The 121,904-nt window shown below is 35.9% G+C and overlaps 15 protein-coding genes across 21 annotated transcripts; 5 read left to right on the top strand and 10 right to left on the bottom strand.

Moving 5' to 3' along the window:
* Positions 1-7,873: 7,873 nt before the first annotated feature.
* LOC110823940 (Eukaryotic aspartyl protease family protein) lies at positions 7,874-10,048 on the bottom strand. The gene has a single exon (XM_022054447.2). It carries the CDS (start codon positions 10,038-10,040, stop codon positions 8,439-8,441), a length of 1,602 nt encoding a protein of 533 aa, XP_021910139.2. The 5' UTR covers positions 10,041-10,048; the 3' UTR covers positions 7,874-8,438.
* A 21,094-nt stretch (positions 10,049-31,142) lies between these two features.
* Positions 31,143-33,134, bottom strand: RHC2A (RING-H2 finger C2A). The gene has a single exon (XM_022048495.2). It carries the CDS (start codon positions 32,884-32,886, stop codon positions 31,612-31,614), a length of 1,275 nt encoding a protein of 424 aa, XP_021904187.1. The 5' UTR covers positions 32,887-33,134; the 3' UTR covers positions 31,143-31,611.
* Positions 33,135-38,550: 5,416 nt separating this feature from the next.
* LOC148268692 (uncharacterized) lies at positions 38,551-39,057 on the bottom strand. The gene has a single exon (XM_088213960.1). The coding sequence runs from the start codon at positions 39,055-39,057 to the stop codon at positions 38,551-38,553; it is 507 nt and encodes a 168-aa protein (XP_088070086.1).
* Positions 39,058-46,418: 7,361 nt separating this feature from the next.
* On the bottom strand, positions 46,419-48,206 carry LOC110819339 (glycerol-3-phosphate acyltransferase 5-like). The gene is made up of 2 exons (XM_022048497.2): positions 47,647-48,206; positions 46,419-47,505 (listed from the first exon to the last, which is right to left on the bottom strand). The coding sequence occupies exons 1-2, from the start codon at positions 48,196-48,198 to the stop codon at positions 46,570-46,572; spliced, it is 1,488 nt and encodes a 495-aa protein (XP_021904189.2). The 5' UTR covers positions 48,199-48,206; the 3' UTR covers positions 46,419-46,569.
* Positions 48,207-52,161: 3,955 nt separating this feature from the next.
* On the top strand, positions 52,162-56,245 carry LOC110819123 (LYR family of Fe/S cluster biogenesis protein). 4 transcript variants are annotated; one of them, XM_088212911.1, is made up of 4 exons: positions 52,184-52,315; positions 53,766-53,856; positions 53,949-54,032; positions 55,572-56,245. In XM_088212911.1, the coding sequence occupies exon 4, from the start codon at positions 55,658-55,660 to the stop codon at positions 55,958-55,960; it is 303 nt and encodes a 100-aa protein (XP_088069037.1). In that variant the 5' UTR covers positions 52,184-52,315; positions 53,766-53,856; positions 53,949-54,032; positions 55,572-55,657; the 3' UTR covers positions 55,961-56,245. The 4 variants fall into 4 exon arrangements, with proteins under 4 accessions (XP_021903887.1, XP_088069037.1, XP_021903888.1 ...); XM_022048196.2 differs by lacking the exon at positions 53,949-54,032; XM_022048195.2 differs by lacking the exons at positions 53,766-53,856; positions 53,949-54,032 and having other exon boundaries at positions 52,162-52,315.
* Positions 56,246-64,278: 8,033 nt separating this feature from the next.
* LOC110823923 (pumilio homolog 1-like) lies at positions 64,279-72,621 on the top strand. Its single transcript, XM_088212910.1, has 10 exons — positions 64,279-65,219; positions 66,311-66,821; positions 66,907-67,837; positions 67,929-68,070; positions 68,225-68,332; positions 68,849-69,061; positions 69,155-69,265; positions 70,066-70,260; positions 71,086-71,260; positions 72,167-72,621. The coding sequence occupies exons 1-10, from the start codon at positions 64,623-64,625 to the stop codon at positions 72,205-72,207; spliced, it is 3,024 nt and encodes a 1,007-aa protein (XP_088069036.1). The 5' UTR covers positions 64,279-64,622; the 3' UTR covers positions 72,208-72,621.
* A 3,587-nt stretch (positions 72,622-76,208) lies between these two features.
* LOC110824185 (thaumatin-like protein) lies at positions 76,209-77,589 on the bottom strand. Its single transcript, XM_022054753.2, has 2 exons — positions 77,162-77,589; positions 76,209-77,059 (listed from the first exon to the last, which is right to left on the bottom strand). The coding sequence occupies exons 1-2, from the start codon at positions 77,232-77,234 to the stop codon at positions 76,383-76,385; spliced, it is 750 nt and encodes a 249-aa protein (XP_021910445.2). The 5' UTR covers positions 77,235-77,589; the 3' UTR covers positions 76,209-76,382.
* A 1,178-nt stretch (positions 77,590-78,767) lies between these two features.
* On the top strand, positions 78,768-82,920 carry LOC110824042 (uncharacterized). Of its 3 annotated transcripts, none has more exons than XM_088212906.1 (5): positions 78,768-79,285; positions 79,506-81,312; positions 81,823-82,024; positions 82,116-82,312; positions 82,396-82,920. In XM_088212906.1, exons 2-5 carry the CDS (start codon positions 79,518-79,520, stop codon positions 82,473-82,475), a joined length of 2,274 nt encoding a protein of 757 aa, XP_088069032.1. In that variant the 5' UTR covers positions 78,768-79,285; positions 79,506-79,517; the 3' UTR covers positions 82,476-82,920. The 3 variants fall into 3 exon arrangements, with proteins under 3 accessions (XP_088069032.1, XP_088069034.1, XP_088069033.1); XM_088212908.1 differs by having other exon boundaries at positions 79,478-81,312; XM_088212907.1 differs by lacking the exon at positions 78,768-79,285 and having other exon boundaries at positions 79,295-81,312.
* Positions 82,921-84,107: 1,187 nt separating this feature from the next.
* On the bottom strand, positions 84,108-86,675 carry LOC110823931 (Concanavalin A-like lectin protein kinase family protein). The gene has a single exon (XM_022054434.2). The coding sequence runs from the start codon at positions 86,328-86,330 to the stop codon at positions 84,297-84,299; it is 2,034 nt and encodes a 677-aa protein (XP_021910126.2). The 5' UTR covers positions 86,331-86,675; the 3' UTR covers positions 84,108-84,296.
* Positions 86,676-87,677: 1,002 nt separating this feature from the next.
* Positions 87,678-90,137, bottom strand: LOC110824254 (ribulose bisphosphate carboxylase/oxygenase activase, chloroplastic-like). The gene is made up of 6 exons (XM_022054832.2): positions 89,978-90,137; positions 89,548-89,879; positions 89,329-89,434; positions 89,065-89,150; positions 88,518-88,990; positions 87,678-88,204 (listed from the first exon to the last, which is right to left on the bottom strand). The coding sequence occupies exons 1-6, from the start codon at positions 90,020-90,022 to the stop codon at positions 87,924-87,926; spliced, it is 1,323 nt and encodes a 440-aa protein (XP_021910524.2). The 5' UTR covers positions 90,023-90,137; the 3' UTR covers positions 87,678-87,923.
* Positions 90,138-94,311: 4,174 nt separating this feature from the next.
* LOC110824043 (LOB domain-containing protein 33-like) lies at positions 94,312-95,099 on the top strand. The gene is made up of 2 exons (XM_022054553.2): positions 94,312-94,590; positions 94,701-95,099. The coding sequence occupies exons 1-2, from the start codon at positions 94,312-94,314 to the stop codon at positions 95,097-95,099; spliced, it is 678 nt and encodes a 225-aa protein (XP_021910245.1).
* A 2,755-nt stretch (positions 95,100-97,854) lies between these two features.
* On the bottom strand, positions 97,855-103,264 carry PUR4 (purine biosynthesis 4). The gene is made up of 4 exons (XM_088212905.1): positions 102,966-103,264; positions 102,739-102,789; positions 98,247-102,444; positions 97,855-98,163 (listed from the first exon to the last, which is right to left on the bottom strand). Exons 2-3 carry the CDS (start codon positions 102,778-102,780, stop codon positions 98,251-98,253), a joined length of 4,236 nt encoding a protein of 1,411 aa, XP_088069031.1. The 5' UTR covers positions 102,781-102,789; positions 102,966-103,264; the 3' UTR covers positions 97,855-98,163; positions 98,247-98,250.
* Positions 103,265-105,512: 2,248 nt separating this feature from the next.
* On the bottom strand, positions 105,513-109,180 carry LOC110819372 (AT-hook motif nuclear-localized protein 15-like). Its single transcript, XM_022048539.2, has 2 exons — positions 107,057-109,180; positions 105,513-106,840 (listed from the first exon to the last, which is right to left on the bottom strand). The coding sequence occupies exon 1, from the start codon at positions 108,221-108,223 to the stop codon at positions 107,222-107,224; it is 1,002 nt and encodes a 333-aa protein (XP_021904231.1). The 5' UTR covers positions 108,224-109,180; the 3' UTR covers positions 105,513-106,840; positions 107,057-107,221.
* Positions 109,181-111,154: 1,974 nt separating this feature from the next.
* LOC110819259 (Tetratricopeptide repeat (TPR)-like superfamily protein) lies at positions 111,155-115,364 on the top strand. 2 transcript variants are annotated; one of them, XM_088212902.1, is made up of 8 exons: positions 111,155-111,363; positions 111,473-111,607; positions 112,264-112,359; positions 112,507-112,579; positions 113,392-113,453; positions 113,558-113,639; positions 114,815-114,875; positions 114,959-115,364. In XM_088212902.1, the coding sequence occupies exons 1-8, from the start codon at positions 111,241-111,243 to the stop codon at positions 115,008-115,010; spliced, it is 684 nt and encodes a 227-aa protein (XP_088069028.1). In that variant the 5' UTR covers positions 111,155-111,240; the 3' UTR covers positions 115,011-115,364. The 2 variants fall into 2 exon arrangements, with proteins under 2 accessions (XP_088069028.1, XP_088069030.1); XM_088212904.1 differs by having other exon boundaries at positions 111,157-111,363; positions 111,476-111,607.
* A 380-nt stretch (positions 115,365-115,744) lies between these two features.
* On the bottom strand, positions 115,745-119,167 carry LOC110819386 (beta-1,3-N-acetylglucosaminyltransferase lunatic protein, putative (DUF604)). The gene is made up of 3 exons (XM_022048553.2): positions 117,835-119,167; positions 116,338-116,880; positions 115,745-116,162 (listed from the first exon to the last, which is right to left on the bottom strand). The coding sequence occupies exons 1-3, from the start codon at positions 118,696-118,698 to the stop codon at positions 116,046-116,048; spliced, it is 1,524 nt and encodes a 507-aa protein (XP_021904245.1). The 5' UTR covers positions 118,699-119,167; the 3' UTR covers positions 115,745-116,045.
* Between the last annotated feature and the right edge of the window lie 2,737 nt (positions 119,168-121,904).

Genomic DNA, 121,904 nt, shown 5'->3' with positions numbered 1-121,904 from the left:
AAGAAGGAGTGCGGTGTGTGAGTGAGGTTCGTGAGAGGGAGGAGATTTTGTGTGAGTATGAAGGGAGGTTTATGGAGGGGGGCTTCGGGAGGAGAGAAAAGAAGGAGTGCGGTGTATGAGTGAGGTTCGTGAGAGGGAGGAGATTCTGTGTGAGTATGAATGGAGGTTTAAAGAGGGGGGCGCGAGAGGAGAGAGAGGAAAGAACGCGGTGTGTGAGTGAGGCCCGTGTGAGAGAGAGGATTTTGTGTGAGTATGAATGGAAGTATGGGGAGGAGAGAGAAGAAGGAATGCGGTGTGTGAGTGAGGTTCATGAAAGAGAGGTGATTTTGTGATTATGAGTGGGGTATTTAGAGTAGGCTGTGGAAGGAGAGAGAAAAAGGGATTCGGTGAGTGAGGTGGATTTGTGTAAGAGAGGAAGTGGTGTGTGGTTGTGAGTGGAGGTAGGCAAGGAATGGTGGAGTGTGTGTATGCTGAAAATTAGGGAGGAAGAAAGAGAGGCCTATAGAGTGTGGGTGAGAGGTGTCGGGATAGAGGTGTATGGGTGTAACTGTGTAGTGCGAGGGGGTGAGTGGTGTAGCTGTACAGTGTGAGGGTGTGGGTTGTATATAGGTTAGTATAGCTGCTGTGAATTTGGTAGTTGGCAAGGGAACATTACTGGTGTGGGTGTGTTAAGTGTTAGTGTGTGTCTTATGGGGAGATGCGTGTAGTTTCGGTACACAGGTTATAGGTATAGGAGAGCTTCAGGACAAGGTGGTGGAATGAGAGCAGGATGATATTGTTTTTGAGTTGATAGCATTGGGGGACGCCGATGTTGGTTGTCGCTACCTAGAAGAAGTAAGTTGATCGCTGATAGTGGTGATGGTCAGGAGACTCCAACGAGGAAGGGGTTGGGTCGTCGATATTGGTGACTGAAAAGAATAATATCTGTGTGTGTGTGTGGTCCGTTAGGGGTCGAGAGGTAGGCCGTTTAATGATGATCGCCGATACTGGTGATGGGTGAGAATATTTGTACAGTTGGGGGACATCATGAGACGATCACATTTGACATGCATAATATTTAAATTACCAATGATAGGTATTAGTTCTTAGTAGTCCCAGGGTGGTCTTAAGGTATGACTTAGGTTAAGTATGTGAAGTAAATATAGAAATGCTGAGTTCCCTATTATTGCATATGATACTTATAACTAAATTTTTACTGTACTGAGTTATATGTACTAACTCTTTATTATTCACAGATGAAGTAGGGAGGGAGTCGGGATCAGAGTTGCTGGTTTCTGAGCCTAGCGGATAGAGGAACAGAGCAAGGATGTTTTCTTTATTTGGCATGATTGAGTGTGTAAAAATTAGTAGTAGTATAGATAGTATGTCTGTTGGGAGTCTATGAGATTATATTTCACCGTGATGTTATGTAACGACTCTAGAAATTTAAAAAGAAATGCATATAATAATTTGAGTTCGGAAGCGAAATAAAGGTTAAGGTTAATGTCCCTTACACGATAACTCAAAAGTACTAATAAACATTACGGAAAAAATTCTCTGAAAGAAATACGAAAAATGGAAAAAAAATAAAGAAAACTATAAAATATCTAGCATCTACTCGTAGCCTTCTTACGGATCGGACTCGGGAACTGGGTCCTCCTGATATGAAATGGGTAAATAAGGGATGAACTATACTAGCCCAGTAAGGACATCACACTATATCGCCGTCACAAAAGTAAAGGTTGGTAAAAAATCAAAACAACCAATGGAGCAGTAGATTCAAATAGATTCGTTTATCATAAATGAAATCATTTATAGTTCACTTACCGCTGTAGAATTTATGGAAACAATTTATAAAAGCAATAATATTATACGAATCACCATTTCATGCATAATCAGTAGCATAGAACATATCATAAATTTGTATTCATTAACAATAATTGATCATCATCACTTATAGTTTCACCAGTCTACTGGTATCCATGGGGATCCATAGGGGTGTCCCCGCTACACATGAATCATTTTTCTTAACCATCTTAATTCCATGGCCGTCTCCATACCCCATCTGGTATGAGCACCAAGACATTAAATCTCAATATCCTGTTCGGTATAAGGGTGAAGCAGGCCGTCCCTATACCCCGTCTGGTATGAGCGCCAAATGACCAAGTCTCCATACCCCAATCAGTATGAGATAACGTTCACGGTACGGTTCTCTATGAACCCGGTCCGTCCACCATCTCCCAGGATATCTAGTGAGGCTGTCACCTTATCCATTTATCAGATCACATCTCATTCCTTTTTGTCCTTAATCTCCGTTACCAAATCAAACATAAATACATAAACAAGTAACATGCATCCAACAATGCAATCATATATTAGATTCCTAAAATCAAACAGTAGTGAAGGAAGCAGTGATACATCCATTTAAAATCATAGAATAGATAAACCAGATACTATAATGCATTTAAACTATAAAATAAATCAAACAAGAATCGACAGAGAATAATGTCCGGTTCGGGCTCTATTAACAACCGTAATTAATTATACATATCTATTTAATTTGTACAAAATACAGTATTATCATTTATTCAAACTTTAATTCCATGATAGAAAATATGGTGAGAGGTCCTTATTTAATTCGACCCCAAAAACTAGATGGTTACTGCGCCTACAGGCGATCCCCGGGTTCCCTAAATTTTCATTCGAGAACTGAAACGCGCTTACGGTACCTACAAGTGTCCCAAATAAACCCAAAAATAAGACCCACGGTCTGCTCAACCAATTTCAGAATTTCGGCACGGCGCTGCCGCTCCCGGCGGCGATCCACCTCGGGTTGGCTATTTTTGGCCCTTTTGCCCGAATTTAGCCGAACTTGCACTGGTTCCTGCGATAAAACACACTTAGGGCCCTTGGTAGGCCGAAAAAATGCAGAAAATCGAAACTCACCGGTGGTGGGGCTCTCCAGTGCAGCGGCTCCTCTGGCTCACGTTGCGGTTGGGTGTTTTGCTTCGGTCAACCTATAGAGAAGGAAACGGTGGTCAAAATGATGGAAAAATCACATTGAACGTGAATCGAGAAAGGCCTCATCAGAGGCATTTTTCAAAACACCCCGCGGTGGCGGCGCCGAGTTTCGGCGGTATTTTTCGGCTAATCAGCCGATTCTTTCACTCTGATTTGGCCATGGGTACGTTTAAAATTGAATTTCGTGCAAGATGAAAATTTTTTACCTCATTCAATAGTCGAAAATTGCTTCGGTACGACGACGGGTGGCGGTGGTCGGCTCCCTGGCGGCTGGGCTGTCTTCTCCGACGAGGGGCTCTGGTGGTTAGGGTTAGGGTTTGGGTGCAGATGAGGTTATTTATACCCATAAGTTTTTTATCTGGGCCGTCCATCGCTTTTAATCTGGATCGTCCGATCGCAATTAAATAGGGAGTGAATTTGGACCGTTCATCGCGATTCAATCTGGACCATCCGTGTGCGATTCAATTTGGGCCGATCGTACACGATGCAATCTGGGCCGTCCGTGCGTGAGGAGAACGGATCTCAGCCATTCGATTGCGTGCACTCGGATCACCCACGTGGCTCCCCCTGCGTGTCCTCCCGCGTCATCTCCTCTGCCACCTGGCGTGTCCTGGTTGGTCGGGGCTGCTGACCGGGCAGTTGACGTGGTGTAACTTTTTTAAATTGTGTTTTGACCTCCAATTTTCGATTTTTCTTTCAAAAATACCCCCATAACCCAAAGTTTCACCCATTTTTCTCAAAATTATTTTCAATTACATCCCTAACTAATTTTTTACCCATTTTTATTATTATTATTTTCATTAAATCAAATTAAAATAAAATAAATTAAATTAAATAATAATTATATTTATATAAAAAATATTAATTAAATAAAAATAAAAATAATTAAATGTTGGGTGTTACAACTCTCCCCCCTTAAAAGAAATTTGGTTTCTCAAATTTGCCTCTTACTTTCGATCAAACAGCTGGGGGTACTGGGCTCTAAAGTCTGATTTTAGCTCCCATGTGGCCTCCCTTGGTGTGTGGTTCTGCCATATGACTTTCACGAAGGATATCTCCCGGTTGCGGAGTAATCTGCTCCTTCGATCCGCAATGCCGACTGGTACTTCCTCGTAGGATAAATCCTCCTGAAGTGAAAGAGGTTCGTGGGCCAAGACATGAGAGGGGTCCGGGTTGTACTTACGTAGCATGGACACATGAAATACATTGTGGACCTTAGAAAGTTCTGGAGGTAGTGCTAGTCTATAGCCGGCAATACCAATCCTGTCTAAGACTTCAAATGATCCAATAAATCGGGGTTCAGTTTCTCCCTCTTGCCGAACCTGCTGATTCCCTTAAAAGAAGTGACCTTAAAGAACACTCGGTCGCCTTCCTTAAACGCTAAATCTCTTTTCTGGGTGTCCGCATAACTCTTTTGTCTGCTCTGAGCCGTCTGAATGTTCTTGTTGATCTTAACTATTTTGGATGTAGTCTCCTCTATCAGATCTGGGCCGAACAATTTTTTATCGCCAATTTCTTCCCAACAAATCAGCGATCTGTATGGGCGGCTATATAATGCCTCATACGGAGCCATGACAATACTCGCTTGGTAGTTGTTGTTGTAGGCGAACTCTATTAGGGGTAGATGGTCGCCCCAATGGCCTCCGGAGTCAAGGACACAAACTCAGAATATATCCTCAAGTGTACAGATTGTCCTTTCTGACTGTCCATCAGTTTGAGGGTGGAATGCAGTACTGAGGGATAGCTTTATTCCCATGACTTACTGAAAGCTACTCCAAAACCGAGAAGTGAACCGGAGGTCCTTGTCGGACACCACTGTCACTGGAACTCTATGCAATCTGACTATTTTCTGGATATATATTCATGCTAACTTGTCCAAGGGATCGGTCATCCTGATGGCCAATAAGTGGGAAGACTTGATAAACCAGTCAATAATTACCCAGACGACATCATGTCCTGAGCGTGCCTTAAGTAACTCTGTCACGAAGTCTATGGTGATATATTCCCACTTTCACTATAGGATCGGTAATGGTTGAAGTAACTCACCTGGGCGCTGATGTTCTGCCTTGACCTGCTGGCATACTAAGCATTTAGACACAAAGTCAACTATGTCTCTTTTCATCCTGTTCCACCAAAATTGGAGTCGCATGCTTTGGTACATTTTAGTATTTTCGGGATGCATGACAAACTTTGAGTTATGAGCCTCTGTTATGATGTCTCTCTTTAACTCACTGTCACTTGGAACACACACCCTGTCCTGGAATCGGAGTAACCCATCGGCGGAGACTCGAAATTCTGAGCTAACTCCCTATTCTGCATTGTTCTTGATGGCTACTAGGGCGGGATCAACTGACTGAGTTTCCCTTATTCTATGGATTAACTCAGGTTAGACGATCAGATGACCTAAACATGTGACTCTCCTCAAGTCTTGAAGTCGAACATGTTGTGTGGCCCCAATTTGCCTGCATTCTGAAACCAACAAATGGGCTAAGATACCTACACTTTTTCTGCTGAGTGCATCGGTTACCACGTTGCCCTTACCCGAATGGTACAAGATGTTACAATCATAGTTCTTGAGAAGTTCTTTTCACATTCTCTGACGCATGTTGAGATCTTTTTGAGTGAATATGTGTTTCAAACTCTTGTGATCGGTATAGATCTGAAAGGTCTCTCCATATAAATAATGGTGCCAAGTCTTCAAGGCGTGTATGATTACGGCAAACTCTAAGTCATAGGTGGGATAATTTTTCTCATGACTCTTTAACTGTCTGGACCCATAGGCTATGACCTTCCCATGCTGCATTAGAACATAACTCAGGCCTAGATAGGAGGCATAACTGTAAACTGTATATCCCCCTGATCCACTCGGTAAGGCCAGCACAAGTGTAGTAGTCATCTGCTTCTTTAGTTATATAAAAATTCTTTCACAGTTCTCATTCCACTCAAACTTGGCATTCTTCTTTGTGAGTCAGGTTAGGGGAGCAGCTAGACTAGAAAATCATTCAACAAACCTGCGGTAATAGCTCGTCATTCCCAGAAAACTACAGATTTCTTTAACTGATATTAATTTCTTCCAGCCAAGCACCGCTTCAACCTTTTCAGGATTCACTGATACTTCATCATTTGATATGATATGTCCCAGGAAGGTGGTCTGCTCAAGCCAAAATCCACATTTACTCAACTTTACATACAACTTCTTTCTTTTAAGAACCTGCAAAACCTGCAATACCGGACGGAGTATTGAGGTTTAATGTCTTGACACTCATATCGGATGGGGGTATGGGGACAACTCTGGAATTAAGATTGTTAAGAAAAATAGTTCACGTATAGCGGGAACACCCCTATGGATCCCCATGGATACTAGTAGGCTGGTGAAACGAGAAGTGGTGATGATCAATTATTGCTAATGAATACAAATTTATGATATATTCTAAGTTACTGATTATGCATAAAATGGTGATCCGTATGATATTATTGCTTTTATAAATTGTTTCCATAAATTACACAGTGGTAAGTGAACTGTAAATGATTTCATTTATGATAAACGAATCTATTTGAATCTACTGCTCCATTAGTTGTTTTGATTTTCTACCAGCCTTTATTTTTGTGACGGCGATATAGTGTGATATCCTTACTGGGCTAGTGTAGCTCACCCCTTATTTAACCATTTCAGATCAAGAGGACCCGGTTGCCGAGCCCAATCCGCAAGAAGGCTACGAGTAGATGGTAGATACTTTATAATTTTCTTTATTTTTTTTCTATTTTTCGTATTTCTTTCAGAAAATTTGTTCCGTAATGTTTGTTAGTACTTTTGAGTTATTGTGTGAGGGATGTTAACCTTAACTTTTATTTCGTTTCCGCACTCAAATTATTATATATATTTTTTTTAAATTTCCGGGGTCGTTACATGTTACATGTAGGGTTCAAAGTTGATCTTAACTTTGAATAATCGATTGCTGTAAGGTTTCTATGTGTGTGATTGATTTGAAATGTAACTTTCGTATTTTATTGTGGAATTGTTTTAGACTACGCCATTAAGAAAAAAAAACGGGGCCTTACATATATAATTCAATATATTTTAATATTTGATGTTGTGAATTTAAAAATATTTTATTTTTGAAAAAATCTAATTCATTGTTCTTTTTGTGTTGCTATAAATATTAGATTAGGTTTTTTTTTTCTTTGATATCATCATATACTCTACTTATTTTATATGAACTTAAAAGAAAATATATCTAATAATTATAATTTATAAAAATTAATATATAAGACAGTAATCAATAACTGATAATATTTTTTAAAACAAATTAGAGATCATTATAATGAATTCAAAAAATCTGTATGAAATAATTTTTGTTTAAAATTATTATAATTTGACAAAATTTATACGATTACATTTTATAATTTTATTTTTACATTTAAAAAGGATGACATAGAAGGTAATGGACTTACCATATTTAACTCTTAAAATATTTATGATTAATTAAATAATTCATTTAAAACGATTTTCTTTAGACTGTACTTATGAATTTTTACAGTATTCATTATTTTGGAAACTCTATGCAAAATATAAAATTATAAGTGATGAAAAGTAATTTTGAAAATTATGAATAATAGGATTCTAAAATAATGTAATATTAAATTACAGACTCCGTTTTAAAATATTTTAAAATTCAAGTAAGTTGGTAAAATCTATTAATTGTCCGGGTTAAATAATTATTTTTAAAAATTTTTAAAAAATAAGTGAGACAAAAGATAAAATATTTAAAAATTATAATATTATTATTATTTAAAAATAATAAACTCACTTATAATTAAACATGTTTTTATTTATTTAGTTTTAAGAATGAGAGAACAACTGTAAAATCAAAGATGAAAAAGGAAATTTAATCCGACGGCTTATAATGAAAGACAATACGACATCAAGAGGCGGCATTCCTAAGTGCCAGCCTGGAAGTCAGTTTATCTCACACTTTCACGTCACCAGTCAGAATGTCAGATCTACAGAAGAATCTATCTACCAAACTCCAATCTGATTACATGCGCCGCAGCTTCTTGACACGTTATGGATTCCGTAGGAAGCAAAATCTATGTGCCGTTGGATGAATCTAAATCAGAGAGACCCACAATAATTAACCCCCTACCGCAAACAAATGAAAATTGATTCTCTGTGCTCCACAGCACCTAACCTCACCTAATATGCAGAGAATCACAAATTAAAAAACGAAAACCTATAAATTTATTGAAAGTCAAAAAATGGGTCACTAATAGGATTGTATCAAGTACATTTCGATTAGTTTGGCTACGGGTGCGGTAATGCATGAGAACCGCACGATGAACGATCAACGGTCAACCTACTGTTCCCCGAAGGGGGCCACGAAATGGACATTGTGGGTTACGTGATTCAAAAAATTTCTATTTGACATTGTTGGTTCCAGTTAAAGAGTCAAACCGAGCTTTTGACTTGCGAGATCACACCGAAAGTCAGCAAATCCGACCCTTGATTTCACAAGATCAAACTCAACCCACACGTTCTGCTGATGGTGGTGGCCAATCACGAATGCTTCTATTCCCAGCAAGTCCGAGTTTCCAAACGTGAAGCAATACACCGAATCATTCCCCCCTGCTGTTTCAGGAACTCGAAACAGCAGCCTCTCGCCTGAAATGCTCATCTCGGCGCCTCGAAACATTAAACTGACAGTGGGCAATGCCGGTAAACTCGAACGCGTCGATTCGACCCGGTAGCACAGATCCATTGCACCTTGGAAAACATAGTTCGGGTCATCCAAAACACTTAAAACCCGATTCGTTTGTCTCCTGAACTCTGTTTTCAACGCAGTATAAACCGGACCGAGTAAGAAAGTGAATTGAGTTCCCGAGTCAACCATTGTTTGACCCGCACCGGTATGGTCCGGTACAAAAACCGATTTCGGCAGAGCTAATAACGTGTTTCCAACTCTTATGCCTTCGAGCTGAACCGTATAGGCAACTCGGTCAAAGTACGGCAATGGCGTGGAAATCTGGACCAGAGGAGTGTAGTTCAGTGGTGTAAGCCAGGAGAAACTGGCGTCCCCGAGAAGGAGAATACCGGAGGAGTCAAAACCCGAGATGCAGTACGAGAATTTGGGAAAACCCATCTGGGTGACAAACGAGAGAGAACCGCGGTTCATGCCCATTAGCCCGGTGGTTTTGGCGTCTTCATCGGTGTTGGAGCTGAAACCCGAGTCCATACACCCGAACACAGTCCGATTCCAGGTTGACGAGCCAAAAACAAAGGTGTCGTACGCGAGGTTTCCTTCGATGGAGGTGAAGTCAGCATAGGAGATGATAGCGTGGCAGAGTTTATTCGGGTCGCATGAAGCAGGGACAGGGAAATTCCGGGTCCGGGTTGTGCATACAGCGGAAGAGCAGGGGATTGGAGAATAGGAAGATGAGGCAAGCGGGTTGAAAACGGAGTGCAAGTCAGGTTGTTTCTTACAGTGCAACCATGAAAGCTCACTCCCGGTGTCGAGAACCATGGTGACGTTCTGTGGAGGGGAGCCAACAGAGAGAGAGACTGTTAGAGTCACGTTATGGTGAAAGGGGAGCTTACTCGTTCGAGCTGACGAAGAAGCAAGGAATCTGTTTAGGGACGATGACGACGACGCACGTGGGAGGAGCTCGGTTTTCAGAGGCAAAACGACTGCTCGTTTCGAGGAAAAAGACAAACAATGGGTGGGCGGGAAAATAAAGATGAAAATAAATATTAGTTGAAGAAGAAGATGAAAATGATGATGATGATGGAAAGCAGCCATAAGTGTTATCATGCGTTTTATAAATTTTGGATTTGAATGGTTTTTTTTTTCTTGATTTTCCTTTTTTTTTTTTTGGGTGTTGTTGCAGGGGTATTTGTAAATGTGAATTTGTGATGGTTGAATATGTGTGGGGGTGAGTGGTGGGTGTATGGTGTACTGATTCCTTATAAATACTGCAAAGATGGGAGAGAAGACGGGTCCGACAGGACAGTGAAGGAGTAGGTCAGTTCTTGGTTTCTCGTTCATTTCGACTTATTTTTTAAGAAAAATTTATTGCCGTTTTTCTTCATTTAAAATAAAAATATAACACAATATATATATATATATACATATATTTGCAAAAGAGGTAAAAATATAACTCCAATATCCTTATATAAAGATGTAATGTCACATGTTTTTTACTCCATAATTATTTATTAGTTTTTACATAAAATGATGTTATTACATTGTGCATACAAAATTAATTAATCTTTTGAAAAATGCAAAATATGATTTTTTTCTTTTTAATTTACCTCGTATATTTTATCATCATATAAGTAAAATATTTTTGTAATATAAACTTTGTCATAATAATATCACATTTAATTGGCACTCTGCACTTTAAATCCTAATGATTTTATTTAATTGGAAACAGAATATACGTTGTTATTGGGCTAATTAATTTGGCATAAATTAATTAAATAGGAAGAAAGGCAAATTGGAAACAAATTATACGTTGCTATTGGGCTAACTAATTTTGTAAAAATTAATTAAATAGGAAGAAAGACAAATTGGAAACAGAATATACGCTGCTATTAAGCTAATTAATTTGGTATAAATTAATTAAATAGGAAGAAAGGCAAACGCCAATTTTTTAACTTTAAAGGCACTAAATTAATTTGGTGTGTATATATTATTATAATTAGCTTTAAAGGCAATAAATGTGGTAATTAAACTATATATTAAAATAATAAATACAACACCATTTTTAAGTAACTCCTACAAATAAATAGGATACAAAGTTAATTAACTTAATTTATAGTGATATGTGAAGGGTTTAGTAGGCTTAATTTCCAACTCTGTGTTTTATTGGGTTTTAAATAGTAAAACAAACTTATTGTGTTTTGTGTATGATCTCGACACACGTGTGTATATGTATATGCACAACAGTTTACATAATTTTATGTGTTTTAATTGGGATAATTAATGAGATATCGAATTGGGTAAATCGCACACGGTTCTAAATTTGACTTTTGATTAGTATATAGTTTTTGTTTGAGTAATTATAAGTAAATGATCTACTTATTTTTATAAAACAAATTATATTTTCGGAATGAACTTGTTAGCAAATAAATATAAATTGTAACCCAAATTAAATGTTTATTTTTTTTTTAGAATGAATATCTTGGTATGAATAATTTACATGTATTAAATTAGAAAAAGATAGTCTTAATGCATAAAATTAAAGGAAAAAATTTATATAATTATAAATTAATCAAACCCAAATCGGAATTCAAGCTTATAACCCATTATTAATAACCAAAAAAAAGAAACTAAAATTAAAAAAAAAAAAGAGAGAGAATTTTTTATATAATAAAAATTGAATTTAGAGTAACATAGTCGTGAATGGAGGCAGGTTCCAGCAACAGCCGACATGCCTTTTCACAAATCTTTGTGTTGAAGGAGCATTATTAATAGGGACAAAAAGTTGAAAATTATATCTTTTAAATCTTTTTTTTGATTAACCCACAAAACCAAATTGTGTATTTAGTTTATAAATGAGAAAACTATTTAATTAATTATTGACTCTTCCAACATTATATTATATCAATCACACATAACTTAATTAGGTTAATGCAGAATAATTAATTTAAATTTAATTTGGTGACAACGACATATAATTAAACCAAAGTTTGAAACTTTGAGCAAAAGTTTGCGGGAAGAAGACTTTGGTCTTTGGCATGGACCAACTTTGTACGTGTTCAAACTTCAAATCAATCAACTAATTCTAACTTGCATGAAAAATAATTTTAGGTAGTCCAAGTTAGATTTTTTTTATTTTTTTTTATTTTATCGTAACATAAGTTATAGTATTAAATATTATAAGACCATATAATATTTTAAAAAAATCTAACAAATGTACAATCTCTACATATCTTGATTTTTATTCCATGTAAAATTCTACACCTTAAAAAGTACATCTATGTAATTTAATTTGTTAATATATGAATATTTTCCAACTTCAAGTGTACGGATAACAATTAATATTCCCAAATATGTATGCATTAACTATATATAGACATATATATATATATATGTATGTATATACCAAATGTGGTGTGCGATTACAAATTTTTACAAAATTATTTCATATTTATTGAAATTCACAAACTTGTAACACGTTTTCTACACAAAAGACATTCAATTAGACGTCTTGTAGTCCCTCATACTTTAACCAGCGTGGTATGTTATTACGTGCAAATTGGAAAAAGAAAAACAAAGGATTATTTGAATATAATTTGTGGTCCAATCATTTCTGATTTCACTTTTATTTTTTTTGTCAAAATTTATTGTCTACCCAAATTCTATCTTCTTTCAACATCCATCAATAGGTCACTTGAATAATTTATTACTTGGATTATTCTTGTTGGTTTGAAAATATTCCTAGACTTAAGATAAAAAAAAAATGCATATTTAAAAATAAAAATTTGGATGAAAAATATATTAGAATATAAATAATATGATTGAGAATTTTGTATGGACTTAAAATTAGTTTAAGATAATTAATCATCTAATTACTTTATACGGCATTAAAAATCAATAATTCATATTTTTTTAAAGGTTGGAATCCTATGTGTTTGTGTGTCTATTTATATGTATATATTTATTCATGTTAAAAATTTAATTTTTAAGAGAAAATTAGATGGGCACTCTTACATCAAATAAGACATTGTAGATTAATATAAATTTAACTTTTTTTTTGTTATTAAAATTTAAATTTTAACGTAAGATATATTTAAATGATATAAATAATATATTGCTCTTTTTCTTATACATTTAATTAGCGAAATAAATTGGGCAATCTATTTTTTTTATTTTGCCCATATAATTTTACAAATTACTTACACATTTTTTTTAAAACATGGGTACAACATAATTTGGTAAATAATTTGTGGGTTAGTGAGAAAAAATTGGAACAAATTTTCAAAATTAATTTTTAAGCACGAAATTTTCAAATAAATTAAAATAATTGAATAACAGAAGCCAAATTATAGAAGCAAACAAGAAAATTGGGTGTGATTTCCCCATCAAAGCGGTCACCAACGAAGAAGTAAAGTAAAGTTAAATTCATGCAAAACATGAATCGAATTTTTTTTTTTTGTTTTTTTAATTAGTATTAATTGGATTCTTTACGTGTTTCAATTAAATACCTTTGAAAAACGAACTATTTTATTTGTATTTTTCTTTAACATGTTAGTCTACGGGAGGCATGCTTCTTTCCAAATTAATAAATATACATATATATCTATATATATTTATGTATGAGAGGACATAGAAAATTATAACTAATCCATTAATTAATGGATTTATTATATATATTTTAGTCTAGATGGGGCAAGTCTGTTTCAAATGTGTGTGTTTGTTCATATACATACACGTGTATATATATTTGAGAGGGTAGATTAAAGATATAATTAATCAATTTATTAATTTAATTATTAAATTAAAGTATTAAAAATTGATCACAAATCCACATTTCACATTGATAATGATTATGAAGATAAGAGTTTTATAAATATTATGGCCCCTCTTAAATTATATTTGACTTTTGTGCATTGATTTCTCGCCTAAAAAAGATATGTAAGTATTAGAGGAAAATTGATTAATCAACCATTTTTAACCACCTAATTAATCAATAATATTTCGTGTATATTATATATGTATATATATAAACTCATACCTCTATCAGAGATTTTAAACATTTTGTCTGATCATCATAATAATAATACTAAAATTTTCATTGAATAAGAGAATTAAAGGTTCGCATATTTCATTTCTTGCACGTTTATCTAAAATACTCAAACAGAGAATAAAGGAATTTTTTAAAAACTTAAAATGAGAAACCACTACAAAATAATTATTATTAACCTCGATTTGAAATTGGCAGAGTAGAAAGAAATAATTGCTTAACTAATCTCTTGCTGTTCAGGATCCAGATCTTATTCGTCCTAATATGAAATGTTTAATAAGAAAGAGGTGAGCTATACTAATTCAGTAAAAATATCAACATCTTACTACTGACACGGAAAATTAAATGATTATATAAAACATAAAACGACCGATGAGGTATAATTTTAATGAAATCCAAATGTTAATGCATTCCTTGTTCATTTTATTGGAAACGTTAATATTCTCTCTCCTGACTAGTAGTCTAACAGCATAATACACTAAATAAAATTAGAATGACAATTTAATCACAACAAGTACACATTCAAATAAACATATAACGTTAGGTTCTTTACCATTTGTCTGAAATCAGGTTTCTTATCATACTCATTCATATCTTACCATATTAATTTTTTCCTACCGGTATCACTGGGGGGCCATAGGGATCTCCATTACGTGTGGGTACATAATGCTTTCTTTCTAAATATTCGGTTGTCTCCATACTCCATTCGGTAATGGGCGCTACATACTAAAAACTGTCTCAATACCCCGTCCAATATGAGCAAAATAAATTACTCCTAACCTTGTCCAATTTGGGACTTTGCAGCCCCTTACGGTTGAGGATAACATCCATGATAGGGTTTACCCTATGTACCAAGTCCGTACACTATTTTTCATGATATTCGGTAAGTCATTTCATTCAATAACATTAACTTACGCATACCTCATTTATTTATTTATTATCTAGCCATCCATGACACGTAGGCCCGTATTCCAAACAACATGAGTACAAAATTCATATTTCGAAATACGTAAGAGAATAAACTTGTAGATAAAAGTAGAATAAAGTAGAGTAGTAAAATAAGAACTTCAAACGTCGTAATATGATGAATAGTAAATGAAAGCAAATGAAATGAATAAATAAAGGTACAATTAAGCATAGTAGACCGTGATAATGAAGCGGAATGGAATAAAATATAACGATTTAAAATGTATGATTAATTTATATTGATTCTAGATAAATATAACGAAAGAAGAATGGAAAATAGATTTGACCAATTGAAAGGACATAGGTTAAGGTAAAATAAGGTAAAGTAAATTAAAATAGAATGAAATAAAAATAAGTAGACAAAATAAAATGATGATATAATTAAAAATAGCGAATAAGTAACACAATTAAACTAGTGACGAGCATAAACAAATTGGTTACTAACTCCATCAGTGATCTATTTTTCATCATCAAGGAATCACAAAACTATTTATAACTATCATTATTTATCATTTTAACTTTAATTTACCATAACAGAAAAAAGATTGATGGATTCTTATACTAGATTGGAGTCCAAAACATCGTATTTTTCAACTATAGTTAGTAGTAGTTCCCGACTCTCAGATTTCTTGAGTTTTCTGGTAAAACTTGGAAACACATATCAAAATGACGTGAAAATATATAGGGGATGGTGAAAAAAGATAGAAAAAAAACTCACAGGGGTTGAGTTGGGGTTCCGATGCAGCGGTGCTGCCGAGCTCCGCTGCATGGTTATCCTTCTCTAGCGTTTCTCCCTCTCATCTAAACCGATTTTGGTGGGTTCATGATGAAAATTATTGTAAAATGTGGAAAGGAGGGTGTTTTACGGAGAAAAGAGGGAAATTTTGGCCTTACCGGGCAGTTTTCGATCTCCGGTGCGGCGGCACAGCCAAGCTCCACCATCTTTCTCTCTCAGGTTATTCTTGGTTATTCTGCATTGAAAATGGTTTAAATAGCTTAGGATGGGAAAACGGGAAGAAAAATTATGCTTACTGATTCGTTTTGGGTCTCCAACATGGTGGCACTATCGTCCCTCTGACGGCTGGACTTCTCCTCTGGCTGCCCTTCTTCTTCTTCTCCAATTAGGATGTCGACTAGGGTTTGGGAGCCGACTGAAGATTCGATTGATCTGCATCATTCAACTCGAGAGATGTGGAGGCACGCGGGCCGTCCGATCGTACTTGTTTAGGAAATTTGTCTAAGTCGTTCGATCCAAGGAACGTAGAGGCATGTGGATCATGTAACAGCCCCATAAATTTAAATGAATTATATGTATTAAAAATGTCAAATGCAGAAGCGTAATAAAAATTTTGATTAATATTCCTTATACAATAACCAAAAAGTACTCAAAACATAAAGGAACAAACTAACTAAGAGAGATACTCGAAATAAAAACTATAAATATAACTATAAAGTCTTTAGGCGTCCCCTTCGCTGTCTTCCTGCGGAACGGGCTCGGGAACAACGTCTTCTTAATCTGAAATGTTTAAATAAGGGATGAGCTACACCAGCTCAGTAAAAACATCACACTATCTCACCGCCACGGAAGTAAAGGTGGGTAGAAAACAAAAATGACAAATGGAGCATATTTTATAACAAACTCATTTATTAACATAAAAGAAACCTTTACTGTCCACTTACCTTGGTGAGATCCATGAAAATAACATATGAAAACAATAACCTTATAATATCATGAAATCATACACACTTTATAACAAAACATATATCACACCTTTACATTTCAATCATCAGGAAACAGATTTCCTCTTTTACCAGCCTACTAGTAGCCCTGGGGATCCATAGGGGGTCCCCTCTACACGTGAACCATTAACATTTATAACCTGATTCCAAAGCCGTCCCCATACCCCGTCCGGTATGGGTGCTAAAATCATGAACCTCAATACCCCGTCCGGTATGAGGGTGAAACGGACTGCCCCTAATTTTTTTGAATTTTTTTCGGGAAACTAAAATACACTACCGGTACCTGCACGTGTCCCAAAAAATCTCAAATCAGACCTAGGGCCCCTTTCGTCCAATATCGCAATTCCAGCACGGCGGCTTTGCCGTGTTCCGGCAATAAGCGGCGGCGATTTACCTCGGGTTGGCTGTTTTTGGCCGAATTCGGCCACACTTGCATCGGTCCCAGGGATAAAACAACCCTAGGGCCCTCGGTGGGCCAAAAAATCACGAAAAATCAAAACTTACCGGTGGCGGTGCTCTCAGGTGCGGCGGCTCCTTCGGCGTGAGTTGCGTTTTGATGTTTGGCTCTGATCAACTTGTAGAGAAAAGAACAGTGATCACAGTGGTATAAAATTTGCATCGAACGGAGGCCGCGAAGGGCCTCATCGGAGGCAAAAACCGAGGAGGGGCGCGGCGGCGCCGCTGGGCTTCGACTGGGTTTTTCGGCCGTTTGGCCGGTGGTTTGGCTTCAGTTTGGCCATAGGCGGACTCAGCATCGAAAAACGAGTAAGGAGGAGAAAATTTACGTCGATTGGCGGTCGAAAACTTCCCCGGTGCGGCGGCGGGTGGCGGCGGGCAGCTCCTCCAGCGTTTGGTTCTTCTTCTCCGGCGAGGCACTGGCGGCTAGGGTTTTTGTGGTCAGGTGTGGGTGGGGTTATTTATCCCCTTTGCCTTTTAATCTCACCCGTCCATCAAGATTAAATCTGAGCCGTTCGATCGCGATTTAATTGAGATTAAATATGGACCGTTCATCGCGATGCAATCTGGGTCGTCTGTGCCTGATTGAATCTGGGTCATCCGTGCATGTGAATCTGGGCCGTCCGTGCGCACGTTTGATCTGGGCCGTCCGTGCTCGCGGGAACGGATCTGGACTGTCCGATCGCGCGCACCCGGATCGCCCACGTGGCCCGTTCCCTGGTCAGCGTTGCATTGTCACGCGGCGGGTCCTGGTTGGCTGGGGCTGCTGACCGGGCCTCTGACGTGGCTGCTGAGGTGGGTGCTGATGTGGCGCAATTTTTCTAAATTGCATTTTGACCCCTGATTTTCAATTTTCTTTTCAAAAACACCTCAAGAATCCAAATTTTCACCCTTTTTCCCAAAATCAATTTCAATTAAATCTTAAAAATATTTTTACCCAATTTTATCATTATTATTATTTTTATTTTCATAAAATTAGATTAAATTAAATCAAATTAAATTAATTAAAAATAAAAAAAATTCAAATAATGACAAAATAAAATAAAATAATAACACTTGGGGTGTTACAACTCTCCCCCTCTTAAAGAAATTTGGTCCCCCAAATTTGCCTCTTACTCTTGGTCGAACAAATATGGATACTGGGCTCTAAATTCTGATTCTAGCTCCTAAGTAGCCTCCCTGGGCGTGTGGTTCTGCCACACGACCTTTACAAATGACATTTTCCGGTTGCGAAGTATTCTGCTCTTTCGGTCCGTGATACCGACTGGTACTTCTTCATAAGACAAGTTCTCTTGGAGTGGAAGTGGTTCATGAGCCAAGATATGAGAAGGGTCTAGGTTGTACTTACGTAACATGGATACGTGGAACACGTTGTGGACTCTGGAGAGCTCTGGAGGCAGTGCTAGTCTGTAGGCAGCAATACCAATCCTGTCTAAGATTTCAAAAGGTCCAATATATCGGGGGTTTAATTTTTTCCTCATGCCGAACCTACTAATTCCCTTAAAATGAGTGACCTTAAGAAACACCCGGTCACCTTTCTCAAACACTAGGTCTCTCCTGCGGGTCTCTACATAACTCTTCTGCCTACTCTGAGCTGTCTGAATGTTCTTCTTGATTTTAACTATCTTGGACGTGGTCTCCTCTACCAACTCCAGGCCGAACAATCTTCTGTCGCCCACTTCCTCCCAACAAATTGGTGATCTGCACGAGCGCCCATATAACGCCTCATATGGAGCCATGTTGATGCTTGCTTGGTAGCTGTTGTTGTAGGTAAACTCTATCAAGGGTAGATGGTCGTCCCAATGGCCCCCGGAGTCAAGGACACAAGCTCAGAGCATATCCTCAAGCGTACGAATTGTCCTCTCTGATTGTCCATCAGTCTGGGGATGGAAGACAGTACTAAGAGACAACTTTGTTCCCATAACTTGCTGGAAGCTATTCCAAAACCGAGAAGTGAACCTGGGATCCCTATCGGATACTACTGTCACTGGAACCCCATGCAATCTGACTATCTCCCGGATATACATCCTTACCAACTTGTCCAATGAATCGGTCATCCTGATGGCTAGGAAGTAAGAAGACTGGGTAAGTCGGTCAACGATTACCCATATGGCATCATGTCCTGAACGTGCCTTGGGTAGCCCCGATACGAAGTCCATGGTGATATGTTCCCACTTCCACTCCAGGATCGGTAAAGGGTAAAGTAACCTACCTGGGTGCTGATGCTCTGCCTTGACCTGCTGACATACCAAGTATTTAGATACAAAGTCAGCTATGTCTCTATTCATCCCATGCCACCAAAACCGGGGTCGCATGCTTTAGTACATTTTGGTGCTTCCTGGATGCATAGCAAACTTCGAGCTATGAGACTCTATCATGATGTCCATTTTTAACTCACTGTCATCTGGGACACACACCATGTCTTGAAAACGAAGTAATCCATTGGCAGAGATTCGGAATTCTGAGCTCCCTCCCTGTTCTGCATCCTTCCTACGGGCTACCAGGGCGGGGTTAACTGTCTGGACTATTCTCTGGATTAACTCGGGCTGGACTGTCAGGCGGCCCAAACATGTGACTCTCCTCAGATCATGAAGTCGAACCTGTTGCGTGGCCCCAATTGGTCTGCATTCTGAAACCATCAAATGGGCTAAGATACCTGCACTTTTCCTGCTGAGGGCATCTGCTACCACGTTGCCCTTACCCGGATGGTATAAGATGTCACAATCATAGTATTTAAGGAGTTCCATCCACCTTCTCTGACGCATGTTGAGATCCTTCTGAGTGAATATGTGTTTCAAACTCTCGTGATCGGTATAGATTTGAAAGGTCTCTCCGTACAAATAATAGCGCCAGGTTTTCAAAGCATTAATGATTGCGGCAAGCTCCAAGTCATGGGTGTGATAGTTCTTCTCATGATTCTTTAACTATTTGGACCCATATGCTATAATCTTTCCATACTGTATCAGGATACAACCCAGGCCCAGATAGGAGGCATCACTATAAACTGTATATCCTCCCGATCCACTCGGTAAAGCCAGCACAGGTGCATTGATCAGCCGCTTCTTTAATTCTAAAAAACTTCTTTCGCAGTCTTCATTCCACTCAAACTTGGCATTCTTCTTTGTGAGTTGGGTTAGAGGAGCTGCTAGACTGGAGAATCCTTCAATGAACCTGCGGTAATAACCTGCAATTCCCAGGAAGCTACGGATTTTCTTAACTGATGTCAGCTTCTCCCAGCCAAGTACCACTTCAACCTTTTCGGGATTCACTGATACCCCTTCCTTCGATATGATGTGTCCTAGGAAGGCAGTCTACTCAAGCCAGAATCCACACTTACTCAACTTCACATATAACCTTTTGTTTCTAAGGACCTGCAAAACTTGGGCCAGATGGTGAACATGTTCTTCTCTGCTTTTTGAGTAGACTAAGATATCATCGATGAACACGATGATAAATTGATCCAAGAACTCTCTGAAGACCCTGTTCATCAGATCCATAAAGATTTCCGGGGCATTGGTTAGCCTGAATGACATAACCAGGAACTCATAGTGTCCGTACCTGGTTCGGAAGGCCGTCTTAAGGATGTCTTCTGTTCTTATCTTCACCTGATGGTAACCTGATCGTAGGTCTATTTTAGAGAAGACCTGTGCACCCTACAGCTGATCAAAGAGGTCATCAATTTGGGGAAGGGGATACTTATTTTTGATCGTGACCTTGTTCAATCCTCTGTAATCAATGCACAGTCTCAACGTTCCATCTCCCTTCCTTGCAAAAGTGGCTCTAGCACCCCAAGGGGACATACTGTGTCTAATAAAACCACTGTCTTGCAATTCAGTGATCTGTTTCCTCAGCTCTTCCATCTCAATGCGGCTCATACGGTAAGGAGCAACCGAAATGGACTGGGTACCTGGCTTTAAGTCTATAGTGAACTCGACTTCTCTGTCCACTGACAGACCGGGCAGTTCGTTCGAAAACACATCTGGGAAGTCTCGGACTACTGGAATCTCTTGAACATAAATTTCCTTCTTGGACTTGCCTAGTAAGAGAAAACAACAAGATTAAGGCACTATAAGTTAAGAAAACTTGCCATCAAGGAATACATACTGAATAATTTTATTAATTTGTAAATGGCTCCTCGTTAGGAGGATTAAATACAACTTTCTTGTTAAGGCAATCTATGGTGGCGTGATACGCTGCTAGCCAATCCATTCCTAAGATTACATCAAAATCCCCCGTGTCTAACCTTATCAGGTCTACCCTCAGTTTCCTATTTGTTATCTCCATGGCACAAGCCCTATAGATAGCTTCCCCTAGTAGTGTTTCACCCCCGGCAGTAGACACAAACAAAAATGATTCAATGGAGCATAGTTTATAACAAACTCATTTATTAATATAAAAAAAACCTTTACTGTCCACTTACCTCGGTGAGATCCATGAAAACAACATATGAAAACAATAACCTTATAATATCATGAAATCATACACACTTTATAACATAACATATATCACACCTTTATATTTCAATCATCAGGAAACAAATTTTCTCTTTTACCAGCCTACTAGTATCATTGAGAATCCATAGCAGGCCCCCTCTACACGTGAACCATTAACATTTATAACCTGATTCTAGGGCCGTCCCCATACCCCGTCCGGTATGGGTGCCAAAACACATAAGATCTCCATACCCCGTCCGGTATGAGAGACCACGTTCCCGGTAGGGTTCCCTACGGACCCGGTCCGTCCACCATCTCCCAGGATATCTAGTCAGGTTGTCCACACCCCAAGTGTTATTATTATTATTTTTTTTTATTTTTTCATTTTATTTTGTCATTATTTGATTTTTTTGATTTTTAATTAATTTAATTTAATCTAATTTCATGAAAATAAAAATAATAATAATGATAAAATTGGGTAAAACTATTTTTAGGATCTAATTTCATGAAAATAAAAAGGGTGAAAATTTGGATTCTGGGGGTATTTTTGAAAAGAAAATCAGAAATAGGGGGTCAAAACGCAATTTGAAAAAATTGCACCATGTTAGCACCCACCTCAGCAGCCACGTCAGCGGCCCGGTCAGCAGCCCCGGCCAACCAAGACCCGCCGCGTGGCAAGGCAACGCTGACCAAGGAACATGCCACGTGGGCAATCCACGTGCCCGCGATCGGACGTCCCAGATCCATTCCCGCGCGCACGGACGGCCTAGATCAAACGTGCGCACGGACGACCCAGATTCACGGGCACGGACGGCAGATTGCATCGCGATGAACGGTCCAGATTTAATCCCAATTAAATCGCGATCGAACGACCTATATTTAATCTTGATGGACGGTTGAGATTAAAAGGCAAAGGGTATAAATAACCCCACCCACACCTGACCACAAAAACCCTAGCCGCCAGTGCCTCGTCGGAGAAGAAGAACCAGACGCCGGAGGAGCCGGCTGCCGCCACCCGCCGCCGCACCGGGGAAGTTTCCAACTGTCGATCGAGGTAAATTTTCTCCTCCTTGCTCGCTTTTCGATGCTGAGTCTGCCTATGGCCAAACCGGAGCCAAACCACCGGCCAAACGGCCGAAAAACCCAGCCGAAGCCCAGCGGCGCCGCCGCGCCCCTCCTCGATTTTTGCCTCCGATGAGGCCCTTTCCGGCCTCCGTTCAATGCAAATTTTATACCATTGTGATCACCGTTCTTTTCTCTACATGTTGATCAGAGTCAAACATCAAAACGCGACTCATGCCGGAGGAGCTGCCATACCCGAGAGCACCGCCGCCGCACCTGAGAGCACCGCTGCTGGTAAGTTTCGGTTTTTCATGATTTTTTGGCCCACCGAGGGCCCTAGGGTTGTTTTATCACAAGGACCGATGCAAGTGTGGCCGAATTCGGCCGAAAACGGCCAACTCGAGGCGAATCGTCGCCGCGCTGGAATTGCGATATTGGTCGAAAGGTGTCCTAGGTATGATTTGAGATTTTTTGGGACACGTGCAGGTACCGATAGTGCGTTTTAGTTTCCCAGAAAAAATTTAAGAAAATTAGGGATAGCCTGTAGGTGCACTGTAGAGTCGAATTTAGACCCCGAAATAGGTAAGAACCCCTCACCCTATTTCCTATCACGGTATTAAAGCTAAATAAATAATTAAATTGTACTTTATGACTTTATAGATGTATAATTGATTAAGGTTGCCAATGGAGCCCGAGTCTGATACAGTGTTGGTCTGTTATTGTTTGATCTAATTTTCAGTATTAAATGCAGTATGATGTTTGATATAATTATGTTATGGTCTCGTATGCATGAACCATTGTTTCTTTTATTATGGTTTGTATTATGGTGAACCCGGTACTGTATTATCTTATTTGGTGTCAATTACTGGTTTACATGTTTTGTATGATTGAATGATTGAGATTAAGGAAAAAGGCAAAAAGGTTATGTGAATTGATAAGTGGAAAGTGTGGACAGCCTGACTAGATATCCTGGGAGATAGTGGACGGACCGGGTCTGTAGGGAACCCTATCGGGAACGTGGTCTCTCATACCGGACGGGGTATGGAGACCTTATGTGTTTTGGCGCCCATACCGGACGGGGTATGGGGACGACCCGTTTCACCCTTATACCGGATGGGGTATTGAGGTTTATGATTTTGGCGTCCATACTAGACGGGGTATGGGGACGGCCCTGGAATCAGGTTATAAATGTTAATAGTTCACGTGTAGAGGGGACCCCCTATGGATCCCCAGGGATACTAGTAGGCTGGTAAAAGAGGAAATCTGTTTCCTGATGATTGAAATGTAAAGGTGTGATATATGTTATGTTATAAAGTGTGTATGATTTCATGATATTATAAGGTTATTGTTTTCATATGTTGTTTTCATGGATCTCATCGAGGTAAGTGGACAGTAAATGTTTTTTTTATGTTAATAAACGAGTTTGTTATAAATTATGCTCCATTGGTCATTTTTGTTTTCTACCCACCTTTACTTCCGTGGCGGTGATATAGTGTGATGTCTTTATTGAGTTGGTGTAGCTCATCCCTTATTTAAACATTTTAGATCAGGAAGGCGTTGTTCCCGAGTCCGTTCCGCAGGAAGACGGCGAAGGAGACACCTAAATAATTTATAGTTATATTTATAGTTTTTATGTCGAGTATCTCTATTAGTTAGTTTGTTCCTTCATGTTTTGAGTACGTTTTGGTTATTGTGTAAAGGATGTTAATCAAAATTTTTATTACACTTCCGCATTTAACATTTTTAATACATATAATTCATTTAAATTTCCGGGGCCGTTACAGATCATCTGATCGAACCTATTTAGGAAGTCGATTTGGGCCCTTTGCACACGCGGGAGTGGCCCCGAGCCGTTCAATTGACCTCGCATGCAGATTGCCAATGTGGGCTTCTCGCATGGACCCCATGTTGACGCGGCCTACCACACGGTGTGCGGTAATTCACTGTGCTGCTGACTGGGCATCCACATGGCCCGTTTCTTTTTTTTTTGTGAATTGACCCATGTTTTCTGAATTTCTTTTTAAATAGGTCCCCCTTATATTACTGTTGTATCCAAACTTCTGAATTTATTTTCAAAAAGGTATAATAATTAATCGTTTAATTATTTTTTTGTAATTTAGTGATAAATTAATTTTTATTTATTCGTTCCGTAATATAATGGAAAACAGAAGGAGATATATGAGTAAAAATTTACGAAATTAAACGAAACGAAAGTATTTTTTTGTTAACTCAAAATTAAATGGTTACATATCAAATTTGGGGTATTACAATATATATATCCACATATTGGAGCCTTTGAGGCTTCAAATGCAAAATATTTGAAAGTGTAAATAAATATATTTAAAGTAATAGTTGTTTGAAGTATTTAGATGTTTGTAAATAATTTTTCTATCAATATAGTTGGAAGAAAATATTCTTCTATATTAACTTGATATATTTCAAAATTTATATAGTATAATTGAATTTCAACTCTCAAAAAAATTTGATGCTTAGTGAAAAGTAATATCAAACTTCAAAAAAAAATTATACAAATTTTCTATAATACCTCAAGCTATTTAGATGTATCAGCATTTTATTGTTTTTTTATTATATTTTCTTATAATTCTATTATATTTGTTTAATTTGTGGAATAGACAAATATTAATTTTATATTATCTTCAATTGTTCTAGAATCCAGTATACGGGTATTCAAATTTTTTTCTAAAATATGTTCGGCCATCCTCAACAGCAACAATATCATTCTTTACATCACAATGTTATTCCTCAAAAATCATAAAAATAACTAAACCTTTACCCTATCTCAAATACTTTCACTATAAGAATTCTCTGCATAGTATTTCATTCTCGATAGTTACACATTTGTTGGCTAAATCCCTGTCTTACGGAAAGTTGTCTCCATCTTACAAGACGTTTGTGATGGCTCTTTCTTCGCATACTAAACTACATTTTTATCATGAAGTTGTCAAACATCAATAGCATAAAGAAGTCGTGGCAGTTGAATTGAAGGTTATGGAATAGAATAATACTTAATTTGTAGGTCAATTAACACAGTGACTTATTCTATGATATTGTTTTGCTATTATTTTCAATTGTGCCAACATCCAGTATAGATGTACGTAATAATTTTTCTCAAATATGTCTGGTCATCCTCAATAGAAACAATGTTGTTCCTCATAAATCATCAAGAACAACTAAACCTCCACCATATCTCAAAGACTTTCACTATAAGAATTCTCTGCACATTTTTTCATCCTTAATAGTTGCACATTAATTGGCTAAATCCCTGTCTTATGGAAATTTATCTCCATCTTACAAGACATTTGTGATGGCTCTTTATTCTCATACTAAACCATGTTTTTTTCATGAAGTTGTTAAACATAAACATCAAAACGAAGCCATGACAGTTGAATTGGAGGTTATGGAGTAGAACCGTACTTAATTTGTAAGTTAATTATCATAGTGACTTATTTCAAGATATTGTTTTGTGATTATTTTCAATTATCTCGTAATCGAGTATAGATGTACTCAACAATTTTTGTCAACTATGTTTGGTCATCCTCAACAGCAACAATGTTGTTCTTTGTAAATCATCTAGAATAACTAAACCTCCACCCTATCTTAAAGACTTTTGCTATAAGTATCCTTTGCATAATACTTCATCCTCAATGTTGTACATTTGTTGTCTAGATCCCTGTTTTATGAAAAGTTGTCTCCATCTTACAAGATATTTTTGTTGGCTCTTTCTTCTTATACTAAACCACATTTCTATCATGAAGTTGTCAAGCATCAACATTAGAAAGAAGCCATGATAGCTGAATTAGAGGTCATAGAATAAAACCATACATAGTTTGTAGGTCAATTACCACTAGGTGAGCATGTACTTAGATACAAATAGGTGTATAAAATCAAGTACAAATCTTATGGTTCCACAGAGTGTTACAAAACTCATCTAGTTGCAAAAAGCTACATATAACAAGAGGGAGTTGACTTCAATGAGACACTCCCTCCAATTGCTAAGGTAGTAAATGTCAAATTATTACTAGTATTAGTAACAACTTAATATTGACATTTAGCCCAACTCAACATTAATAATGTCTTTTTGAATGAGGACTTTTATGAAAAAGTATACTGAACTTCCCATTGACTATTATAATAAGGGGGAGCATTTAGTTTGCAGTTCACGTGTGTGCGAGCTTCATAAGTCAATTTATAAATTTAAACATGTATCAATATAGTGATATTAATAATTTATTGATATACTGTGTCAATTTGGATTTCATCAATCTAAGTCACACTATTCCTTGTTCACCAAAGGTACCCACTCCTATTCATTACTTTACTGATTTGTGTTGATGTCATTATGATTGTTGATCCCTCTCATGATGATATCAATTCCATCAAACAATAAATGTATACATGGTAGAATTGTTAGATCCTCCACTAATATATTTTTATATGAAAGACATTATATAATTAATAGAAGACATTAGATTTCTATCCTCTAAACCAATACTTAGTCTTATAGATTCTAAATCTCAATTAAATCTTCATATGACTAAATTATTATTTGATATTCCTTATTTGTAGACTTATTGGTAGACTTTTGAATATAATTATTTTCAAACCAAACATTTCTTTTGTAGTACACAAACCTAGCCAATCTGTGTCCCAACCACACCTTCTTCATCTGCAAGTAATATAGAGATTGTTTCGCTACCTTAAAACAACACTTGGATAAGAAATTTTTTTTTTTCTTCATCAAATACATTTAAATTGAAGATGTTTTTTGATGTTGATGGATCACTTTATCCTGACTCTAGAAAATCTGTCTTTGGAAATTGTATATTTCTTGAAGATTTTATGATCTCTTGAGAGCCACAAAGACTTCGTAGTTCCTAAGTCTCATCCATAAGTTGAGCATCATGTCTTAACTTTAACAACTAATGAATTGTTATGGATTAAACAACTGTTTTACGATTTTTATGTTGATATTTCACAATATGCCGCTCCTCTACAACTCACTTTCGCCTAAGATGATCACGAACGAAGACAGAGAATTGCGTAGATAGAAAGACGAAACGAACCTTGTCCTGATCTCCACGATTGAAGAAAGAAAGAGAATGGTGGCCCCTTTCGCCCAGGGGAAATCGTCGGAGAACAATGTCGGGGACAGGGTGAGAACCTTCCGTTGGTTACGCCCTTTAAGTGTTGGTTCTTCCATATTTAGATATGGAGATAGATCCAGATAGAGATCTATATCTATCGATAGAAAGATAGATTGAGAAATGGATATTGATCTGCTTTCAAGATCTATGAACAAGAAAGACCCCTAAATATTCATTTGAAAACGAGACGAATAGCCAAACCAACCCAGGAGCCAGCTGAAGGAAGGGGCGCGTTAATAATGTCTTTTTGAATGAGGACTTTTATGAAAAAGTATACTGAACTTCCCATTGACTATTATAATAAGGGGGAGCATTTAGTTTGCAGTTCACGTGTGTGCGAGCTTCATAAGTCAATTTATAAATTTAAACATGTATCAATATAGTGATATTAATAATTTATTGATATACTGTGTCAATTTGGATTTCATCAATCTAAGTCACACTATTCCTTGTTCACCAAAGGTACCCACTCCTATTCATTACTTTACTGATTTGTGTTGATGTCATTATGATTGTTGATCCCTCTCATGATGATATCAATTCCATCAAACAATAAATGTATACATGGTAGAATTGTTAGATCCTCCACTAATATATTTTTATATGAAAGACATTATATAATTAATAGAAGACATTAGATTTCTATCCTCTAAACCAATACTTAGTCTTATAGATTCTAAATCTCAATTAAATCTTCATATGACTAAATTATTATTTGATATTCCTTATTTGTAGACTTATTGGTAGACTTTTGAATATAATTATTTTCAAACCAAACATTTCTTTTGTAGTACACAAACCTAGCCAATCTGTGTCCCAACCACACCTTCTTCATCTGCAAGTAATATAGAGATTGTTTCGCTACCTTAAAACAACACTTGGATAAGAAATTTTTTTTTTTCTTCATCAAATACATTTAAATTGAAGATGTTTTTTGATGTTGATGGATCACTTTATCCTGACTCTAGAAAATCTGTCTTTGGAAATTGTATATTTCTTGAAGATTTTATGATCTCTTGAGAGCCACAAAGACTTCGTAGTTCCTAAGTCTCATCCATAAGTTGAGCATCATGTCTTAACTTTAACAACTAATGAATTGTTATGGATTAAACAACTGTTTTACGATTTTTATGTTGATATTTCACAATATGTTTTAGTTTTTTGTAATAGTCAAGTAGTCATACATATGTACTTTTAATATAGTATTTCATGAATACACTAAACACATCAAAATTAATTATCACATTATAGGAAATCAGATTCTCGTAGAACACATAAAACTTCTTTCTTTCTAGTCTCACCCCCAATTTGTAGATATGTTTACTATAATCTTATCTTCTCATGGCCAAAGTTGGTGGTTAAAAACATATTTCATCTCGAGAATGAGTATTAAAGGTATACATTGTATTTTCTCTTTCCGTTAATTAGTTAATTAGTTACTATTAATTTACTCTTATCATTATTTTTTGTGAGATATCTATGAGTGCCTTTTATATTTGATTAGTGAGATAATAATGAAGATAAAAATTTTCTTCACTGGAAATAAAAATGAAAAATATGTATATATATATATATATATAACCAATTCCAACCTAGTGCTATGCTTAGAATAAACTAATAATTTTTATGAAATTAATTTAGAAATTCACAGTTAGTATATCTCGTTAAGAAGACAAAAATTCTATTAAAAAATAACTTCAAAGACAAATTTTTAGCCTTTGATACTATTTTTTGCTATAACATATTTGGTTTTATTTTGTTATAACTTGATATTATTTTTAGATCACTATTTATCAAATCTGTTGATAATGACAGAGACAATTTTGTTCGAGTCATTTGGTATGCATCACCCTGGAGCTATAATATATATATATATATATATATATATACACACATATATATAAGAGAGTAATAATTAAAGATGTATAAAATCCAATGCGTTGTCGTTTCGATCAACATTATTTCAGACACTGTCAGTAAAAAGGTATTCTGATCCACCAAGTGACGATAATGACGAGTCAAAACAGAATATAACCGCAAAGAAATATATGCCATTCCAGTTTCCAGAATCAAATTATTTTCAACACAATTTTAGCTTCAATACAAGTTTTTTTATAGTTGGCATCCAGCAAATACCCTATCTATTACATCACCTTTATATATATACATACACACACACACACGTATATACATATAAAAATAAATGTAAATTATTAGATTTTTTTGTTCATTTAAGTTCAGACATTGTAATGTGAAAAATTTACAAGGAGCAAGCCTCTTGTTAAAGTCAAATCTGTAAACATTGAAATACTCACCAAAATGTTGTGTTTGCAAAACAATGATACGAAATTTAAGTATGTATATTTATGAGCATGTGATAATATACATATATCTGGGTGCCTCCAGCTATACATATCTTGCATGTTGATGTGTGATCTAAACTGAAAAGCACCCATAACAGGATTGTACATTTTATTGAGTAATTTATTCTAAATAATTGAGCAGAATTTCCAAAATCCAGACTAACAAAAGCTCATCCTCCACCACCTTGTCCCCTTAGATGCCCTATCATACAATATATGCATAGTATATATATATATTATATATACTGTAGACCTTGATATGTTCTATTAGTTTGTATCAGCCTGATCCCCAATCCTACATCAGAAGACATTAAAAGGTTTTTTTTTTAAATAATTAAAATATACCTGCAATCCATGCATCAAATAATGGGATACCTAATTCCTAATCCTCACAGCAAAACTAAGAGACAACTGAAGCAGCATTTTCAGCATACTTATCTCATCATAGAGGCTCATCTTTGCTAATCGGTTAGGCAATGAAAGTAATACTCTCCCCTCCCCTTAACTCTCCCAAACACAGTCATGAACAAATTCAATTCTGAAAATAGCTATTTCAACTTGCAAACCCGTATGCCGAAATTTAACCTCGGGCACATTCTACTTCGAGACCCAGATAACAAAATTCACCCTTCCGGTACTTTTAATTTCCCAATCCCAAGTCCCAAATCCATTAACAGAGATCAATTTCAGATATACTTCCAAACTGAGATAATTGAATTCTGATTTGTCTGCTTTAAAACCCGGGTACAAGCAAGATTCAATTTCATAAGCTTCAACTTGTTAAACTTAACCAAGTCAGTTTGCAGTCAAAACCTTTTCTTTCTCATTTCTAGATGGGTTTCTTATTAATTCTATAAGCTGTAACATTAGTAATACATATACCCAAACATACAACCCCTGAACGATACCCAAAACACATTCACTATCTCAAGGAGCTCAATCAAGTCTTACTAACCCAGATTATCGTTTGCCAGAAGGAGAAATGAGCTTTGGACTACAAATTTACCACACAAACAAGTGAACAGCCATGAAGCAGAACGGCTCCTCCTCTTTGATAATAAATGCCAACCAAACACGCAAGAAATTCAAAGAGATTCAATGAAGATTTTCATTTAAAAAGGAGGACATGCCTGATCCATCAATAAATAAATCGTTTATGCAATATACCTTCTCATTATGTAAGTAAAACTTAAATGATTCCTTGCAAAAAAGAATGGTGGATAAAAAAATTATCAGATTAGTAACCGGACTACAAACTACAAACAATAGAACCAGAAAAAGGGGAAAGTAAAATTAAGTTTTTGGTCCTCTACTTCGATTTTGTATACCTTGTTTCTTCTGGTTGATTTCTCCTGATTCCCCTCTCATGATTTCTGGTTCTGCATCATCTTTGTCTGCTTTTTCTTCTTCCTGTTGTTGTTGTTGCTGTCTCATACAACTATGACTTGACTTATTCATTGCACACAAGTAATCTGCCATCTTTGGAAACCCAAATATTTCTCAATTCATTAATTTAAAAACCTTTTTCAAAACTGTTATTTGGGGTAACCATTACATTACGCGTTGGATCTTCAGCTCGTGATATATACAGTTACAGGACCTAATAGAACAATTCATTTCGCTCCCTAATGAGTGACGCCCAGAAGCATAGAGATCTAATTTACTTTATCGTCGTGACAAGATTCAGGATCTCCGCCTCTCACGATCAGCCTCCATACCCCAAGACCGCCTCCGCGTTGACGAATTGAACAGAGAAAGCGATGTACTCCTTCCCAACCTTGAATCTGAACCTGAAGAAGATGATGCAGTCACACTGAAACAACCAAATAAGCTACGAAGAAACCGACCCGTCAGTCCGCCTCTATCCCTCCCTTCTCTGTTCCCTCTGGGTCCCCACGAAATCCTCCTTGGTAACCCGCCATTGTTGAATCCACCGTCCACCTCTGTATACACAACAGGCATCTCCCTCTCCGCGCCTATTCCTCCTTCACCACTGGCTCTTCTCGCGCCAGCAAACCGCCCCACCGCGAACCCACCTCTCGGGAGCCTCCAAATTGTCAGTCCTACGGCATCATCCTCGTCATCCTCGCCCCGGGCGACTCCCCCTTCCTCAAAGGTACCATCGCCATCGTCATCGGGAGGAAGCTGGTGACGGCAAACTGGACAAGAATTGCGGAGCGCTAGCCATGGGAGGATGCAATCCGAATGGTAGATGTGTTTACAAGGCATTTCACGGGCCACTGTCCCCAACTCGAAAATTTCTTTGCACACGGCGCAGTTCGATTGAGACTCCGTCTCGAGATGGATCGTGTTGACCTCTATAGATGGAAGAGCCTCGATCGCGGCTTTTGACGCCGGCGGATGCTCGCACCTACCGTTGTTGCTGCCGATGTTGTTGACATCGATTTGCGAAATCTGGTCAAGCAGCCGGTCAAAACCAGGTCCCAATAAAAACTCCGACATATTCGGCGGCAACGGCCGCAACCCTGAACCCCCACCGTCATCGTAGTAAAGCTGGAATCCACGATCCACGGGAGGTACGGCGCCGCCGCCGCTGCCGAAGTCATCAGACCGTCTAGATGACCCGCCGCCTCCACCGCGTAGGACGATGACCGGGTTGAAAGGCGAGCGGTCGCCTCCATTCCGGCGGCTTCTACGAACAATCGTCCCTCGACTGCTGGTACCTCGACCGGGTTCGTCGATGTTAATGTCGCTGTTCTCCGCGCTACTCGTGCTGGCGGTTGACCAGTTGCTTCCTCCTCCAATCATGTGCATCTCGGCCGCAGAGAACCTCCTACTACCTCGGCGTTGACGGTAGGAGTCAGCCATAAAGCGACGTGGCGACTCGTCGATCTCCTCCACAAACCCGCCGTCGCAGTCCGGGCACGTGACCGGCTCCCGGTTCCACACTCGGACGAACCTGCTACACCTGTAGCACCAATAAGACGTTGTTGCCATCCGTTCTCTTTCCTTCTTTTTCTCCTGTTTTCTTGCGGATCTGATTACAGATATTCAAACAGAATCAAAAGCGAAGGACAAAAAAGGTTCAATTCCATGAAAAAACCAACATTTTTCCCACGGGAAAGTGAACTGCGGTGGCGTTTGGGGAGAAAAACCTTCAAGGATTTCGGGGAGAATCCAAGAAAATTTAAAAGGGAACGAGAAGGGAGGAGTTGCGGATGGGGAAAAGGAAGGGCGTCAGAGAGAGGAATATAAGGGAAGGGGCGTATTAACGGCTACACCGCTTTAGCGTGAGGACAACGAAGAAATTGGTGCCTCGTGGCGGATTTTTATTTGGTGAAGAAGACGGCGTTAATAAAACGTTAAAGAGATTGAAATTGCAAAAATCAGGCGGTTAATTTAATTATTTATTTTTTTAAAGGGGTGTGAATTAAATGTAGCGGATTAAAACCTTGCAAGCGTAGCTGTCTTGGAATATATGGCGCCTCTGGTTAACGTTAAATTTGGTTTAAAAGATGTGGAAGTTTTTCGGTGCTTCGGTCGTAGGGGGAGCTCAAACACTTGATTACGTGGCGAAATACTATTGGTTGTGAATTTCGACAAGAACAAATTTGACATTGTTGCTATGTAACATGAGCTCACTTTGTCTTAAACCAAATCTCCATTATTTTAATTACCCAAAAAAATCAGTATTACCTTAATTTAATTAAAAATTTAAAGTGAAATAATTATTATCGACTTAAATACTTTTTCTTTAATTTTTTTGTTTTTGCTTTTTTTTTTTGGTATTTTAAAGTATGCAATTAAAATTTTAATATCTTATTAGTATTTTGATATTTTAAAGTAAAGTTATTTATTCTAAATATAATTTTAAAAATGTTTATCTATTCTCCTTGCTAGAATTTACAGTAATAATGGTTTCACTTTCCTTCCAAAATAATCATTTTAAATACTTCAAATATTTTATTTTTTTCAGTGTTATAATATAACCAAATTTACTGAAATAATGTCTTATTTATATATATATATTAAATTAATTATGAAAATAATTATTAATTCATTTACAGCACTATCACAAAATTATCTGAGAACAGCAAAATAAATAAATAAATATTTTTAAAAAGAGCGATCAATATCCAGTTGCGCGCGTGAAGGTAAGCGAGAGCGGACACGAGTTACGATGCCGAGTCACTATCTTGGCAAAGCAGCTGTCCGACACGTCATCATGAGACCGTATCTCACGCTTCCATGTCTTTTGTGGAAAGCTGCCACCTCATATGCAACTTGCAGTTAATCTGTTTCTCTGATTTACAATTTCCAGTTTCAATTATTATTATTATTATTATTTTTATTTTCATTTTCATTTTCTCTCATCTGAAAAAAGGAATATTTTTATTTTTTAATAAATTTATTATGGTCGGTCTTTAGAAAAGAATATACAATATAATGATGTCGCCAATATTGGATTCTAAAAATTAGTTTTAATTATGCTTAATAATTTGATTTTCTAATACTAGTATTAAAATCACTGTTTATTAATTATTCATAAATTACTTCCATTATTATAATTACATCATAAGATTTTTATTTCATACTCATGACAATATTTATATTGACAATCATTATGTGCAATTATATTGTAAATTTTGAAAAATAAATCATAAAATCTAAACTTATTCGGATTATGTTTGAAATAAATTGAGAAATATTGTTAAATTCATATATAAATTCATTATTAATTCGATAAAACATGTAAATTATAATTCAATTACAAAAAAATAGTTATTTGATTAATCACAAGCATACTATTTTAGTTTTTTTTTGTTGTATTAATTAAAGTTTTTATTTTATTTTAAATAAAAGTTTTATAATTCTATTTATATGCAAATAAATTAAGTACAAATTTAAATTTATATTAAAAATAACATAATTATAAATTTAAATATATATCATCGAGTATTAGAGGATTTCATGTTATATGTATTTATTTATTATAACATATGAAAATAATATAAAATAAATTACATAATACAGTAATATTTTATCAATAGATGTTACATGTCAATTATAAAATTAATTTGAATATGGATTTTTATAAAAATTAATTTATTTTTTCACCCTTTTCTCCCATATACATATAGTAACATAGATTAATTGATAGATTAATAGGGTAGCATGCCTTGTTAGTTTTTAAATAAATTAATGCTAATAGAGTTAGACAAAAATAATTTGCAGCTTTTGAGATGTTGCACATGGAAAGCTCATATCATAAATAATGTATTCCTTGAGAAAACTTCCAAGGAGTTGTCTTGATGTTGATTGTGATACTTACGTCTCAATACATTTTATATATACCCTACTAAAACTTATAAAGTATTGTTATAATCTATATGTATTTTCATTGGATAAGATTAAAATATTATATATAACTGTAACGATCATAAAAATTATAAAGAAAATAAATTATAAATTTAGTGCGGAAGCAAAATAAAAATTAGAATTTACATTCCTTACACAATAACTAACAGTACCAAATATGACTTACGAGAATAATTATTTTAAAAAAACAATTAATAACCAAAGAAATAAATTAAAAGTAAACGACTGAACGTTCTACTCGCAATTCTCCTGTGGATCGGGCTCTGGATCCTAGTCCTTTTGATATTAAATGATTAATGAAAGAATAAGCTATACTAACACAGTAAGAATATTATGTTACTCACTTACACAGAAATGAAGATTGGTAGAAATAATAAAAATAATTAATGGAGCTCTTAATTAAGCAAAATCGTTTATTATGAATAAAATCATTTACCGTTTACTTACCGTAGTGAAATTTACCAAAACAACCTATAGAAGTAATAACATAGCACATATTATAATTTCATATGTAATCGGTTAGAACAACAATTTTCTCTTTTATCAGCTTACCGGTATCCATAGGGATGTCCACACAACGCGTGAACCTTTTCCTTTAACATTTTTACTTAACATGCCATTTTCATACCCCGTTCGGTATAAGGGTGAAGCAGGCCGTCCCCATACCCCATTCAGTATGAGTGCCAAATTACCAAACCTCGATACTCTATCCGGTATGAGGCAACGTTCATGGTAGGGTTCTCTATGTACCCAGTCCGTCCACCATCTCTTAGGATATCCAGTAAAACTGTTGTTTCATCCATTCACTTGCTCAAACAGTTTTCTAACTTCCTTTAAATTTTTAGCTTCTCAATTCAATCATAATCACATTAAGCAAACAATACATGCATTCAAACTACAAGATCAATCAATCAAGTATTATCATGCATTCAAACTGTAAAATAACTCAACAAAATCAACAGTGAATAATTTTCAGTCATACCTCAATTAGTGACCCGTAATTAATTATGAATATTTTTTAAAATTTTCAAAACACTGTATTATTATGAATAATTAGATTTCAATTCCATAACAGATAATAAGGTGATGGATTCTTACTCAATTCGATACTCGAAATGCTAAACTTGTTAGTTGTTCCTACTGGCGGTCCCCAAATTCCCTAAATTTTTTTTCGGGAATTAAAACACGCTTCAAGTATCTAGAAATATCCCAAAAACCCAAAATCAGTGTTAGGACCACCTTTTGGCAAATTTCAGAATTACGTCATGGTAGCTATGCCGTGCTCCGGCGACGGCACCACCGTCTGCGGTGGCAGTTTGCCTCGGATCGGTTATTTTCGACCGGTTTTATATCAATCCCCATGAGAAAATACGTTAAGGGGTCCCGGTTAGTAAAAAAAATTGAAAAATCGAAACTTACAGGTGGCGGGGTTCTCCAGTGCGGCAGCTCCATCAGCTCACATTTGCGGTTGGGTGTTTTGCTTCAGTCAGCCTATAAAGAAAGGAACGGTCATTACAATGGTGAAAAAATTACACAAAATGGGAAACGGGAAGGGTCTCATCGGAAACGATTTTTACAATTTTTTGCAGCGGTGTCACCGGATTTTGCCTGCAGTTTTCGACCAATCAATTGGTCCTTTTGCTCTAATTTGGCCATTGAAGTGTTTAAAATCAAATTTCGAGCAAATGATAAATTTTTTACCTCTTTTGGCTGTCAGAAGTGGTTCTGGCACGGTGGTGGGTAGTAGCGACTTCCTTCCCGGCGGCTGGGTCTTTTTCTCCGAGGGGGAGGGGGTTTCTGACAGCTAAGGTTAGGATTTAGTGTGAAGAGGGTTATTTATATCTATCCTCATTTAATCTGGACCGTTCATCGCATTTGATCTAAACTGTCCGATCGCGATTAAATTTGGAGTGAATTTGGACCGTTAATCGCAATCTGATCTAAACTGTCCGATTGAGTTTAAATAGAAAGTGGATCTGAATCGTTGATTGTATTTAAATCTGACTGTCCGATCGCGTTTGAAAAAGAAACGCATACAAGCCGTTCATGCACGCGGGAGCGAATCTGGGTTGTCCAATCGCAGGCACGCAGATCGCCAGCGTGGCCCCCCGCGTGGCACCGCGTCAACATACCTTGCCATGTAGCACGCTCCAGTTCGTTGGGGCTGCTGACTGGGTATCCTACGTGACACAACTTTTCTAAATTGCATTTTGACCATCTCAGTTTCTGATTTTTTGATTAAAAATGTACTTAAAACCCAAATTTTTATATTTTTTTTCCAAAATTATTTTCAATTTCATCCTCCATTTATTTTCTTTCATTTTTACATTAAATTAAAATTTATAACTATATAACTGTAACGCCCCGTTTTTTTTTCTTTAATGGCATAGTCTAAGACAATTCAATGACCAAATATGAAAGTGTTATTTTAAATCCATCACATATATAGAAACCTTACCGCAATCTATTATTCAAAGTCAAAATAAACCTGCAAGCCTACATGTAATACCACAGTGAAATATAATCTCATAGACTCCCAGCAGACACACTATCTACACTACTACTAATTTTTACACACTCAATCATGCCAAATAAAAAAAACATTCTTGCTCTTTTCCTCTATCCGCTAGGCTCGAAAATAAGCAACTCCTATCCCGACTCTATCCCTACTTCATCTCCCATCTCCATCTTCATTCTTCCCGTGGCTCGCTCCGTCATCGTCCTCTTTCTCATCCTCTCTCTTTTCTCGTTCCTCTCTGCTCTGGCTCTTCTCTCTCTCTCTCTTTAACCTTCTCTTCCCCCCGCTCTCTTCTCTCGAACCTTCTATTCCCCTCGATATCTTCTCTTTTTTCTTTCTTTCCTTTCCTCTTATTTTTTTTTCCTTTTTCATTTCTTTTCTTTTTTTTTCCTTCTATTTTTTTCCTTCCCATCTGCTATTTATACCCCACCTGTTTCTAATCCTGCCCGTCCATCTCGCCTCATCCCAACCGTTCACTCTCTCTTCTCCAAACAACGTCATTTCCTCCTCCTCGTCACCAAACAACACTGTTCCCTCCAAACGACGTCGTTTCCTCCTCCTCTTCTCCAAACGATGCCGTTTCCCCCTTATCTTCTCTAAACGGCACCGTTTCACTCTAACTATCTCTATATACACATATATACATACATGCCAAAATTTTTCTTTTTTTTTCCTTACATCCAGTTACTACATATACTTCCCCCCTAAAAAAAATTTGGTCCCTCAAATTTTGTTAACTTACCTCCAAAAAGTTTTGGATAATTTCATCTCATCTCGTCCTCCTGTTCCCATGTTGCTTCCTCATTCGTGTGATGTCTCCATTGTATCTTCACCATAGGTATCATCCTACTTCTCAACTTCCTTTCTTGTCGCTCGAGAACCCGGATTGGTTCTTCTTCATAGGACAAGTCATTCCCCAAAGGTAACAATTCATACTTTATAATATGATTCAGATCCGGGTGATTTTTTCGTAGTAGGGATATGTGAAATACATTGTGAACTCCACTATACTGAGAAGGAAGTGCTACCCTGTACGCAATTACCCCCACCTTCTCCAAAATTTCAAACGGCCCTATGAAACAGGGACTTAACTTTCCTTTTTTCCCAAACTTCAACAAACCCTTCATGGGAGATACTTTCAGAAACACATGATCCCTTACTACAAAGCTCAAATCTCTCCTGCGATTGTCTGCGTATCCCTTTTGTCTACTTTGGGCAGCTCGTAAATTCTGCCGCATCACCAACACTTTAGTTGTAGTTTCCTCCACCATTTTCGGTCCCAACAACTCTCTCTCCCACTTCACCCCAACACACCGGTGACCTACAAGGCCTACCATATAGAGCTTCGTAAAGAGCCATCTCGATGCTAGTATGATAACTATTATTATATGTAAACTCTATTAAGGGCAATATATCCTCCCAATCTCCCTCCATATCGATAACACATGCTCGCAACATATCCTCTAATACCTGTATAGTCCTTTCTGTCTGTCCATCCGTTTGCGGGTGAAAAGCTATGCTGAAATTTAATTCAGTACCTAAAGCCTATTGTAAACCTCTCCAAAACCTAGAGGTGAATCGGGAATCCCGATCGAAAACAATCGATACGAGAATATCGTGTAACCTTACCACCTATTTGACATACAGTCTGGCCAACAGCTCCACTAAATTAGTCACCTTCATTGCTAAGAAATGGGAAGATTTAGCTAGACGATCAACTACCACCCAAATACTATCATGCTTCTTGTGGTTCCTTGGTAACCCGGTCACAAAATCCATGGAGACATGTTCCCACATCCACTCAAGTATGGGTAAAGGCTGCAACAAACCCCCAGGCCTCTGATGTTCCGCTTTCACTTGCTGGCATATCAAGCACTTTGACACATACTCGACCACATCTCTCTTCATGCCCCTCCACCAGAAACTTTTCTGTAGGTTTTTGTGCATCTTAGTACTTCCCGGGTGTATGGCAAATTTGGTATTATGTACCTCACTAAGTATTTCTTCTCGTATTGTACGATCACTAAGAAGACATGGTTTGAAACCTGAGTACCCCATCACCTTTTACCTCAAAATCCCTCACTGTCCCCTGTTCCACCCCCTTCCAGATTCTCTGTATCTCGGTGTCCACCATCTACCCCTCTCTGATTTTTTAAACCAAGGTAGGTTGTGCCCTTAAACTAGCCACATTCCATCAATTATCCCCATCTTGAATACATAGTTGTTGCATGACTTCCCGTAACCTCCACTCGGATACCATCAAATGAGCCAGCACTTCGGTACTCTTACGATTGAGGGCATCTGCCACAACATTTCTCCGTCCGGGGTGACACCTGATTCTACAGTCAAAATCTGTCAACAGATCCATCCATCTACTCTGTCGCATATTCAACTCCCGCTGTGTAAACATATATTGTAAACTTTTATGATCCGTGTAAATTTCAAAAGTTTCCCCATATAAATAATGTCGCCACAGCTTTAAGGCATATACTACTGCAACCAGCTCCAAGTCATGGGTTGGATAATTCCTTTCGTATGCCCTTAATTATCGAGACCCGTATGCTATAAGCTTCCCCTGTTGCATTAATACACAACCCAATCTAATATGGGATGCGTCACTATACACTACAAAATTCCCTTCTCCCGACGAAATGGCCAATATCGGAGTGGTAGTAAGTCTGCATTTCAATTCTTGAAAACTGCTCTCACATCTCTCATCCCATTCAAATTTCACATTCTTTTTTGTCAACCTAGTAAGAGGTGCCGCAGTACCCGAAAATCCTTGAACAAACCGTCGATAATACCATGCCAACCCCAAAAAACTTTTGATCTTTGTTATAGTCTTTGGCCTTTCCCACTTTACCACTGCCTCTACCTTCGCTGGGTCCACTGATACCCCATCTTTTGATACAATATGGCCCAAGAATGCTATCTGATCCAACTAGAACTCACATTTACTGAGCTTTGCATATAATTTGGCTTTCCGAAGCATCCCTAACATCGTTATTAGATGTTCCACATGTTCCACTGAATTCCTTGAATAAATCAATATGTCATCTATGAAAACTATGATATAACGATCCAACAGGGGTCTGAACACCCGATTCATCAAATCCATAAACACTGCGGGAGCATTCGTTAACTTAAAAGGCATCACCAGAAATTCATAATGCCCATACTTGGTGTGGAACGTCGTCTTAGCAATCTTTTCTGCTCTAACCCGTAGTTAGTGATACCCCAAACGCATATCTATTTTTGAAAATACTTGTGCCCCTTGCAACTGATCAAACAAGTCGTCGATCCTTGGTAACGGATACTTATTCTTTATTGTCACTTGATTCAATTCTCTATAATCAATATACATTCTCATAGTCCCATCTTTTTTTTTAACAAACAATACCGGGGCCCCCCACAGTGACACACTCGGTCGGATGAATTTCTTATCCAGTAACTCTTGTAATTGTCTACTTAACTCCAATAATTCGGACCTCGCAATCCTGTATGGGACCTTGGAGATTGGCTGGATGCCGGGCTGAAGCTTTATGGTGAACTCGACCTCTCTATTAGGAGGTAGTCTTGGAAGGTCGTCCGGAAACACATCAGGAAAATCTCTCACCATTAGTATCTATTGGAGTGTAAGCCTCTTACTCTCGTTCCCTATCACAGACATAGATAAAGTTGAAACTCATGCATATATTCATTCTAGCACATTATTTTAACGCAAAACTTTTTTATTCATTAATTTTTCCCATAGAGTAAAAGGTTCTTTGTTAGATATCTTAAATACTACCCACTTACGGAAATAATCTACATGAGCATGTTGTGCAGCAAGTCAATCCATTCCCAGTATTACATCAAAATCTTTAATATCTAGTAAAATTAAATCTATCTTTAATTCTCTCCCCTCTATTTTTACACTACAGGAGTTAAACATTACATCAGTACACAAAGCGCAATTAGTTGGCGTAGATATTACCAGTACTCGTTCCAACACCCGAGGTTCTATCCCTATTCTAGATGCAAACCTAGGCGATACAAATGAATGTGCGGCACCAGGGTCAATTATTACTCTAGCAGGAATATTTGAAATGTAAAGTATACTTGTATTACTTCCAAAGTAGCGGTTGCCTCCGGAACTGTTATGGCAAACACCCGTCCTTGAACCAACGGTCTACCAGGCTCTCTCAGCAGAGGACAATCTCGCACAAAGTGTTGAGTGTTCCCGCACCAATAACAGCCCCGACTGCCACTCATACATGGCCGATCCCCATGGTTCTTACCACACTTCGTGTAAATTGGGTTACTCAAAGACATCTGATGGCTTGGGGCTGCATCTTGTGCTATTCTCTGCCTCTTCTCTGTTTGGCCGGATGACGGTGGTGGTCGTCTATAACTGGAATATCCGTTATTATTCTCAACATGTTCCTTATATAATGCCTCTACTAACTGTGCATTTTTTAATACCATCGGGTATGTAGGTAATGCAAACATAGCCACCTGGTGATACAATTCTTACTGCAACCCCTTCTCAAACCTTTGGGCCTTCTTAACTTCATTCATCATAACCTCGGGCGCAAACCGGCCTAAATCTATGTATCTCTTAGCACACTCAACCACAGACAATCTTCCTTGTCTAAGTTCAGTGAACTCTACTTCTTTTCGCTGCCTCAGAAAATCTGAAAAATACTCCTCATTGAAAGCTTCTAGAAACACCTCCTAAGTGACTCAGGAGGTCAGAGCTCCTCTCTTCAATTTTCACCAGCGCTCGGCAGATCCCCTTAACATGAACGTAGCTAGTTGTACCTTTTGTTATGTGATTACGGTTATAACTTCAAATAATTTTTCGGTCTCTTTTATCCAATCTTCCGCCACCAATGTGTCAAAACCCCCATTGAAGGCAGGAGAGTTTAGCCTTTGGTACTTCTCAATGTTGCTTGTATCTACTACACCTTGATGAATTCCCTATTGTGGCACCGATACTGTCTCCGACCGTGATTCCTTATCTTTGATCATAGTAGCCAGACTCTCAACTACCCTGTAAAGCCCCTTAAAGTCCTCTTATTGCACGCTGGACTGCCCCGCATGGGTTACCGACGGACCAGTAGTGGGTCTCGGCTGTGCGGAAGGGGGCATGGCGTGGTGCAGGGGCAGCCCTTGAAATGTGGCGAGTGGCACCTAGTGGAATCCCGGTGCTCGTTGCTCCCAGTGAGCCCTACGCCCCTGGAGTAGATTCACGACAGGGTTGGCCCCGTCCCTTCTTCGTCACTTCCCTTGACCTACCTGCAGAATAGTGACACCCATTAATAGTATTCTTAGTTTACTCTGATACCAACTGTAACACTCTGTTTTTTTTTCTTAATGGCGTAGTCTAAGACAATTCCACGACCAAATACGAAAGTATCATTTCAAATCCATCACATACATAGAAACCTTACCGCAATCTATTATTCAAAGTCAAAATAAATCTGCAAGCCTACATGTAATATCACAGTAAAATATAATCTCATAGACTCCCAGCAAATACACTATCTACACTACTACTAATTTTTACACACTCAATCATGCCAAATAAAGAAAACATTATTGCTCTGTTCCTCTATCCGCTAGGCTCGGAAATCAGCAACTCCGATTCCGACTCCATCCCTACTTCATCTCCAATCTCTATCTTCCTTCTTCCCGTGGCTCGCTCTGTCACCGTCCTCTTTCTCCTCCTCTCTCTCTTCTTGTTCCTCTCCGCTCCAGCTCTTCTCTCTCTCTCTCTCGAACCTTCTCTTTCCCCCGCTCTCTTCTCTATTTTATTTCTTTCCTTTCCTCTTGTTTTTATTTTCCTTTTTCCTTTATTTTCTTTTTTTTTTCCTCCTTTTTTTTTTCCTTCCCGTCTCCTATTTATACCCCACCTATTTCCCATCCTGCCCGTCTATCTCGCCTCATCCCAACCGTTCACTCCCTCTTCTCCAAACGATGTCGTTTCCTCCTCCTCGTCACCAAACGACACCGTTTCCTCCAAACGACGTCGTTTCCTCCTCATCTTCTCCAAATGACACCGTTTCCCCCTCCTCTTCTCCAAACGGCACCGTTTCACTCTAACTATCTCTATATACACATATATACATACATGCCAGAATTTTTTTTTTCCTTACATCTAGTTACTGCAATAACATTATCCACTACATTTTTCGAAAGATAATAAAGATTCATTCATGCATTAAGGCATAGCTAATTTACGATAGATCATAACCAAAATTTTAGTGTTTTATACAAAAAAAAATTAGCACCAAATACGATAACATTAAAACAATAAGTGAAACATTAGTGCCAGATTTAAGTTAAATTATCAAATATTATTAATTATTTATATAATTAATTAAGTATATGCATATGCTTTTTTCTGTCACCAATTGAATTAATTTAACTGTATATACATTATATATATTATGTACTCATGTAAATAACATATGATTTATTTAAGATAAAAAATGTTATGTTAATTTTGAATTCAAAATATTGATTGCCATTTTTTAAAATTATTAATAAATATATTTTTAAAATTTATAACATTAGTTGTAACTATTAATATCACCAAGAGATTTGATTTTTTATTGATCCAGTTAAATTTATACTAAAATTGAGAAAATTAGTTCTTACCCAATTTCATTGCCGGTCAAATTAACTATAATCAATCATAGGAGAAATTCGTCATCGTACAAGAATTAAATAAAATAAAACGAGGACTTGTCGGTTCATTAAATTCTAACCTGCCCACCAAACTGAAGGGATCAAAGAAATTCTCACACACGTCATAGATGTATATATAATGATACAATTTGTCAATGTAGTTTTTTAGTTGGGTTGACCTCCAAATTCTTTTCCAAACAAATATACAATTCCCATATATATATATATATATATATATATATGTATATTATATTGTAATTTACAAAGGTAGGTAAATTTTGTTATGACTTGATTAAGAATTATAATTATCATTTAATGGGTCAGTCCCACGGACTTTTTTCCCATAATCTCTTATAGCAATTTAACATTAATATTAAAAATTATCTTAATGTTAATATTAAAAACTAGCATCAGTTCTTATGAGAAAATACACGTAAGGTTTTTGGTGGACCGAAAAAATATAAAAAATTGAGATTTACCAGCGGCAGAACTCTTCGGTGCGGCTGCTTCTCTGACACAAGTCGCGATTTGGTGTTTGCTCCGGTCAACCTGTAGAGGAAGGAACAGTGGTCACAATGGTGGAAAAATTACATTGAACGCCTCATCGGAAGCAAAAATCGAGAAAACCCGCGGCGGCGCCGCTGGGCTTCGGCGGCGTTTTTCGGCCAATTGACCGGTGGTTTAGCTCCGATTTGGCCACAGGTGGGTTTAGAGTTGAAATTCGAGCCAAAGAAATTTTTTTTTCCTCGTTTGGCGGCCGGAAAGTGCTCCAGTGCGGCGGCGGGTGGCGGCGGTCGGTTCCCTCAGTGGCTGAGCAGTCTTCTCCGGCGAGGGCTCTGGCGACTAGGATTTGGGTTTGGGTGTAGATGAGATTATTTATAACATTCCACTTTTAATTTGAGCCGTCCATCGTGATTTAATCTGTACCGTCCGATCGCGATTAAATCGGAAATAAATCTGGATCGTCCATCATGATGCGATCTGAACTGTCCGTGCGTGATTTAATCTGAGCCGTCTGCACGCGTGCAATCTGGACCGTCCGCACGCACTTTTGATCTGGACCGTCCTTGCGCATGGGGACGGATCTCAGCCGTCCGATCGCCCGCATGCGGATCGCCCACGTGGCCTCCCACGTCAGCGTCTCTGCCATGCGGCGTGTCCTGGTTCGCCGGGGCTGCTGACATGGCGTAATTTTTTTAAATTACGTTTTGACCTCCGATTTTCGATTTTCTTTTTAAAAACACATCCAAAATCTAAATTTTCACCCATTTTTTTTAAAATTATTTTCAAAGATTTGTCTATTATTATTATTATTTTGCTTCCATTAGAAGGAAAAGGTATGGACAAAGTATGTAATGGCATTTGATGTTAAGGAATAAAGACAAGGTCAAACTTCAATGTCATGCACATGAAATATGGGCCAATATAAGGTAGTAGGTTAGGCCGAATTGGGTCCCCCACAAAGAGGCATAATCACTTTAATAATTTCCATCTTTTTCTGGAATATCAATAATTTATTTCTTAATTATATATTTTTATATTTGCTCTTGTTATATGAAATATATATAAATATATGTATATATGTAAAAGATTAAAGAAAAAAACAAGCCCTTCTTATAGCTATATGTTAAAATTAAAGTTCAAAGGTATATACGGATGTGTATTAATTTAAACACTTTTGAAACATATAATAAAAAAAAAACAAAAATTAAAAGTTAAAATACTTAATTCTGTGGGTGATATATAATCAGAGATCACATACGCACGTTTTCACATGTATTATTAATTAATTATTTATTACATATTAGGTATAAATAAAAGAGATACAAACTCGGATTATTTAATCCGATAAATAATTTTGGTGATGTATAATAATTGATTAACATTAATTTTTTTTTTTTTTAAAAAAAGAGGAATCAACCTCATAATTCGTAAATATTTATTCAACAATTTCAGAAAATAATAATTCAAAGAAAAAATAATAATACAAACTCCAATTATTTACAGAATTTTTAAAAATAAACACAAACAAACTTATAAAATATCACAAACAAAAAGAACATCAAAATCAAAAGCAAATTCTTGACTTCCTCATATGTTAAATATCTTCAATGATCAAACGACATCAAAGTACTCACCACCTTCTGAATATGGTGGACAAAGGAAATTTTTTTGCCGTTATACGACACCGTTCCATCATTTCCTGCAAGCAACCTGTACTTATCCTTCCTCGTGAACTTTGTACACTCGAACCCTAACGTAGCTGCTAAGATTCTTTGAATATAATTTGCCACATCGTGGGGGCTCCTTCCCGCTGAGCACGTGGCCTCCTTCGGCAACTGGTTCAAGAACGTCACCTCGTAAACCAATGTGGGATTCATGAAGAAGAAGAAAGGGTCTAAACCTTTCCAACTCCTAGCAGTTGTTGCATGGAAAAGCCCCGGCCTATAGTTCATCGCGACCGGGACAATCCGATCAGTTAATTCTGCAAATAAAGCACTGAATCTCAGTAAAAATGGTTCCCGACATGTTGTCCCTTCAGGACAAACCACTAAATCTCCTTTGACAAGCTCTTTCTTGATTTTTTCTGCATCAACATCTCGTGTTCGGGTTAATCGAATAGTAGGAATTGGTGATAAAATCTCTGATAATCTTGATACTGAATATGTCACAGCAGGAATTTTACGTCCCAAAATTGTAGATAATACAACCGGATCCATTAGAGTTCTATGAGTGCAAACAAATAGGACTCCAATGTTGCCATTCGAGACCGGCGGAGGTATTTGTCCTTTAACAATAACTTTACCACCAAAGATATAGGACATATAAGGTATAACCCTTAATGGAAGTAAGAGACCAATAATAATACGAATTGTTGCAAGTACGATGCCGAATGGAATCCATAAAATGATTAGTAGGGCAGTTGATGGGGTAGGGCGCTTCACAAGACGACCATCATGGAAGATAACAGGAAGTGGGTGAAGAAGACGATTGTCCTTGTCATCTTGGTTATTGGTGCTAGTGAATGGTGTAAGCATTTGCTCCTGTTAGTATGTATAAAAAAATTAATCAAGATGATCATTATTACAGTTGTTAACATAATCTTATAATGTCTAACATGTCGTACATGTATGTGCATGTAAATATATATATATATATATTTATATAGATATGTGGAGGCATACCTTGCACAGAGACAAGAATGAATTAGAGTTGGAAGAAGCTTTTGCCATCCCTAAATGGGGTTTTTCATTGACAAACAATTTGGAGATTCTATTAGAGATTGAACTCATATCACTCTCAACGAAACCCGTGGCAAACCCAAATCGACTAACAACAAGTTCTGTTCCGACAACTTCATCCGCCCGCAAATGCTCCTTCGCAAACCTCTCCACCATGATTCTTGGCATCTTGGTAACCACAACCCTCTTGTCATACGAGCTAAACACCTTCCAAGCTTTCATGTCAATCTCATCCATGAAAAATTTAGGCAGCACTGCTCTCGCCACAGACTCAATTTCTAGCTCGCCAATGCCGAAAGTAGCAACAAAAATCATCACGTTAAAACCAACATCACCAGCTCCAACCATGTCAAGCAAGCGAATAATCGGCCAGAGAATCAAAAGAACCGCAAATCGAATCAAACCGGAAGCCTCGAAGGCTAATAACATGAAGTAGGAAAACGGGTCTGGATCTTTCAATAAGGTTCCTTCAAGTTCCGAGATAACAGACTCCATTGAAGCTGGTTTTCTTTAATGTATACAAGATCAGTTTCTTTTAGGGTTCTTCTCTTTGTGGTGGAAATGTATATATTAGGAAATATAACGTTAAGCGGCAGGATATTTGGGTTTGGATTGACCAGTGTGTAATGAGAGAATGAGGCAGCTTATCGGTCTACAACTACCCTGTTAACATATATATATATATATATATATATATTTCTGATATGGTTGCTTTGTCTTTTTTGTGTGTGTAGAAGTGTGTTTTGCAGGTGGATATATCTGCGGGGAAAATTGGGTATACGCCAAGTTGATATATATAAATGTATATATGTTGGTGCGTACGTGTTTGTATATAGAAATTGTAAAGATCGATTACTTAACCCCACCAACTTTGTCTCGATATGGACCCTTTTGTACGTAGTGTATTAGGTCAAATATATTTTGCTCAAGAAGGCGACTAAGCCGTAATTAGGTTACTGACCAATAGGTTACTTGACCCGTATGTGAAGTTATATATATATATATATGTATATAATTATTTAAAAAGTTACATGACAAACATTCACAGCTTCCACGTTTTTGCATGCATGGGAAGCTGACTTGTCCTTGATTTCTTTTTTTTTTTTTTTTTTACTTTTTAACATAAAATTAGTACTGTTAACAACAAAATGTGATAATATTATACATTTTTAATGACAAATAGATAATAACATTATTAGGAAACAAAAAAAAAAGTTCAAATGCCAAAATTTTTATATAAAGTATCAACCTATTAATTAATTAACTAATACATACCTATAAAATTTATATATTTCATTAATTAATCAATCCTTTTACGTCAATATTAATTCGATAAAAATAATAATACAATGAGTTTTCATACAAAATATGTGGAAACATTATATAATTCAAATCTGTAATTTTATAAAAAATTATAAAATTAACAAAATTTCAATAGAAAAAATGATTTTCACTGACTTATTTGTTTTGGTGTAGAGAGAAAAAGCTTTTTCTCCCGATTAATATGTCATTCATGAAATCACTTTCTTAGCTGTTTTTGCACTTTTCTTCTGCGTGCGACATAATTTCACTGCTTCAATTTTCTTATATATACGTACGTACATATATGTTAATTTGAAAAAGATACACATACATAGATCATAGTTAACAATATATGTGAATTTATCCAATCTTTGACTTTGTTTATACATAATCACATCAAATTAGTATTCATATACATGTTGCCACACGTCTTAATTAATTACCAACTAAAAGTTAATTATGGTAATCTGATTAATGGGTCAATTCAAGATTCAAAACTAAAAGATAATTACTGAAGTAAATTATTTTTAGTATTTTTAAAATTTAAATATGAAAAAAAAAATCAATTTGAACTATTAAAGAATATTTCTAATAATGGTAATGTTAATTTATATACAGCTTAGAAACGTAACAATTTTGGCTACTTGATCTCTTTTGCTAAACCGATAATTAAGTTTGGTTAAGTTATTAATTAATACTTTTTTTTATGAATTAATTTTTATTTCTTATATTTTCTGTTAAAAAATTATTCCAAGAGTTTGGTAAGGTTGGTTTGAAATATATAACAAAAGTTGTGGAATATAATTTTTCCAATTGAATTTGTTAAGTTTATCCAAAAGATATTACGGGCAACTGTTATGGCAGCTAATTTTATTTTACTAATTATAACACCAGCGTATTTAACTTAATTCATATATATGTTTCTAATTACTAATTTAATAATTAATATAATAATTATTTTATTTTATTAATTACTAATTATTATATATATTGTATTCTAATATCATAGAAACGTTTAAAATATCTATTGATTAAATATATGTATGAATTATAAAAAAATATTAAGATTTATTTGGCAAAACGTCGTGATGTTTATGTACAAATGTACTATAGGTATGATATGATCTAATTCATTAGTGTCAATGATCCATAAAATAATTAGACGTTTACCTAATTTTACTGCATCAGTATAAAGAGATACTAGAAACTCTAGATATAGTGGGTTCTTGTGAAGAAGCAAGAGGTGATTGTATCATGAGGATCGACGGTTGGTTATGCTAAAGCAATGCCATGAGATGAGTGTATTGATCGTGTTGAAACATGTTATTTGTTTATGCTGGTTTGTCCAGATGGTCTAAGAGAAGATATTTGATTGATGTTTTATTATTTAATTTTCTATGAGGCTTCTGTCATTTCGAGTACACTCGAAACTTGTAACAATCCTTCACACTATACCCAAGCATATTGCAATTGGGGCATAGAGGCTTATTAGGGTTTGTCTTAAAATATCACTATAAAGAATGTCTTATCATTTTGCAATAAGAACAATAGTATTTTTCACAATTTATATTGATGTTATCGCTAGTTTTGTTTGTTATCCTAATACAGAATGTCGAACTCTATTTATTACAATGTCTAATGAAATTTTTCTGTCTTATTGAATAATTAAATATATCTTATTCATATTTAAAAAAAATTATCAATAGCATTTAAATTTTAATGGCTTTATATAACTTGTTTAGACTTATAAAAAACTTCATTACATAATCTTTTTGTTGATACTCAACAATAGTTTTTAATCTTCCACAAGTTTAATTCGATATTGATTCATAGGTCATCAATTTATTGAACAAAGCTTTTAGTTTTGAGAAATAATCAATTGTAAGGTTTTGGTTTTGCATGAGGTTCGCTATTAGTTATTTTACCCCATAAATCTTGGTCAATCTGTTGTGTATGCCCTTCCTCCTACTTGATCCACAATTGATGTCGGTGTCTACATAAAAGGTGTTACGTTTTATGTCAATGCAGTTTGAATTTAGAGGATAACAATGTCATTGCATCACAAACAATATCTAATAAGAGGATTGGCTGGATCCATCAGTTCCTTTAGGTTTCTATCTACAAACTTCACTTTTTTTTTTCTTTAATTCTCAACAAACACTATAGATCTCGTTCGTGCATTAATTGCTCACTTATAATAATTGAGTAACTAGTCGTTAGAGCTTTCGTTTGCATTGGTGTAGTATGAATTACTCGAATTGAAAAGATTTATAATGATTCTATTTATACACGCACAAAACAAACGTCATTGAATGGGTCATGTAACCGATTTCTTTATCATTCGTGGTCTCGAGTAGATAGAAAAGATTCATTAATAATAATAGAATCCAAAAACAATATATGTTATTAGTGATATTAGAGTTAAAAAAAAGAAATATAGAAATTGATTTGATAACTAATTAATCTGCGCATGATTGACATATGTAATATGGATGAAAAATGATTAATTATTTTTTTAAATTATAACATAAATATATTTAAAAAAATTCAATAATTTCTTTTGACACACATTCAGATTGTAAAAATTTCATATTTGATCTCATAAAATTAATTTTTTTAAAAAAATTAATGCTTCAGACTTAAGAAGTTGGACGAACGATATTTAAGTTTAATATATCATATCGCTTTAATTATTCAACGTGTTTATGATTGAAAAAAAAATTCATTTATGATTGACTAACAAGATTAGTAACTCTAGTCAAGTTTTCGGTTAATGAACTCATTATTGATTCTAAAAAGATTAGTAATTTTAATCAATTGTTATTTAGTTGAATAATTAAAAATTATTTATGTCATATTATATTAATATATATTAATTTATTAATGAATATATATATTTTTATTTTAAGAAATTAAATAACTTTAGCTAAATTTTGAGTTGTGGAGACAGCTTTTACATACTGATATTAAATATCTTGTTTCATAATTTTATAGTTGCAATCTTCAAAGTACGATTAAAAAAAAAAAAAAGGGTTTTTTAAAAAAAAAAATCCTTACAAAAATGGAGCCCAAGAAGATGTAAAAACCAGATGGGTCTCTGAATCAATTTCTAAAACAGACCCATTAATGGCAGGACTCAATATCATTTATATATGTCATGTGAGGCCCAAGATGAGTCATTTTGTTCTTCCGTGTAGAGAGCGAAAAGGTTATCGTCATTAATTAGATTCAATGTGAAGTTGCCCAGAATGTCATAACGTAATTAACCAGGAAACTGAAGAAATTAAAGAGAAGCAATACTATTAACGGGGTAAGTGACTATCAAGAACATTTCACAGATTTGCTTCCGTCTTTGCATTCGACGAGTCTAATTTCAGTGATCTTATGATCTCAATAATGTTTACGGCGTAGTTACATTCGTGTGTATATTAAGGATGACGATGTTTGGTTGCCAATTTGATGAATGTCACCTGTTCCTCTGTTTTTTGCCAAAATTTCTCTGCTCGAGTACGTTAAACGCTGTTATCTTGGTCTCTGTCTGTATTTCTCCTGTAGTTTTTAAATAATTTGAGTCGAGATTGAACCAGTTTAGTAATTGATTGATATGTGGGAAACATTTTGTTGGCTTAGTTACAGACTAGGGCTATAAAAGAGCGAAGAAATATCTGCATTAATATATAAGTCAGAATTCTCTCTGTAATCTCCTTTATCTGCTTCTTTTCTCTCTCTTTCTGGAATCTCTCCGTCTGCTATTTCCCTTTTCTCTTCTGTTTTCGAACTTCCTGCATCATTGGTACCATAGCGGGCCTTTTGATAGAATGGTGGTTTCTGAAAACAAGTTAGTAATTCAGCGAAAAAATGGGAGCAAGGAATGAGTTAACTGAAGCAGATGTTTTCAGAACCCCCAGTACGAGCCTGTTACCACAGGAAGGATATTTAGGGAACAACTCAAATGAAAGATATAAATATTTGCAAGAAAATCTGTCAAAATCACATGTACCTTAAGAAAATCCATCAGCGCCTTTGGAGTAAGTGACTGCCACCAGCTTGGGGCCAATGATGATCAAGATCGTTGGGAGTGTGCAAGAAGCTGTTGATATAAAGAGGGTACTCAAATTGGATATTGGACCAAATCTTGACCCCCTTATTAATCTGCAAATAGTCTGATTACAAATACTGGCAGAGGCTCAAGAAATTCAGGGTTGGTGAAGGCTTCAAGCAAGCAATTTCAATCAAGATTTTTCTCACTAGTACAGCTTGATTGGAATCCTTATAAGGATGTCTAGTTATATACAAACTTTATCTAAATAAATCATCTAGCAAGCTATACAGATCCAGGTTTTGATGAGTACAACATAACAGAAAATAAAAAATCAGATGCTAGTTGGGATAGAAACTTATAATTAGACTAATAAGACCATTTTGATTCATTATCTGCCATGAGGACAAGGTTACATTTAAGGAAGAGTATTTATATATGGAAACAGTTAGTTGGATAGTTAATTAGCTTAGTTAAAGACTAGGGCTATCAAAGAGGAACGAACCATCTTGTAATGGCATTAATCAATGGAATCAGAGCTCTTTCTGCTATTTTCTCTGTGTTAAATCTCTCTCTTTCTGAATTCTCTCTGTCGTGTCTCTCTCTGCTATTATCCCTTTCTCTTCTGTCTTCAATCTTTATGATATTACCATTCTATTTTTGTTACCTGACCATCTGTTCAAGGAACTGCCACTAAAGGTGCTAGATTTCCTTTTTTCAGCAACTTGTGTAGATCCATTGAGGCATGCTTGCAGTGCCTTTTACTTGCATCTCTGCTAGTTCCATGTATCCCATCTCTATAGCAGCCGGAGGTAGTGAATGTATTGTGAATTCTGAACATGGTTCTTATAATTTCCTGAGTATGATTTTGTTCACATGAATTGTTTGAGACGTCCTTCTGCAGATAAGGCATGTTCCAGGCCTTGTGGTTTTTAAATGTTTGAGATAGAAGCACTGAAACTTTTGGAAGGATTTTGGTCTGTTTTAGGTATGGTTGAAATGCATCATTGAATCACGTTTGGTTGCGATGCCAAAGTTAAAGATAGTATTGCAATACCGGTTGTATTTGGAAACCGTGCATAATGGACCAGTAACTATTTTAGAATGGGCAAAGTACAGCTTCAAATTCTGTGCTTTCTTTTCTTTTTTTTTTTGACAATTTAATTCTTTTTTTTTTCATTTATTAATAAACCAAACTCTGCAGGCTAAACTAGCATAAGGGGCATACAAATTGGTGAAATGTAGAAGATTGAGGGGAAGATATGATTCTGTTCTAGCTATCTTCTTCTCTTATTCTTGATGCTTAATCTTATTGCAGAAGTTATTGTCATAACTTTCTCAGTTTCATAGGGTTTTGACATTCTTCTCCTTTGGGAACATGGTTTATGTGTTTCCTTTGTAAAGTTGCTTCCAATTTTTGGATTATTTATCAAAGCAAAACAGATTATGGTGCCTGTATCAACTATTTTGATTCGATGTTTGCCTGTTTGAGTAAACAGTTTCTTGGTGTCCGAATGAAATTATGAACCAGCTAAATTGGTCCTTTTAACTTTTAACTTTCTGCTACTTCCAAAAAAACTTCTAGCTTTCTGCTACTATATATTATGTAATGCATTCGTTCATTAAAATATTTCTTTTGTATATTTTCGAAGCTGGATATGTTATTGTCTATCTCAGGCCCCCATCAGTTTGTTGTGCATAAACTTTCTTGTCATATTTCTTTGCTGGTTTTATCATCGAGCATTTGTGACTGAAAAATATGTTATCGATCTCTATCTCAAGCCTAGGAAGTGTTTCTGAATTTCAAGTAGTGTGTCAATGATCGATAGGATGGCTCAAGTAGTTAAGTTAGAAATCTCAATATTGTCAGCAGAAAGCATTTGTCTGAGTCATCAGATTTAGAATGACATAAATGAGTTTGTGACTGTCCCATGTTTTTTGTCTTTAGTTGTGCAGCCTGGTGTTACTGGTATCATTAATATGGTTAAGCTTGGTTATCATAGTTAGTGTGTTCATTCAGCACTCTATTTTTGCAAACATTCTGCACTCCTCTTTGCTCTTTTTGGGTGAAAATTCATTACCCTCGTACTTCCTCCTAAATTTGCATTGTAGATTTCTTTGTTTATTTAGTTTTTCTTTTTTTTTCTTCTTTCTTTTGTTGATGAAAGTCATTTTGCTTTTTTTTAAAAATTCTGTTCATGTTGTTTAAGGCCGTGTTTGGGACAAATTATTTTGTGGAATCCATTTGGAATTGAAACATGTCGACCTGAAACAGGGAATTCTCAATTCAATCAAAATTGATAAAATTCTGGATATATTTTGAAGTTCCACGTGAAATTCATTGAAACACAGATTTATCATCTTCTAATGAAATTTTTACCACTTTCTAATTGAACAAAGTTTAAATTTCCAAATAAATTCTTAAATTTTGTTGATTAGTTCCAAAGAATAAATTTTCGTTTTTTCATTTGCACCCTCTCTTGAAACTTACGTCTTTTTCCTTGACTTCCTGTTGTCTGCACTGCAGTAGGGTGGCTTGTAAAAGAATTTCTTGTGGCCGGCACCTGATCTGCAGAACGCGTATCATTGCTTTGTAACCTTTTGAAAGATGCAATGGGGGCTTCCAATGGCCCAAGGCTTTCAGGGATGCAAAGGCAAGTTCTTAGTCTGTATAGGGAATTTTTGAGAGCTGCACGTTCCAAATCTGCTGAAGATAGGCAACACATTGAATCAATTGTATCAGCTGAGTTCCGCCGCAATTCCAAACAAGTGGATCGAAAAAATTTTCTCTACATTGAGTACTTACTACGCCGAGGTAAGAAACAGCTGGATCAGCTTAAAAGCCCTGATACTATCAGATTGTCATCATTGAATGTCGGTTTGTCTCAACCTAAAGATCCTAACCAAGGAACCTAGTGAACATTTTTTATTAATTTCTAAATTGAATTTTATCTGATCCATTTTCTGAAGAAGTCATTGAAGGATATGGGATCATTCATCTGTTTTTCTGGTACTAGAGTTAAATTGATATTGGAACCTCTAAATCTTGCAATTTGTCAGTTGATTGTCCTCTTCAAAGGATAATGAATGCTAGAATACTGGTTGAGGCAATGACCTCTAGAGTGTATTGATATTGGAAAACACAGAACTGTTCATCTGTATTTCTTGATTAAAATTAAGTCTGATCTTGGAACAGTAAAATTAAGAGTAGAAGAGAACGGATTATAATGCTCCTATCTCAACCTAAGAAGTGGAGCTAGAGTTGAGAGTGGATAAAACTTGATGGAAACCATCGAACCACTGAAACAAACAGACAGTTCTGGGCTGATCCTTTTGTATATGCTGATTATCAGTTATATGATGGAATGAATTAGTTGCATAAATTGATGAAATTCTTGATTATAAAAGATACGGCATTAACTGCATTGATTGTACTAGTTAAGAGGTTACCCTAAAGAGAGGCAGATGCAGATTGAAAGTTGATCTGTGGGTGATGTTTGTAAAAGAATCCTTTCGTTAGTTTTTAACAATAATATTTTCACACAAGGTGTTTGCCACCAAAAACTCGTTTTGGGAAATGAATATCTTAATAGGGTATCTTCATTTACTCTATTGTAAAGAACACATACAGTCTGCACATGAGTCCCTGTCTTGTTATGTTCTCTTTTCATGTTGTGCTTTTGTCTTCCCTTTTGGAGAATGTGCTGATAGTGATCCTCAGCATTGTAGTAGTAATGTTGCAGTAGTAATCATCGTATGACCAGCAGCGAGAGTATTTTTCTAGCGGATGATATGTTAGCTAAAGTTTTGAACCAGGAATTATTTCCTGTTATGCTCTGCTGTATGTGCACAGATAATTATTTGGTTTTTTGAATAAGTATTTATTATTCTGGGACATTTGTTTTCTCCTTAGAGAAAAGAAGATAGAGAAGTAAATTGCATAAGTTGCATACCTAGATTATTATAGGCAGAGACTCTGCAAGCATAATCTTTTATATGTCTTCATATTCTTTTACATAGGAGGTAGAAGAAATTATATGGTGCCTCAGAGGCATCTTTGGAATATTATTTCAAAATAGAAAATTACTGAGAAGCTATCCTAGGAGGTAAGTATTTTATACAATAGGATGCAACTCCTTTTAAATCTTTCCAATACAGGAGTGAGTGATATTCAACCGTATAACATTTTGTTCAAATCATATAATAACTGTTAGGCTAGCTAGCACATACAATCTCTTTTTATATTCTAACCCCGTACTTTATAAATGATTTATCTCCTTACACTTTGGAATACTGATTAAGGGATTTGTTAACTGATTTTTCGGTATGAAAATAAGAGAATATCTTGAGGATTATACATACTACCACAAATTTTCTCCTCCCAGTTATTCCAGAAGAACACAGATGTTACTTTTTTCTCTGACCCGTTCTTGATTTTCAGTGTAGTTTAACTGAAAGGTGCAGATGACGTCGTCTTCATGAGCTAGAACTTGTAAGTTGTCACTATGGGGTTTCAAAGCATCATGCGTTTCAGTAATTGTTATACATTTCATAATAATTTCTCACTTAGAAGAATCATATAGTAGTCAAATAACTATGAAGTCTTAAGTGATTGCTATAAGAAAAAGTTATTGAATTACTATAAGATGTTAAGAAATTACTGCAAAAGCAAAATGTGGTTTTGCCAATGTAGAGTTCTTGATTATATTATTATTTGAAACCAAACAGTCTCACGTGCATAGAGAATAATCTTTTATCATATGCCTGCTTCTAAAACATGAAGATGTAAGCAAAGCTGACATTTTATAAGAAAAAGTGGATAAAGATAAACATGGTTTTGTGGACTTGTTGTATAGAAACAGTGATTTGTAGACAGGAGAAAGTAAGAGGCCCACTTTCCTGTTATTGCTCCCATCCGTTCATTGATTTTGATAGTTGCGCTAACGTTTACCCTCTGGCTCTCTCGGTTAGTTCTCTAACTGGGTTTCTATCTTAAGTTTAGTTGTTGATTAAACAGCGAATACAGGGAGTTTTACTTGAGATTTGCAATAGTTTTATGTCTTTTTTTAAGGGTTTGTTTGGGAGTAGAGAAAAGGAAGGAACGAAAGAGAAAGAAATGATGATCATTTGATTCTCAAAGTAAAAGATTAATGAACATAGAATTTCGGGTACTTCTTTCACTACTACGTAAATTTTAGCTGTTTATTCTTTTCAATCGATCGTGTTTAATTACTCTTGTGGATATCATTTATCATATCTCAATTATCGGTTATTATTATATCAATTGTTACGATGTTAAAGTTGATAATAATAAATAATATCGGAAGATAAATTAAATAATAATGAAATATGATAAAATTTAGTGAAATACTATTCAATTTTTTTTTTATTTTTTTAATTTTCTCGTTCAAATAAATATTAAATATAATAGGTCGGCAGGTTGCTTGAGTATTTGCTGCAGGCACTGGCAAACTTTATCAAAAAATAATTCTTCCATAATATTTAATAGTTATGCATAATAAAAAAAAATAGGGAGATAATTTTTAGTAAATGAAAAATATGAGAGTTCGCACTTACGTTAATATTTTAACGATTTAGATTAATCATATTTTTAGGTAGTATTTTGTCTTTTTAAGTATATCGTACGAATACGAAGTAATCATAAAAAAATTTAATGACTGAATACATGAAAGCTAATATGGAACATTCAATAATATTACTTATGGGTTCTTTGTATAAAGCTAAAAAATCACATTGTATAACTATTCTATATTATGGCTGAGCCAATCCATACAAGCTCACCCTTTAGCATTTTAGTGCATTCTTGTTTTAAGGCTCGAGTTAGTGATTATTCTGACATGTGTAAAATGGTCTCTTTACAAGAATAATTTTGTAGCTAAATAGGTTACCATACGTATGTACGAGGGTATAATCCGTGATGTCCTTTTTGATTTATTAAAAAAAAAATGTCATAAGGTCAGATTTAATAAATAAAAAATTTAAAATACATTTTATAATTTAAATTTACTAGTAATCAAATTATTTTATAATTTTTTCGATATAATATAATATAAATTATTATTATTATTATGTTAAGTGTGTGTTAAAAATAAAATATCTAATTTAAACAAAAACATAGAAAATCAAATTTACATTTTCAACTCAGTGTCACAAGACCATCCTCGTGATCTCTTAAATCAAAACACTAACAATTCTACAAAAAAAGTCAAAATGGGTTGGCATTGGAATCTCTTATCAATGTTCATAGTCATGAGCTTGTCATTGTAAGTCATTGCTTATGCTTGAAATTTTACACCCCAACATGTTGACTTATTGGATTTTTATTTATTATTCAAAAAAAAAATGGAGAAATTTTGTGTATATAGTGTTAAGTGAGCTTAATTTATATTATAACTCTATAAAATATGATTAAAAGTAAAATATAAATTAACTAAAAGCTTAAACAAAAATAATATTATAATTTATAAGTTAATTTCATTTACAATTCAAATTATATATTTGTAATTCCTTAATTGTTTTCTTCCGATACAAAGTAACAGTTATAGAATTTAAAATATAATTTGAGATTATCCGTTTGTACATTAAATGTATAAGTATTATTAACTTTTATATATTCAATCATATAAAATTTATAAATTAAATAAAAATATAGTTTGTGCGAATTTAAATATATCATAATGTCTTCTTAGATGTATTTTTTATATAAAGATTGTTGTGCTAGGAAAAAAAAGAGACTAAAATACATTGTTTTCAGTTCATGTGCTATTTATATTTATTCGATTTAGTATCTGCTTTTAATTTTAAGTTAAATTAATTTTTATAAATTTTTAAAAATATTTGAATTAATTTATTATATTTATTAATTTTAATATTATTATCACGTATAAACAGTCTTGATATGTGACATTTTTTCATTAACCACTAATTCATATAAAATTAAATCAAATAAAAATAAATAATATTATGCTCATGGATTTCGTTATTATTAAATGTATAAAGTTTCAGTTAATATATTTAAATTATTTTGTGGATAAATTATTTAAAGTAGTATCTATATATTAATATAATATTAATCTCATTAGTTTTTCTAACTTTCATCTCTCAGTATCACTGTTGGTGTTTTTTTTTTTTTTTTTTTTTATCTTTACACATTTTAACTCTATAACGTAAATTTTCTATAACCCTACCTTACTCCAGCTTGATAGTTTCCACCGACTCTATAGAGTTGAGCATTGATATTTGACGGCAGACTTAAAAACGCCAACTACTAATGTTTTATCCCCAATCATTATGAATAACGCTTGCATCTTTTGTATTAACGCAGTTATTGTTAGAGTTATACTATTCTTATTTTTTGAATATTTTATTTATAATAATTTATTTTATGTAATAATTTAATTATAGATTTAATTATAATTATATGAAATCGTTGATTTATATAAATTTATAAAATATATTTATATATATATTTAAAATTGTTTTATCCGTACACAAGCCGATGACAATTTTCTTTCGTTATGGACATTTCAAGGATCAGCTTTCTTTAATAAAAATAAAATAAATATCACGCGCCGGGTCAAAAAAGCGTTAAAGCATGGGACCCAATTTCTCAACGCGATCCACGATCGTATCACTGTACACGCGCTGGAGAATGAGGGTGGAAATGATTCTGTTTGAGTGATGACGCCATATAATGTAACAAACATAATAATTGTCTCAATAACCTTATAATATACACATTAACCTTATGGCTCTCTCTCTCTTCCTCTGTATTCATTTAATTTTATTAACATACATATATATTAAGTTATTATTTTTTTATATAATTATTTGAAATATGTATTTACTCCAAATAAATGGAATAAAATTAATTTTTCTCTTAAATAATTTACTTAATATGTTTACTTGAAAGTTTATTTTTGAAATGTTACAAGCAAAAATCAAAATCAAATGATAAAAAAGTATAAAATTTTATCTTACTACTTTTTGAATTGATATATATATATATATTTTTTTTGTATATCTCAATATAATTTAAATTAATTCAATGATGACTTCATAGTTTTTTAAATAAATTACACAATGAGTTAATATATTTGTATTCTATATATGAATTAAACTTTTATTATTCTTTACAATGTATTATATTTTTGTTTTTTTATATGTTTGCATACATATTGAATGTCCATAAAGTATAAATTATCATGATTTAATATTAAATAAACTTAAGGTTAAATATGTAAGACTGAATATATAAAAATTATTATAAACTCGTCTTTAATTAACTTAATATATTTAAGTATAATAAAAAAATAAAATGTATTAATAATTTATTTTTTTGATATTATAAAATATTTAATTTAAAATTAGTTAATTTTCACCGTACTATCAATTAAATTTTTAACGTGAAAGATTTTTAATTATATATACATGCATAAAAGTTTTTGTTAATTTCCTACGTGCATGTAAAATAAGTGGTGTAGAGAAATATGTGAAGTGAATATATACATTGTTATTTGTGCTATAAAAAATTTGTTAGGTGAAATTTGACATTTCTTTTAATTTAAAAGCATAAAAGAATTATATAAAAAAATTGTAAATTAAATTAATTTTTAATAATAATAATAATAAAAAAAGAAATCCTCACACTATTTAAATTAAGTATCGTAGAAAAATCATATAACAAAAATTAGATGATATAATTTGGTATCTCATACTGTAACAGCCCCGGAAAATATTAAAAAAAAGAAATGAGTATTTAAATATATCGAATGCGGAAGCGAGATCAAAATTTCAGTTAACATCCCTTACACGAAAAACCAAAAAAAACGTACTTAAAATATAAAAGGTTAAACTAACTAAGAAAGAAAACTCGAAAATAAACTATGCGTATGACTACAGAGTCTCTAGGCATCCCCTTCGTCGTCCTCCTGCGGAACGGGCTCGGGAACCATGTCTTCCTGATCTGAAATGGTTAATTAAGGAGTGAGCTACACTAGCCCAGTAAGAACATCACGATATCTCACCGTCACGGAGATAAAGGTGGGTAGAAAACCACAAAAAGACCAATGGAGCATAATTTACAACAAACTCGTTTATTAACATGAAAATCTTTACCATCCACTTACCTTGGTGGAATTTATGAAAACAATATGAGAAAAACAGTAACATCATCATAATCATTGAATAATCTAAGCTGTAAAACATAACACTTATCACGCCTCTTGTAATTCAATCATTGTACAACATATCTCTTTTCTCATTTACCAGCCTACTAGTATCCGTGGGGGTCCATAGGGGTTCCGCTACCCGTTAATCTTTAACATTCATAATCAGTTTCCAGGGCCGTCCCCATACCCCGTCCGGTATGGGCGCCAAAACCATAAACCTCAATACCCCGTCCGGTATGAGGGTGAAACGGGCCGTCCCCATACCCCGTCCGGTATGGGCGCCAAAACCATAAGATCTCCATACCCCGTCCGGCATGTGAGACCACAATCCCGGTAGGGTTCCCTACGGACCCGGTCCGTCCACCATCTCTCAGGATATCTAGTCAGGCTGACCCCATCATACAATTATCAGTCTACACAATGTTTCATTTCCCTTTTCCTCAATAAGCATCATCAATTCACATTTAAACAAGCAAGTCGTAATTCATGCCGAACAGACAATATATAGCATCAATATCCCAGTCATTCAACCCATAATTAATAAAACAGTAATATATGCATTCGAAACTATAAAATGAACACATCAAACCCCATAATGCATTTAAAGCTGTAAAACAGTGTAAAACAGGCCAAATAACAGTAAATCATCAATCACACTAGACTCGGGCTCCATTAGCAACCTTAAGCAATTTCACACATGCGTTAATTCAAGAAATGCCGTTTTATCATTTTGAACTTTAATACCGTGATAGGAAATAGGGTGAGGGGTCCTTACTTGTTTTCGGGATCCGAATACGATTCACAGTGCGCCTGCAGGCTGTCCCTAATTTTCCCTGAATTTTTCCCGGGGAACTGAAACACGCTAACAGTACCTGCACGTGTTCCAAAAAAAATCCAAATTAGGCCCAGGGCCTCTTTCGGCCCAAATCGCAACTCCGGCACGGCGACTCCGCCGTGCTCCGGCGACGGCGAGTCGCCTCGGGTTGGCTGTTTTCGGCCGAATTCGGCCACACTCGCATCGGTCCTTGTCAGAAAACAACCATAGGGCCCTCGGGGGGCCAAAAAATCACGGAAAAGCGGAGCTTACCGGCGGCGGCGCTCTCGGGTACGGCGACCCTCCGGCGAGGTTCGTGTTTTGGTGATTTAGCTTCGGTCAACCTGTAGAGAAAAGAATGGTGATCACGGTGATATAAAAATTGCATCGAACGGAGGCCGGGAAGGGCCTCGTCGGAGGCAAAAACCGAGAGGGGGCGCGGCGGCGCCGCTGGGCTTCGGCCGCGTATTCCGGCCGTTTGGCCGGGATTTCGGCTTCGATTTGGCCATAGGAGGAATCAATGGGGAAAAACGAGTCGGGGGTATGAAATTTACCTCGATCGGCGGTCGGAAATTTCCCCGGTGCGGCGGCGAGTGGCGGCGGGTGGCGGCGGTCGGCCTCTGGTTCGTCTTCTCCGGCGAGCGGCTGGCGGCTAGGGTTTGTGGTCTGGTGTGGGGGTTCTATTTATAACCCCTTGCCTTTTGATCACAGCCGTTCATTTCATTTTAATCTGGGCCGTTCGTTTTTGATTGAATCTGGGCCGTCCGTGCGTTTGAATCTGGGCCGTCCGATCGCGCGATTGATCTGGGCCGTCCGATCGCACCCACGCGGATCGCCAACGTGGCTCCTTTTGGAGTGACACGATCTTGCCACGTGGCAGGCCCCGGTTGGCCGGGACTGCTGACCGGGCCTGCTGACGTGGCCCCTCCTTTTTTTTTTTTTTTTTTTTTTCCTCCTCCTTTCCGGGTGCTACACATACCACACACAACTTACTAATCGCAGGTCAAAAAGTAAATAATTTTAACTTTCGGAAAGTAATTAACAAAAATGGAAAATAATAACAGAAAATCCACTATTTAATCACCTAAATAAAACCCTAAACACCCTTCTTGCGACTTGAAAGAAACGTATCTCCTCCCCCAGGGATACGTATCTGCCGTCAATCTTAATAATCTAACGGCTTATATTTTTCCACGCACGGGCTTATCACTCCCAACTCTCTTCTTCACTTTGCAAGTCCCCCCCCCCTCCCCCCTCTAAGAATGGCCAGAGCCTCCATCACTGATCGTCTACTACTCCTTTCACTCTCACTCTGATCTCAAAATTTCTCCATTGTTCCCTGTAAATTCTGCACTTACAAGTACAAAAATCTATACTTTACAACGTTAAAAACTGATATTTTTCTCTACCGGGTCTGTGTCTCAATTTTGAGGGTGTGGGTTCTTATTTTCAATCGAGGAAGTAATAGTTTAGGCGTTTGACTCAATCCCACATCGTTCTGATCCATTTTTAAGCTGATTTTGGCTGAAAGTTTCATCCTTTTTTTTTCCTTCATTTGCATTGCACACGTGTGATGATCGCAGGTTCATGTTCTTCTTCAAAGATGATGTCGATGCTTCAAAACCCAGACTTTAATGAGGATTTAAGCAAGCTTATGAGAGAGCAAAAGCGGCAACAAGAAGCGCAAGCTGCTGCTGATCTAGAGAAGGAGCTTAGTATCTGTAGAAGTGGGTCTGCACCGCCCACCGTGGAGGGTTCGCTAAACTCAATAGGTGGCTTGTTCAATGACTCAGCCTTGCTGGGTACGAAAAACACTGGGAATAACCAAGGTGTTCTTGCCAGTGAAGAGGAGCTCAGGGCTGATCCTGCATACGTGAACTATTACTACTCTAATGGGAACTTGAATCCGAGGTTGCCGCCTCCTTTTTTGTCCAAGGAGGACTGGAGGTCTGCACAGAGGTTGCAGGGAGGGAATCCGGTGGCTGTCGGGGGGATTGGGGATAGGAGGAAGGAGAATGGGAGTGGGAATCGCTCGCTTTTTGCTGTGCAGCCAGGGTTTGGTGGAGGGAAGGATGATGGTGGTGGTGAATGGGGAGGAGAAGGTTTGATTGGGTTACAAGGGTTAGGAGGATTGGGTAACAGGCAGAGGAGCATTGCAGAGATGATTCAGGTGACAATCGGTTGATTTTGATTGCTGTTCTTGATTTTTTTCTCTTTTGTACTTTGGGCGTTTTGTTTCTGGGTTTGTCGCAGTAACTGTTAATGTTGTGGAGGAGCTAAAAATCTGCTTATTTTACGTGGATTAGTTGTTGAGTTTGTATGGTTTTTAACATATATAATAGTGTGGTTCAATACTGTCTGCCTGGTATAATAGGGTTGATGGATTGTGTGTTCGTGATCTGGTGAATTTCTATATGCTTATTGCATCAGGATATAGTGCAATATTTTGTTCTTTCTTTTGTTCTTTTAGGTATTTTCCTATTAGTTCATTCTTTATGTCGGTTAACTTCCATATATTCTGAAGATCTTAATTGTTACTTCTGGTCTGTTAGTGAAGCCTTTTCATCTACTTTAAATATGTTCATAGATTGCTTCCCTTTTGTGAGGTAGGTTACTGTTCTGCTGGCTGCTTCCCCGAGTGTGTTTTGTCGGTTTATGAGTTTCCTTTAAGGTTATGGTTGTTCTTTTCTTAAAAAGGCAGACAGCTTAATGTCATTTATTCATTTGGCTTTTTCCATTTTTTCTTGTGAATGTGAAGTGGTGCTGATTAGATCTTTACTGTGATGTTTTTGGAAATCCTTGTTTGATTGATTAGAGATTATGTGCAATGTGAGTGAGCTTATTTGATACATTTGAGAAATCTCACTACTTGTTTTGCCGTTGCTTATGAGAGTCATGTTCGTATTTGCGCCTCGCTGTAGATATGTCAGTTTACAGTGTACAAGTTGTTAACAGGCGAGTCGATTGATGCAAAACAAAACTTGATTGCAGCAGATAATTTCCACTGTGTTTTCTATTTGCATGTTTTCACATGTTTAGGATATTTATAGTCACTATTTCACCATTCTGTCAAAAGAATGAGCCTTAAAGAATAATATTAAGTTGGTAGTTCTATTTTATGCTTGTCTTTGTGGTCAATTTTCTGGCATATATTCAATTTCTTTTAAGCTTTAATTCATCAAATGATGTAAACTCTCTCTCTCTCTCTCTCTCTCTCTCTATCTCTCTATCTCGTGCTTGATGGACTCATTTACATTGCAGGATGACATGAAACAAACTACTGCTCTCTCAAGGCATCCCTCTCGTCCTGCCAGTCGCAATGCATTTGATGATGATGTTGAAACTTCTGAGTCCCAGTTTGCTCATCTCCACCGTGATTTGGCATCAATTGATGCTCTAAGATCTGTTTCAAATAAACAGGGCATGGCTGCAGTTCAAAATGTTGGGTCCTCTGCTTCTCATACTTATGCATCTGCTTTAGGTGCCTCCTTGTCAAGAAATGCCACACCTGATCCTCAACTTGTAGCAAGGGCTCCTAGTCCCCGCATTCCTTCTGTTGGAGGAGGTAGGGTCAGCTCTGTGGATAAAAGACGTGTAACTGGTTCAAGCTCATTCAATGGTGTCACATCAAGTTTAAGTGAGTCAGAGGAGTTGGCAGCTACGTTTTCTGGCTTGAATCTGACAAAGGATGGTATTGTTGATGAGGACAACCATCCACGGGCACCAACCCAGCACGAAATTGATGATCTCCATAACCTCTTCAATTTGCAAGGTTAAACTTATTCTTAAAGGTCTCTATCTGGGATATTCCTTTTTACTATACTATCCAGTTTTCTGAAAATCTTGTTCAATTACAGGTCAAAACAGTGGACTTGCGGCTGGACAAGTTGAACTTAATAAACCTTCCTTGTCGTCAGCTAACTCATACTTCAAAGGATCCTCGAGATCTGCTTTTAATGATGCTGGAGGTTCACCTTCTCACCTTCAGAATGTGGACAACATGAATTCGGCATTTTCAAATTATGGCCTGGGTGGGTTTGCCATTAATCCTTCGTCCCCTCCCATGATAGGGAGCCAGCTTGGAAACGGTAATTTACCCGCTTTGTTTGAGAGTGTTGCTGCAGTATCTGCAATGGGAGGGACTTCTGTTGAATCGAGAGCCTTAGGGGGGTCATTGGGATTAGGACCAAGTGGCCCTAATCTAATGGCTGCAGCTGCAGAATTACAGAATTTTAGCAGGTTGGGGAATCAGAGTGCAGGAAATGCTCTTCAGGTGCCTCTAGTTGACCCATTGTATCTTCAGTATTTGAGATCGAATGAACTAGCTGCTGCACAGGTTGCACTTCTCAACGAAAATGCAGTGGATAGGGATTATCTTGGTAATCCATACATGGATTTGCTCCAAAAAGCGTATGTAGGGTCGTTGCTATCACCTCAAAAATCACAGTATGGTCTTCCTTACCTTGGTAGATCTGGGAGCATGAATCATAACTACTACGGGAATCCACCATTTGGTCTTGGGATGTCATATCCTGGAAATTCATTGGCAAATCCACTTCTTTCTAACTCTCTTATGGGATCTGGAAGTCCAGTCAGTCATGGCGAGAGGAACATGCGTTTTTCATCTGGGATGAGGAACCTGTCTGGTGGTATAATGGGGCCTTGGCATTCTGAAACTGGTGGTAACTTGGATGAAAGTTTCCCATCCTCGTTACTGGATGAATTTAAAAGTAATAAAACTAGATGCTTTGAACTCTCTGAAATTGCGGGTCATGTTGTTGAGTTTAGGTATAAACAGCTAACTCATTATTATTTTTAAAATTTGATTTTATGTGCTTCTAAATGTTTGATTCCTTCATTTGGTTATTTGTGTTAACAGTGCTGATCAGTATGGGAGTCGTTTCATTCAGCAGAAGCTTGAGACTGCTACTGCAGAAGAGAAAAACATGGTTTTCCGTGAAATTATGCCCGAAGCCCTCTCACTAATGACTGATGTATTTGGTAATTATGTGATTCAAAAGGTATTGCTTTCTTTTAAAAATACCCAAATGACCTATTATCTGCTTTTGTAATTTATGTTTCTCCTTTTCCTATTTGGTAATGTAGCAAGTGTTATTGTACCGGAAATGTTAAGGAAAGTAGTTCTTCATGATAACATTTTCCATATTTTCTCAGTTTTTTGAGCATGGAACTGCATCACAGATCAGAGAATTGGCCGACCAGCTAACAGGGCATGTGTTGACCCTTAGCCTTCAAATGTATGGCTGTCGGGTGATCCAGAAGGTGTGTTTATTTAGTTTGTCCAACTTCTTTGGCATTCAAGTTCTGTCCAAATAGGTGCATGTTTTGCTTGAATTGATGTCCTTCAAAGATCTGTAGTCTATGATTTTATTTTTTGAGAAATGGCTCAATGACCTTGTGGAAGCATTAGCAACTATGGTATTTTTAAGACATATTAAAAGGTTTTCTAACATCTTAATCAGCAAACTTGGCCTGTCAGGTTATCTAATATTCCTGTATAAGTTTTTGGAAAACCACCTAAAAGCTGGTGTTCACGAATGTCTTTTATTTGGAATCATATGTGTGGGATTCAATGCTGCCTAGTCACTTTTCTCGTAAAGATTCTGTTCTAGATTTTCCACCTTATGAAGTCTTCAATGTTAACATATTTTATACTTGAAATTTGCTTTTTTTCTCGAAGAAAAGGAAAAGGACGGAGAGAAGGGGTTGGGTGGGTTGGGGAATGAAGTCAGGTCATTCATTATATACATGTCTGATACACTTTGCCCAAATGTTTAGGCTATAGAAGTTGTTGAACTGGACCAGCAGACTAAAATGGTTAAAGAGCTTGATGGTCATGTCATGCGCTGTGTACGCGATCAGAATGGCAATCATGTAGTCCAAAAGTGTATTGAATGCATACCTGAAGAGGCCATCCAGTTTGTTGTTTCGACTTTCTATGATCAAGTTGTGACACTCTCCACTCATCCATACGGCTGTCGTGTCATACAGGTTCGCCTCCTCATTATTGCATGTTTTCTGTAACCATGAGTCAATGACCAGTCAAATCTATAAAATAATTACTAAATTATTCCACTTTGACAGCGTGTCCTGGAGCACTGCCATGATGCAAAAACCCAGACTATAATGATGGATGAGATTCTGCATTCTGTTTGTATGTTGGCCCAAGACCAGTATGGAAATTATGTTGTACAGGTTTGTCATAGCGTCTTGAGATCCATCTTTCAATCATTTAGCCTTTTGGACTGACATTAAATTAGGTGCTTTTGAAATAATATTTAATTGGAAAGATTTGTTGGAAAAAGCCTTTCGACTATTAAGATTAGCAGTATCCCCGAACATAGTTAAGAAAGAACGGGCAATTTTTCTGCCTTTTCCTCTGAACCAAAATCTTTTAGACAAGTGAACAGATTTATTCTGCTTTTGGTGAAGCATGTGAAGGAGTTCTCTTCCATGAGCTGGCCAATTACAGAAATTGGACACTTCTCTGTTCTCAAACGAAGCACACCGTCTTTACTTTGATATCTCTTTGAGTTTGAGTTCAAGTGAACTCAAATATTTTCGACAAGTGAATGAATCTATTCTGCTTTTGGGTGAAGTATGTGACACATGCTCTCTTCCATAAGCTGGCCAGTTACAGAAATTGGAGACTTTGCTTCTCCAAATGAAGCACACTGTCTTTAATTTGATACCTTCAAGTTTTTGTTCAAGCACTGGCATTTGCATCTATATCCTGTCATCCAACCCTTCAAGAGTATCTAGTTGTTCTGATGATAGATTGTAAATGTCATTTGAGATCTATTACTAGTGCATTCCTTTGCCTGAAACCTTTTAGTGTGACTCATGCCATTGAGAGTCTAGCATATCTCCAATCCTCTTTCCTGCTTTGTACTGCTTGCACCTCCAGATATTATCAATTTCAGTTTTTTTTCCCTGTTCATATTATTGTTATTCTTCTAACCTAATTTGCAGCCTAATTACTACTTATCATGCAGCATGTGCTGGAGCATGGAAAACCACTAGAACGTTCAGCTATCATTAAGAAATTGACTGGGCAGATAGTTCAAATGAGCCAGCAAAAATTTGCCTCCAATGTCGTTGAAAAGTGTTTGACTTTTGGAACTCCTCTGGAACGCCAGACCCTGGTGAATGAAATGCTTGGTTCTACTGATGAAAATGAGCCTCTTCAGGTTTGCAAGTCATCCATGTGTTCCCTACTTCTGAATAAACTGTTTTGTGATATTCATGTTTGTTTCCATGTGATCCTCATTTTGATTTTATTCACTGCATGGTAATGTTTACGTCTTACTACTTGAACTCCTTATTTGAAGTAACCGTTTGTAACATATCTTTTTTGAGTTAGTTAGCTGAAGGTACTATAATTGGCCTTAAAAATGTTGGATGGAGTAGGTTCTGGTGACAGTCCTTGGTCCTCAAATGGAGTCATGAATCATGAAGTTAAATTGGCATTGTGCACAGTTTAGTAGTAGGATGCAGGACCTAAGTTCTTTACATGTCTTAGCTTATCTCAGAAAGGAAAATTGCAAGAATGGTCCCAACTGTAGTTGCTGGCAGCTCAGTATCTCTCAGTGACAGATTCATCATGTTACAGCAGCGCAAAATATGACTAGAATAAGTATATTAGAAACACTTTCCATTATGTCTCAGGCTTTGTTCTTCTTTCATTAACCTGTCATATAGGCTTCTCTGTCTTAAAAAATCATATAGGTTCTTTTGTATGATGAAAATGGATCAAAGTAAAATTACTAATGGCTTCTGGTATTGGAAACCGATGAAAATGCCCTGCTACCTCCTAGCAAATGTTGCTCAAGGTTAGAAGCTGAGATTCAAATGGTCATTGATCTAAGTATTTGAAACCAAGTTATACAGTGAATTGGTTTCTGTAATCCAACACAATTTTTGTGTTTGATTTGAACTGTTGATTTTATTTAACCTCTTGGTTTCAAGGAATCATTTGCCTGCTCTTTATCTGTGCTCTTGCCTTTTACCTTCAGGTAATGATGAAAGATCAGTTTGCAAACTACGTTGTTCAGAAAGTGCTGGAGACTTGTGATGACCAGCAACTTGAACTAATTCTTAACAGAATAAAGGTTCACTTGAATGCTCTAAAGAAGTATACTTATGGGAAGCACATAGTTGCACGTGTAGAGAAACTTGTTGCAGCTGGGGGTATGTTCATTCTCTTTCGGCAGTCTTATAATCATTGTTTCCTAAAAATCCTGCATAAATTTGATGCATAATTTAGGGTTAAAAGTTCAGTCACTAAACGATCTGGTGTAATTATAGTGTTTGGCTGGTCTTTCATAAGATGTTTGTCAAAAATGTGGTTATATACTTGTATTTGGTAAAAATATTGCTTTCAACAACGTTGAGGGAACATAATATGATTGAATTGCATATAAGGAAAGAATTTTGTTATTTTTAAGATATCAAATTGATTTACATGTAATTCATGTGATCTTTCCAAAAGATAATTATGTTTGAAAGTTGATCAAAATTTATTAACTATCTTTCTTGCTTTCTGTGAAGGATAAATTTGATATTTGGAAAGATAATACATGGTATTTCAAACAACCAGTACTTTTTCCTTTAATATTGAAAAATTTTGAAAATGGAATTTATTTAGAAAAAAGAAACGATATTGGTATATGTATACTGAATGTTTACATTCTAAAAGCAAGATTAGACTTTTTGAAAAACACTCTAAAACCACAATCAAAGAAAGCTGAGGACTTTCAACTGTTGAATTTTTCTCCTCATAGGCCAAAAAAAAAAGAACCTTTTAATGAATCAGAGAAGTTAACCAATTTTTGCGATATTGTGCATCCAAATATCTGTCTAGGATTTTCTTCTCTTGAAACTAAAAGTATCTGGACAGAAAGTATGTAATTGGTCATAGCATTCACGAATTAAACATAGGGCATCTGTTGATTCTAAAAGGTCCTTGGACCCTTTAACTATTCTATATGGCTCGAGGGCTTCCACTCCTTAAATTCAATGTCTCCCTGATACTGTTATAATGTCTTTGTTTCACATCAGAAATAACTTCGTAACCATGTGCTTTATCTTTTACAGAAAGGAGGATTAGCATTCTGACTCCACATCCTGCAGCTTAGACATCATGGAAAAGGAGGGTGTTGTACAGCTAACTGAGGATAGTATGAGTACCTCTTTCTTTCTTCTTTCTTTTCATGTCTACTAATAGCTCTGTCTATTTATTTGGATAGATAAGAGCTGACTGCAAATAAATATTGAGGTTGTACTTAAAAAACTGTACATTGTTAGTTGTCGAGGATACACTTAGAATCAGGACAAGCTGAGGCCCAGCTGCTGAATGTGCTGATGCCCACGCGGAGGAGATAAAATTACTGTATAAGTTTAAGGATGTAAAGAGGGAGGAGGTAGTGAATCCGTAATCGTGACTGTACAAATGTTACCAGGCAGAGAGAGCCTTAGTATTTTAGGAACCTGGAATTTTCCTAATGTATGGATTTATTAAGTTTATTTGCTTTAAGAATCTTTTTTCCTTATCTCGTTCCAAATTTTCTCATGTTCGAAATTATTTCTTTTCAGTTATACTTTGCGCAAATTATTGCAGCTTTATTTGCATGATGTGTGATTGAGCTGATCAGCTCTCAGGTGTACCTGATGTCACCGTAGGTTCTGCTTTGATTATTATTCTTTTTCTTGGGGTAGATAAAAGATGACACTAAAGGCACCAGGGGAATGTAAACCTACGTACGAGCAAGAAACTATAATATACAAAATTATAAACTTCTTAAAGGAAAGAATAAAAAGAATAACAAATCCACCTCATTAGAGATGGGTTGACCTTTAAGCATAATACAGAGTATTCTAAACTCTAAATCAATGATCTCTGGTCTCTTGAAAAGTGAACTAGGAGTCCTCAAAATTTCTGTTTTGCTCTTAGTAAACTGAAAAATCGAAAGAGAAATATCTGAAATTCTCTAGGACTTATGAATGGCAATGTCATCCTATGCCCACAAGTCATTTTTGAGAGAATCACTGGCCACTCATTTCAGGTTGAGAATTGCTAGTCCCGAACTTCATAATCTTTTAGTTCTAAGCACCAAAGAAGAATACCTTCAAATAAAGAAAACTCTATTTGCTGAAGTCCTGTCTCTTTTTCATAAGATTGTCCAAAGTTTAGATTTTGCTCCAAGTTATCCCTCAAGCAAAGGAAGCTATGCATGGCGCCTTGGTTTTTCACACTTGTTTTCAGGGGAATCTATCCATTATTTTATTCTCTAACCTATGATTATAGAAGGACTTAAGATAACTTTCCATTTTTGAAGACCTTCTAGAGTGGGAAATCAGCTTTGAAAAGGGCAGCTTTCATCAAGCTGTGCAAGAAAACAGCTCCATCCATCAATTCTCCAATCTTTCAGTTAACGGACGAGAGGGATATTCTACCAGATTCTGCTACAGTATACCTCTAGAAATGATTTGTAATTATCACCTCCTTAAAACTAGCAACTGAAGATATTAGGACAGAGATCCTACGGATAATCCAACATATTAGGGATGAGAAAAACTCTTTTCGTACGAGGCAAATCTGAAGCACAAAGGTCATGGGCGTTACACTCAAAACAATTTTATGTAACATTGTGCACTATATAAGGACAAAAAAACCTTCTTTCATAAGGAATAATTCTGGGGCATCTCATCAACCTAATGATCTCGCCAAAGACTTTCTTGCCATTTCCGACAGCAAAAGTGATGTTGAAAAAATTCGTCCACTCCCTTTAGTCCACTTCAACAGGTTACACCAGTATGCACCTCTATGTGGCTTAGTTTTGCAGTCTCTAGTATCTTACTGCGCACCTCTCTACCATAACCCTGCTCCAGAAAAAAGCTTTCTCTTCTGCAAGGAATCTCCATTTCCATTTTGCAAGGACCTGGCATTGTTGAAGACTCCAATGGACTTGATTCCCAAACCACCCTTCGCCAAAAGGGCTGACTTTGCCCCAGGCTATGAGGTGAAATTTCTTAAAATCGTCTTTATCTCCCCCAGAGTGAACTGCATTTCAGAGAATTATTACTCTTTTGATAACATTGGCTGGAATTGGGAAAAGGGGCAAGTAAATCCTTAAATTAGAAAAGACCATATGAGTAGTGTAAGTCTTCTACCCTTAGACAAGGAGCAGTTTCGCCAACCAAAATGCTTTTATCCTTGATCTTGGCACCGAGTGGATACCCAGATAGTTGATAGGGAGAGAAGCCACTTTAGAGTAAAGAATATAAGCAAATTTGTCACGAGATACAACGTCATCCAAACCATCACTCTGCCTGAGATCCCTAGAAGCAAGAAAGAAATCTGAAGGTTTCCCTTTTAACAATAATAGCAAAAACAAATAGTCATATCGAAGTTTTTCATTTCTCTCTAAAAGCCATATCCTTCATAAGGTGGTAGAAAAGAAGGCTTCCAGACATGATCAAGCGTTCTTATAAGCTCCCACATCTTTGAGTTTCAAATACCTGGTTGTTTTCTTCTTTGGTGAGTTTGACTTGTATTGTAAATGTCTGGACTTATCTGCTTCTGGTACTTATCACCTGCATGAATTGTTACTAAAAGTTCTGATTTGAACTTACTGTAATTAGTCAGAAAACTTAATTGATTGATCTCTCATAAAATGTCGGAAGATTTCCATTCTCTCCTGGGAGCACTTGAACTGATCATGTCCTAATCTTAAAAATTCACTTGGTTATCATTTTCACAAATTCTGTGTGAAATTTTCCCGCCATTTTCCTCTGCATAGTGTATCTAAGGTAATCAACGTACTTTATCTTCTTGTACAGTCTGGGTGATTATTCTTAACGTCCACCATTGATTCCACTGGAGCAATTTCCTCTTCATCTTCTGGAAATATAAATGCTGCTATTGACATTCTTGCTTTCTTCTCGTTTGTTACGGCTCCGTGCTCAATGCTTCTATGCACACGAGTCCTCCACACCTGAATAATATGTACTTAAAAATATATTTTCCAAAGGAAAGTAATAAGTTGTAATGAATTATTCCAAATTGAACGAATAAGAATTAGAATCACGCAATTTTTTATGTATATTGTATATTAAAAAGAGGAATCTTTTGTTTTACTTGTATGGCCGTAGGCGTTTCAAGCTTCATCAATATGTCGGTTCCAGATTCAAGTGGTTACGTAAGATTCCAAAAGTATTATTCTTTGGGTAACGAAACAAATGATTTACGTTTATTGCGTTGAACTCATTGGTCAATAAGTTCTTTTGTAATCAATAGTAGGTTGTAATTGAAACAACGACTCTAGGGATAGGTTTCACTGGAATCCGTCCTTGTTGGTGCCTATTTTGCAGGTCAGCGATCTTATCATCTTGCAGAAGCAAGGTTATGGTGGTTGCATCAGAATGTGGGCTAACCACAAGAACAAGATCAGGCCTTGAGCAAGCTGGGTAATAGTTCATCCTCATGGCCTGTTTCAGGCCACTGCAGTTTTCATGTTAGGCATTACTTCTTCTGTCACTCCATGATTTGTCGTCATCAATTAAGACCATGTTTATGATTAGCATCCAAATGCATAAAAATACAATACGTGAATTAAGCAAACCAAATACGTCCCATGAGTAGGCAGGATACAGAAAATATATCTGAAAGAAACCCAATTCTTCCTGGCAGAATCCGGCTTTCTTCTCTCATCTTCATCTCCTCTCGCAAGCAAGGAGAAATCAATGGTTGGGATATCATTTGGTGACAAAGGAGACAGCTCGTGGTCTAGTGGCCTATGTTTGAGTTCTTGACTGTATTTTTCAGGAGCAGACTTTGGATCAATCCTTGCCATTCTCGAATTATTTTTTGTGTTCTGAGATTTAAGTTTCTGTGCAACTTGAAGAGCGTACTTGTCCAAATTAACTCAACATGTTCATAATTTTATATTCGAAAAGTTATTTAAAAGAGATTTAAACCTAAGTGAAATGGATTAATCTTTTGGGTAGAATTATATTTTTGAATATAAAATCAAATTGATATGGGCGTAATTGCAGGTAATTTTGAATTTAAAACTTAATTTTGGTTGACATTCCTTGAAAATAAAATTGACCCTTTGATTAAGCAGAGCCTTGTAAGTAATGAACCATTGTCAAACATAGAGCTTAACTGAGTACAACATACTTTGCTCACAGACAATATTACTGAAATTGATCCGGAAACTTACAATTGACCCACCCATTACAGAATAAGAACATATAATCTAGTAAACATCAATGTTCTAGCTAATCTATAGAGATTAATATAATTTCCTTAAGTTGGAGGGCAAAATGTAATGACATAGCGGGGTGCCCTACAAGTATGGAGGCTACTAGAATCATCATAAGCATAACTATAAGCTTTAGGACATATGGCCTTAAACAGACGAGCAAACACAGAAGGCTTACAGCTTTTAGGATTAGCAAACTCCCCTGTGCAACAATACCGATCTGTTCTAGCAGCCAGACAAGCACTTTTACACCCGACAACTTTCCCTTCTCTTTTCACTGCCAGAGCAGCCGGGCAGCAAACATTCAAATCAGCTTCACAGGCAGCCACTCCGCAGCCAACTTCGCCACCTACAGGCGCCATAGACACGGGGATATTGAACCCATCAACCAGGCTGACATCGTAGAAATGAATGGGGGATTTTGATGTCCCAAGTGTCATCTCAACTAGTGTTGCTGGCGGTTTGCCTCCTGTACCTTGACACTTTAAAAGGCCAGCACAGTCTCCTGTCTGGCACGAGCCTTTCCCAGTCTTTTCGTTGAAACAGCAGCCTTGTCTAGGCCAGATCCTGCCTGACCATTGCTCAGGAACCTCCAGGACTATCTGCTCACCGCTGCAGAGAAGAAAACCACCTTCAGCAGGAGTCTGATGGCCGGCATTGCCAAGCAGTCCAGGCCATATGCTTTCCTTACAGTTGTTCACTAATATAAGCTGGGTTCCACCTGCACAGAATTTAACAACATTAATTAGCAATTATTCCTTGATGAGTATTGGAGAAGATCAAATTTAATCCCCTCGACTAACCCACCAGAATGGTTCAGTACCTGCTGAGGAGAGAGAGATGATGGATACAATGGAGATGAGGAAGAAGAGGAAGAGATTTGAGGAAGAAGCCATTGTGATTTTAGTAGTTAATCTTGAGTTGTGACTTCTGTGTTTTATTTATAAATCCAAAGTTTCCTTCTTTTCAGCCATTAGAAAAGGCTTTGGAGAATTGAAACAACAGCAGCACGTGTGAAGAACGGTTTGCCAACTGAGAGTTGAGTGGATGCATGTTTCCTCCCCCCACTAACTTTAAAGATCTGGCTCCATTTCTCCACAAATACATTTATTTTACTCGATGCTTCTTTTTAGTGCTCAATATATATAATCCCAAAATCTTATGATTATAATTCTTTTTATCAATGTTAACAAGTATGATGATATACGCATGAGGTGATTGGTTACTGAGGAGCAGCCAAGTGGAGATTAGAGTTGCAATTAAACCTAACTACATATAATTATCATTATCTTCATCGAGAGATTTGGATTAGAAGGGTGATTGGAGGATACAATGACATGGGCAAAAGTGCTTTTTTGCTATAAATAATACAAACTTTTTTTACCCAAAATCGGTTTTCAAAGCAAAAAGAGATTAATTAAGTATAAATAAATAATAATCTACAGGATCCCATCATAGCTCCCACTTTGCATTCAATCACTTTCTAATTAAGCTGGCATGAGATTCTTTGGCTTTTTCCCACCAAACCAAACTATAATTTGTACAGAAAATTGCTTACTTTTTTGTGGGTATCTTGACAAAAAGTTTTGATTGAAAAAAAGTTAACAAAAGGGTCGAGAAATTTATGAATTTCATATCATGTTTAAATATTTTCAACTTAATTCAATATAATTCATTCTTAATTTCTTAAAAAAGGTTATTTTATATGATTAATGTTATATATATATATATATATATATTTGAGATCGTAAGCTAAAATCTCATAAACAGAATAAGAAAGATGCTATAATAAAGAATGAACTAAGAAATGATGGAGTTCTTTTACAATATTCGTCCCAATTGAAAAGGTTTTTCTTTGCAAATATATGAGCCACTTCATTATAAAGACAAAAAATAATCTAAAAAACAAAAATAAAATGCATTATATGGCTAAGGGAAAGAGGTGATTGGTGTTAAATTGATTGTTTAAATTCATTATTAAATATAAGTTTGTCTTACTAATATCATAAATATATTTGTTTTAGTATTTTTTTTATTAAATTCATGGAAAATTTTTTGTCTTTATTTATATGGATTAAATTGTTTTAGTTAACAAAGTGAATTAATTTTGCTATTAGTATATAAACTAGAAAAAAAAAATTAATCTTTTTTTACAACTTAAATTTATTTCAATTACAATATTCAATATGATGTTTAATTAATTTAAAATAATAATTGAATTACTATCATTTTTCAATTTAGTAGATCAATGAATATCATGAAAACCTTTTGATGCATAAACTATATATTTTATAAATAAAATTGGAATACATTTTATTATGATTTTATAGTTTTAATTAAATAATATTTTTTTATACAAAATGATGAATGTGAAAAATTCAAGGGCCCTAAACCAAAACCTATGGCCTGTTTGGCAACTGCCTTAATTGGTAGCTGACGGTACCTGAACCTGATCCCTTGTTTGGTTCCTAGGAAAATAAAGGGAAAAAAATGACTCTACTTTCCTCAATTCTTCACAGACGAATCCCCTCCCAAAGATCCCACCTTTACTCTAAATTTTCATGTTATACCAGAGAATTCTCTAACAGAGACACAACTATACCGGTCATGACTCGAAACAACTGCCGGTTCCAGTGCGGTCACCGGCCGGTCTAGTCTCTGCACTTTTCTCCGATTCTCTTTTTTAAAAAGCATCAACCAACTCCGGGTGATACGCAACTGGAAGTTCCGGTTTCTCTGTTACTAAAACCGGTCCGCTTCCCCTATTGACCGGATCACCCGGTAAACCCGGAGCTGATGATATCATAATAGTTCAACCAACCGGCTGCTAACCCTTGCCCTAACCCGTCTATCCGGTTGATAAAGTCTGGGTTTTTATAACTTCCGTAACTCGGGTTCTCTTCTCCGCTGAACAAAACCTCCTTTAGCTTTCAAATAGAAGACCCAAGTAAGCTTTTTTCCCTCTCTTTCTTTTTTCTTAAAAGTACTAATTTTTTTACGGGTTTATTTTGTTACTACTAGTATTGCATTTATTTGGGGCGGGGGTTAAAGTAAACCCTTTTTGGTTAATTTGATGTTGCTAGGTTTATTCTTAATGTTATCTGGTCTATAAGACAATAATTTTCATGGTTTTGTTAAGGTCTTCTATGGTGGGTGTGTGTATATAGGTTGTTGTAATAATGGCATCACCTGATATGGAACCAATACCCATAACATCACAGAAACATGACCCGGCATGGAAACACTGTCTGATGTATAAGAACGGAGACAGGATACAGTTAAAGTGTGTGTATTGTGGGAAGATGTTTAAAGGGGGTGGGATTCATAGGATTAAGGAACACTTAGCTGGTCACAAGGGCAATGCTTCGACTTGTTTACGTGTTCCACCTGATGTTCGTCTTACAATGCAAGAAAGTTTAGATGGGGTTGTAGTCAAGAAGAGAAAGAAACAGAAGATTGCGGAGGAGATAACGAGTACTGCCTTAGTTGCTACTGAGACAGACACTTTTGGTAATCAGTGTGATATTGATGTTAATACAGGGCTGCAATTGATTGGAGTTCCGAGCACGATTGAGCCCACTTCTAGTTTATTAGTTAACAATGAAGGTACAGTTAATAGTAGCGGAGATAGGAGAAAGAGAGGGAGACCGAAACTTTCCTCAGTCAATGCCAATGATGTTGTTGTTAATGGTGTTGAGTATGGTGCAAGAAGGATGAGCAATAATATTCATATGGCGATAGGACGGTTTTTATATGATATTGGTGCACCTCTAGATGCTGTGAACTCGGTGTATTTCCAGCCAATGGTTGATGCCATTGCGTCTGGAGGAGCAGAAGTCGTGCTGCCAACAAATCAAGATCTTCGGGGTTGGATATTGAAGAATTCAGTTGAAGAAGTGAAGAATGATATTGAGAAATTGAAGGCTGGATGGGGAAGAACTGGTTGTTCTATTTTGGTTGATCAATGGAGCACTGAAATGGGTAGAATCTTGCTAAATTTTTTGGTGTATTGTCCTGAAGGAACAGTGTTTTTGAAATCTGTAGATGCATCTGGGATTATAAATTCCTCTGATGCTCTCTATGAATTACTTAAGCAAGTCGTAGAAGAAGTTGATGTGAGAAATGTGCTGCAGGTAATCACTAACATTGATGAGCAATATGTAGTTGCTGGAAGAAGATTAACAGAAACTTTCCCTACACTATACTGGACACCCTGTGCATTTCACTGCCTAGATTTGATACTTGAGGATTTTGCTAAACTGGAGTGGATAAGTGCAATAATTGAACAAGCTAGATCCATATCAAGATTTGTCTATAATCATAGTGTGGTTTTGAATATGCTCAGAAGGTATACATTTGGAAATGATATTGTAGAACTGGGACCTACTCGGTCTGCAACAAACTTTATAACATTGAACAGGATGGTTTGTCTTAAACACAATCTGCAGGCTATGGCTACCTCACAAGAATGGGTGGACTGCCCATATTCGAAGAAACCAGGGGGCTTGGAAATGTTAGATATAGTCAGTAATCAGTCATTTTGGTCTTCTTGTATCCTCATTACCCAGTTAACAAATCCTCTATTACGAGTGTTGAGAATAGTCAGCAGTGAGAAGAGACCTGCAATTGGATATGTCTATGCAGCAATATATAGGGCAAAAGAAACTATAAAGAAAGAACTCATCAAGAGGGATGATTATATGGTGTACTGGAATATTATTGATCATTGGTGGGAGCAACAATGGCATCATCCTCTTCATGGTGCAGGTTTTTTCCTTAACCCCAAGTTCTTTTATAGCATTGAAGGAGACATTTATGGTGAGATCCAGTCTGGCATGTTCGATTGCATTGAGAGATTGGTTCCTGATATAAAAGTCCAAGATAAAATTACCAAAGAGATGAATTCTTATAAGAATGCCATTGGAGATTTTGGGAGAAAAATGGCAGTTAGAGCAAGAGATACTCTGCTTCCTGGTGAGAGACCATTTTGTTATGTTTTCCTTTTCGTGAAGTTTTCAGCTAAATTTTTTCAATTAGTTTCTTAATTTTAGCCTTCTTTTTTAAAAACAATTCTAGAAGTGCCATAAAGAGGCATAATTATAAAAAAACTGCACTTCATCTCCTCCAAATATAGAGAACATGCTGCTTTTGAACAAATTATACTTTTTGCATACACATGCTACATCTTCCAAGACAGCTTGATAACAAGTCACATTACACGTTATTTAGATTATTTTAGTTATAATTTTTCGATTAAGTATGACAACCTACAACGTGCTGCATCTTAACAAATGAAGTATTTTCTTTGTTTTATGGAGCTAGTATGGTTGGCCATGCAATTTGTACTTCCTTCTTTGGATATTTCTCATTCATGTCAAAGTCAGAACATAAATTTTTTCATCAGGAGATTCTTTTTGCAGTTAGCCTATTGCCTTCTTTGAGTTTATTATATTAACGGATCTTTGTTTTTACTGTTTGTTATAGTCGAATGGTGGTCAACATACGGGGGAGGTTGCCCAAATTTGGCACGTCTGGCTGTTCGTATTCTCTCTCAAAGCTGCAGTTCTGTTGGTTATAAGCGGAACCGGATTCCTTTTGAACAAATTCATGACACTAGGAACTGTATTGAGCGTCAACGGCTTAGTGACCTTGTTTTTGCTCAGTATAATCTACGCCTGAGGCAAATGTAAGAAGATAATCCCAAATGAATATTTCATGATAGACTTAGCCAAGTGTGAGCAAACTCTTATTCTTTTACTGTCTGAATTTACTTCCAGGGGATGTAAGATGGAAGACCAAAATGTTATGGATCCCATATCATTTGATGGCATTACTACTTTGGAAGACTGGATCACAGGGAAGGATGTTAGTTTGGAGGATTATGGCACTTCGGAGTGGAAGGCACTCGATCCAGTTTCTCTTAACAAAATGCTTTTAGGACCTCCAGTTGATGAAGTTGAAGAGCTAGGAGCAGGTAATTATACTTCTTCGGATCCATAAATGTCAGCGAGGAACATTTGCTCTTTATTAAGTAGCTGTTTTTTTATTGATAAGCAGGGTTTGATGACTACGAGATTTTCAATAAAATTAAAGAAGGTGAGGAGGAAAATATTGGAGACAAGGTGGGAAGTCAGTAGAATTCATCTAAGGGACAGTTTTTATTTGGGGAGTCCAAGTTGGTGACTGAAACCTATTGCTCCCTAAGCAACAACAAGAAGATAGTGCAAGTCAATTGTGTATTAGTAATACCATGATTGAAACCATTAGAATATTCTAAATTAGATTCTACCTAGGAAGTTGAGGCCACATGACAACCAACTCAGTCTCTGAAATGAAGTCTCAAATGTTTCAGCATTAGCAATTGTTGTAGATTGAGCTTGGTGGTATTATGATGAGTTCTAAATTGTTTTCTGTTCCTTGGGAACCGAATGGTTGTCTAGCTTGATTAACTTGTACTCAGATTACAGGATGTAAAAAGCTGGAGAGGGTGAAAGATCGTTCAGTCCTTTCCACATGTAAAGAGTGAAAGATCAGTGGTTTTGATATATGAACTGCAATAAGATCTTAAATGTTAAAAGCCAATGGATTTTTGACGTTGTTGTCGAGTATAGGCTGATGGGGAATGACTGGTTTTGTAGGTGGTATGTCAGATGTAAGTAATAGGATTTGCATGTTCATGAAATGTGATAAGAAAAAGGAGAAAGAAGGTGTTAAGCTTAATCTGGAGGAGGATGAAGTGGAAGATAGTTTTCATGTTGGAGTGATTTTTACCTCTATGAACTGGATTGGAATTTGCATCCAGGAGCCTATCATTTTGCTGTTGCTTGCTTGAGCATGGAAGAGAGTAGCTTATCATACATCATTAGTCAACTATTACTAAGGTTAAGACAAATGGGAATCTTCTAATGCTTGTGAAGTTGCTAAAGCTATTTTTGATTTGTTCTCTCTGTTGTTAGTCTCATTTTATTTATGATTTTACTAGTCATCTACTATTTATTAGTGTCCAATAAATTTATTATATTTTTTAAAGAACAAATTTTTGTGAATTAATACTATTTAATGTTCTTTAAAAACATAAAAAGGGCAAAGGTCCATTCAATTAACTTTTTTAAATGGAATTAATATTATTTAATTAGTGATCTAAATACAATTTAAATACTGGAATTTTTATCTCTGTCAATCCAGTATTGTGGTTTAGTTTTTCTAATCGTTTTAGAAAATAATTTTTAAGGCTTTTTTGGTACCTAAAAATATTTGATAGTCCCTTTTTTTTTTTGTAAATTAATATGTTTTATGCATATATTAGAGTTGCAGTGAGATGAACAATGTACAAATAAAATAATTTAAGAAAAATATTTAAAATTTTCTAATTCTATTTTTATTTTTGTTATAATATTTTTTAAAAACTAATTTGTATTATTTATCAACCAAATACTTTATAAACTTTGGAAAACATTTTAACATACCAACATAGTTTTATTTTTTTTAGAGAATATTTATTCGTAAAATATTATAGAAGTTTAAGGTTAAAAAAAGTTTAGAAATAGAAGAAAAATTTTAAAAAATAAAAATTAACAACTTTAAGCCTAAATTAGAACGAAGTTAATAATTAATTTAAAAAAAAAAAAACAAAAGGTTCAAATTTTGCAATTATTATTAGTTGCAGGTTTGTCTATTTGAATGGTAGTGTTTCCATCTCTTTGTAAGACTAGATATGCATTCAATAAAACTTAACAATCTTGCCTCGAAAAATTAAGAATCAAGATAAATTCATCTAGCACTGAAGCAAGTTTTAGCCTCTAGTCTTCTTTCCATTGTTAGATTCTTCAAAAACATGTCTTGAGATGTGTATTTAAGAAATCTAACCACTGAGTTGTGGTGATTCGATTCGATATAAACTCTAGTAGACTAAAGGAATATGCCAAAAGAAAAACAAAACTGCAATTGCAGATAAATTACTACCTTCCACCATTTCTACCAGCAAGAAACGAAGAAAGTGATGAAGCTGGACCTGGCTGAGCATCAAAATAAGAAGAATTTGTATATGAATTCACATAATCTTGAGACTGTATATCACCACCAACATTACCTTTCTTTCTATCAAATGCATCAGCTGCTGCCACTACCTCAGCAAAGGGCACTTCCCTTTCCAATAACCTTACCACCTCCCTCATTGTAGGCCTTGCCTCTGCTGCATTGTTAGAGCACATTAACCCAAGTTTCAGCACCATATCAGCCTCAACCTCATCAAACTCACCCTTTAATCTTAGGTCAACCACCTCAAGGACTGAACCATTTCGCCATCTGTCCCAGACCCAGTCCACCAATATGAGCTCCTCGAGTAATGCCTTGGGCTCTACGGGTCTTCTCCCACACACAACTTCGAGCATCAGTGCCCCAAATGCAAACACGTCAGAACTTGTTGTTGGCTTGCCTGAGCGTGTGAGCTCTGGAGCAAGGTAACCCAATGTGCCTACAACCCTTGTTGTGCTTGGATTGCCATCATGCTCATATAGCCTGGCTAGACCAAAGTCACCAAGTCTGCCATTCAGCTCAGAGTCTAACAACACGTTTCCTGCTTTGATGTCTCTGTGAATCACAGCCTTCTCCCATTCCTCGTGCAAATATAAAAGCCCTGAGGCAACTCCTTTGATGATCTTGAACCTCTGTTCCCAGTTGAGAATTGCTATTGGTTCATCAAAAAGGTACTTGTCCAAGCTCCCATTAGGCATGTAATCATAGACAAGCAGCAAATTTCCTCCTCGCCGACACCATCCAAATAGCTGAACCAGATTTCTATGGCGTAAATGACCTATACTCTCAATCTCAGACAAGAACTCTTTCAACCCTTGTTTAGATTCATGAGAGATTCTCTTGACAGCAACTTGGGTGTTGGAGTTAGGCAGTTTCCCTTTATAAACCTTGCCAAATCCACCAAACCCCAGTAGTTCTCTGTCTCTAAAACCCTTCGTAGCTGTCTTGAGTTCTTCGTAAGAGAACCTATGAGGACCAACACCCAGCTCCCAATCTTCAATCATGTCCGCATTTTTTATCTTTCTGATGAGGTAAATTGCCAACCCAGCAGCCACGATAATCAAAAGAGAGGCTGAAAGGGAAACAGCAAGAATCAAACCAAGATAGCTCTTTCCAGGACCAGGAAGAGAAGGAAGTGAAGACAGAGGCAGAGATTCAGCTTCACCACTCATGTTAAAGCTCCAACCTAGTATGTAATGTGAGCTTGTAAGCGAATCACCAGTTGAAGAAGAGAAGCCAACGTACATATTTTCTCCCAGAATTGGTGACAGATCCACATCAAATGACAGAATTGGCAACTTGGGTTTTGTTGAAAATGGTGAAAGCTTGACTTCCAATCGATTTTTGGTCGAATCATAATCAATCCAAGCTTGCAAAACCTTACCACTCTTAAGGTCAAGCTTCTGCTTCGTTCCATTTTCGACAAAATAGGCAGCAGGAACTGAGGCATTGGACTCCACGCTGTTTATATCAATGCCTACATGATCATGATCACCTCTATGACTAAACCCATCCTTCACAGTATCAAACTCAACTGCAAGAATATGGTTGGAGAAGTTCCCCATATTGGTAGCGTTGAGCAGACCCAAGTAGTCCGCGGGAAGAGAGCCCGGAAGCGTTTTTGAAGGGGAGATGGTGAAAGCGAAGCCATGGCCGCCCAGCTTCGGGTAAGCAGGATCTATGGCAAAAGCAAAAGCCGTAGAAAAAGAGAGAGCTTTTCCATATGTGCTGTTCTTGAACTTGATTTGCGACGAATAAAATGCATGGCCGATTAAACGCCGAGTAGTGTTTGTTAAGTGAAGGAGACCCTTCTTGTCAATCTCTGCAACTCCATTTAAGCTCATGTTGGTATCTGCATCATGGAATCCGTTGAAGACGAACTCGTCGAACTGCGAGAAAACAAGGTGGTTGGGGAAAAGAAGAAAGACCCAGAAAATTAGAAAGAGCTCTTGTGCCATGCAGTCGTTAGTTTTTTCTGTATCAAATTGTATTGAAGGTAGAATCTTTTGCAAATATTAATGGTTAGAGATGAGTTTGAATGTGACTAAAATGGTGGGAAACAGGGTTTTTCGTTAAAGAATTTTCTGGTTAGGGTTTATGCAAAAGAAAAGAGACTGTATTGGTGCAGAAGGAACATCTCACACGGGATTGCAGACTGATATTGTAGGCAACCAAGTAACTAGAAGCCATTTTGAAGCTCAGCCTTCAGAACTCCATTTTAAGATAAAAATTCCCACTTTTGCCATTTCTTTTGGGCCCTTATAATTCAACTTAAATTATCTTTCTGCCTCCCAAATTAACAGTTTTTTTAGTGTTGATAGTACTAACGGGTTCGATCTGCAAAACCTGATTTTAAGTGTTGACCATGAAAAGTTGACAATAGAGGCGTGGATGAAGAGGATGTCGGTTACACAGGAAAAATCACCTGTGGAGTGAGTATGGGACGCAGAGAGTCGCAGCTAATCAACTAGAAATCCGCCACGTGGCAATTAACCTGTCCCACTTATTTTATTATTTATCTTTCAAGTCTGCACAATCTCATTTTAAATATTTAAAACATGAGCTTCAATTCAGACAAGTTTATTCTCAATTTAAAAGTCAATATAATTGGGAAGCGTACTCTCTATATTAATTATTTAGATTTGATTATTTTAAATAGTAATTTAAAAGCAAAAATTTGAATATATATATATATATATATAATTGACACGAGAGAGTGTGTCGTTGAAATTGGGTTTAAAAAAATTAATATCGACATAAAAAATTTGGTTGGAAATTATAATTATGGTCAAAATTGTTGAGAATTTTGGCAGGACAAAAAAATGTGAAAGGAATGTATGGGTAGAGAAAAAGGTTAGGGGAAATGCCTGACTAAGTTTATTATATTAGTAAAGAGGATTCGATTATGTGCCTATTATTATTTAATTATTAAAATGTATAAATTTTTATAAAAAATATTTAATTTTTATTAAATTATAAATTATATTGGAACAAGAAGTTATTATGTAGTTTTAGCTTAATAGAATCATTTAAATAGTTTACAAAAAATAATTTATGTTCTCAATGCATATAATAATAAAAGCACCATGAATTATGTTCTCAATTATAATATATGATCAAGAATACATATTATACTAACTAGATTCAGATGATAAATATGTTATTTTTTGTTGAATAATAAAAATTTTTGGTTTACTTTTAATGCCGTGAATAATAATAATTTCGTTGCGATAATTAAAATTACAGGGTTTTTTTTTTCGGTGCATTAACTATTTTCTTGCAATGCAAAAAACAAAAAGATCAAATGATGAAACACTTCCATAAGATCATAGTTTACATTACCACACAAAATTAGGATACAAATCCATTAGAAAAGAAAACAGACTTTTTCGAAGAAAAAAAAAAGGAAAAGAGAGAGAGGAAAAAAAGGGGGAAATAAAGAGAATATTGTGATTAAAACTTCATTTCACAATTGCTTGTGTGATTAATTCTTCTTCTTCTTCATCAGGTTGGACCCATTTACTAGAACTTGTGAATAGAGCTTGGCATGATTAAAATTTTCCAGTGTTCATGGCATCCCGGTTGGCATCACCAAGAGCTGCCTCCTTGAGGTAGGTGTCAGCTAATTGAACTCTCTTCACATTCTCTTGCTCTTGCACAAGCATGTTACCGTACTCGAGAAGCTTCTCGATTGTCATCGTTGGTTGCTCGAATGTTGGGGGTCCTTCCAATGAGTTTACAAGCTTCTTTCCAACACCCTCAACTCCAACACCCGAGATCCACTTTCTCACTTCATCATCGTACACTCTTGCCCTAAGAGCCCCGAAGAAATCTGAGGAAACAAACACAACCAACCAAAAGCATTTTTATTACTCATATCCATTATGCTGTGTAACTGTTGTTGGATAAAATTAAACCATTCTACACAAGAATGATCCAATATTTCATATGTATATGTACAATTTTGAAAGTTATAACATTTTAGATCGTATTTTCCTACACAATGTAAATCTTAATTTAATATAGTGAAATCAAGGTACATTAAAACATAAATAAATAAGCATGTTGTCTAGATTCAAACCTATATATTATATGACTCAAGAACTTAAAACCAAGATGGGATAACGGAGGATGAGTTAAGTTACCAATGGATTGACCAGGGAAGGTGTCAACAAGCTTGACAATGTCATCATCAGGGACATTATCGCTTCTAAAAATTCCTTTGCAGACACCAATCCGATCCTCACGAGTAGGTGCCCAGTAAAATTTCTCCATACGACCATCACGGATGAGAGGAGCGTACAAAGTTGAGAAATCGTTACCAGTAACGATGATCGGGACACGAGGGTTCTCCTGCTTGTTGTACATACCAGGGAGCTGGACATTTGTTGGGTTATCAGCAATGTTCATTAGTGTAGCATTAACCATCTGGTTGTTAACAGTGTACTGTGTGGTTCCACCAAGTCGACCAGCTCCTGCATCGAGATCGTTGATGAAGAGGGCACACATTTTGCCCTTCTTGATTATGTCTGCTGCCTCACGGTACCTTTGGCGGATTAGCTTGGCGGGTTCTCCGGCATTCCCACTTTCCAATTCTCCGGCGCTCATCATGATAGGGCTGAAGATTGATTGAAGAAGAACATATGTCAATATGTTGGTTTCTTGTGTTACAAGAAAATAAAACGTACTCACTTGATTCCCATCTTGGCAAAGACGAGTTCACATTGGAAAGATTTTCCCTGTCCTTTCCCTCCCCAGATACCCAAAATGAGAGGAACCTGTGGCCCATTTTCAGAAAAAGAAAAATTCAACCAAAGCACTTTTGTCCATCAAATAATTTCAAGTTAGCAACTTTTTTAACTCCTGAACTATATAAACAAAGTAGAAAATATATATTGATTGATGTATCTGTGAAGACATTAGACTCTGCGTGTGTGTGTGTGTGTGTGTGTGTACCTTGATGCTGGGAAGGCTCATGAAGTTCTTGGTGATGTGAACAACCAGTTTGTCCATGAAAGCAGGAGCAATGTACAAACCACCCATGTTGTTGTCGATGTCATACCTAATTGATCAAATTCACATACAATTAAAATTTGAATTGAAGAAAATACGTGAAGCAATCTCTAACTTATGCACATATATATATATATATGTATGTATATACTAATTACGTACGTTCTAAGTCCGGTACTTAAGTATTCATAGGAGCTCATGACAGCATAGTGAGTGCCGGCGTCCTGGGGAGCCTGGAAGAGAGAATCGACCATACCCTTTCCTCTGGTAATGTCTTGCTGGTCGTCGGAAATATCGTAGGCCAGCCCTTGCCACCTGTCCTTGCTCGTTTGCTTCTCTTCGTCAATGTCTTCCGCCGCCACAATCTTGAAGCTCCCTGACGAAACCTTTCCGCTGTTCATGCTCGATCTTCCCGTCAGTTTCTTCAACCCGCTCCCCATGAAGGCTGAGCTCGGCGCCGCTGCTGATCCGCCACCGGACCCATTTAAGCTCAACTGCACCAGAACAATTAATTCCACTGTTTTAGACTAATGTACAGAATTGAAAAATGGCGGGAAAGTAATAAGATAAATGTGTGTGTGTGCGCGTATACCAGTGCTCCATTGACGGAACCAACGGTGGATATGGCAGCAGCCATCAGTGAAGGGACGGCTGAGATGTAATGAGATAGAGAGTAAAGAGAGAGTTTTTGTTTGGTGAGCTTCTGATGAGGAGAAGAGAGGAAATGGTGATAGGTGAAGGTCTTATAAGCAGAGTCAGACATGTTCAGTTCTTAACGTCCACAGGTTGAAGATTACCCTGAATGCCACGTGGCAACCGTAGGATACTTGAAGCTTCTGATTGGTTGGATGACTCTTGTAGGATTTTCTTTGCCACTTAAATAACCGGTTACCAGATTACCACACAAATTAAATTCTGGAAAATGAGGAATATATATTTATATATATATATTTGTCTTTTATGGGAATAAAAATAAAAACTTAAAAAATTAAAAAATTCAAAGATGAGATGAATAACCCATTTGTGGTTCTTCACAATTTTGTGTTCAATTTATTTATTTTAATAATTTTCACCATCATCTATTTCATAGAGGTGTATTAGAGGCTAGTGTTGTTTCAACGGGGATTGTTATGGGTTCCACATGCATACCAAAATTCGTGGGTCTAATTTTTCTAAAATATCTTGTAATTAATTATAATTTTAAATATATTTAATAGACATAAAAAATTAAAAAAAAAAAGACAAATAGAATTTTTAAATAGAAATTATTTTACACTCTCCATTTATTGAAATAATCTATATAACGGGTCTAGTAAAAAAGATGAGAAATTAAAAATAAAAATTTAGTAAATCAAGCTAAGGATTAGAAATGGGCTTCTTCTTCAATTTGTTCGTAAGATAGCCCAATTTCTTTTTATTTTTATTATTATTTTCACTTGTGGGTAATCGAATTAGTAAGTACATTATTATTATTATTATTTTTCCATACAATAACTTAATATGTATATGTGCAGTAAAAAACAGTTCATCTACGAGAAATTTGTCTCTCTTCATACACATTATGCAGTCGCAAAAAATTACATATTAAGGGCTCTAAAATATCACTTCTAATGACCTCAAAAAATTACTTACAATAACATTTTTGAAAAATAAATAATTAAGCTCTATAAATGTTTAAAAAGGTAAAGAATATTATTTTTTTCATAAAAGATTGGTATTCTCGTTTCCGTTTTCTTTTTTTTTAATAAAAAAAAATAAATTATTTTTTTTGTTATATTATATTATAATAATAGGTGTGTTGTATGTTATTTAATTAATAAATATATAAATTTATTCTTAAAAAATATAATTAACATGACATGATACTATACATTATTATATTCCAAAATAAGATTTTTTTTTTTTTTTTAAAAAAAACTATACTATAAATTCGGATTATGACTGTGAGAAGTTGAGTGACACTTTTTAATAATTAAAGTGAAATGAAAAACACATGTGAAGCTCCTCCTCCTCCTCCTAATGAAGAAAAATATATTAGTAGGTGGGTAATCATTGCTGACTAGGTAAAGAGCTCCAATTATCACACAATCAAATTACATAATTTATAACACTGAATTAAGTAAAAGAAAAAACATTAATAATTTATTCTGTAGATAATAAATAAACGGAGGTAACAAAATCTTATATTAATTAATAATCAATATGATAAACCTAATCGTCGGCTACCTGAATGGCCCAAACACAAACAATCAATGAAAACATATTTGAGTGTCTACAATGATTGATTATTTCTACCAATGTAAAGATTTATAACTTTGTAAAGTTGACAGAAGACAAATTATGTTCTTATATTTAAAAATTTTAAATAAACATTCCTAGTTAATCTTAATAGTTATCAATTAGAAAGAAAAATGGGTCATTTGCATGTTCTAATTTTCTGACAAGTGAAAAAAGAACAGTTTAGAAAATGTACCTCCTTAACAATCCGTTTGCTTAGTTATTGTGAAAAAAAAGAAAAAAAAAATGTAAATGAATACAATGAGAGCATAATTTACACTACTTATGAAGTAGATAATTATTGTTATAAAAGTGGTAAGTAAGACAAGAATTAGACGGAAGAGCATTATAATTAAGCTATGGAGGGCTAGTAACATGAGATAAGGAAAGAAAAATGATGATAGAGAAAGACACTTTCATCGTTAAACTCGAAAGCCGAAAAGCTAATTATAATTACCTCCCTCTCTCCATCAAACAACAATTTTGAAAAGACACAAAAAGTAGGTGGGTAATCACCTCAATGAATTTGGCATCTTGTCTCCCTCCCTCCCTCTCTCTGTTTTCAATCTCCACTTCTCTTTACTAATTTCCTCAAAACACATAATTTTTCATCACCTCTCTACTACCTTTGTTTTTTTTCTAATTAAACTGACTGCACTTTCTATGTTAAGTACTTCTAGAAAACACAATCTAAATATATTTTTAACAAAACTTTTTATTTTAACTCTCTATCTTTTAAGCCGCTTCAAATACTCGATTGATCTCTTTGTTTACAGAACCAGTTACGACCTTTACCAAACAATAATGACTAACAACAGCCTCTCTAACTCACCTTCCTGAAGCCATAAGGCAATTCATGCAAAATCATCTTGGGCCAATAGTTATCGTTTGACAAGCAAATTAATGATAAGACTTTAACATAAGTTACTCAACAACCCTTTTGTAAATCAACTAATATAGAATACTAAATAAACCAAGTTATCAAAGATTAATTTAAGTAGTACAAATAAATACTACGGAGGAATTATCAAACTAGGATGAAAAAGAAAAGTGAGCTATACTAAAATAAAGAATACCACACAAGAACAAGACATCAATTCTAAGAATCAGTATGCTAGTAAACAAATGTCAGCTTATAAACTATGTCTGGCATTTACTTCTTTTAAAACTTTCTTTGTGACTTCTCCATGTTCGACCAGAATAGCTTGTTTTTCCAAAAAAAAAAAAAAAGAAAAAAATTGCACACAATTTAGTGTTGATGCATAAAAAAAAAAAAAAAAAAAAACAGGGCAAGAACACCATCCTATTCTAATAAGATGAAAGTGCAGAATCGATATGTTGTAACTAAATAACAACTCGTAAAGAGGGCACCAGGCCATAAAATTTTAAGCTACTTCTCATCCAAAACTCTCAGCATCCTGTTTGGCTTGTGATTTTTCCTTTTGGCAGGGTGGGTTTAACTAAGAGATTCAATGGGTTATTGAAAGACACAAACAATTTCATCTGGTATGAATAAATTTAGTTAACAAATATTTTATAATTCTTTTACCATCTAAAATAGCCAAGCAAAGCTTCTCATCACGTGAGTTCCTCTGTTTGCAAAGAAAGTTGGATATATCCTTATTTACTACCGACCATTAGTGGCCAACAGCCAAACCTTATTGGAAATAAAATAAGCATAACAATAAAGAAGATATGCATCAAAACCTAATGCAAGGATTAAAAATTGCATAAAAATTAAGAGGGTTTACCATATCAAGACAAATAGCCATACTGAGTCATGCAGCCTATCTCCAATCCCTAAGCCATAAATTTTGCATATAAAACATAATAAATTTGTTCTCATTAGCTAAAGGAGTAAGTTTTTGGATCCATCAAGCTCCAAAACAAAAAGCTTTATTTGAACTGAAATGATAAAATATTTCTTGAAAATATCTTCAACTGGGTTACTGAGCCATAACACTAAAAGGAAGAGGAGACTCAATAACTTCATGAAGTAATGAACCTTTATCAATGTAGAACAGTGGAAAACCATCGGGACAGCTACTCATGAACTCCATATTTATTTTTCAAACTTCATTAAATACTTTGAGCTGGATTTCTATTGAACAGAGTGCTATTCGACGCTGCAATAGGAGATTAGCAGCTACACAAGTTTCTGCTACTGCCCGCATTCCAAGTCTAAAAAGATAATGAACTTTTTCTGTTTTTCACTTATCAATCAAAACTGTATCTATGTGCAATATGCAATTTGATAACATATCCGTTGTACTTGCCTTGGCAACCTATGTTCTATTTTGATGCAATTATTTCTCTCATTTAGAGCCCAACTAATGATGATGATGATTAGGTCTTCCATCAAAATCCTATTTGAAAAGAATCTCCACAAATGAAAGGCCCCTCTAGAGCATAATTTAAAAAGCTTACCCAAATTGAGAATAAAAATGTAGGCCATAAAGGAGACCTAAAAGACCACAGCTTTTTTAGCTAAAGTGAGGATGTCCCTTGGCCACTACAAAAGGAATTTCTAACCCTTTTGTAAGTCATGGTTATAAAGAGTGAATCTAAACTTCTTGTTTCTGAATAAACCACGTCCACAACTACTGGTTATACATCATTTGACACAGATTCAACCAAAAGATTACGATAATGACAGGGCTTGGCTCTTCATGTGGAGCATGCAAATTCCTGAGGAGAAAATGTACGAGTGGATGTGTCTTTGCACCTTACTTTTGTTATGACCAGGCCACAACCCACTTTGCAGCAGTGCACAAGGTGTTTGGTGCAAGCAATGTTTCGAAGCTACTATTACACTTACCTGTACAGAAAAGAAGTGATGCTGCTATCACCATATCTTACGAAGCACTGGCTAGAATGAGGGACCCAATATATGGTTGTGTTGCTCAAATCTTTGCACTTCAACAACAGGTTACCAAGTGTCACCTAACCTCTTTAGAACCTGAAAAATCATGCTGAAAAACTTTAGAAAATCAGTTTGTCAACAAAAATTTCTTTACTTATTTTGCCTTGCCATGCAGGTAGCAAGACTACAAGAGGAGATAGAAATTCTTGGGACCCAAATGGCAAACTTTGTGGTTGCTGCCCCTAATGGCATAAGCACTCAAGCAACTACCTATCAAAATAACAAGTCACAATTTGGTTCACCATATCCACATGAGACCATGAACACAATGCATTGTCATCAAGCTGCATCAGTCAACCATACAGGATACACAACTGGAAACCAAACTTTTGATAGCCAAATGAATGGACAGCTGCCTCCATATGCATGGGATGATGAAAACTTCCTCTGTGACTCTTACACAAACCCATTTACAAGAAGCACCGAAGAAGTGGATCCAGAAATATTTGCGAATTATCTATGGTTGGATAGTAGCAACAATACCATAAACTTGGAAGGTATAAATTGGGAATAATGTCAGGAAGAAATGAACTATTTTTGTTGCATTCATCTGGGAATTTAAACTTAGTTTAACTACGAGAGAATAAGAACATTGTTACAATATTATGGAAATTGAAATCCAAGAGAATTTCAAATAGAACTGAAATAATACACAACAAATTTCATCAAGATTAATTTTGACGTAATTTAAAATGTATTAACTCGATTCTACTCGAAATTCTCAAGGAATTTAATTTTTTATCATTTTGTAAGGAAATTTCATCTTCGCATAGTTGGAAAAGGTAGATATCTAAGTGAATTCCACGCAAATAGTTCATTCACTCCAAACATAGCCCAAGTTCTTTTTTTTTCAATTAGGGATACCTCATATAAGAAGAGATCTCCTCTGGTTCCACTCAAGTTTTGCACCAGCCATTCTGTGATATCTGTACATTGCCGTGCTTCTGTCTGTAATTATATGAATGTCCAAATACCCATCATGTGCCTACATAAACTATTAAGCTCACAACAGCACTAGCTTGCATAAATTATATGCAGCCAGAACATTTAATATATGACCATTTGGACCATGGTCATGTCAATCAGTCAATTACAGTTATAAATTACGAAAAAAGAAGAGTAAACAAAGACGAAAAGTTATGGATGATTAACATTTCAAGAGTTCTTAATGGCCCTTAAACAAGTATCTCTGAGTAGTGTTATCAAAAACAAAACAAAAACCACTTAATGCTGTTAATTAAGGTGATTGATGAAGTGTCTAGGTCTAGGAGAATCAAGAATCATATAAAAGACAAAGTATCTACAAGTTAGAAGTACAACAGCACATCTAGAATGAAATATCCATAGACATGTATGCTTGAGTAACATAGATTAATACCCACACCTTCCCCTAAATGTACTCAGGTTTGGCCAACTATTTCCTGTCACGGGTTTTACTAAGATATCTGGAGATGGTTCATCGAACTGCAATTGCATTCTACACCATCATCTAGTTAGCAGGTTTAACAATGCCGCCAGCACAGGAAATTACTTCTACAAACTGAGGAGAAACTCTAATGGCATGTTTGGTTCAATTCCTATTCTGTTCCTAATTTGTTCCAAGCTTAGTTTTAGATCAGCATTATCATGTAGAAATAGAACATAATTTTCATGTTTGACTTATTTCCACTTCCACTTTGAACTCTTTGGAAGTGGGCTCTTATTCATACTTCTCAAAGTGAGAATTGAAATTCCACCTGCCAAGAAAATCGAAATGGGGAAAGGAGGTTAATTAATAATAAAATCACATTGTAAATAAAATTGTCTACAAATTAGTCAGAATACAATGAGAATTGAATAAGCAAAAAACTTAAGAGTTGAATACTAACAACATACAACAGCATCCTCAAACTTCAGGAACTCTTTCAGTTTCCATGGTTGTTTTGGTGAAATCAAGCATTTGGTTGTCAATTCAATAATAAGAAAGTTTAATTGACTTTTAAAGATAGAGGATCCAAACCAAAAATCAATACAAACCAGTGAAATCTTCATTTGCCAAGTATGGTCTCCTAGGATCATGGTTTGTGTAAACTCCAATAATATGTAGTAATTTACTCTGTTCCATGCCATTGCCAATTTAGTCCTATCTGAACTGAGGACAAAAGATATCAAACCATCTACACTAAAAGAATTACCAGTCCTTCCGTTGCTGGCACAACTCTGGATTGCAGAAGGAACTCAACCTAAAGCGAAAGACACCAATTTACGCGAATAAATATTATAATTTTTAGAGCTCTCTCAAACCTGGAAAACCAAGATATATTATAATTTGGAAAACAATTAAAATATAAAAGCTTTTAAACATCTTGGGCAGGAAGTTTGACAAGCAAAATACCATAGCATTGCAGCGAAACTTACAAACGAAAGGAGAGAGAAGATTTAACATTTTCACCCAAACTATTAACGGATGGTAAAATGAGATATTAGCAGGCCAAACATTACTTGGATAGCCAAGGCAAACTTACTATTTGTCTCCACTCCCAATTATAAGGGACTACAAAACAGTTAAAGCAAAAAGAACCTTAAGAATCATCTTGAAGAGTGAAAATCATCCATTCCTAGTACATGGATATACTCATCCAAAGGACTAAAATCAAATGAAGCACTTCCCTACTTGCAAATTAAAGAATCTCATAAATTTCAGGGAGGGAAAAAGGCCAAAGTTTAGATGCATTGATGCAAAGGTCTTCTAAAGTGCAATATATAAAAATTTATGATAATATTGCATATATAATACTAAAAGGACATGGAAACTAGCACCTAGCAAGTTTACACCCTTGAAATTGGCCCATAGAAATATAGGCATCTTAAATCTTTCTCTTGCTTTTCCTGAGATAGACAGACATCTTAAAATTGGTACCTATTGGCACAAAACTTTTTCTTATGAAGTTAATAATGTGTCCCATCACTAGACAGTGATAAACTGCAAAGAAGGTAAATGCAAGCAATATCACCGAAAACCATATAACGCCTCTATGAAAGTAGCATCATTGTGGCTTTTAAAAAAAGTAGCAGCATGATTGCAAGATAATCCCATTTACTGAACACAGATATTCAGACAATAATCAGTCCACCGATCAACACATCCCTATCCAATATACTTACCAATTACATTTGTTAATCACTTGGATTTTAACAGGACATTCATAAACAGAATGAAAATCAAAGAACAACATCCAATGTGAACCAGCCTGCTGCCTGTATCTTAATTGCCCTAATGAAGCGCAAAATACAACTGTAATAAGTATAATTTTCATTTCATAAAGGCCAAAGCCCTTCATACATTATGCATTAAGTCACAAAAGGAGAAGAAACCACAAGATAATTGAAAGGATGTCAAGAAAATGTCAAAAGTTTCACTGCTCCATTTGTCAAAATCATCATCTGTATTTTCATCAAATGAAAACAAGAAAAGAACTTTAACACCTTGGACATATTGAGAAAATGACTAAAACAGACAAGCAGTCCTCCTGACTTGAAAGCTTTATGAAGCTTGTGCTCGGCAGGCGAATTGTGGGTTCAAGATACTGAAAAAGCAGCTGTTCAAGAGAGTAAAGTAAACCTAAGAAAGATTTTAAAGCAAGAAAAAGAAATTGAGAGGAACAATAGAACGAAAGATTACCATCTTAAGAACACCATTCTCTAGCATTTTGGAACATCTTTAACCATGGGCTTGGCCCTTGCTTGTCTACATTCCAATGCTTTGGATACCATGGGAATTGCCACATCAAGAAGCAACGCTCTGGATGAGGCATCATGGCTAGATGCCTCCCATCAGGGGAACAAATTGCTGCTACACCTAAGGGAGAACCGTTCACATTGAAAGGATACACTTCTGTTGCATTCCCATCATCATCACAATATCTTAGAGGTGCCAAGTTTGAGTGGAGTATGCGATCTAGAACACCATCGTCAGGAAAGTATGCTCTACCCTCACCATGGGCAGCCCAGACCCCCAATGTGCTGCCTTCCATTCCTTTAAACATCATAGCAGGTGAATCCTTTATTTTCACACTTGTGAAACGACATTCAAACCGTCCAGACTCATTGTGAACAAACCTTGGCTGTGATGGATCCCCACCAGCACCAAGTGCACCTCCGACTTGGGGGCCTGGAATCCACCCTAACAGAGCCATTAGTTGACACCCATTACAAACACCAAGACTAAAAGTGTCTGGCCTTCTGTAGAACTCCTGAAATTGATTTAGAAGAGGCTGATTGAACCGGATGGAAGCAGACCAACCTTTTGCTGAATCTAGAACATCAGCATAGCTAAAACCACCAACAAAGACAATTCCACGAAACTCATTCAGAGAGGTAGCTCCATTAAGAAGATCTGACATGGTAACATCCCAGGGTTCAAAACCGGCAGCAAAGAATGCTGCAGACATTTCTCTATCACCATTGCTGCCTTCCTCTCGAATTACAGCCACTTTTGGTTTTGAAGTTGCAGTTATATATTTCTTATCTGTAAAAGAAGGAGTGAAAGACAGCTTCCATGAAGGTTCCCTCCTGAACTTCAATCCTTCTTTCTCTTGCTCCACGCAAGACAGCAATCTTTGGAATTTTTCCAGCTGAAAACTAGTATCCTCCCACATATCTCTCAGAAAAGAAGTCTTCTCTTTTAAATGAGTCACCCCATCAACTTTCAATTCTACAAAAGGTGAGGTGGTCACTTGCCCAATGATGTCAACAGAGATACCGGCACTGTTAAGCTTTCCCATTACAGTATCCAGGTCCTTCTTGCTAACCTCAACAATAAGACCAAGCTCCTCAGCAAAAAGTGTCTCAAAGAGGCTATTTCCTCTGGAGGTCAGGTCCAAGGTAATACCTCGATTTCCAGCAAAAGCCATCTCCATGGCAGATGTCAGCAGCCCACCATCACTAATATCATGACCAGCAGAGATCAGTTCATCTTCGAGAAGGTCCTGAATGCCCTCAAAGACTCTTTTCAGATAAGGAACATCCTCAAGATCGGGGCAGTCATCCCCAACCTGGTCAAAAACCTGAGCCAAGGCAGAGCCACCTAACCGTCGCTTTCCCTTTGCCAAATCAACGTGAAGCAGAACACCATCATTTCCTAACTTCAAATCTGGAGTCACTGTCTTTGTTATGTCAGAACATGTGACATATACACTAATTACGAGATTTCCAGGAGCCTTCACAACTTCACCAGCTGCATGGGCTGCCATGGAAAGACTGTCCTTGCCCCCATCAATAGCAATACCAAGTTCAATCATTGCTTCAGAAAGCGCTATAGCAGCATCATACATAGCTGCTCCTTCCCCATCGAGCTTGGCAGCATACATCCAATTCCCACTTGCTTTAACATCAGAAAGGGATGTAACCTTTGCCCAAACAAGATTTGTTAGAGCTTCCCCAACAGCCAATCTTGCCATGGCTTTTGGATTAAGCAAACCTTTGATGGGCTGTTCCCCAATTGCACATGCAGCTCCCGTCAAATCTGTATATGTTTGAGCAATGACTGCAACATCAGCAAGAGTGATTTGCAATGGGCCAACAGTTTGTTGCTGTGCAACAAGACCCGTTACACATCTATCAACTTTTGTTGTCAAGAAGCGTTTTGAACAGACTGATGGAAGTCTTAGCACTCTCTTCAATGAATCCATTACAGTAATCCCAGGAGCAATATCAAGCGGATCTCGGGTATCAACCACATGGTGAAACTCAAAGGATTTCTGTGGCATGTCACCAAGCACTTTATCAAGTTCGAGATCCACAGCCGGAGGAGGTGGAGGAAGCCCATCTGCGCGACATTTTTCAATAGCATGGCTGTCAATCAAAACAACACATCCCGCCCCGCTAATCGACCCTATAACAGCCATTGAAACCCTCTCTCTTTGACAAATAGATTGTAAGAGGGCACGACTTTCAGGCTTCACCAAGATTGCATCTTGCTCCTGATATTCTGCACCCCATATCTCCAAAACAGACATTGTGTGATCACCAACTACAATTGCCCGTACATCAATCTCAGCACCCTTTGGATAGATGATTTCTTTAACAACGTTACAGTTTCCACCAGCTCCCTGATCATGAATGCTGATAATCGGGTTCTTCTCCCCCATTTCAACACAAGCACGAACAACACGATATAATTTCTGAGCCATCTCAGCATCTCCACGTTGTACAGCATTAAAATCAAGCTCTGCATCATTCTGCCCACTAACCATGCTTGAAGCAGCTCCTCCTCCCATTCCAATACGGTATGCAGGGCCACCAATCTTTACAACTAACATTCCAATATCAGGCTCCTCTTTCGATATATGGATGTGATCAATCTGTCCAATTCCACCGCTAAACATGATTGGCTTCAACCATTCTCGTCTTGCCCCGCCAGGGAGTCTCATTCCAAAGGTTCTAGTGTATCCCTGAATCAAAGGTTCTCCAAATTTATTCCCATAGTCAGATGCACCATTGCTAGAATCAATGAGGATCTGCAAAGGAGATGCCAAGTTTGTTGGATACTTAAAAGAAGGATCTTCCCATGGAGCATATGAGCCCTCTATATTGAGATTCCCAACACAATAACCAGCTGTAGCTGCAACGACAAACGACCCCCTTCCTGTTGCGTGAGTATCTCTAATTCGACCTCCGGCACCTGTCTCTGCACCAGGATAAGGTGCCACTGCACAAGGGAAATTATGGGTCTCTGCTGTAAATAAAATGTCAAGATCTCGAGTAGCCTCATTTAATGGACATGTCACACCAGGCTGAACTGGCCTTAGTTGATTGACGAGGAAGCCTTTTATTGCACTTGAGTTATCTTTGAAACCAATTACTGAGTTATTTGGGTTTGCCAGCAAAGTGCTCTTAACAATCTGCATCAAGGTCCTATCCATGGGTTGCCCGTCAATAACAATCTTTCCAGTGAAAAACCAGTGCCTGCTATGCTCACTGTTAGACTGTGCAATATCAAAAAGCTCCACAGTTGTTGGATTCCGCTTAATTTCCTCCCTGAAGAGTCTAGTGTAATACTGCAAATCCTGCTCGTCAAAAGCTAAACCCATTTTCTGATTGATCTCCTCCAATGCTTGCCGACCTCTCTCCATGACAGGCACATAATGAACCTCATTTGGAACCACACTGGTCTCAAACGATGTGAGCCGCCGGGTATAAACACACTCGGTCATTCGATCGTGAACCAAAGCAGCAAACTCATCAATCTGATTCTCCAGCAATGCACCTTTACTATACAACAAGTACCTCCTTGACCTCTCCAAGCGTATAACTTCTGTTAATCCACATGCTCGACATATTGATACAGCATTACTAGACCATGCAGTAGTAAAAGACAACCTAGGCCCAACTTCAATAATCACAGCATTCAATCCTTCTCGCCTCTTCTTCTCGAGAAAACTACAAGTCCCCAAATTCTCCGGCTCATATGTCTCTTGAAGAAGCCATTTAAGAACAGACATCTTTTCACTCGAAAGCTCTGAATCAAGTCCAATATTAAAACATTGTTCAGTTTTCAAACCAACAACCTGGTTTGAGATCTTAGTCTGCACTGACTTCAGCAATTCAGCATTTGCACTTTCCTGGATCAATGGGACTCGATAAAAATGTATAACTTTTTCTGCAGGCTTGTCAGTCAAGCTGCGCTGTTCCTCAACAGAGCTGCTGACACCCCCAGAAAAAACAGCTCTAGGCCTTGATCGAGCAGAACACCTCAAGGAAGCCCCTCTTCTACTTGATATATGAAGCCTTGAACTTCGATTATAAAGTGTGCTCCATAATAAATGAGGCCGTTTAGCAGCAGAATTTCTGTGCAAAAACAACGTTTGCCTACAGGTGCCCTGAAATTAAAACACAAAGGACCATAATTATATCAAATTTTGCAGCTGAAAACCACCATATGTCCCTCAAAAAGCAAGCAATGAACCAAAACGGACAGAAGGATTTTACGTTATTCGATGAAAATGACAAGAAAATTGAACAAATACGCCTAAAGCCTGATCGAAGTCAAGTTCCAAATTCACGTAAGTTCAAACAGAAAAGGAAAAAACAAAACCAAAACTTTCAGAAAGAAAGCCTCAAAAAAACTTCCCAGCGACCAAACATAGAACAACAAATAAATGAAAGAAACATACTTGTAAAAACTCAGCTGCTGTAATTTCCTTAACACCAGCCATTTCAACAACCTGCGCACGTAAAGAGCAATTCAGTATCCTCCAACAAAGAGCAAATCAAAAGAAAAACTCCCAACGGATTTCACGTGGAAAAAAAAAAAAAGAGGCTTAAGAATTTCGTGGAAAGCGAAACTGATCAAACATTGACTGATACCACCATGTAAGATAGAGAACAGAAAGAGAGACACCTTTAACAGAGTAACAAAAAAATGCTCCGCGAACTGAGACAGGGAGTAGCCCTAGTGAACAAGTGGCGGTGAACCAGGGCTTTTGGGTTGGACAAAAACCCTACTGATTTAACCGGGGGGGACGAGAACATATTGCTTTTAGCTATTTAAATTTTAAAATACGAAGCTTGATCATGCAGCTGATGCCTCATCCTCCAAGGGATCCACGTTAGCGGCGCTTCTTCTCGGTCGACGAGGCTCTGTAATCTCGGCCTGGTCTTCTCTTGTTGCTGAACAAACCCTATCTGTTTGCCCAAGAACAACTTGGTTTACTGGGCTTTAGTCTGACAACGATCCACCATGCGGGTTCAAACCATGTCTAGCTTTATGACTAAACATTTTACATTTCTAGCCCATAACTTTTGCTAATTGCGTCATCTCTATAATTTATGACGTCAGAGATATAAACATAAGTATTCAAATTTATAAAATCCCAATTCAACTGAAAAAACTCTTTAAGATTCTGCATTTTTCCTTTTTCCATATCATCTTTTGACATAATTATGTCATCATTTTTATGTTTCGATAAATTTATTTATAATTATAATTTTTTATTTGCTTGTGAAATAATGAATGTTTATCGTCTAGATTAAATTTCAAAGTATTATTATTTAAATTGAGTTCAAATTTTTTTTAAATAGAATTTATTATAATAATGTATTTTTTTTACATTGCTTATTTTTTATGTCAATAGATAAATGTCATATTATAAAAATAAATAAAAATATATGATTTCTTCTTATTTTTTATTTTCAACTTCGTTAACCGAATAAGATATTTCAATCCCTATAACATATGTTAGATTACTTAACTTTAAGTTAAATTATTTTAGTTTAAAAATGATTGAAGAGCTTCATAAAATAACATGTGAGATTTTTTATCTTAACCTATGATAAATAAATACTTATATGTATTCAGATAACTGAAAATTTTTAGTATTTTTTTTTTCTTTTATTATATTTTTTCTAAATTCTTAAGTAAGAAATTTTATTGTTATTTTTAAATACGAGTTTAAAGTTACTGTAGATAATAAAAATATACTTAATAAAATATTAAAAAATTTCAATATACTATGTTTTTTTTTTGTTGTGATTTTCATTTTATGACTCAACCTCTATTATAGAACAAGTTAAATATTTGAAATCATATTATGCCTTTAATTTATGATCATACTTATTTTCATTGTTACATGCATTTAAAACTTTTGAAATTATTGTCATAATTTATTTTTAATCTTATTACTACTAACATTCTAATAACCAAGTTTTGTCATTTGACGTTAAATCATTTCATTCCAAGTATGTTTATTTGCCCTTCTCATTATTTATTTTATAAAATTTACTTACGTAAGTTATATCCACAGTTTTATATTTTAGTTATTTTAAATATTTAAAATAATTGCATCATTAATTAATTAATAATATAAATATAAATATAATATTTAATTTAATGCCCAATATCAATAACAAATTACGTTTACCAATAGTAAAGTTTGTTTATAAAACTAATATATACAAATGAAAAAACTATTAGTATAGATAAACATTAGTGTAAATCATCGAAAACAATTGACTTGCGTAGACCCACATACTTATCCCGATAGTAAATGCAAACATTAGTGTAAATCATACGAAGCAAACAAATAAAGCTTTTGCTAGTGTAGGTATATGTGGATTTACATTCTATAATAAGGATAAGGGTTTTTGACTATTAATATAAAGTTGTTTTTCTTGTAGTAGTTATAAAAAATTTTATATTTTGTAAATATAATTCATCCATGTAAATATTTATAAAATAACTAGTTCATTTTCTAGTAAGGAATTTCGGAGAGGGAGCATTAAAGTCCCTTACAAACATAAGAATAAATGAAAAACAATATCTAAGAAAATTAAGCATGCCAATTGTAGAATTAAAACCCATAAATTTTACATAATCGTTATATGCAATTACTAAATGATTTTGTGAGTATATATGTATGTGTGTGTATATATATAAGTAATATTTTGAAAAGTGTCTTGAGGGGTTACCCAAAATATGATTTATGATACGATCGTGATTCATAACAAATTTGTTGACTCTTTGTTCGTAAGGAACTAAATACATAACTTATACACCAACTTAGTACTCATTTCACCTACCTTTGACCAAATTAAAAGGCTGCCTAAAGGGACGTATAAATCCAAACTTAATCGTCTAACAAATTTCAACAAACATAACAAGTAATTGACATGCCCACTTAAGATCATATCATTTTCTTCATATGCATATACTACATAGACTTATATATTTTATATATTACTTGGGAATTTTTCGTAATCCATATAATTGGTGGAGGCCATGATTCACATCTTACAATTAATGTAATTAAATTGGTCAATACTACGCTTGCAATTACATCATACACAACTACAATTGTCAGGAACTATGTATACATATAATATGGTAAGTGTTAGAATCACTTCAATTTCACAAATATATATAAGTAATTTATAAATTCCTATATAAAAGGGGTAATACTCACTTGTACATACAGTAACATATATACATACGTATACATATTTTCAAGCACGAGAGAAATTTTATTCTAAGAAAAAACAAGGAAGTTACAAAGTTTATTGTTCCCTTAATTATGATTGATATGTTATTGCTTTGCCCAATATTGAGGAAAATAACAATGAAATATGCAGATTTATGAGCTTCATGTAATGACATCAATCACTCTGCTATGTATCAATAACTTGAATTCAACTCTCTCGGAGTTGCGATAACTTGAATTTAACTACGTGAAAGCTCGTTTCAGGTCCAAAAATACTAAAATATTTACGTTAGAGATAGTATGAAAATTCGTATCCCTCCAGTAACCACCAACTTCGAAAACTAATTAAACTCGAGTTTGGAGTCAAACTATGACAAAACACCACATATCTTCGTTTGATGGCCGAACATACGTTCTCCATACTCTAAACATTGGGATTCTATTCTTGTAAGTAACACTAAAAATTCTTTTTAAAATAATAACACTCTAATACTAAATGCCCGCGGTAGGCCAATGTGAGAAAAACTAAGTCATAAGATTGCCTAGAGAGAGATGACAGTTCTTCGTGTAAACTAACCTACTACTCCATTACTTCTGAAATATCAAAAGAAACAACCCTAACCAAATATGACTAATATTAGCAATAATGTTGAATCTTGAACTAGTGGGTCAAGGTGCCAAAGAAAAAGAAGAAGATGCCAAAGTTATGAACTTTACTTTTACATTATTTCAAACGGGAATCGGTCAAATATGAATATATATACAAATATATATGTATTATACAGATAGGCAACTTTTAAGTGGACAACCTGCAGGTGTCAATTGCAGTTTCTCTAAAAGCGACCCCCAGTGACAAGAATGGAACATGTACAGGCAGAATGAGGAAACCCTAGAGCCCCCCCAACAAGCTTAATATAAAGTACCCAAATGCAACTTGTAGGCTAAGATGATTAATTTGAGAGACTATATAACATATATAAATATATCCCAATAAGCCATAACTAGTTACTGCATGCCTACAATGTCCAATCAACTCGGACTAACATCACAGCCAAATCTTGGGAAGATTCAGATGTATCAACCCCACCCCGTCTCTATCTCCCTCTCTTTCCCACAAGTCTGTGTACACACGTATGCATATATATTTATATATTTATTCATGAAGTCCTCACCATTAAAGTCCATGAACAAGATAAGCTGGAAGTGTTGTTTCTTACCTTAAAAGGGGGAAGTCTTTGAGTCTTATGACTGCAATAATGCAACCCATTTCTCGACCTTTCTTGTTGATTCTCTTCTTTTACTGCGTAATCACAAAATAACACAATATACGTGTTTCTCTGCGTGTGTGGGGATAGATATATACATACATGTCCATCACAAAATATGAACTTGATTAGAGAGTTTTATTTTCTATCTTTAAAGAAAAAAAAAAATCCCAGAAATTAACCACAACAACTAAGCCAAGAATATAAGAGAAATTTCAAAGATTTTAGATTCACAGAAGATGAGAAATTACCACTAACTATATCTTACACATGATGATGGTGATGAAGTACTGTGAGATATCGATCAATTACATTAATCTTCCTTCTTTCTGCACAAAAACAAGTCAGCAAAAAATCCAACCTACCATATCTCTTCCTCTCTCGCTCTATCTCTCTCTTTTCACATATATATATGATCAGTAAGATGGAGGTGGACGAGGAGGGGGAACCCAGAAGACATCATGAGGCAATTGACCATTAGGGAGCTGCAAATTCTGGGGCAGATTATACAACGGAGGCACTGTGGCTTCACCACCTAAACCTTGAGTCGTCTGAGCATTACCTCCTCCACTACTATTTTCTTGATTCTCGTTACTTCCATTGCCGGCTTGTTGTTGTGGTTGAACGCCGCCATGGTCGTCCTCGACCGGGAGCCTCTCGTAGGTTGCATTGCTAAAGGTGGCGGCAATAATAATCACGGGTCCTGATGCCACCAGTGCACCCATCACGCCGCCTCCCACAACTTGACCCTGCCCGCCGGCTAGGTACACAGTGAGCCCCGTTGCGCCAGGAGGAGACGGTGTGGGCAAGAATGCACCGGAGAGGGACAAAATTTCGAACCTTCCTTGCAGGTTGATGACACCGCCCGGCGCGGCTGGTTGTCTGAGGGTGACGTTGGTGACGACCCCACTGCCGCTCAAAACGGAGACGCCTCGGTGGCGGCGGCGGGAGAAGGTGGCGACGCAATCGACGATGTCGCTGCCGCTTGCGATTTCCAAGACGTGGCTCCTTAGCGAGTTGGGGCTCTCTTTAGTTATCACGACGGGGGGCCTGGGCTTATTTTTTGAGCCGGGCGGCCTTCCTCTTGGTCGGCGACCGCCGCTGGAACCAGGGCCACCGCTGCTGCTACCGGGTTCGATGGAGTCGTGACCGGTGGCTTCTTCGAGTTCGAGACCGGTGTTGTTGTTATCGTCTCGGCTATCTTCATCTTCATGGCTTTGGCTTTGATTGACGGTGTTAGGAGTATGCGTAGTGGGGTTAGCGGAATGGTTACGGATGAATTCTTGCTCTCTTCTCGGACCAAGCCGGCTTAAACTGGTGTGTTCCTCTTCTGGGTTTCTTAAGTGAAGAGATGGCGGTGGCGAGATCTGGTCAACGTTTCTCATCCCTACATTTCCAGCCCACCAACGATTAGCCATGTTTGTTTCTGGAGAAAAGGAAAAACCCCTTTGTTTCCTTACTTCATTTCCTCTTCTTCTTCTTGTTTTGCAGTCCGGTCTTTCTCAATAAGAGGATGAGGACAAGGAAGCCAATACTGATAAGAAGCTTGTAGTTTTCTTTATTTTGGATCCTCTTTTGTTTGCCGTAATAGACTGAGAGATCTAACGAATATAGCCCCAAATCCAAACAGATACAATCCAAAAACCTTATCTCTCTCTTTCTCTCCCCCAAAAATCAATCCAAAACACTAAAGAAATTGCATGAATTAGACATCGGGGATATGGTTTCGTCTTCTTTTGCATGAAAAACCTAAACCCTTCTCCCTCCGAATTGAAAACGAAATTAATCAGATCCAACTAAACCCAGCTCAAACACAGGAAAACCAAGATAGATCCTTCAAAACCCGGTTAAGAAAAACACCAAAACGAGATATACATACATATCCATCTTATATTTTCGCAATCAATACCGTGAAAGTCCGGCAGAAAGGGTCAGAGAAAGTACAACCCTTTTTCTGGTCCTATTGTACTGATGAACAGCTGAAGTAGAGAGAGGAAGAAGAGGGAAAAAGAAGAAGAAAGGAGATACCTTTGTATGTAAATATATATCAATATTAGTACCTTTCAACACAGAATCATCAGCAGCTTATGCTATAGACTGCTGCGTACGGCTTCAGGTTCAGTCGAAGGGTTGGGTGGGTAGTGGGAGGGTCCTCTTCAAGTAGATTTGTTTTCCGAGTGTGCTTTAATTACCATTACGGGGTACCGTGTATGGAAAATGAGGGAGGGTGTGGGTGTGGGTGTGGGTGTGGGTGTGGGTGTGCGTACGTTAAAAATAAACACTTGAAGACCCAAAGGCGTACGATAGAGAATCCTGCACCCACTGGGGCTGAAGTGAAATCTATCGTAAGCGGTTTCCGCAGAGAGTCTGGTTTTCTCTCTCTCTCTCTCTCTCTCTTCCCACCCATTTTGAACCGACCAATGGGCAATTGATTCGGACAAGAAATTCACTTGAATTTCCAAAACTACCCTTTTATTTATTTAACAAAATTACCCTTCTGTTTTATTTTTTTTTAACTAAAACGTACTTCTTTATTATTATTAAATTTAATTAATAATTATTTTAATAATCTCATTGTTTTACTATTTGGTAATAATTTATGTTTAAATAATGTGTATTTTAATTAAATTATTTTGAATGTGATTACATAATGTTATTTAAAAGACATAATTCTTACATATTTATTTATTTTTTGGATTACACAGGTTATTTATATAATCTAAATGGGATAGGTAAGAGTTAAATGTGATTGAATGGGGGGAAAAGAAAATAGAGGGAGATAAGAGGGGCAAAATGGGAAATAAAGGGGAAGGAAGCAACTTGGGTCTATCTTTTTATCAATAAGAGTATGGGGTAACGTGCGCGAGAGCTGGTGGGAACACGTCACAGTCCGTCGCTCCCGACAACTTAAACCCTCCTCTCGAACATTAAAAAAAAAAAAAAAAAATCAATTTTTAATTAATATTTCAAATTTCCTAATTTTCTCAAAAAATTAAAAATTTAAGGGTAGGAAATAAGTCAAACGGGTTCGTGAACAAACTCATTTTGGTTTGACTAACAAAGACTTTACATTTAATTTATGAAAATAAAATTTAAAATATGTAATAAAATGTTTTTATTTATTTAGGAAAGAGAAAATTTACCTTTTTTAGTAGTTTCCTATTTTTCTTCACCGCTGTAGAGTGCAGCTTTTTTGTTTAGGAAACGATGGTGGCCATTTTTTGACACCTGCTTTCTGATGCCTCAGCGACTGCCTTCTCACTCTCTCTTCAATCTCAAGCAACCTCATCTTCTTCTTTTTTTTTTTTTAAAGAATTTCTTAAGCTTCTGTTTGAATCTTACATATGCAGGGAATTTGTTTATTGTGAATTAGTGTACTTCGAAGATCATTATACAGAAAAGGGGTATAAATATATGTCTTTTAACATTATTACAATTACCCTTTCTTTGTTTCTTAAACGCAATAACTCTAATCTTTAATCATTCCAAAAGTCTTAAAACCAAAAAAGAAAAAATTACAGTGGTAGATTGTGATTCTATTGAGCTCCTTTTACAATTTTTACTGTTTTTTTTTTTTTTTGGGGTGCTATATTGGTTATATTATTGTGTTTTATTATTTGACAATTACATAACTTGCACATCATACTATTAAATTATTATGAATAAACTAAATTCAATCAACATATATGTATATATATATTATACAAAATTGAATTATTTATACATTCAACATCATAAGTACAATTTTTACCTGGCGGAGAGTTCATTGATACTTATGATTATCTCAATGTGCATTTACAAAAGGGTGCGACAAATTCATCCTTGAAACTAGCATTCAATAGGCAGTCACTATGAATAAATGTTGATATCTCAATAATATTAATTAAATTCATATTTAGAAGTAATAATGAATGTGCTAATATGCTTGTCTACCTTAAATACATATTAGAATATGAACAAGAAGATTAAAATTATAAACTTTTAAATCATATCAAAAATATTTTATACAAAATTATAAGATAGTTTATATAATATTTTTGTTTTATCTCTTAAAATTTTTAAGACATTGAGAAAAAAATAATTTATGCTTTAATATTGGGAATTAGTTAATTGGTTTGAATCGTAATATCTATTTAAAAGATTAAAATTCAATTAATGTAAATTTTTTTTTTAATTACTCAAAATCTAAGCCCTATTAGTTTTCTTTTTTACTTTTGGATCGGAGGAAGTAACCAATCGACCCGATCCAGCCCAAATTGAAACCGACCCGAAAAAAATAATGAACCCACACTCATAGGTCTCAGCGTTCACATACAATGCATACCCATTTAACCACATCCTGTTCGTTATCCATTTAGGCAGACGATAATGGCACGCGCCTGTCACTGACTCACTGCTAGAAATTAAGGCCGTGTTTGGTTCCAGAAAGTAGAAAATGGCTCCTCTCAGCAATGTCTCGCTGTCTTCTAAATTAATCCCACCAAAACCCTCTCTTTCGTCAACCAAACCTCTTATTCCTTCTCATTCTCCCTCCCCATTTCGCCATCCTGCGCTGCAGGTACACTTCGCACCCTTCGAGCGTGAAGCTTTTCCTTTTCATTTCCTGTTTTTGTTTCTTTTCTCTTTGTTTGGTGGGTGTTGAAACTTTGGGTTTGTTTATTGTTTAGCAGGGACTGAAGCAGAAGCAAGAGGATTCTCTTCGCAAATCAGTGTTGTCATTAGGAGAACATGTGTCAAAGGCAAGCCTGCTTGCTCTTGTATCTGCGTCTCTGTTCTTTGCTGATCCTGCTATTGCTTTCAAGGTATGATCATTATATTTGTTATCTTTGTCTGGGGTGTGTTTGAAATTTTCAAGAATTTTAATGGAATCTAGTTGAAAATTTACGCAGTTCAACTTGAAGAACATGAAAATTTTATTTAAAACATATTAAAAATATGGGAATTTCTAGGGGAATTGGAACTACGTATTATAAACTTTAGTAAAATCAATAAAATTTGGAATGTATTATTATTATTTTAGTTGAAATTCAATCGGAGGTTACCCGTTTCTGATTTTAGAAGGAATTTCTACCATGAGCTAGTTAGGCTAATTGTAAACTTCCGAGTAAATTTTATCAAAAATTTTCATATTTTACCTAATTTTTTGTAATTGAAGAAAAACCCGGTTTCCCATTAAAGTAAAAGCTCTACTTCACCTCTGCAAGATGAAGAAAAATCATGACCTACATTGAGCATTCTACAGTACAATTCTTTTTGAAGTGGGTTTTATGTTTGCCTAATGAAACCATATTATACGAAAGAAGTATTGTCTTAGTATTATTATGGCTATTCAAATGTAGCAAAGTGGATTTTTTTACTTTTCCCTTGCATCATGTTGATGAAAATAAAATTATTTCATATTCAAAATTACTCTAGATATGCTTATTTTTGTAATTATTTGGGGGATACTGTTTGGAAGGGTGGAGGTCCATACGGTCAAGAAGTTACCAGAGGACAGGATCTTACTGGGAAGGATTTTAGTGGCAAGACTCTGATCAAGCAGGATTTTAAGACAGTATGTCAATCACACTATTTAGTTGATTCTTAAGTTATTTGGAACATTATGAATTTTAGATAAGTGGTTGAATTCATTTGTAACAAAAATAAGCTCTCCTGCGAACAAAATGTTTAATTGGGTTTGTTCCAATGGTCCTTTTCGTAGTCTATCTTGCGGCAAGCTAATTTCAAGGGTGCAAATTTGATCGGTGCAAGCTTCTTTGATGCTGATTTAACAGGTTTTGTATCTTATTCATGTCATTTCGGGCTATACATTGTAGCATTGCAAAACTACTTAAACTTTTGGAAAGAACTCAGAATAATACATCTAACTTTTTATACTTTGTTTTTAAAAAATCTTTGTGATATTTTTAACTTGCAAGCAGAATGGGAACACTTCTTTTAGTTCTAGTTTCTTCCGTGGATATGTTTATGTAGTTCAAGTAGATAATCTTCAAGAGGCATCTTAATTTTTCTTCGCATCTCCTAACATGTACCCTCCATTATTGCTTCATGCATGTGATCCTACATTTATGTTGTGTGTGGTTAAATTTTTAATCAATCAATACCTGTAACATTCATATTAGTTTTATTTATGCCTATTTAGAACATAAGTTGTTGTCTTTAACTTACCATCATCCATCTTGAACTTCTTGACTATGCAAATTCAATTCCTGAATTTCAAGGTGAGATTGAATACTTGAATTTCCACTATCAAGGTACTCAAGGTGGAATTGATTGTAACTCAGCTGTCACATTATATTCCAATTTTGTATATTAAGACTAATGCAAGAATTGAAACTAGGACTTTGAATGGGAATTGAACCAGAAGTAAGCTCATACTTTCATGACTACTTCCACTTTTATGTCTCTTATAACTTTGTTAAGCTATCAGCCTGTCATAAATATTTTCCCTAAAATTAAGTCTTCTGGATATACTGTCATATTTTCTTATTTTGTTTCTTATCCCAAAGAATTGGTGGTTCTACATGGCGCAGTGCTAAAATGGTGGTTCTTATGTTATAATCAGTTGTCAATTTTTATGATTTAGGAGCTGATCTTTCAGATGCTGATCTCAGAGGTGCAGATTTTTCTTTGGCAAATGTAACAAAGGTGCCTAGTAATTTCAATTGGCTGAAATTCTTAAACAGTTCCGTTGAGCTTTATGGGTGATCTGATTTATGACTCTCTTCTCTTCTACGTATTGTTTTCTACAGGCAAATTTAAGTAATGCTAACTTGGAAGGTGCACTTGCTACCGGCAACACATCTTTTAGAGGAACAAAAATTACTGGTGCTGGTATGTAAAATAGATCCCTACATCATTGTTAATATGTAGTTTTACGTGCCTACATTCTATCCTACTAAGTGATTAGCATGTTCTTGATAGGAATTGTTCAAATACTTTATGGTAAGAGTAAGAAACTGATGCAGAATGAGTTACAATAGATTTCCTTAATAGTTTAGAAATTATAATTATGTTAAGTCCATATTGAGGAGTATTATTATAGTTTTAGTAACTTATGATTTTTATTCTTATTAGTATTTTCTTATTTGAATTAAGATTAGTATTCATAATAGTATTAGTATTAGTTTCTTATTTTTATTAGCATTAGTATTTCTAATTTTACTACTTTATTATTTCTTATTCTAATTCTATTTAGCAAAGCTTACTTAGAGATGTTATAAATAGTTTGTAATTTCACTTATTGAATCATTCAAGTTATTTAACAATATTTTGAGAATTTTTCAAACTTATGGTTGTGCAATGCTATCAAACTCTTAAATGTGATACTTAAAACTTCTTAAATATGATGTGTAAGAAATCCTAGATGTTATGTTTAGATTTTTTTATTCCCAAATTCATAATTAGACAGATCAATTCTATTTGTCATACATCAAAAATCATCAAGACATAACCAACCACCTGATCAAATCAGGTGGTGTGATTTTGAAGGAAATCTTTACAATTATTTGATTCACTCTGTGTATATAAGGCACTTGATGCTTATGAAACAAGAGAAAGTTCTAACAGGAAGAAAAAAAAATTGATGCTGATATATAAGTTTACCGCACTAAAGATCTTTAAGTTTGTAAGCAACTAGATGAGATTGAGTTTTGTTATGATTTCAATTAATTCTCAATGTTTATATCAGTTTAGTAACTTTGTGCAGGAATCACTTAATATTTTGTCTTCGAGACATCGTAAGTAATTCAGTGGCTATTCAACAGTCACTAGGTTAATATGAAACTTTAGAAAATTACAACAGAGGCATCATATCATATGTCCTCGAGACATCATAGATTTTTCCTTTCAGATTTAGGCTTTACCTGTGTCTATTTATATAGGTTAGCTCTTTTGTCTTATTTCATATGATTTCCATTTCCTTGCACCAATCAAATGGAGACTATATGTTTCCTGCACTTTGTAAGTTTATCAGCTTAATCTTAATAGACTTCCCTCTATTCCATCAGATTTTACAGATGTGCCTTTGAGAGAAGATCAACGGGAATATCTTTGCAAAGTTGCTGATGGGTAAGATACATATTGTCTTGTATAATACCTTTGCTCTCAAATTTGTGTCTCATAGGAACTAAGCCAAGGGTTATTTTCACCAGGGTAAATCCAACAACCGGAAATGCAACAAGAGACACTTTGCTTTGCAGTTAGCTCTTTAGTTCTCGCATTGAACAGTCAGTAACAGCATACTAAGAGCAGTTTTCATATATTTCCGGTTAATGCTCATGCTATGATATACGTCAATTGTGTCATTATTCTTTAATATCAAAGAGTTGGCTTTAAATTGGATATTGTCTAGTGAAGGGGAATCCTATGTTCTCACTCACATCCAAAAAGAATTGGCTATGATGCTCATCCCTTTCTATTTTTTCCGGAGAAAAAGAAAATGTACGTATAGCATCGGTTAGGAACTGAACACATAAAAAATGTTATTAACATAGATTACAAACTGAACACATCAAGATTGTTATTATTTATCATAAATCTGATGATTCTTTCTAGTTATGCTGTTATGTATTCTGAATTTTCATGGAGCAATGCCCAAAAAACAGAGTTCTTTGGTCACTAAAGCACTAGAACATGATCATGGAATCCAATATTCTCATGGAAAGTAGGATGTTGATGCGATGAAATTTTCTTTTTCTTTTTTAGATTTCGTAATTTTCTGTTTTTTTAATCTAAATTTGACACGATTGATATTAAAAAGGAAAAGAAAAACATTCTCTGCGTCATTACATTATTATATTCCCGGAACAGGATTCCCTAAATTCTTGATTGAAATTCTAATAATAGTCTAGTACTATTGGTGTTGCTTTCTAAAGATTCATAAACAGTGAATCAAGAATACGAAAGATGCTGGGCTACCAAATATTGACTAGCATATCTAAACAATACAAGATTTAACTGTAGATATCATTTGTTTTTACTGGATTTAACTGTAGACACAACAATTATGTTACATTAATTTACCCTAAATCATAGTATAAAAACTGGGTCTAATGGAAAATCTACTTTATGGAGTAGGTAAATAATTAATCAAAAAAAGGGTAAACAAAAAAATACAGCCTGCTGTAACATCTTTTTTCTCATACTATATTTATTCTTTATTAACCAGTGGATATATATATATATACATACATATACCTGTAGAATTACCATTAAGAGGACTGACTGACCCATATATGGCTATATATATCTAGGTAGAATGTTCTCCCCTGATCTGCAGTTTCTAATCCTAATCAACATGCTGCTCTCTTTTCTGCTTCCTCGGTTCATTATTTCGCAACAATGCCTCCGCCGCTCCTGCTCAATCACGTAATAATTGTTAGGGTGGTAATTTTTGGGCATGCAAACTTAACGATTAACTGAGACGAAACTGAATTATCTGAGTTCATCTTATTCAATCTTATGATAAAAATTCATATATACAATTAATGGGGTAAGTTACCATTTAAAACAGAAGAAAAATAATGCTCACCTTGTTCCAATAATCTGGGTCCATCTTCATGGATGAGACAATGACTCTTTCTATTGACCTTGCACGAACATGCTCAATCTTGCTGCAATTCTCAGCTGGCAATATGGCCCTCCTATAACTAGTCCTGGTCCCCCTACTGCCAACCTCCTGAACCCAGTCCAGGAAATAAACGACTGGCTGCTCACACGGGTCACCATTCACAGGTCGGGTATTGAAAGTAAACGGGCCGTCACTCCAACTCCGCCATGTCTTGAACGTCTGCAAGGGTACCTCCAAATCCTTCGGTGATACCATTGATGTGTATATCTGAATGGTGTATCCCCACGATATGGATACGGACCACTTTCTCTTGTGATCATAGCAGAAGGTTTGCTGTAGGATCCGGTTAGGGTCAACCCGGTAAGCCGTCGTGAGGGTCTGCAAGGAGCTTATCTGAGTCTGGTTTGGGAAGATTGGATCCAAGTAGTCAAGGTGGTGGAGTGATACAAGTGGCACAATTGGGTGTGCTGCCAGGACTCCATATGGGTTCCCTCTTATATCAAGCTGAAAGTTTTGGAGTAGTATATCATGTTATATAACTAACGCATATAAAATACTGATGCTACTATATCATTGATACCAACCAAGAGCATACACACAAGAAAACTCTAAAAGATAGAAATAGATTTAATTGACTTTAATATTCAAGCTTTTATTCAACAAGAGACGGCAAGAAAATCCTTGGAAAAATCACTGGTCATTTTTTACCGTTTACTTTTTCACATAAAACTCACTCTCAGGAGTCAAGACCCAGCAATAAAAGCATTGCGGTATGCTGCTGGGTTTGGTGTGCTACCATTATGGTATAATTCTACCAAGTTAACTAAGGTGAAATTTTTAGGCAGAAATTTGTTGGTTTCTCGGCTAAAAATAATGTCCTCAAGATTTGCTGACAAATTAGGTTGTGACACCCAAAGGATATGGTCCCTTTTTGAACTTTTAAGCTCAAATTTTGACAGGTATTACTCGGTCATTCTTACATGGATCTAACTGGAAGTCGAGACTGTGAAAGTTGCAACTTTTTTTTTTTTTTATATCCGCTAGCTCTCTTATCTTCCTCTTTTTTTTTTTTCATACCCCAAACAAAAAATTCTCTCAAGCAATTTATTTAAAAAAAAAAACAAAATTAAAGGACTAGATCCGTTGGTTTTTCTTCTTTTGGGTCAAAGAAAAAACTCTAAGCTGATAATTATTCAACCCAAATTTACTAGACTAAACTCATCCACCGCCATAAATATAGGAGGATAAAGTTTAAATGATCTCCCAAACGCAGAAAGTTCAAAAAAGAAAAACTACACGTGGCGTGACCATATCACACCTCAATCTCTCCATGGTCGGGTTTTCAACGGCAGTGATAATGATATGACAACTTTACATCATCATCATCCACGCGTACATCCCAAACGCTGCCAAGTGGAGCCTTCGAATTTAAACCAATAAAAACATAGACACGCGTACCTGATGGAACCCACGCTCTCTTGTGAACGGCACGCCGATTTCGCTCATGCACGCGGCGATCCTCTGATCTGAGCCGTAGAAATAGTAGTAACGATCAAGACAACCGTCCAGAATGTTGACCAGCCGCTTAGCCAGCGCGTAGCTGACCGCGAACCCCCCACCTCCAAACGCCATCTCGTACGAATGCATGGTATCCTGCTCCACGCTCTCCGAGTTCCCGCCAACGTACCACATCTGACGGTGATCGTACCTCGCTAACACCGAAACCAAGTTATCAGCGAAAAACACCGTATCATCATCGCCCATCACAAACCACCTCACCTCCGGCAATTCCAGCCTGTAACTGTCCCATATTATACGGGCTATCCGGACCGCCGCTCTGGAGCTCGAGTACCTAAAACGGGTCCAACCCGGATCCGATACCCGTACGGGTACTCGAAATTCATGGCGGGAAAGGTCTTCGCCACTGTTGGCTTCTCTGTCCGTTTGATTCGCGGTATGCTCGTCGAGCCAAACGAAGCCGCGTGTAGCGTTGGACGTCCACCATATGGAACTGTAGCGGCTGCGGTCGCGCCACGTGTCGGCGGAGCCGGCTATGCAGAAGAGGAGATGGGAGAGGTTCGTTGGCCCGTCGGAGACGTATTGCATTGCGAAGTCGCTCCGGGTCGGGTTGGGTAACCGGAGCAAGGAGCCTGGTGAGGAGAACGTACCGTAGAGGACAACGGACACGGAAGCAACCAGGCACGTGACGAGAGAGAGGCGCGTGAGAAGCACGAGGAAATCACGTGGTCTCTCCGGCCAAATAAAGAAAATCGACGACTGGAGCGCGGCATCGCGGCTGAGTTCGCCGCTTTCGCACTTCATTATTCTTCCTTTCTCACCCCCCCACAAAAAATTTGAATTCACGAATACGTCTTGAATTGCACAAGATCTTCCCAGTTTTCACCCACACCCCAGCTCTTTCCTCTTTCCTCTGTCCTCTCTCTTCTTTTCCTTATTTTCCTACACTAAAAAACTTAAATTTGTAAAACTGCGTCAAAAACTTAAAAGAAAAATCCTCCGTTCACGCCCAGAAATCTGAGCGTGGACGTTGACGAAACGAACCCCAATGCCCGAAAAACTTTTCAATCAAGCCGCTTCAAGTCTATTCCTTTGAGCGTCGAGAAAGCTGATACCATCCACCATCAAGTCAATATAAGAAAACCAGAAGACAACCTCAGAAATTTTATCATGACGGCAATAACCCTACCTGGAAGAGGATTTTGCATAGAGCAGCCCTGGGTTTTCTCGGTAATTAATTATTATCATTATTTTTTCCGATTTTGAAAACAAAAAATTTATCACTATTTTTTTTTTTTTTTTTTTTTTATAACCTTTTTGGTGAAATCATTGGAATGGTAAAAAAAAACTTACAGCGGTTTAATTGTAAATCACTTGCGCGTAGATGCGGTGTCGTTTATGGGGGTGCGGAGGGGAACATGCTAATAATAATACTAGTTGATCAAGACTTGGGTCAAATTTTTGTTGATGCTTTTTTTATATTTTCTAAATTCAGTGAATGAGATAATAAGGATTTATTTTTATAGGGTTTGAAAAAATAGTAAGTTTGATGCACATTAAAATTTTGAAGATCTTATACAGTAAAAATTTAAATAATGAAATGTATAGTCCAAATATAATTGAAAACCGGAGCCGGCTATTTCTGTTGACGGTGGTGCATAAATATGTATTTCTCTTAACATAATAAAAGATATTTTATTTATTTATTATTAGGTCAACATAATGAAAGATCTTAGTCGCTATTTTATAGTAAGAAATTTTTTTTTTGTATATTTCCTATTTAATTAGTTTTTTTAAATATTTGTGTATAAATTCATCACAAAACATCAACATTCAAATAATATACTTTTCAGTTTATTGCAAAAGTATTGGAGCTTAGAACACATCGAGGTATTTTATTCAACTGAAATATTAGTATATGTATTATGGAAGTCAGCCTAGCCTAATGCATGTTTTTCTTTAGAATGAAATTTTTTGTGCAAATTAAAAAAGACGGGGGGTGTGGTGGACCAACTATTTGTGGAGCGGACGGAGAAAATATCAGAATTGAGGTTCTCGCCGACGCTGAGGAGACAATTGCATAATCATCATTTAACTTTTTATGGCAAGGTCTTGAACGAAGAACAAACTTGGGGAAATGTTTATAGCGATTATGTTACTAAACGTCCCAAATCTGGTCTTAGCCCTATTATGCTCGATATCATACTCAAACCCAAGCAGTTGGATTTACTTTCTTGCTTTAAATAGATTTTATTTATTTATTAGAAAAATACCCATGCATTCAATTCTTATGTAATTTTTTTTGTTTTTAATCCCAATTGAATATTTTAATACAAATTTAAGTAATTATTAGGACTTTAAACTAAATCTTAATACATTCGTCTACTAAATCTTGAAAAAAGAAACATCTGTAATTTAAACAAATGTACTCCACGGCCGCCAAACAATCGGATTCCTCCAGTTCAACATCGAGGAAGCCAGATGAAAGAGCCAAGACCAGACCCATCTTGACGCCATTCAGTTCTGCCTCGAGAGAGCAAGAAACAGCGTGGCGGTAAAGCCGCGACGCCAGTTGCCGTCATGATCACGGATCAGCCCACCAGCAGCGCCGATGTTGGAAGATTTGATATAACTTCCATCGGTGTTGATTTTGACCACCCAAGAAATTAAACGATTAATGGCGATGAACATCCTGGCACACTGGATCTCCGACGCCGAAACTGGACTGGCTTATATATATATATATATATATATATAGCCCATTAGACCGAAACAATTGGGCTTACTGTGTATGAGGTGTTTAATTATTATTCAGGAGAGTTTAATTTATACATGATATTTACAGATAATTTAATTATTTGTATTTAACATTGTAATTGACTTACGCTTTATTTATAAAATATGCATATTATAAATGAGAATATAACTATTATAATAAAAATGACTACGTTATTTTGATTACGTCGGAACTCAATTATGAACATAGAAAAGAAGAAATTCACGAATACACGAATGAATATATCAATATACATGGTTTTAAATTTTATAAAATTATTAAAAATGTATAAGTTCATTGATTAATAATTTATTAAGGTTGACATCTAACAACATTCATCAACAATCGGATAATATAAAATGTACAATTACCTTAAAAAAACTGCTAAAAAAATATGTAATATTTCATTCCGTCATTATTACTCCGGATTAACCATAGGATATGGTCTAACTATCAAATTCTAATAATTAACCAATTATAGTTCATGTCAATTATAATTGATTAATGAATAACATAAGAAACTATTTTCTTTATTCATTCAACTGCTCTGTCTAAAGTCTTAATTTAGTCATTATAATAAATAACAACATAGAGTTTAAACTTATTACCGAAGTTGACAGATTTCGTTATTAATTCTACAGGTATTTAATCACACTCAATATCCTTTCAACTATAGTTTTATGACTATAGGTGTCTATAATCAAAGTATAATAAATGATTTATCAATTATTATGATGATATCAAATTTAAAGAAATTCTTACATCTAATTAAAATCAGAGAATATTTTATTAACAGTTTAATATAATATTAACAATTAAAAATTCTCAATTGAATCAATTCAATGATCATATCTCTCAATATGCATAATTTATATATGTGATTTAGTTAATGAGATCAATTAATCTTTCTCTTATAGAGACCATTACATATATATTAATCTTACCGAATCATTAATGATCAAATGATTAAGAATATTTTAAGTTAAATCATAAAATATTTTATTCTTGTTATTAAAATTCACATTTTGATGTAAAATATATAAATTTAATTAAAAAATTTATCACATAAATTAAATGATATGATAATAAAATACTATTAATATATTTTAAAATAAATTGTTAAATAATAATGTATTCAACATATTACATTGCATAACACTTATATCTCCAATAATATATATATATATTACACAGATGTATATACATACTTGATCAGAAATTTTCGCTGTATGGG

The sequence above is a fragment of the Carica papaya genome, chromosome 2 (assembly GCF_054855325.1).
Source record: "Carica papaya isolate Zhongbai chromosome 2, ASM5485532v1, whole genome shotgun sequence".
In the NCBI taxonomy this organism is placed as follows: Eukaryota; Viridiplantae; Streptophyta; class Magnoliopsida; order Brassicales; family Caricaceae; genus Carica; species Carica papaya.
The sequence above is the reverse complement of the archived record's forward strand: the minus strand, read 5'-3'. Positions and strand labels throughout refer to the sequence as shown.

Coding starts and splice junctions, on each gene's coding strand:
- LOC110819339 (XM_022048497.2), bottom strand. CDS start 48,198: ATGGAGTCTGTTATCTCGGAACTTGAAGGAACCTTATTGAAAGATCCA. Junction 47,506..47,646: donor CATTCTTGTCTCTGTGCAAG/GTATGCCTCCAC, acceptor ACATACTAACAG/GAGCAAATGCTTACACCATT.
- RHC2A (XM_022048495.2), bottom strand. CDS start 32,886: ATGGCAACAACGTCTTATTGGTGCTACAGGTGTAGCAGGTTCGTCCGA.
- LOC148268692 (XM_088213960.1), bottom strand. CDS start 39,057: ATGGTGGAGGAAACTACAACTAAAGTGTTGGTGATGCGGCAGAATTTA.
- LOC110824185 (XM_022054753.2), bottom strand. CDS start 77,234: ATGGCTTCTTCCTCAAATCTCTTCCTCTTCTTCCTCATCTCCATTGTA. Junction 77,060..77,161: donor CATCTCTCTCTCCTCAGCAG/GTACTGAACCAT, acceptor AATTCTGTGCAG/GTGGAACCCAGCTTATATTA.
- LOC110819386 (XM_022048553.2), bottom strand. CDS start 118,698: ATGAAGTGCGAAAGCGGCGAACTCAGCCGCGATGCCGCGCTCCAGTCG. Junction 116,881..117,834: donor GAGAGCGTGGGTTCCATCAG/GTACGCGTGTCT, acceptor CAAAACTTTCAG/CTTGATATAAGAGGGAACCC. Junction 116,163..116,337: donor ACCCAGATTATTGGAACAAG/GTGAGCATTATT, acceptor GTGATTGAGCAG/GAGCGGCGGAGGCATTGTTG.
- LOC110824043 (XM_022054553.2), top strand. CDS start 94,312: ATGACAGGGCTTGGCTCTTCATGTGGAGCATGCAAATTCCTGAGGAGA. Junction 94,591..94,700: donor TCTTTGCACTTCAACAACAG/GTTACCAAGTGT, acceptor CTTGCCATGCAG/GTAGCAAGACTACAAGAGGA.
- LOC110819259 (XM_088212902.1), top strand. CDS start 111,241: ATGGCTCCTCTCAGCAATGTCTCGCTGTCTTCTAAATTAATCCCACCA. Junction 111,608..112,263: donor ATCCTGCTATTGCTTTCAAG/GTATGATCATTA, acceptor ACTGTTTGGAAG/GGTGGAGGTCCATACGGTCA. Junction 113,640..114,814: donor AACAAAAATTACTGGTGCTG/GTATGTAAAATA, acceptor CTATTCCATCAG/ATTTTACAGATGTGCCTTTG.
- LOC110823923 (XM_088212910.1), top strand. CDS start 64,623: ATGATCGCAGGTTCATGTTCTTCTTCAAAGATGATGTCGATGCTTCAA. Junction 67,838..67,928: donor GGTCATGTTGTTGAGTTTAG/GTATAAACAGCT, acceptor TTGTGTTAACAG/TGCTGATCAGTATGGGAGTC. Junction 68,071..68,224: donor GTAATTATGTGATTCAAAAG/GTATTGCTTTCT, acceptor ATATTTTCTCAG/TTTTTTGAGCATGGAACTGC.
- LOC110819123 (XM_022048195.2), top strand. CDS start 55,658: ATGGGGGCTTCCAATGGCCCAAGGCTTTCAGGGATGCAAAGGCAAGTT.
- LOC110823940 (XM_022054447.2), bottom strand. CDS start 10,040: ATGAACGAGAAACCAAGAACTGACCTACTCCTTCACTGTCCTGTCGGA.
- LOC110824042 (XM_088212906.1), top strand. CDS start 79,518: ATGGCATCACCTGATATGGAACCAATACCCATAACATCACAGAAACAT. Junction 81,313..81,822: donor AAGAGATACTCTGCTTCCTG/GTGAGAGACCAT, acceptor TGTTTGTTATAG/TCGAATGGTGGTCAACATAC. Junction 82,025..82,115: donor AATCTACGCCTGAGGCAAAT/GTAAGAAGATAA, acceptor ATTTACTTCCAG/GGGATGTAAGATGGAAGACC.
- LOC110823931 (XM_022054434.2), bottom strand. CDS start 86,330: ATGGCACAAGAGCTCTTTCTAATTTTCTGGGTCTTTCTTCTTTTCCCC.
- LOC110819372 (XM_022048539.2), bottom strand. CDS start 108,223: ATGGCTAATCGTTGGTGGGCTGGAAATGTAGGGATGAGAAACGTTGAC.
- PUR4 (XM_088212905.1), bottom strand. CDS start 102,780: ATGGCTGGTGTTAAGGAAATTACAGCAGCTGAGTTTTTACAA. Junction 102,445..102,738: donor CAGCAGCTGAGTTTTTACAA/GTATGTTTCTTT, acceptor TTTTAATTTCAG/GGCACCTGTAGGCAAACGTT.
- LOC110824254 (XM_022054832.2), bottom strand. CDS start 90,022: ATGGCTGCTGCCATATCCACCGTTGGTTCCGTCAATGGAGCACTG. Junction 89,151..89,328: donor TGAGCCTTCCCAGCATCAAG/GTACACACACAC, acceptor AATGGGCCACAG/GTTCCTCTCATTTTGGGTAT. Junction 88,991..89,064: donor TTTGCCAAGATGGGAATCAA/GTGAGTACGTTT, acceptor ATCAATCTTCAG/CCCTATCATGATGAGCGCCG.